A 144179-nucleotide genomic window follows, 5' to 3' on the forward strand; every position below is an offset into this window, starting at 1 on the left:
AGACTAAGCAGTCTCTCAACAGTGCCTAGCTTTAAATTTCTGATTTCGGGTCACAAAAGATATCTGTTGAATAACTGTAGTTTAAAATGGCCCAAATCATGACAAAATAATGGGTTACTCTAAGTCTACTGCATCCCATATAGCTCAAATTCCTTTTTAGTATTTAATTCTGTCAGAATGATGACTTGATTTTCACTGACCATGCTTGAGGGAGAGGGAGCAATTTTTATATAGTGCTTTAAAAAAGCATTCTTAATTTATGATGAAAACGAATAAAAATTAGTCTATTGTTTTCCTTACTCCTACTGACACAAAGTAATTTTTAAAAAGGGGGGAGGGGGAGAGACCCAGGATACATTACTGAGCCTCTGTTAGGAAAGATCTGTTTATCATAGGGAAAGATAACTACCACAACAATGAAAAACACGCTCAGGTAAGTAGCTTTTTAAAAATAAAAACTGCTTTTAAAAGCAGTTTTATGACTTCTTATAAAACTACTCAAAGAATTTGTCAGTAAGTTGTTTCTGACTACTTAAAACATTCACACACATACACAACACGATTATCAATACACGAAAAGGAATAAATGGTTAAAATAGTTCTTTTCTCTTTCAACCCCTCTGAACATAACTTTCACCCTTAAGTAATTTTAGGGCCCATTTCCCATTATATCTGAATTTTTTGGGACTGGCAATTACCACCAAAGTGGATACAGTCCTACAAAGGGTTAAGTGGGCAACGTGCCTTTGAGTGTTTATCAAAAACAAACACTGCAGCACTGTTAAGCCTAGAGCAGAGCTGGGTAGGAAGGAGCCCTTCTCCTCTGCTGTCCTGGGCAGCTCCCGCCTCCATCTGCCTGCAGCTTTGGCTTTTCCTGTCTTTTCAACCCGGCTCCTGGCTCTGCCAACTCTCGCTCGAGTGTGGGTCTGCGATGCTGCACCGGATGACCACAGTCTAGATGCGTTGGGTAATTCTGTGGTGGATCCAAGTATCCTGAGGCAGATACTTGTCTCCAAACACAAACTTTAGCCCGAAGGCTTGCATTGTCTTCTACCTTTTTGGTGTGGGTCTGGGTGGCACTGACACCTTAAGTCCGCTCAGCGGCTTCTCCTCCCCCACGAGGCTCTCACTCCGGGGACCCGTCCCCCTCGCCCCCAGCTCGCGCACCTCTCGCATTTCCTCCCTCCCAGGGTACCCTCGCATTTCCTCCTTCCCTCCCGGGCCTGCCTTCCCCCGCCCGCCTCCAGCCACATGACAGGAAGGGCTCCGCCACGCGACGTCACTGGCGCCCGCGCCCCCGCCCCCGCCCTCCCCCCGCGCGGCACGCAAGGGGCGGTAGTCTGAGCAGCGAACGTGGTCCGCGCGCTCCACGCTCCCCAACCAGGGCTCGCCAGAGCGCCCCGGCGGCCGCGGCGGAGCCCGCGCGCAGGTGCCCGGATGTGCGGCGCTCGCGGAAGCCCCGCCCCCTCCGCCGGCTCCTCGCGCGCCCCCGCCCTCCGCCCCGCGCGCCGCTGCGCTCCGCTTTCCCCTCCCTCTCCCGCCCTCCCCCTTTTTCGTGCCTTGAGGTTGCGGGTCAGTGCGAGCCACTGCAGTGAGTCCGTCACGGCTCCGGCGCGAGCGTGAGGCTGCAGCCCCGAGCCGCCCGGTCCCCTTTCCCCCGCGTCTCCCCCTCTCTGTCGCTCTCCCTTCTCGTCGCCTCCTCCCGCTCTCGCTGCCGCTGAATCTCGACCTTAATTTCTCTCCTCGCCCCCACCCCCGCCGGCTCCCGTGCGCCCAGTCACCCGGCCGGCGCGGGCTCCGCGGCGCCGCCTCCCCTCCCCCAGCCCGAACCCCTTCCCTCGCGGGCGTCCCGAGGGCCGCAGCCGCCCCAGCCGAGCGCAGCTGGGCCGCCGCCGCCGCTTCCTGCGGGAGCCCGTCAGCGCCGACACACTCCTCCGCCGACCTCGCCGCCGACCGCCGAGCAAAATGGTGAGACCTTCGCTTCCCCTGCGTCCCATCCCTCCTCCGCCCGCCGCTGGCGGGGGCGAGCCCCGACGCCCCCGGCCGGCTTCCCCCGCCGGAAAATGCGAGAGACCCGGGTCCGGCTGGTGCCGCCGGGGGCCGGGGAGATTCGAAGGCGGCGGGCGGGGGCGGCTGGCCGGCTGCTTGACAGGACCGCGGGGCCCCTGCGCCCGCCCCCGGGCCGCGGCGGGGCGCCCCCCCGCCCCCTCCCCCCCACCCCCTCCCTGGGGCCGCGGGGATTCCGCTTCTGCCGGGGCCCCTCTCCCCGGGCGCCGACTGGGTGCTGTCTCCGCGCATTACTTCTCTCCGGACCCTCCTCCACGTGGAGCCCCTTTTCACCCCCAGACTCACTCTCAAGTTCGGGGGTATTCCGGAATGCCGCGGGAGAAGGTGTAGCAAATGGGTCTTTACGTAAGACCCACTTTCCAGAGCAGCTCTTGTCTCCCACTCGCACTCCCCGCTCGAGCTATGAGGCTTGGCAGGAATCCTGCCACTTACTTCCCCCTCTCCTGCTAGTGTTTATTCCGCTGCTGTTTGCAACCTTGTGGGGTTTCTTTGCTGCTTTTCGCTCAGCCCTGGCGAACCGGAAAGGTCCAAGGTGTATCTTCTTGAAAACACAGAGTAGCTCGGTCTTGGATAAGTGGGCGTCCTTGTGTCTTAATGCTTCCTCACTACCTAGGATCTTTCGTTTTCTTTGTTATCTTCGCTGAGTCTCTCTCTTGTGGTTGTTTTTGAATCATGGCGATTTAAATTTGTCTTTTCTTACCCTCACATTTAATCCCTAGGTAGAAAGCGCTGCTGTAGTGTTTCAGACTGACGCTAGGGGTGTGTCTCCCGCCTCTGTCACCAAAGCCAAGAAATCAACGACGCCCTTTTAGCCTGTTACCTTACCGGTTCTCGCTCTCCGGGTAGTTTCCTCTTTGTAATCAAGAATTGTATACAGACTAGAAAAAAAAGTTCCTAGTGCTGGTTTATAGATCAGATATTCGAACTTTGGCTCTGTTGTTAACAAAGTCTTTAAAACAGTTGACACAAGATATTTAGGCTGATGTTGAGTAATTTGCTTGTGCCTTTTAGTTGTATTTCACTCTGTAGATGTTAATTTACAATATAGTGGTGGCTTAATGAAGAGACGTTCTGTTCATTGCAACTTAAGATCAGTTTGGTGTCGTTGTGAGAGAAGAAAATGAAATTAGAGTAGTCTGGTGCCAGCTTTTATTTAACGTACAGAACAAATGGATTAAGTGCACTTACTAATATACACTTAAGATGCAGACTAGGAACCAACTTAATAAATTATTGGTGATTTTGGTAGAGGAAGTTTTGACCTGCCAGTTTGGGAGGTGCTCAGACAAGTTTGGCCCTCAAAGTCACAAAACCTAGGCTTTTCCAGACTGTTACAGAAAACAATTTAGTCATTCATCGTGCAATCTCTTTATTGGCATAGTCTTTTGGAGTTCTTAAAGTACTTTAATACAACTTCCCTGTACATGTATTTTATTCGAAGGTCAGAATTTGAAGATCTTTGTCTATTGCAGTGAATACTTTTATAAACAATGTATTTTGCATCAATGATCCTCAAAATTTTGCTTGCATATTATTTCTGTGTTATATGGTATATGTGATTTCCAAGTAGTTCGACTCCTTCCCTGGCCTCACCCGCCCCCCCATGATGCATCCCCTCACCAGGTTTTTTTTTGAACAGCAGGCTAAATTGGGGAAATCCCTTTTTAGCTCTTCAATTTACCTTTCTAGTACTTGGTCTTTATCGTTCAAAAATATTTTAAGGTTTACCAGAAGGTATAGTTTTCTTCCAGTCAATATTTCTCTTTTTTTTGTAGTTTCCTTTTAGGTATATGATTTTTAGCTCTTTTTTAACTAATTGAGCAACAGTGAAAATTTTTACTACCTTTGAAAATCTTTATGAGAACTCCTAGATAGCATGAGCATATTTACATTTTTTGCCAAAAGATTTTAATTTATGACTAGTTCAAGTAAGAGGGAAGTGAAAATTTTGTATGATTGGATAGAGCCTAGCAAGAATCTTTTGTGACAGTTAGTAATTTTAGTTGCTACTTTAAAAGTAGTTTCTTATTTTTCTGAGTGTTGAGCATCCAGGTAGGATTAAGCTCATGTATATATACACAAAAATCTGAGTACTCAGCTCCTAAGAATTTTCCTTGACCCACTAGTGATCACTTCTCTATGATAAACTAAATAGATGTTTATTAAAATAAATAAAAGTTTTTACAAGTTTTTCAGGTAGACAGGAATAGTTTTACATAGAGTATTTCATTGTTACCGACACAGAAAGGAATGGGAGAAGAATGAAATCAAATAGAAGAAGGTGTAGGTTGATTGAAAACTGTAATTTAGTAATTTTTTGAAGGAATAAATTTGTAGGGGTATTTTTAGAAACTTATTTAACTTTCCATGTATCAGAAATAGTTCTGTATGCCTAGTATAATTTAGAAACATGACCAGATATTTTTTATATCTGTTTTTGTTGGAATAGGTAATACAGATTTTGTTCTGTATATATGAACCTAGTACATATGTAGCTAACCTTTTAAATTTTGTTTCTTCGCACAATCTTAAATTTTATAAATGACCTTTTTATGTTTGTATTTTTAACCTTTTTTATTAAAATTATCTCCATCATCTGTAATTAGAAACTAAAACACACTTATTGCTGTCTACAACGACTATACTTAGAATTGTATACACATCATATTACAGATAAGTTCTGAGACAAATAAAGATTGCTTTAAAAAAAAAAAGGCAAGCAACCTCTCATGGTCAGCAGAATTAAAAGTCACATTAGTCACTAGGAGAAAATTAATAAAGGTTTGGAGTCCAAGGTAAAGAAGCTGACTAAGGGTTAGCAGTAAGAGGGACAGACAAGTATGAGAGGATCAGGCATCTGTCATAGGTAGTAGGGCAAGCGAGAGTACAAGGCAGTATAAGGAAGTCAGCAGGGGCCAAGAGGATTAAGTGAGTCAGACAGACTGTGGGCCCAGAAGTCCAGGCAAGCACAGAGATTCATTCATATCAACAAATACTTGTAAATGTTGTCTGCTGTTCACTGGTTACAGTGCTCAGTTATGGAGACTATTAAGATGATTAAGGCAGTTTTCCTGACTTCACTTAAGTGGAGAACACAAGAGAAATGCTAGTGGGTGTGTAAACCATTAGCCTGAATTTTCATGGAATAACATAACACAAAGCATGACAGAAATTGAGGAAAAAGCAAGATCAAATCTCATCTTGAATTAGGGAATGTTTTATGAAGGTGACAGTTGAACTGGGTCTAAAAAGATTGTCTAAAAAGATTATAGTGGGCCTCCCCGGTGGCGCAGCGGTTCAGCGCTCGGTTGCGAAGCTGCCCGCAACCTCTGCGGTGCCGGTTCGATCCCCGGCTGCTCCCCGGCCTCCGGAGGAGGGTCCCACATGGCGCGCAGACCTCTCCTGCCGCCGGCTGCTCCCCTCAGCAGTGTACTTTGCTCCTTCTGCCTGCTCTGCTCCCCGCTCTGGCTCTGGTGAATTCTCTCACCCTCCCGCGCTTCTGACTGTACCCAGTGCATGTATAAACAAAACAAACAAACAAAATAAATAAAATAAATAAATAAAGCATGCCTCTATATATAAAAAAAAAAAAGATTATAGTAGGTAGAATTAGAGGCAAATAGGAGAAAAGACTTTTTTTTTTTAAATGTCTAGGATAGGGAGACATATATTTGGAGTATTGATACTTGAAACATGTTTCCTGGACTAGCGTCATAAGCATCTTATGGGAACTCATTAGATCCCACCTTGGACCCACTGAATCCTAAACTCTAGGGATGGGACCAACAGTCTAGATTTTATGTCTTCCAGGTAATTTTCATGAATGCTAAATTTTGAAAACAACTCTTCAGGGAATAGTAAGGGATGCATTTGAATTTTGATTGAGCATCTGTTAATGTACCTAGCACTGACAGTACAAATATGACTTAATTGTGGACCTTTAATCATGTGTGGGTAAACATGATCTTTAATCATGTGGGATAAACAAGACGGTTCTGCAGTATGATAATGTGCTGTTAACAGACTAAACATGGGAATGTGTAAGAGCACATGGCAGAGGAAAGACTTAATCCAAACTGCGGTGGGATGGAGCAGGGAGATGAATGTCATTCAAAGAAAGCTTACCGGAAGAGATATGCCCCAGCTGAATCTTCAAAGGATGAGTATTTAGTTTGTGGGAAAGGTGCTATAGGTAGAGAAATTCAGGTTTAAAGTCATGAAGGCATGGGATCCAAGCCAGTTCAGTGTGGCTGGAAGGACAGGGTAGAAGGGAAAAAAAGAGGATGGGTTGAGTGTTGGGCAGATTGTTGCAACTCATAAAGGAGCTTTTTGCATATCATATGAATTAGTTAACATTTTTCTTAAAGCTGGTGGGAAGCTATTATTTCCTTTTTTTTAATAAAGATTTATTTATTTTATACAAGAACTAGGGTGCAGGCCAGATGTACAGGAGGGTGAGAGGATTCACCAGAGACAGAGCGGGGAACAGAACAGGCAGACCAACGAAATACACTGCTGAGGGGAGCAGTGGGCGCGACAGGAGAGGTCTGGACGGGAGAGGTCTGCCACAGGATGTGGGACCCTTGTGGGCCGGCCAGGATCTAACCGGCGCTGCAGAGGCTGCAGACAGCTTCACAGCACGGCGCTCAACTACCTGCGCCACCAGGCGGTTCTGTTTCTAAGCAAGAGGATTACTTCTCATTAAGTTTTTTAAAGGGATCTATCTGATAGAGTATGTGGATAATAAAAAACAGGACAGATGAATTTAGATGGGGAGATTATTGCAGTCATTCATGTGAGAAACAATGACTTGAAACAATGTATTAATAGTGCAGGTGGAAAGGAGGAACCAGGTATGAGAAACATTTAGGGGGTAGAGCATAGTACTTGGTGACTATTGAATTATAGAGACAAAAGGGACTAAATTCTGCCATTGCTTCTCTTTGGGTGACTGATAGATGATGGTGTTATCTATTCAGTAGATATTTATTGAGCACTTACTTGGGTAAGATTTGGCTCTAGAAATACATGGAAATGGTTACTGCATCCTCAAGAAACTTCCAGTTTGCTGAGGATGACTGTTGTTTCATCTCCAGTTTTATCATTTCATATCCAGTCTTAATGCTAGAAATGCTGTGTTGCATGATTCTGTCAGTAGAATACAGTGCTGTGAACTAACAGTGCTTTCTGCATAGATATCATGGACATACCAGAAAGAATTTGGTAGCCTGGTAGAAAGAGGCAGCATATATTTGAGCAGTGATTCTTAAAAATGTGGATTCTGAGTTAGCATCAGTGTCTTCAGAGATGTTTTCAGAAATGAACATTTTCTGCCTAGAAGATATAGAAGGAGATTTGGGGGATGATGATGACTTTTGTACATGTTGAATTTAATCATGTATTGTCTAGATAGATATTGTCAGTAGGTAATTGACTAGCTATATCTGAACTCAAAAGGGACATTTTGTAGTAACAGTTTGATTGTTGTCCGGCTGGAGCTAGAAAGGATTATGCTCAGTGAAATAAGTCAAAAGGAAAAAGAAAAATACCAGATAGCTTTACTCATAGAAGGAACATAGGAAAACAGAACAAAGGGTCAAAAAGCCCCACAAAATTGCAGGCAAACTGTAGATCCAAGCATGGGGGTGGAGGGGAAGAGCACAAGGGACTATAGTGATGGTTCACAGGGTGATGTGGTGGGAGATTTATTAAACAAAAATGAATAACAATGTAAGAAAAATAAATAAAAAGATTTGATTGTTTTCTTGGTATTTTTATTAGGTAATAGTTGATACCATGAGACTGGATGAAATCTTGTAAAGAGGAAATATGAGGAGAGGGCAAACTCTAAAATATTCTGCATTTAAGAGTCACGTAGAGGATGAGGAACCTGTGAAGGTTGTCTGAGGATAAGCCAAAGAGATAGTTGCAAAAATAGTCTTATTGTTGTAGGGTAGGGAGAGGGGCACCCCAGAGCCCCCAAACCTGCCTGCTCTAAATAGGTTCTGCCATCTGCCGCATCAACATAAAACATATGAGACTTCAATGAAAAGGAACCTTAATGCAATTAGTAAACAATACAGAAAGGCAAAGAATATAGTTCCTAAATCAAGCACCCAAAGTTACCCATCCCCTCATGGGTAAAAGTCCACCCAAACAGGACTGGCCCAGAGCAAGGCCCGAAAGCCTGCCAGAAGTCTAAAGCACCTTTCAGTGTGGACCCACAGAAAAGGACCAGAAACAACCAGACAAGTCTGGAAGGAAAAGAGCAAAATCAAAATCAAGACAAAAGCTGCCATTGTTATCCTCCCCATGGGTCTCTCACCCACATCTCTTTCAACCAGTCCATGACCAAAAGGCAAGTGCAGTTTCTTCACATGTCTCTCTGCTCCATGTGCCTCTTCCAGGTCTCCTTCTGCGTCTCCATCCTGCTTCCTTCCTTCCTCATTCTGTTCTTCAGCTTCTTATTCTTCCTGCTCAGCTCCACCCTCCTTTGGGTGGGGCAGGAAACCTGGAACCTCCCCACTTCCTGGGGACCACCCTATTACTTTATCAGATTTGAAGGCATTGGTAGTGTGTAGATATTGAAGGAGTCTAGAGAGTTCTGGTGATTTTGGCAACAGTACACAAAAAACATTTTTTAATGGTAGCAAGGAAAGCCAGGATGCAATGGGCTGAGGAATGAGTGGGTGGCAAGACATTGAGTAGAAACTGTTCTTTAAAGGTTTGATTAGAAGAGAATATGAATGCTAGAGAATTTAGGTTTGAGGATGAATTTATTTTGGGGTTAAGAGAACAAGTCAGAAAAGAGGGAGCAGTAGTTGAAAATTTAAAGGGAAAAGATGGAATTACTAATATTGATAGTTTGAGGCCCACGAGGAGTATAGGAAGCAAAATGATTTTTCAGACTGGAAGAGTTTTCTTATTCATTTATATGAGAGGGAAGGATATGAAGATGAAAACTATTAAAGAGGTTTTGTAAGAGTTAAGATTGTAAAGGAAGTCCTATGTTAAGTTGTAACGATCTTAACTATTAAACCTCAGTTTGGTTCCATTGGGGAATCATTGATTAGTGTGGAGTAAGATGTTGGGTGATTGGAAGGAGAGGAATTTGTAGGTAGGGATACTGCTTTGTGATGTTATGGGTGTGAAGTTACAAGGATTTGAAAGTGAAAAGAACTGGAGACATTTTAAAGATAAAGTTGAAAGGAAACTGATTGGTTATGAACAGTCATAAAGAATGAACGCCCTGGTGACTGGAGACAAAGACACATTATTAACAACAGTAGGAGTTCAGACTGGTTGAAAGAAGTGGCAGAAGAAAGTGAGCTTGATTTTAGTGAATTTGATGAGTTTGAGACATTATAATAAGATTAACAAATTGGGTAATATATTTGGAAAAGAAGTTAGGGTTATACTTGAATGTTTAATAGTTGAAGAGGAAAGGTTAGAAGAATTAAGAAGAAACTAATGGAATTGGTCATTAGAAAAATGTTGCTAATTTTAAAAGAGTAACTTCAATGAGGTCCTAGGTAGTGAGAATAAAATTGCAAAGGAATGTATATTGTGAGGATGCAGAGACTTTGTCTTTTCATTGTTATATTCCAAATACTTAGTATATAAAATACACTATTAAGTAGTATTCAAAAAAGGAATGTGTACATAATTAAGTGGGATATAGGAGTGAGACATTGGAGACTATGTCAGTTCCTTTTTTGATATATTTATGAAAAAAATGACAGTAGTTTTATGGTTTACAGTTAGGTTTAGTTCTTTTTAGGGTAGAGCTATGGCATACTTTAGAATTAGAAATCAGGAAACAGAACTATAAGAAAGAGCATGATTAATGGAATGAGCCCTGGAAATGGTGGACAGAAGAGGAATAGAAGGAAAGAGGGACATCAAAAGAGGGTAAAAAAAATCTGGGTGAGAAGAGTAGGTTTTAATTTTTGTTTTTTGCTTTTTTTTTAAATTATTTTTTAAAGATTTATTTATTTATACATACAAGAATTGGGATCCAGGCCAGAGTTGTGGGAGGTGAGAAGATTTACCAGAGACAGAGTGGAGTACAGAACAGGCGGATTGACTGAAATACATTACTACGGGGAGCAGTGGGCTAGTCAGGAGAGGTCTGCTATGCCGTGTGGGTAGCTCCCTGGCCGGGGGATTGAACTCTTGCAGCAGTGGCTGCGGACAACTTCATAGGTTGTGTCTTAATCCCTTGTGCCACCAGGGAGGCTGTTTTATTTTTTTTTTTTAAGAATTAATTTTTATTTATGCATACAAGAATGGGGGTATAGGCCAGAGGTGCAGGGAATGAGAGCATTCACCTGAGAGACAGTGTTGAGCAGAACATGTGGAGCCACTGAAATACACTGCTGAGGAGCATGCAAAACTGGAGAGGTCTGCTGCACCATGTAGGTTAGCTCCCTGAACGCAGGCTGCAGTGGCTGCCAATAGCTTGATAGTGCTGAGACTTTACCTCTTGTGCTACCAGGGAGGCCCCTATTTTAATATGTTTTAATAATGGAGTTCAGGGCCTCCCTGGTGGCGCAGGGGTTAAGTCTCAGAGTTGTCAAGCTATCACCAGCCAAATGGGGCATGATTTCAGTCCCCAGCCTGGTTGCTAACCCACATATGGCACTGCAGACCTGTCCTGTCCTGCCCTGCTGCTCTCCCAGCAATGTGTTTCAGTGGATCCACCTGTTCTGCTCCCTTCCCTGGCAAATCCTCTCAAGTGCCCCCCCACCTCTGGCCTACACCCCAGTTCTTATAAGCATAAATGAATGGAATAAATCTTAAAAAAAAAATTAAGTTCATATGAGGTGGCCTAAATCATTTCAGTAACTGACTAGATAGTTGGAGGCAAGGTTTACTGAATTTGAGATTGAAACTGAAATGAATAGGAGAGGATCATACTGATTTTAGGCAGTTAACAGAGTATTAAGTAATTATTGAATAATAAGTGGAATCAGGAGAGGACAACATTGTGTTAATGAGCTAGGAAATGAATCTAAGAAACAGAAGTTTTAACGAGCATAATGCCCTATTAATCTTCGCTTTAGTCAACTTCTGATCAAGTTACTTAGGTGTAAAATGAAACAAACTCATTTAAAAGAATTCTTTTCTGAGTTCAGGTTTTATGTAAATGGAACATCTAGTTGTAGATTGATTTTTCTCAAAATTTTACTTTAAAGTTCTAAGGACACTATTAATATATTTGTTTAAAAACTCAAACCATACGGAAATGTAGAAGATGGAAATTAAGTCTTTCCTGATCTCCTCTCTACCTCCATTTCTCTGTGCTGGTCACTGTTCAATATCGTGTATATTCTTGGAGGGGGTTTTCATGTTAAAAATAGTTTTGTTTTTTTAATCTATGCCAGTGTATGGGTTATTTAACTTACAATATTAAGTTTTTATTTAAGGGGCTATTAGGTTAGACATAAAGAGATTTTAGCCATGTTATTTTCTAGTTTGCGCAGTATAGTCAGTTTTATTCCAAGTTTTTAAACCATATTTTATTTATTTTGGGGGTTTTTTGTTTGTTTTATGTTTAACATAAGTTTATGGGAATTGTGGAAAACATTACAAAGCATTGAGACTATTGAAATCGATATGCAGCATTGAATTTTACATGATGTGTTCTAAAAATCTCAGAAGTTTGTATTATGTGTCACATGTGAATATTCTTAGAGTGCTGAAAATGAAAGTTGTGTTGAGACAGATTGGCAGAGTACCCTGGGCATTTCTAGGACCTGCATGGGTCTCCTCATAAGAGAGATTGATCCTGAGCCTTCCTTAGTGGTCATAAAGGTTTCAAGAGAGGATACCACCTCTCTGGAGAGGGTGATGTGATCCTGGAGCATTGTGATAAGATTTGGGAGTCATGTGACTGGATCCTTGGAAATTAAGGGTATTCCTACCTCTCACTCCCCACTAGAAAGGTCATGGCACCCAGTTATTTCTACTCTTGGGCCTGTGGTATATTAATGGGCCTGCTGACCCTGACTTTATGGTCATGTATGTTTACATTCCTGAAAGAAATAGGATCTAGTGTGGGCAACTGAAAGTGGCCTCACTCCATCTCGATAGACAGGTCCTGCTCTCACAGGAGCAATCCTCTGATAGCTTCGTCCTTGTTAATTTTGAATATGTTAGTATTAAAATTAGGAAAAGTACTGCACTTTGTGTGAGTGGAAATTGCTGTAATTTCATTGATGATTAAAATTTACCTTTATATTGATTGTAATTATTTAGGAACCATTATACTAGATAGAATTTTAATGACTCCCCCATTAGACTTAGTCATTGCTTTATATCTAAGTCACTGAACCAGTGGGGGTGGAGAGAAGAATTCACTTAAAAAATATTTATGGTACAACATTGCACTTAAGCATTTCTAGGCACCTAGTAATTAATTATCAATTCAGTTTAAAAATGGTGCTCCCAAAAGTCAGATAAATGTGCCAGTATCATTAAACACTAGTAAAAGAGGTAGCGTCCCCGTGTCCCTGTGGCTTCAGTAGAACTTGTAACTAACTCTAGGACTGTATTTCCTTGCCAACTCAAATGCAGTTGGAAAGTGAACCTATGAAAACATAAAAATAGTTTAACCATATTTTAAATGTAAATATTGACTCAAAAACAATTCAGCATAATTTTTCTGATCATCTAGCAACTTCATAATGATTGAGGTTGATACCTTAACAAGGTTCTGAACTATGACAGTGTTTTTATGAAATTATCCTTAGGAAAAATAATTATCCCACTAGAATGTTTTTTATGTTTTTTATGGTTTTTATTAGCATTAACTATTGATACATGGATAACAATTTCTTATAAAAGAGAAAACAGTCTCCAAAATGTAGTGGATAAAGCATCTGTTTTATTTCAGGTTTGCAAGGTGAAACTGAATTTTTTTTCTCATTTGAACACTTCCTAGACCAATCTTTTCATCAATACTCCACGTCTCTCTCTTCCTAAAATTCCTGTACTTCTGTTGTAGTCAAGAGTTCTTGGTATAATTATAACTAATGTGTAGACCTGGCACAGAAATAAAATTTTGAAATGAAATGTGACTCATAGATGTTTTTGGATTTGTCTTTGACATAGTTTTTACTATAAAATACTACTTTTTACATATTATTTACATTAAAAATAAGACATTTGAGCATTTCTATATGAAAACCTTTAAAATTTAGCACTGATAATTCAGTGTCATAGGTTCTCATAAGTTTCTTCATGAGAGTTTTGTTTGTTAGTTAAAACCCTCGTATGTATCATAAGAAGGGCCGCTTAGATAACTCTATGGCTATCCAAAACATTTCTGTAAATGAGATGTTTCTTTGACTTGTTTTTTTTCTGGTAACATTATTAAATTCATCCATCCTTTAGCCAGGTGTATTTTTTAAGCAATACATTGAGTACCCATTTTTATTTGTATAGTATAATTAGGTATGCTTTTTAAAACCTAGGTATAAGAAAGAGAAGCATAGCAACCTATTAAAAGGGTTAAATTTTGAGCCTCCCTGGTGGCTTAAGGGGTTGAGCGTCAGCACTATGAAGCAATCCCCAGCTACTGCAGCACAAGTTCGATCCCTAGCCAACGATGTGACCCACATGGTGCAGCAGACCTCTCCTGTCTCGCCCGCTGCTCCCCTCAGCAGTGTATTTCAGTCAGTCCACCTGTTCTGCTTTCCGCTCTGTCTCTGGTGGATCCCTCAACCCCCGCCCCCCTGCACCTCTGGGCTACACCCCAGCTTTTGTATGCATAAATAAATAAATCTTTAAGAAAAGGATTAAATCTTTACCTTTGCCTTATTAGAACAACTGATGCTTTTATTCTTAATCTGTCTAGTTTTAGGGATGGTTCCTTTATATTTTCCTAAGTGTGATACCAAAAGCAGTTTCCTATTATAGGCATCATCTGGTATTATTTGCTTGTAAGATAACTTTTAATAAAAATTGGCATGCTAGGAAAAACAAATACTAATAGATAATAAGGGAAATCTGTGACTTTGTGCATATTGCAGCTATTTTCCTAACAAGTAGAATTTCATTAATTACAACTAACTCATAATAATAATCTTTCTCAGAGTTTATGAACATGCCAGATATACTTCAACTCTACTTGGTTGTTACTCTGTCTTTATCTTTGCCATCATACTTCTTCTTCACTCTTACCTCTATTTGCTTATAGTCTTGTTTTTCATTCTATCACAAAATCTAGATTTCTGATGTCTATTTCAGTAGCCACTAGCTACATGTGGCTGCTTAAATTTTTATTAAAATTAAATAAAACTATAAATTCATTTCTTTATTCACAATAGCTTCCTTACAAGTGCTCAGTGGCTGCTTGTGGCTAGCGATTACTGTATTAGTGCAGATAGAGAAAATTTTCCCTTGCTGCAGAAATGTCTGTTAGATAGCACTGGTTTAGAATAATTATGCATATCTGTATTTCACTGATGCTTTTGTCATCAGTAATCTTCTAATTACAGTATGAGATTTGGAGTTGTAAAGATTTGATTTTAGATTTCTTACTCTTCCATTGATCAGTTTGTTACCTTGAAAAAATACTATAAATTCTAGATCTGATTTATTTAGTACATGAGTAAAGTAGGATAACAGAGCATCAAGATTTATTTATTTTATTTTTGCATAGAAGAACTGGGGTGTAGGCCAGAGGTTGGGGTAGAGAGGTGTGAGGATTCACCAGAGATAGAGTGGGGAGCAGAACAGGTGGATTTACTGAAATACACTGCTAAGGAGAGCAGCAGGCAAGACACGAGAGGTCTGCTGAGCCCCATATGTGGGTTAGCTCCCTGGCTGGGAATTGAACTCAGGCCATAGATGTAATAGCACTGAGATTTAACCCCTAAGCCACCAGGAAGGCCCCAACACTGATGACAATACTGATGACAGTATTGTCTGGAAATCCAGTAAATACTCATTAAGTATATTTGGGTCTTCATTTTTCTCTAATCTCTTTGTAGTATTGGAGTTTTTGAGAACTCTTGTAATTCTCTCTTCTTTTGGCATCTGTAATACTTATTGCTAATTATTTTCTCCCCTCTCTGATCATTTTATTTGTTGCTAGCCTCTCAACTGGGTTTGGTCTAAGGCCCTCTTAAATATGATTGTATCACTTTCCCATTTAAGATCTCATATGTTATAAAGACTAAAATCTTTCAAGCAGTCCTTAGACTCTGTAGGTTTATTGTTTACTTCAGCTTCTTTCACTGTTTCTGCTTTCTTTCTATATTCTAGCCACTTGGCCTTATTTTATTTGGTATTATATGCTATGCTTATTTTTCCAGCTGTTAATTCTGTCAGATCCTTTTGTGTATGCTGTTTATAATGCTTCAAATGTCCCTCAAATAAGTGATTGAGCCCTCTACTCCCGTACCAGACTATGTTACACTCTTTTAGTACTTTTTATGTGTTCTTTGTAGCACAGAATTTCTTAGTTCTGTAGGTGTTTGGTTGCTTTCTGTCCTCCCATGATTTAATATGAGCTTTGTGAATGTGGGCATCATCATGACTGGTTTGTTCTTCACTTTTATATATACCCCTGCTGCCAGCATATAACAGTACATATTATAGAAATTCAGTAAATATTTTTGAAAGTGAATTGAGTGAATGCTTGAATTATTTTTTCTTAAAGTTTCATTATCTTCTATGTACTGATTTATATTTTTAGCCCCATACTTATCTAAATAAGGATGTCTTCAAGAAACCTCAGACTCCATATAACTACATTCGTATTTGTAATCTTCGTTTCGGTATTCCCTTTTTTCCTTAATGGAAGCAGTATTTGTCCGTTTACACCTGTCTAGGAACCTGTCTTTTTCTCCCCTTTGCTAATTTCAAAGGTTTAAGCAGTTATCAATTGTTGTCTGTATTAAACAAAGATAACATAGGAATGTGATCTGACTTGGTTGGGGGGGGGGGTGGTGGGAAGCTCAGTCATGTGAGGGTCTTTTTTTTATTTAAATATTTTATTTTATATAATTCTTACATCTTTTTTCATCTTTGCACAATGTATGCATTTCCATTTTGGTTATATTCCCCATAGCATTGCACCTCCCCCCTTATTTTGACTCGAGTCCTCCCCCCCCCCCCCAATGTGTCTCTGGTTTAAAGTAAAAATCAAAATCAAAATCAGCAAGCAACTATAAACGTGAGGGTCTTTTGAGGCACTTGAGTCTGACTCACATTCTGTTGGTAAAGAAGAAAATGTATAATGTTTTCAGGATGTTAATGCTATGTGACATCAAGTAGTGACAGCTGAATCAAAAATAACACTAATCCGGGCCTCCCTGGTGGTGCAGCGGGTTGAGGCCCGTGTGGTGAAGCTGTCTGAGGCCTCTGCAGCGCGGGTTCAGTTCCCTGCTGGCCAAGGAGAAACCCACATGGTGTGGCTGTCCTCTCCTGCCTCGCCCCCTGCTCCCCTCAGCAGTGTCTTCGGTCTGCCTGCCTGTTCTGCTCCCTGCTCTGTCTCTGGTGAATTCTCTCACCCTCCTGCGCCTCTGACTGTACCCCAGTTCTTGTATAAATAATCTGAAAAAACCAAACAAACAAAATAACACTAATCCAGCTGAAAGTAGCAAGGTACTAAAGAATACAATACTGTGTTCTGTCCATACAGCCTACATTCTTACTCTTGACTCAGTTTGATTATTTATGTGTGTTGGAAGAATTTATTGCAGAATTCAGTCAAGTGTGTGTACGTTTTTCTTTTTTTCCCCCTGTGCTTAACTTTAAATACATACCCCTTTATACTTTACATATTACTTTCATCTGTACCTTTAAAAAGTCCTATGCTTGTTATTTAGCACATTTTTATGTTAAAGTGAGACTGTTAATGGCTATTAGGATTTTTATCTTTGTTAGTTTTCTGCAGTTTTACTTAGGTTTTGAGTATCTCCTTCCAACTTTATTTTCATTAAGCCATGTGAAGTTTTAAAAACGGGAAGTTTTTCAGAAACATCGTATCATGTTGCAGTAAACATACTCTCTCATTTAAATCCCACAAATGCCTCACAAGATATCTAGCTACTGCTTTATCACCCTTTGTCACAGTTAAATTTCTCTCTCACGTGAACTACTTCTGTAGCCTGCTTGATGCTTTTCGTTTTGCCTTTAGTTTCTTTCTTCATTCTTGCCTTTCATATTGTCCTTAGAGTTTTTCTTCTGAAAAGGAACTCTGGTGTCATTGCCTTATTTAAAACTCAATGCTACTGAAAAATATGGCACTTATATTCTGATCCTTATTTCTAACCATCTTTATGCTATAACCAAATCAAACTGGTTCTCAGATGCCTCATCCTTTTTCTCTTATTGGTGCTTGTGTGTGTGTGTGTGTGTGTATGTGTATGTGGGCATTCCCCCCCACCCCTCCCAAAATATATTTCCTTTTACTCTGCCTGGTATGTATCAACATCCTGTTCCAATGGCATTCTGTGAAAACTTTCCCAACTTTCCCATGCAGTTAGTGACCATCTATAACTAACTTTCATTATGGTAGTCTTATATTTCATAGTGTTTATTTGCCTCCCCTCCTAAGCTTTGGGCTTCTAGAGCAGGTGGTGCATTGTTATTCATCCTTATAAAGCCAGTTCCCACAGTATTGTCTCTCTCTAAATATAAATGATGGATGGGTAAATAGGTACTTGTCCTGCTGGCTTGGAAAGCCAGAGGAGGTGTAACTGAGTTAGTTAGGTTATATTTATCCTCTCAGCCTGAGGAAGTCTTTGAAAGTTCTGTGAATGAACAGTTAGGGAACAGATGTGTGTTACACATGATGAGAAAGCTACTGGAAAGAAAGCTGCTGTTGATTCTAACAGTTATAGAATTTTTATGTATCAAGATTATTTTACATATTTGAGTAATGTGTCAATTCACATGTGTTGTAAAGTGGCAATATTTTTCATAAGAAAATAAAGGAAACTCAAGATTTATAAATGGCAGTTTTGTTTACTTAAACTAATTTATCTTAAAATTTTTAGTTCTACAGATTCTAGAACAGGTGATAAAATGAGACTTTAATTTGAAATCCTTGGTTTCTTTAATATACTTTTATGTTCCTCTATTACAAATGCCACACATAATATTAGCTACAGAGACAAAGGAAAAAATGATATAGCCCCAAAGACTTCACTCCTTGTGTCAGACATGTGGAGAGAAAATTTATAATTCAGTATATAGTAAGTGCTTCAGTAGAGCTATTTAAGGTATTAGAGTTCTTCTGTGCACTCTGTTTGTCCAGTTTGAACTTACATGTAGCAGCTATTTGGGCATTTTATTACTCATTCTAGTCATATTATTTATCTCATAAAGTTAGATTATGTCAAGCAATCATTTAAATGCTGAGAGATTATTACAATCATCTTGTTGATTTTGTTGCTTTTAATGAATTTTGTTTGATATGATAAGACATAATACGATGTGGTGTAACAAGCATGGGATGTAGAATTAGAAGATCTATATTGGAGTACCTTGATTTTTTTTTTTTTTTTTTTGGTATGTATCATGTCTGTAAAATGGCCATAAGCCTGCCTGATTCAGAATTCTTGTACATCTTGGATAAGGGAAATATTTAAGATGCTTGATAAATTACAAAATGCTGTTAATAAAATTACAAATTAGTAAAGCTTTTACTTTAAAAAAAAATCCCTTAGGAAACTACAGTAACTAGTAGAGCATACTGTTGACATAAAAGTAGACATGTCAATCAGTGAAACAGAATGGAGAGCACAAAAATAAGCCCACACATAGATGGTCAATTAATTTACAACAATTGAGCCAAGACTATACAATAGGAAAAGGACAATCTTCCGTAAGTGGTGGTGAGAAAACAGGCCAGCCACATTTATATGTATGAAACTGTCCCACTAAAATGAATTAGACTTGAATATAGTACCTAAAACCATAAGACTCCTAGAAGAAAAACGTAGGCAGTAAGCTTCATAATGTGGGTCTTGGTGATGTTTATTTTGTGTCTTTAATACCAAACTAAAAGGCAACAAAGCAAGAATAAACAAGTGGAACTACATCAAACTAAAAAGTTCTGTACAGCAAATAAAACCATTAACAAAATGAAAAGGCATCCTACTAAATGAGAAAAATATTTGCAAATTCTATCTGATAAGTGGTTAATATCCAAAATATGTAAAGAACTCACCCAATTCAATAGCAGAAAAATACCAAACTATCCAATTAAGAAAATGGGCTGAGGATCTGTATAGACACTTTTCCCAAACACGGCATACAGATGGCAAGTAGGTTTGCACTAATCATCAGGGAAGTGCGAATCAAAACCATAGTAAGGTATCAGTTACACCTGTTGGAATGGTTATCAAAAGACAAGAAATAACACATGTTGGAGAGGATGTGGAGATAAAGGAACCCTTCTTTCTGCACTATTGTAAATTCATGCAGCCACTGTGGAACAGTATGACTGTTCCTCAGACAATTAAAAATAGAACTACCATATGATCCAGCAATTACAATTCTAGTTATTTACTTGCAAAGGAAAATACTAATTTGAAAAGATAGGTGCACCCCATGTTCATTGCAGCAACATTTACAATTGCCAAGACATGAAATGACTTGAGTCTCCATCCATGTTTGAATGAAGAAAGGAAAGAAATACATATAATGGAATATATTTAGCTATAAAAATGGATAAATCTTGCCTTGGGACAAGATGGGTGGACCTTGAGGGAACTATGATGAATGAAATAAGTGAGACACAATATTAACTACAACACGAGCTCACTTACATGTATAAACTCAAACAAAATCCCCAAAATGGGAACTCACAGATTCAGAGAACAGATAGCCAGAAGAGGGGATTGGTGAGACTTGGGGATATTGGAGTGAAGAGTGTGGTCAGAAGGTACAAACTTCCAGTTATAAAGTAGTTAAGTCCTGGGGATATAACGTACAGCATGATGACTGGTTAAATTAATATTGTATTTTGAAAGTAGCTAAGAGAGTAGTTCTTAAAAATTCTCATCACAGCAAGGAAAGTAATTGTTGATGATGGATGTTAACTAGACTTCCTGTGATCATTTCTCTGTATATACAAATAGTGAATCATTGTTTCATATACCTGAAACAAAAAAATCCTTTTTTAAAAAGAACAAGCCAAGATGGGGTATTGTCTATGCATTGTTGGATGTCTTTAAGGCCAGTTCCAACAGGAGACTCTGAGACTAGTTCCAGTGGGAGGCCTCCCCACACCTCCCTGTAATTTCTCAGACACCACCAGACTGAGGATTCAGCCCAATCTGACACTCTACTAGGAAATACCAGGTTCTACAGGTAAAGGTCTTACTCTCTCAAGACCAATCTCCATTTCATTCAGATACCTGAAGCAAACACTGGTCTCCCAGGCTTCTGACCATAGGTTAAGGACTGGAGGTTTCCCACAACCCCCTCAGAGTTCAGGTGCCTGTCTCAAGCCCATATTATTATCTGATGACATACTGACTGTAAATCAGTGTCCTAGTACACACTTTCAGCTTCAGTTAATTTGCCGTAATTGCGTGCAGAACTTAGAAAATCTGTCTATTCACAAGATCGCCAATTTATTACAAAGGCTACTGAAAAGTATGAATCAACAGACAGAAGGAAGAGATACATAGAGCAAGGTATGGAGAAAAGTTATTAACTTCCATGTCCTCTCCAAGGGGGTCATTCTACTGAAAATTTCTGTGTTCAACAGCCCAGAAGCTCTGGATCTAGCCCTTTCATTTTTATGGAGGCTTCATTATGTAGCTACAGCTGATTAACTCTTTAGCCTTTGGGAGTTTGAATAACTGCATCTAGCCCCTTTTCCTTCCCTGGAGGTCAGGGGTTGGGACTGGAAGTTCCAACTCTACATTCATCTCGGTTTCCCTGACAACCAGCCCCCATCCTTGGTGCTTCCCAAATTTGCCTTCACTAAGAGTAAAATAAAGCTTTAGCCTACTAAACACTATAAACACTAAGGAAATTTCAAGTATTTCTAGATGCTGTGAACCAAAAACTACAGATGAAGAACAAATATGTTTGCAGAACTTTTCCATTCGTACACCTTTATTTCATCTGTTTTGAGATCGTTCTCTAAATTATAGTTATTAAAAAGTTTCCTGCTTTGTTTTGGGATTGTATGTTTTTAAATACAGTACCAAATTTACTTCCTACAAAAGTTGTTGAACAATCTCCATGTAATAGTACTCTATTTTCTGTTCTACTACTACTCCTGTTTTCAGCTCTCTTCACCTATCTTGCACCCTCTTATTGTTATGTGTCTGTGATTTAAAACTGCTAGGCCAGTGTGACTTGGCAGTGACATGGCACTTGAGTTTAAGTGTTCTGAGAAGGAAATGATTTCATTAACTGTGTCTCTTATAATATAGAAAGGGTGTGACAGTGATATATTGGTAAGATTACTATAGAAATTATATTAGTTTGAGCTCAAATTTGTTACAGTAAATCTCAGCCTGTAAGATTGTTTTAAAGATACTTTTGTAGGACTAGTTTTGATAATTGCTCTTAGTATAGCACCCTGCATAATTTAGAGTTGTTACTGATCAAGATACAGTTATACCTTGTTTTTAAATATACAACTCATATCAAATCTGAACCTACCACAAAAATGGAAGTAATAATTACTATATGACTCTTTTCACTCCTTCCTACTTAAATATTTTCCTTATATGACTTTTAGAACCATATCAGAATGTGAACCATAATAGAACTAAAGTAATATATATATATGTATGTTCTATTATAGTATATAAAGCATGAAAGAATAACATAAAGCTATAGTAAAATATTAAACTATTAGATTAGAACCATATTCACTGTTTCTCTTCCTGAATTTAATAATTTCCTTTGTTTTTCATGAATTCCACTTCTAATTCTCTAATAGTGCTTTATCATTTTAATTTTATTTTCCTCTTTATATGAGCTCTTTTGAAAAGACGATTTTATACTAATAATTTCCAAAATCACATCTCCAGTCATGGTCTTTACCCTGATCCCAAGTTCTTTAGTTGCTGGTTGCGTCTACATGGATCTCCAGAAATGTTTAGTTTCAAGCTAACCTATTTGGGGGACCTGAAAGTCTGCAGTGTTAATACTTTGATCATGTCTGGCATATTGCATTGTATATGCATGACAGGTCCCCTGTTCTTCACCAAAGACTCCATAGATAGCAGGCTCTTGCCCTCTTTTCTCTCAGAAAAAAATGCTTCAGTATATTAATAAAATAAGCAAACTGATACAAATTCACATAGTATACATTTTGTTCAGGCAGATCAGGAAAGTTGTAATTAGGTGTCAAGGATTAATCTTCGTGTAAAATAAAAGATAAATAAATAGATTACATAGAAGTTAAGAACTTTTCTTCATCAAAAGAGACTGTTAACCATTCTCTACTAGAAGGATATAAGGCTCCTGGGGAACTGCTGATTTCAGGAAGGAGCAGGGAAAGTACGCTGAGGTTGGGACATCGTGTGTGCCAGAAGGGGAAGGAGGCCCCCAGAGCTGGGGCCCTGTTCAGGACATGGGCCCCTACAGGCGTGGGAGGGGAGGCTCCACCCACCAAACATGAGGTATCGGATTAGATAATGATGATAAAGCACTGGAAACCACTGAAATAAAATCCATGCATCCACATTGAAATCTATAAATATAGAAACAGACAAGAGGAAAGCCTGTTTCCTTATGGGAGAAAGCCAAATAATGTCCTAGAATGAAGGAGTCAGAAAACTACAAAATGTCAGTTTGTCAGTTACATCGTGGTCCATAACTAATTGCCCCAAAGTGTAACTGCTTAAAATCATACAAGCTTCTGTGAATTTAGTTGGGTTCCCTGCTTTGAGACCACCCAGAAGGCTGAAATCAAGGTGTCAGTCTGGGTTGTGTCTCATCTGAAGGTTTAACTGGGAAGGACTCACTTGCACTGTCATTGTTTGTGGGCAGCCTATACTTCCTTTTTTTCCTGATGACTGAAGACCATCTTCAGTTTCTTGCTATGTGAGCTTCATCCAAGCATGCAAGCTGGAAAGTTCCAGTATAGATGTCACCATATTTTGTGTGTCTTTTTCCCTGTGATATTTTGTAACTTAATCACAGAAGTGATATTCCCTTCATGTTCCCATATTCTGGTAGTTAAAAGCATTACACAAGGACCGGGATTCTACTATGTTGTGAATTCCAGGAGGTGAGGAATATTTTAAGGCTGGTGATTACAACAGTCATCATAATGTAATTTTCTCAGACAAGAGTCATCAATGGATGTTAAAATGAGTGGGTGAAAATTTGAGTAGTAACTTGGATATTTACATAGTTTAAAAATATCCCCCCCATAAGATGCTTATTAAATACAAAGGGGGAAATGTAACTTTACAATGGAGAAGCCTGGCAGACTTAACTAAATGATCAGTAATGGAAAAAAAAAATTGTATTATCTGCCTTCTGATACCTCAGAAGAACACATCACCACCTCTATGGCGTTCTACCAGGGACATATAATCTGAATCGAATTATGAGGAATCATCAGGCAAATACATTGTGGGACAGTCTAAAAACAATTGCCCCCATATTCTTTATTTTTAAGTGTCAAAATCATGAAAGATATAACTAGATTGAAGAATTCTTTAATTAAAAGCACACTAAAGAGAAAAATGACAAATACAACACATGATCCAGAATTTTCTTCTTTCACTCTAAAGAATACTATTGGGACATCTTTGTGTGCAATAGAAAAATACAGAATATTATGGAACAGTTATAGAATACTTTTAACAAGTAGAGTATATTGATAGTTAGCTGGTTCTATTGCTGTATTGGACTGGTTAGTTTCTCTTCACGTTCTTTGAGTGTTGATTTTTCCCTATTGATGAAATTTATATATTTAGATTGAATCAGTAGTTTTCACAGTGGTTCTTAAGGGCCTGGAAATCCCTAAAGCCCTTTCAGGGAGTCCATAATGTCAAATAATAACACTGAAACAGTATTTTATTCACTGTGTTTACATTTGCACAGATGGTGTCCACATAGTGATTGGTAAAACTGTTGGTACTTTATGAATCATAACAGTAGCACCATGCTGTACTACTGGTCATTGTAATTCTTTACTGTCATGCAGTTGCACTTTTAGAAAACATTAGTTTCACGTAGGAATATCCTTGATAAAGCAATAAAAAGTATCCATTTAGTGCTTCTATTTTTAATATTCCATATGATGAAATGATAAATGTATAAAGCACTACTTCTGCATACTGAAAGCAAGCTGAACTAGCTGCCTTTTTCATAGAACACTAAACTATATGAGAACTGATAAAATCTGGTCATGCACACTTAAGTATTGGCAGGTATTTTCTCAATAATAAATAGCAAGCCTGTCACTTTAAGGAAGACATCTGACACATATGAAACATGAAAAAATAGAAAACCATATCAGATATAATAATAGGAGATATAAAGAACCAAATGGTAATTTTAGAACTGAAAATTAAACTAGCAAACAGAATAGCTTAGTGAGCTCAACAGCTGAACAGAGCACATAGAGGAAAGAATCAGCAAACTGGTAGATAGAACAAAAGAAATTACTCAACCTAAATAGTGGAAAGAAAATAAACTGGCAGTAGTCCACACAGCTTCAGAGAACTGTGGGACTATGCAAAAGATTTAACACTTATTATGTTGAATTCTCAGAAGAGGAGGAGGAAAGAGGGTGGGTTTGAAGAAGTACTTAAAGAAGTAGTGTCTCAAAATTTCCCAGATTTGGCAGAACATACAAACCCAAAGATTTAAGAATGTAAACAGTAAACAAGATAAACCCATAGAAGTCTGTACCAAAACACTACAAAGTCAAACATCCAGAAACTAAAGACAAATGTTGAAATCAGCACAGGAGAAATGACACTTTATATAGATGGGAAAAACGGTTCATGTCAGGTTTCTTATGAGAAACCATGGAAACCAGAAAGAAGTGACATATTTCAAGTGCTAAAAGAAAATGACTCTCAGCTCAAAACCATATATCCAGAGAAAAATGTCCTTTTGAGATTAAAGGGAAATCAAGGCTTTTGCAGATGAAGGAAAACTAAGGGAATATGTTGTTGTCAGGCTTAGCCTGAAGGAATGACTAAAAGAAGTCTGAAAAAGAAAGGAAACAATAAAAGAAGGAATCTTGGAACATCAGGAAGGAGGAAAGAATGATTCGAAATATGAAAGTATGGGTAAATGCAATAGATTTTCCCTTCCATTTTTGAGGTTTTTTTAAACTATATTTGAAGCTAAAACTACAATATTGATGTGGTCCCTAATTGTATGTAGAGAAAATATTTAGGATGGTTTTAAGGAAAAGGTAAATTGATGACACTGGTGAAAAGTTACGTATGTAATATATATGAATGCATAGAGCAACCATTAAGAAAGATACATAAAGGCATGAAAATACTAGATAAATCAAGATGGAATTTCCAAAAGTCTTCAAATAATCCACAGGAAGGCAAGGTAAAACAAATCAAAGACAAAACAAAAGGAGAAAATGACATGTTAAACCCCATCATACCCATAACAATATTAAATATAAATGATCTATTTTTTTTTAAAGATTTAATTGTGCATACAAGAGCTGGGGTGTAGACCAGAGATGGGGGGGTGGTGAGAGGATTCACCAGAGATAGAGTGGGGAGCAGAACAGGCAGATTGACTGAAATATACTGCTGAGGGGAGCAGTGGGCAAAACAGGAGAGGTCTGCTGTGTATGTGGGTCAGATCTCTGGCCGGGGATAGAACTCGTACTGCAGTGGCTGTGAATAGCTTCCAAATGCTGCATCTTAACCCCTTGCACCACCAGGGAGGTCCAAACATAAATGATCTAAATACACCAGTTAAAATGGAGACATCGGCAAAAATTAATAGCATGCCCAACTCTGTCATTTCCATAAGAACCTCACTTCAGTCATGATATAGGAAGGTTGAAAGTAAGAGGAAGAAAAAATTAATCCAAAGAAAGCAGGAATGACTTTATTACCAAATAAAGTAGACCTCAAGGCAAAGAAAATTAGTGAAGATAGTGAATGGCCATTGTATGAGCATGGGAGGATAAATCCAAGAAGACAGAAATCTTAAATGTGTTTGTGTCATACAACAAAACTGCAAAATATAAGAAGCCAAACGGATAGAACTAAGTGGAGAAACAGATATATCCAAAATTGTTGTTGGAGATTTTAGCACCTGTTTCTCAACGAGTGATAGAACATCCAAGCAGAAAATCAGCAAGGAAATAGCATTGAACAACATAATTAGCCAACTGTCTAATTGACATTTATAGGCCTCTCCAACAAACAGTAGTGGAATAGACCACCTTTTCAAGTCCCCACAGACTGTATGCTAACATAGGCTATATCCTGAGCCATAAAAACAAACCTCAACAAAATTAAAAGTATTGAATTCTTATGAAATGAGTTCTTTGACCTTATTGGAATCAAATCTGATGAAGATCACTGGAAAATCTGGAAACACTTGAAAACTAAATAGTATACCTCTAATCAGTGGGTAAAAGGAGGTGTCAATGGAAATAAGAATACTTTGAATTGAATGGAAAGAATATAACTGAAATTTGTGGGACACACTTCAAATTGTGCTGGGAGGGATATTTACAACACTGAATGCATGCTTCAGGAATGGAGAAAGTAAAGCAGAATTTGTCCAAAGCAAGAAGGAAGATAAAACCAATCGCTGAAATTGGAAAAGAAAAAAAATAGAGATATTCAATGAAATAGCAGGTTCTTCTTTTTGAATACTTTTTGCTAGTAAATTTACTTCTAGCAGCCTGGGAGGAATGAAAGAACCAAATTACCACTATCAGGAGATAAACAAAGGGTATTGCTTATAGACCCTGCAGACATGTAAAGATAAGGTAATACTATGAATGGCTCTGTATACATAAATTTGACATTTTTTTTTTTTTTTTTTTTTGGTGGGACCCTCGCCGGTGACCGGGGATCGAACTGGCACTGCAGAGGCTGTGGGCTGCCTCGCAACCCAGCGCTCAACCGCTGCGCCACCAGGGGAGGCCCAAATTTGACAACTTTTATGCAGTGAGCCAGTTCTTTAAAAATATAAGCTACTATACCTCACCCATTATGAAATACATAAGTTGAATAGCCCCATAGCCTTGATAGCAAAATGAAAGAAAGAAAAAAGAAAACTGTATGGGAAGAAAACCTGTTGCCATTTGCAGATGGCATGATTCTCAGATAGAAAATGCTGAGAAATCGACCTAAAAACCTTAATAACTAATAAATGAGTTCCACAAAATTGCAGATGCCAGATAAATATACAAAAAAATTATGGGTAACACTGAGTAACATTGAAAATAGGTTTGGTAGTTTAGGTGCAATTTAATGGGAGAGATATTTTTAACTTAAAATTAATAGGTATGATTATATCAGACTCCATTACTGCAATAGGATCTTTAAAATAGTTGACGTATTGTGTACCTTTAAACTTTTGTTAGATGAATTCAAGAAATTTACAGGGTAGAATTATGACAACAGCGGGCTAGAAAGTTAGTTTTTTTCCCTTCTGAAATCATTTGACAAGAAGATTTATTGACTACTATTGGGAAAGTAGTTGCTTTTTTTTTTTTAAGATTATTTATGCATATGAGAACTGGGGTACAGGCCAGAGGTTTGGGGGTGGTGGTGAGAGGATTCACTGGAGACAGAGTGGGGAACAGAACAGGCAGATTAACTGAAATACACTGCTGAGGGGAGCAGCGGGCGAGTTAGGAGAAGTCTGCTGCACCTTGTGGGTTGCTCCTGGCCGGTGATCAAACTTGTGCTGCAGTTGCTGCCGATAACTTCATAGTGCTGCGTCTTAACCCCTTGCATCACCAGGGAGTCCCGAAAAGTAGTTGCTTTTTTAACGACACAATATCCACAAAATGGTTGTTGCTATAGCTAGGATCCTATTTAATTTATATTTTTAGCAACTTGTACTTCTGAGATGTAGTAACTTTTCCTTTCTTACACTGGCTTATCAAAGAAAATAATGGAAAGTTAGGCATATTTTATTTGGGAAAATATCTCTCTGACCATCAGGATGCTCTTTAAAAAGGAGTTTCTTGACACAGCTGTTTTCTCTCCCTTTCTCAACCCCCTCTCTTCCACGTTTAAATGTCTAGCATTTTTATTAGCAGTCAGAAAGTTAATAAAGCTTAGAAGGATCCCTTAAACTAATCTTTATTTCTTCCATGGAGAAGTCTGTGTAGATGGAGGGGTGCTTGTGGACTTAGGGCTTGATAGAGTTTTGCCCCTGAAAATTTGATTAACAGTACTCATTTTTCCTTTTCCTATGATCTGTTCACTTCCTTTCCTCCAAATTCACCCCCTCTACAGTTACATACCATGTTGTATATTTCTAAGAATAAGGTATAGCCATTCTAGTGCTATTTTTTAGAATGGCCAGTGATTTTACACTAAGAAAAAAACCAAGGATTTTATTATAGTAATTACATTCATTATTGAGATGTTGGCAAACTTTGCCTTTCAGGAGATAAAAATATTTGCGTTGATTCCTAAGAACTTTTCCTTCAAGTTCATATTATTCAGTATTATTTTAAAACTTAGGATTCTCAAATTTGGAACACATTAAATGAATAGGAATAGGAAAATATATTCTAAAGAAACTTTCTGGCAAGGAAATGAAAATATTTTTGGATCTCTTACCTCATTTTGTTTAGTTAGTTTGATCTTGAAGTGTCAAGATGTGAGAAAAAACTAAATTTTATAGATGCATACTGTAAAGTGTAGAATATTTTCAAAGGACATGCTATCAGAATATTTGGACATTTATCTTTAGTAGACTTTAGGAGGTGACAACAATGTCTCATTTGATTATAGGCTCCCCTTCTGAACCATAAATATTCAGTATTACTGTTTGTATATTTAAATTGTATATCAATCAAGATGCTTAATTAGATACTCGTTAGGAAAAGTAAGAATTCAGAAAGTGAAAATCTAAAGTTTTTCAATAACTGTACTTCTAAGGATTTATTGAGTGTCCTATCATACCTTAATCTAACCATATTTTTAAATACATTAATTCTTAAAATTCCACTTAACTAAATTCCTTAAGGCTGTCTAGGGTTTTTTTTTTTTTAAGATTTATTTATTTATTTATACAAGCACTGGGTACAGTCAGAAGTGCGGGAGGTTGAGAGAATTCACCAGAGCAGGGAACAGAACAGGTAGACTGAGGAAACACACTGCTGAGGGGAGCAGTGGGCGCGGCAGGAGGTCTGTCCACCATGTGGGACCCTCGGCGGTTGGCCGGGGATGGAACCTGCGCTGCAGAGCTGCGGGCAGCTTCGCAGCCCAGCGCTCAACTGCTGCGCCACTGGGGAAGCCCAAGGCTGTCTAGGTTTTTATAGTGTACTTACAAGATTCTTCTTTAAATTAGAATAGTATTAAATCTGGCAAAGGCTATTGTAAAACAATGATTGTCTTCATGGAGTTTAAATCTGAGAAGGGTTAGTAAAGAATGAAAATTTAAGAGTCACAAAAACTATATCTGAATAGTTTCTCTTTTCTCATACTGCAAGATTAATCTGAAAATATGTAATTTGTTGTTTGGAAATATGTATCTTATAAAGAAATATTAATATAAGTTTTGTGTTGTGATTGATAGTATGAAAGGAAACTTACTATTTTAAAAAAGCAATGAGATTTTTGTTTTTTTTTTTAAACTAGAAACAGGTCTGTATGTTATGAAGCAACTCCATTATATTTGAGACTCCTTAGCGAATTTTAAAGATCAGCTTTAGAGTATTAAATATTGGCTTTATTGAGATATAATTTGCATATAGTAAAATTAACCCATTTCAAGTGTACAGTTAATGTGCTTAACAAATGTATATAGTTTTGTAAGCAAAATCAAGATGTAGAGCCTGTTATCCTAAAGGACAAAGGGGACAGCACATTTGCATTCACCCCCTACTTCTGGCAATTCCTAATCTTTAGTTAACTATAGTTAACTTTTTTAGTATTGATATTGGAATCATGCTGCTTGTATGTGGTTTCCTAGCATATTGCTTTTGAGATTAATTTATAGTTTGTATCAGTAATCTTTCACTATTTGTTACTGAGTACTTCATTGTCTGGATACACTACAGTTTATCTTTTTGACAGTTGATGGACATTTGGAATATTTCATATTTGGTCTATTAATAGTAAAGCTCCTATGGACATGTGTACAAATCTTTTTGTGGACATATTTTCATTTCTGAATATGTTAAACTTAGTACTTAAGAATTCATCAAACTTCTTCTAAAATGGCTGTACTGTTTTGAGTCCACCAGCAATATATAAAATTTTCATTTGATTCACATCTTCACTGACACTTATTATGTAAATAAATTTACTTTTAGCTACATATACTGGATGTCTGGTTGTTATTTTCTATTGCTGGGTACAAATACCGTTTGCTTAGTGACTTAAAGCAGCATCTATTTATTATTTCATAGTTCTGAAGGTCAGAAGTTCAGCATGAGACTGTACTATCCAGGTTTTCAGCCATCCTGAGTTCTTGTCTGGAGCTTTTAGTAAGATTCTGTTTCCATATAAAGTTTAGAACCAGCTTGTTGAGTTCTGTTAATTATCATACTGGGATTTTAATTGGAATTGTTTTCTCTCTACGGCTCAGTATGGGAGAAATTGTCATCTTAACACTGAGTCTTCTGGTTTGTGAATATCTCTGTTTTTAGACAATCTTTAATTTCTTTTAGCTATTTTTCAGTCTTCATTGTTCAGTCCTTACACATATTTTATTAACTTCATCCTTATGTATTTTGTATTTTTGATGATTTTCTAAATGGAGGTATTTTTTTTAATTTTCTAATTTCATGTTCTTTCCAGAATATAGAAATATATTTGATTTTTGTAGATTGACTTTGTATTCTGTGACCATGCTTCCTTCATCAGTTCTGATAACGTCTTTTGTTTTTGTTTAGGATGTGTGTATATAAACAGTCATGTCATATGCAGGTAAAGGTAGTATAACTTTTTCTCTCCAGTCTTTATGCTTTTCATAACTTAATGCACTGGTACAGATATCTTTTTCTTGTTACTGATCTTAGAGAGAAGGCATTCAGTCTTTCACCATAGTTAATGTTTAGTTGTAGGTTTTTTGTAGATAGCCTTTATAGATTGTGGAAGAATCTTAGTTTGCTGAGTTGTTCTTGTTTTGTTATGAGTGTTTTCTTTTAAATGTGTCAGATATTTGATGAAATTTTGTTGAGATGACCATGTGGTGTTTTAGCATTTTGTCTTTTTTGTCTGCTCATGTAGTGAATCACATTGTTTTTCAAAATTAAACCCGTCTTGCATTGCTGGGATAATACTTAGTTAGCTGTGCTATATTTTATTCTTTTAAAATTTTTAAGGTCTTAATTTGCTCAAATATTGTTAAGGCTTTTGTATCCATAGTCATGAAGAAATATTTGTGTATAGATTTCTTCTTGCTAATGTCATGGTCTGATTTCTGTGTCAGGGTAATGCTGGCTTTATAAAATGAGTTAAGAATTACTCCCCTGCTTTCTGAAGGAACTGTAGAATTGATGTCTTTGGAATTGGAATATACAGTAGGATTGACCAGTAAAGCCATCTAGATCTGTAGTTTTCTTTTTAGGAAGATTTTTAAACTACAAATTCAATTTATTTTAATAGCTTATAAAGCTGTTGGACTTTCATCTTTTTTAACGAATGAATTTTGGTAGAGTCTTACCTTTCAAGAAACTTCATTTCACCTATGTCATAAAATTTATTTTTGTGCATTGTTTAGAATAGCCCCCATCCCTTTTTAAAGGTCTGTAGGCTTTGTAGTGATTTATCTGGGGAGGGGATTATTTAGTGACCTTCTTCCAAAAATGAATTTTGGTTTTATTAACTTTTTTTGTTTGCATTCTGTTTCATTAATTTTTGCCCTTCCCCCCCTTTTCCTTAAAATACTCCTTAACCTGAATCCCGTAAGTTCTGATAGGGTCTGTTTTCACTCTTTTCAAAATAATTTCTAATTTCGCTTATTGTCATTTCTTCTGTAATTTGGGTTATTTAGAATTGTGTTGTTTTATTTCCAGATATTTCCAAAACTATCTTTCCAGTTTAATTCCATTGTAATGAGAATATTCTGTACGATTTCAAAGTTTTTAAAACTTTTTTTGAGGCACTCAGTATGTCTGTTTTTATGAATGTTCCATATGTATTGGAAAAGAATATTCTGTTTTAGGCCATGTGGGTTTTAGTGTGTTGTTCAAATCTCCTATAATTTTATTGATTTTTTTTTTTTTGTCTACTTGTTTTCTTTTACATTTCTGGGACCTAATTGTGCACATGCGTGCTGTGTGTGTGGGGGGCAGGTTTACCCACATATCTACAAAATTCTCAGACAATAGCTGGGTGTTGTGTAACTCAGTTATTACACTATCTAGGAATGGCATCAGATTCCACAGTATTCAATTTTGAAAGACTCACACTGTACTACCCCATCCCCAATTCAGGTACTAATAACAAATCCAGGTTGTCATCTTGGCTTTTGACCAACTATGGATTGGAGGTTCCAAAATTCCCCCCTTTGCTTTGATTAATTTGCTTGAATGACTCACAGAACCCAGAGAAATATTTTACATAGAGCAAGGTAGGAAAGGGCATGCCACTCCCAAATCTCCACTTCTTCATCAACCTGGAAACTCTTCAAACCTTCAACCTTTGGAATTTTATGGCAGCTCCAGTACATAGCCATGATTGATTAAATCACTGGTCATTGGTGATTCAGCCTCTGGCCTCTGGGTGTTGGACTGACAGTTGCTTCTTCTGGCAACCAGATCCTATCCTTAAGTACATTCCTATTAATGTAACAAACGACACCTTTGTGTCTCTCTCCTTAAGAAATTCCAAGGATTTTAGGAGCTCTGAGCGAGGACCTGGTATGAACACCGAATATGTTTCTTATTATAAGTTACAGTATATTTAGGATTATTACATGTTCTTAACAAATTGACTTTTAACGTTATGAAATAGCTCTCTTTATTCCTGATACTATTCCCGTTCTGAACTCCACAGTATCTAGTGTTACTAGCCATTATCTTTCTTTTGATTAGTATTTGTATGGTGTATCTTTTTCTGTTCTATTTGTTTAAAGATTTAATTATTTATGCATACAAGAGCTGGGGTGTAGACCAGAGATGAGGGAGGGTGAGAGGATTCACCAGAGACAGAGTGGGGAGCAGAACAGGCAGATTGACTAAAATACACTGCTGAGAGGAGCAGCGGGTGAGTCAGGAGTGGTCTGCCGTGCCATGTGGATAGCTCCCTGGCTGGGGATTGAACTTGTGCTGCAGTGGCTGCGGATACCTTCATAGGTTGCATCTTAACCCCTTGTGCCACCAGGGAGGCCCTGTTTTATTTTTTTAAGATTAAACCTATTTAAAGTAGGCCTGTTGTAGATAGTAATACGTAGTTGTATCTTCCTAGAGTTTTTAGATTATTTACACTTAACATGATTCTCAAAATGTTAAAGTTACCATCTTGCTATATTAGTTATTCTATATACTTTTCTCATTTGGTTTTTGTTCCTTTTTTCCTATTTATATACCTTCTTTTGGCTGAATATTCTCTATGATATAGTTCATTTTTTATTGGAAATTGGTTTTTCTAGGGTTTAGTGTGCATCTTTAACAGCATGCTCTACTTTTTTTAACTTAATTTTTTTAAAGATTATTTATACAAGAACTGGAGTACAGTCAGAGGCGCAGACGGGTGAAAGAATTCACCAGAGACAGAGCAGGGAGCAGAACAGGCAGACAGACTGAAGAAGCTGCTGAGGGGAGCAGCAGGCAAGACAGGAGAGGTCTGCCGCACCATGTGGGTTGCTCTGTGGCTGGCCAGAAGTCGAACCCACGCTGCAGAGACTGTGGACAGCTTCACTGCACAGTGCTCAACCCGCTGCGCCACCACCAGGGAGGCGTGCATGCTCTAATTTAAATAATGTGTTATTTTTCTGATAGTGTAAGATTTTGACAATATGCGTACATTTTTCTTGCTCATCTTTTGTGATGCTGTTGTATTACATTTTACTTCCGCACATTAAATATCCCACATACATTATTAATGTGTTTGTGTTAAAATAGTCAAGCGTAGACATGTTTACTTACACGTTAACTATTTCTTATAATCTTTATTATACAACTAGATCCAGATTTCCATCTAGCATAATTTTTCTGGCTGGAGAATTTTCTTTTGATGTTTCTTATACTTGTGTGTTTGGAGCCAAGTTCATTTATTTTTTGGTTATTTGGAAAAAGCATTTGCCTTTATATTTCAATGATATTTTTGTTGGGTATAAAATAACATAGGTTGGAATAGCCTTTTGGATATGTGGAGTCTAAGTTTAGAAGTGATCTGAGACATTCTGTGTGGTGGAAAAGACACCTAGGTAGGCTGATCGTTGGATCTTATGGTGCTGGCTAGCAGGGAGTGATATAGGAGGAGGATGGAAGTAATCATTTATGAAGAATTGGTAACTTTGAAAAGGTCAATGGACTGGAGAAACAAGAACCTGGTGTCAAAGTCCTTCCAAAACCTACCACATATCCCTTAGCTCTTGCTTTTAAAATAGTTCCAGCATTAATCATAAAAAAAGTGACAATCCAGGGGCCTCCCCTGGTGGCGCAGCGGTTGGACGCTGGGCTGCAAAGCTGCCCGCAGTCTCTGCAGCTCCGGTTCAATCCCTGACCACCAGGCTAGAGTCCCACATGGCACAACAGACCTCTCCTGCAGCGCTCGCTGCTCCCCTCAGCAGTGTATTTCATCAGTCTGCCTGTTCTGTTCCTCGCTCTGGCTCTGGTGAGTTCTCTCACCCTCCTGCACTTCTGACTGTACCCAGTGCTTGTATAAATAAATAAATAAAACTTAAAAAAATAAGTGACAATCCAAAGTATCATTATATTCTTTTGAAAGCATTGTAAGAAACACTTACTTTAAAGTAGAGTGGAATAAGTTGAAGGAATATGTGAGGCAGTAAAAAGATAGGAATCATGGTAAAATTCTTAAGATCATCTCTGCTCATTAACTTGACATTAGCTTTATTAATATTTCCTATTTCTTCTGCCCTAACCTTAATATATATTTGATATTTAAAGTGACCTAAAATTTAACTAGTTCTAGAAAATTAACTGCTATAATTTGTAAGGAAAGGACTAATTATTGGGACTATGACAAGAATATATTTACCGATAAAGTTTGCATAGAATAAGGGATACTTTTAGGAGTTTAAAAGCCAGCTAGGCCGACTAAAATAGTTTTTTAGGCTGTGTTCAGAAGTTTGTAGAACAGATATATTCAAATATTCAAGTGTTATATCCTTTTGTGCATTTATTGTTAGACATTATTATTAGGTGAAAGGGGACAGAGATGCTTGGTCAACTCAAATTTATCACTGATTTTAAAAACTTAATTTACATTACTTTGAATTATGTGGTTTGTTTTTAAAGATATTTATGATTTTTACCTCTTATAAGTCTGTTGTATTTGGATTCTTTACTGTTTCACATTTAGAACTATTCCTGGTTCTATTATTAATTGAATGGTATGGACTTCCAACCAGGTATTTAACAAGAGTACAGGATTTGGCCAGTTCTGTAGTTTTCCTGGAGTACTTATTTCCCTTAAATTTCACATGGAATCCTGGTACAGAGGACAGATAGTTGATTTTTTAGAAAGATAGACATTTAAATTATACCAGAACCTACCTGTGAAGTAAGATGTCCATGAAAAGAAAAATTTTGAGTTTAAGCTGTTGGCTGTCTTACATTAACTCACCTTCCTGTTAATGTTTTTATTTCAGTTGCACAGCATATAGGAAATTCTGTTTCAATGCAGGTATAAATGGTAACAGATTTTTCCCCCTTTATAACAGCTTTGTAATGTCAGAAAACTCTTCAGTTAAATAGGCAGACTGGCAGAACAAGCTTGATTCTGAACTCTATCCCAAAATGAGTTCACCTAGCAAGACAAGTCATAGCATTGACTGTTTCCATTGTGTTAAAATTGATTATATAACATCTGTAGGGTATTAAAATATTTAAAATAAATTTTAATTAAATGTTTTCATAAGCCTTAAATGGCAGTCACCATTCAGACCTGTTTGATTCCAGATGTCTGTCGTATGGTATACTTTTTTCTTACAAAGAGATGTAACTTACATCTATAAACTGCTAAGGGATTGATCACAAAGATCTACAAAGAGCTCACATGACTCAATGAAACCAAAGTGAACTATCCAGTCAAAAAAAAGGGCAGAAGAGCTAAAAAGACTCTTCTCCAGAGAGGAAAGGAAAATGACCAACAGGTATATGAAAAAATGTTCAACATCACTTATAATCAGGGAAATGCAAATCAAAACCACATTGAGATATCACCTTACACCACTGAGAATGGCACACATTAAAAAAGCAGACAGCAACAAATGTTGGCGAGGATGTGGAGAAAAAGGAACTCTCCTACACTGCTGGTGGTAATGCAAACTGTTCCAAATACTATGGAAAGCTCTGTGGAGGTTTTTCACACTACTAAAAATGGAGCCACCATATGACCCAGCAATTCTACTCCTAGGATTCTACCAGGGAACACAAAAACATTAATTCAAAAGGGTACCTGCACCCCTATGTTTATTGCAGCACTATTTACTATAGGTAAGATATGGAAACAGTCCAAATGCCCAAAAATAGATGAACTGGATCAAGAAGATGTGGTCTTTGTACACAATGGACTACTATTCAGCAATCAGAAGAGATACTCGTGCCATTTGCAGCAACTTGGATGTAGCTGGAAGGGATTATGCTCAGTGAAATAAGCCAGAAGGAAAAAGAAAAATATTGGATGGTTTCACTTATAGGAAGACTATAGGGGAACCAAATGAGGCATCAGGGGAAAAAAAATCAAAACCCAAAATTAACAGGCAACTAAAAATCAGAGACATTCTGTGGGGAAGGGTAAGGGAGTGGAATCACAGCAGGGGAGGGAAGAGCACAAGTGACTAGTGATGGTGCACTAGTGACCTGGTGGTGGAAATTTATGGGGGACTACACCTGAGAGGAAAAAATAAACATTGTGCAAAAACGAACAATGATATAAAATATATATGAATAAATAAAAAGGAAAGATATAACTTACAGATCTAGACACATTAGTTTATGACTTAATTCCCTATATTTTATGATTTAATATTTAAGTTTGATCTTTTAAAGAAATCTGTGCCAACTTTGTGACTTTTTTTTTTTTCCCCCCCTCCAGGGAAATGAGGCAAGTTATCCTTTGGAAATGTGCTCACACTGTAAGTCAAATATTCTTATCAAAAATTTCTTTTATTTATACATCTCTGTATATGAACATGTGTCTTATACCCCTGTGTATCTGTATGTCAAAGTTAGCTCTAAACTATTTAAAATGGGTAGTGAATTTGTCAAAGTCTTTCGAGTTGTCAGAATAGGGAAATATTTCTTAATAGGTCTCTTTATTAGTAGTCTCTGTACTATGCTGTCATTACAAATAAATCTCCAAATCTCGATGATTTCACCCAGTTGCAGTTTTGCAGGTTCACAGTGTTTTCAGTAACTTTATTTATCTTCATAAACCAAAGTGCCTACTGAAGGCAGAATCCTGGTAGACCAAGCAGCTATTACAAAAGGTCCACAGAAAATGAGTAGTGTAAGACATTGGTGGGCTGGTTATTTCTGACTGTACTGGGGTATGTAAAGAAAGAAAATGACTAGCTTAGAATTCTTGATTCAAGGATAGGTCAGAGGACATGGGCAGTTATAAAGATCATAAGGCCTCTTGTGTGGAAGAATGAGATCCTAGAACTCCCAAATCATTCAGAATCTTCCTTGCCTGCTCATTCCTGTTTTATGACGCTGATCCTCCCTTGTTTGGAATGTCTTTACCTGGCAATTCGGTGTCACTTCCTTTTTGTCTTATTAAAACCTCATCTCTGTTGATCATTATTTTTCATTTGTTTAATTTCTTTTCCCAAAACACCAGTTTCTTTTATTCTCACCAATACCTTTGCTTGCTTATGCATTCTGAGTAGACTGTTCTTCTGTCAGCTCTTCACTGACAGCTACCATTCAACTGTCAGCATAAATGTCACCGCTTTAGAGATGTTTTCTGTCACTTCCTACTCTCCTCATATTATCCATGATTCTGTTATAAGCAGTACCCTGTTTGTTTTTAATAGCAGTTAGCATAGACTGAAGTTACTTCTTTGTTAATCCATTTTATCTTCCATTTTGAACTTCTACAATTTCTTAAATATTTTAAAGGTAATACTCTGAACAGTTACCCGGAACTGTTCATCACCATCCCAGATATTCACATTTTATGTTAGTATTTCTGTTCAGGCTTTCCTTTGTGAATTTCTTACACAGTTACCATCACATGTAGTAGGTATCTATTTCTATTTTAAACTTTAAAAAAAAATGTTCCATCTAGCAAGTTGTTACAACCAAACCTAATTATGACTAGATTAGGGGTTAGTAAACCACTGCTTAACAGTGTTTTTGCTAATTATTTACTTATTGTCTATGGCCGTTTTCATGTTACAATGGCAGAGTTTAATAGTTGCAACAGAGACTGTAAGGTTGACAAAACCTGATTCTGAGAACTATCAATTCTGTCATTACCTAACAGTTTATGAATTATGGTTCAAGATAGAGTAGTTACAGAGTACTGCTCTGGGGTGTTATCTTGATCTGTGTTTATCTCTGTCAGTTTTATAGTATCTTTAAAATTGTAAGGGTTTCTCTCAAAATTGTGCCTTGTTATTCATTGTTCACTTTGTGAACATTTGCTGGTGGGCAAGAAAGGGGTGTAGAAGTCTGTAACTAGCTAGGCTTTGGTGCTGTGAATAGAATTGGGTTGGTTGTTGGTAGTACAACTCTGAGAGGAAATGAGGTATTAGGAAGTTAGTTTTTGTGTTTTGGGCCTCAGGGGGCAGTATATCCCAAGTTCTTTCTCTTTTGCTCTCTCTTTAAATCTAGGAATGAGGGTCATATATCTGGTTGCACAGAAAAATGCACCAAGGCAAAGTCAGAATAACCCTTCTGCACATCCAGAATGGCACAAACCAAGTTTTTAAAAAAGTGTGATAAGTATATAAAATAGATTTCTTATGCTGTTAAGGCTGTCCATTTCAATTTTATATTCAGAATTTTGTAAATCTTTCACACAATGTCATCTATGCTTTGAAGGCTCAATATGAGACTTGAACTTTGTCTTTAATAATCTGTACTTACCAATGGTGGTTCAACCAACTGTGAACTTATCAGAATGATCGTTTTCCAGTTCTAGTTTTTCCTATATTTCCTACTTGGTTCACTGGAATATAATGTACTTTATTGTATTTTACATATAATTTGAATGAATTTCTCCAAAGTGAACTTTTCTATATTTAAAATCACTTTTTTCCCTATCCCCACATTGTAGTAAACATTTTTGTCTTATTTATGAAACCACTTCTTACTGAAAGAGCTTAATGTTATCTGCTAATAAATAGTACAATATATGTAAGTATGTTAAAAACCAACCCTTAAAGCATTTCCCTCTTTATACTTCCCTATTCAGGTTAAATTCTATCCTGCCTTTTCATCCCTTCAAGACCCACCTCAATTCTCTGATCTCAGCTATTTCATAATTGGCCCCAGTCTGCAGTGGGTCCTCTCAACTCTTCAAATAGTTACTGTTTTGTGCTTTTAGTTATTAAATTATGTCACTTTTAAAAGAGGAAATAAGATTCTAAATTATATGCTGTAACATACTCTCTTTGACCCTGTGACAAACAGATAAGCATTCACAAAATGCTTGAAGTCTGGCAGCTGGGAAAGAAGAAAAGTGCATAAATTATTACATTTATGTAATAAATGGAAGTAAACCATTTCTAGAAATAAAACAGGTTCCAAGGAGAAAAAAATCGTTGCTTAATAAGGACACTAAGAAATGTTTCATGGAATGGGTAACATTTGAAGTTGCTTTTGAAAGCTGTCTAAGATATGGGTGTTGATTAATTCATTACCTATCTGATTGGTTGTCTGTTTTTAGTCTGCCCAAATTCTATCTAGATCTTCAACATGTCAGCAAATCCACCCCCACCCCCATAATCCTTTCCAAGTACCCTATTGCTTTTTGATCAGTGGTTGTGTTTCCTAGTCAGTTTATAAGAAAACAGAACATTTTAAGTGTTTGACTTCTTTCCCTCTACTTCCTTCCAATTTCCACACCTATCATACACACACAAGCTTTCCTAATGTCATACTCACCCTAAATAACCTCTTTCCTTTAGTGTGAATTTGGGTTATAACTCCTGTATTAAAGGTTAGCCATGTTCTGTCATATCTAGCACCTTAATTTTCTCTCTCCCCCTCCCCCCTGCCCCTTTATCTTTCCTATGTCCTGTATAGCTTCTCTTCTCTTTTCATTTTATGGATATAGTCATCTCCTCTTTGATCCTGATCCTGCATGTAGCTCCTAGTTTTTGTCCATTTTCTTATGTTTGAGCATGTCCAAAGAAGAGCATAAACATTTATCTCCATTTCCATAGTCCTGCTCATTTCCTGGCTTGCTGTAATCTGGTTTATATCATCTATTAACCCTGTGACAATAATTGTAAGGTCACTTTCACTGATGTGTTGCCTAATTGCCAGATCTGATGGATTAAAAAAAACTGAAATTATTTGTTACTTGGGGAAGTTTGAACACTGATTACTTAATATAACGGAATGATTAATTATTAATAAATTAATTTTAGGTGCAGTATTACTGTGATGTTTTTAGAAAGATTATCTTTTTGAAATAAATAATAAATACTGAACAGTTTCAGAAATTAATATTTTTGGTATTTGTCCTAAAGTAATTGAAGTGGATGTAAAGATAAAATTAAATTTCTCATGTGTTAATGGTTAAAGCAGTATGATAGGCATATAGAACACGTTATACTGGTGTCTCAGTCATTGTATGTGTTTGAAATTTTCTTTTATAAAGCAGCTTTTTTAAATGAATCAGAAAAGGGTAGGTTGATAACTATTATCAAAAATAATTATACTAAGCATGACATACAGTACAGCGAGCTTTGATAATAATAAGGGATTGTTTAAGCTAATTTTCATAAATAAAAAAATTGAGACATTTATGGTTGAAGTATAAGTACAATGCCTGGAATAAACCTGATGCTGATTAAGTATATGTTGATTGAATAAGCTCAGAACTGGAGTGTGCAGACAACTAGTAGGATAATATCAAAGGCCGTATGTACCTTTAGGAAAACTCATTAGTTACCAGTCATCCCATTTGTTTTCATAAGGAATAACAATTATAGCATTTAACACATGCTAGGCACTATGCTAAGCATTTCTCATATAGCAACTTTTTTGATCCTCACAATATTATCTCATAAGAGATAATATTATCTTCTCTATTCTGTTAAAAGAGAAAACAGATACAGTGAAATCCCCCTCCCCCCAATATGGCATAAGGTCATAGAGCCAGCAAGTAAGTAAAGCAACAAAGCAGTAATTTGACTACAGGCAAACATATTCACCGATTTGTTTAATCTCAAGTCATTGACCACTTTTTAATTTAATTTATGTGATTTTGTTTCTGTTGGCTCACTTGTCTCCACTAGGAAATGTATACTCTGTTGGTGTGGTTTGCTTAAAGATGAGACCTTAGTTGCAACTTGGCATGATAACTTGGAAAAATGAGTGCAACATTGTACTTTAGATTGTTTAAGCATATAACTAGTTTGGGGTACAGTTGAAAGTATGAGTGGAAAATCAGATTCAACTGATTTTTACTATTGATAAAGACAGTATAATTCTGAATGGTTTTGTTAAAATTGTTAAATACAGGGCCTGTTTTGTAGGCCGAATATAGAACAAAGACTTTTTTAATTGGAAAGATTTATCAAATTTCATTAGGTGACCTAAGAACAATTTTGCAGACTCTAAAGGAGTGTTTCTTCTCTGCATATTGAACTATGTGTAGAAACCTTGAAGACATCTCTAGTCATTAGCAGAGTGCTCTAATTTTGAGTAAACCTCGTATTCAAGCAGTTTTGTTGCTGGTTTGAATATTTATTGATGATTAAAGTGGAGAGATACTGATTACTTTCTGTGTTAATTTATACTCTCAGATTGTCTTGATAGTTCACTGTTCATCTTCATTGCATTTTTTTCTTTGTTTTGAAAACAAAACTTTTCAGAGAAGTTAATTTAAAATTAATTTGAATTTCCCTTTTCATTTGTGCTTCTTTTGTTTCCATTCTTATAGGGACTGGCTTAACTTCGTTAATTTTTTTAAATGATGTGTGATCTAAAGAGCAATTTCAGGTTTACTCCCAAACCTTTGTTCATCCTCTCAGAAATCTTTGTAGGAAACCTTGTTAATATCAATAAAAATTCTGTTCAAATGTGAACAGGTAAAAATGTTTTAAAACATTTTCTTCCTGAAATGTCATTTATTTTAAAACATTTTTATTTGAAATTCAAAAACTTCATAAGTGTGTCATAGTTTGTTTCTTAAACTATCTGCCAGATACGATTTATCATTTTACTTAGCAACTCAGTGTTGTTGAACTGTAATTTATTTCACCTAGTCCACTTGAGAATTACTTCTGCTTTCTTTGAGTCCACTTAGAATTACTTATCTTCTGCTTAAAGCATTAGAACTCAGAAAGGAAGAGAAAAGTGGAAATTTTTCTAAAGTGTAGTGCCTGAACTTGAATAATCTAGGCTTTAGCTTCTTGTCTTATTTTGCTGTTATGGTACTTTTTATATTTTTTTAAAATCCCTGGATTCTCTATAGTATTTCAGATATTTGAGACTTTTAGGCAAGTAGTGAAGAAAAGTGAGTTCTGGTTTTCTTTATCCATAATGTCAAATTTTGGTATTTGGTAGCTGTTACAAATTTGTAGTTTCAATAATGAAATTCATGACATGTAGCAATTTGATTTTCTACCACAAATTTGAATATTTTTGTATTTGTTATATACAAGTTAGTTATTTCAGTTGAGAAAAGCCTAGCTGTTTAGCAAAAAATGTAAATTCTTGAGTTCCTCAAAATGTTATAACCAAAAATATAGAAAAATATACAAAAAGGAATTGAGGAATACATACAGAATAGTAGCATTGGTCTGAAAGAAATTTCATTTGTGTTAGATAAAAAGAGAATAAAAAATAATTACTGAAATAGAGGAAATTTTCCCTCACCTCAGAAATTAAATCTTTTGGTTAAAAGAGCATTCTGATTGCTTAGATCAGATGAAAAATGTCTACATTAATCTTAACTTCTTTTGTAATATTAAAATTCTAAGAGTTAAAAAGAGAACCCTAAAAGGTTTTTTTGGAAAATAATTGCCTAAAAAGAATAGGAGGATATTGGCAACAACTGTAGATGATAGAGAGCAATGGAGCAATTCATTCAAAATCCTTAGTTCCTGAACCCAGAATTTGCTGTCAACCAAGTGATCACTTTGTTGTGAAATCAAAGCAGAGATGTTTCCAGATACCTAAGGACTTGGAAAGTTCCCCTTTCTTAAATTCTTCAATATGTACCCAGAAAAAATAGAAGTTTGAAAAAGAGATGAAATGAAATCCAAGATACCAGTGAAAGTATCAGGATTAAAATTGCCATGATCCTACAAATCAGTTGGCTCAAATTAGAGCAAGAAGCTATAATTATCTGTGAAGAATGTTTTCAAGAAGAAAGTAAAAGGTGATAGGTAAACTGTGTGGTGTAATTCCTTAATATTAAAATAAAAGGCATATCAGTAATGGGGGGGAAGGTATACTGGGGATTCAGAATGCAGATAACGTTGTGGATGATAAACCACACTGAGCTCTGGAACAGCTCTAAGTCAGTCTTGAATAATTGAAAGCTGAAAGTAAATGATGACTTTTGAGTATGCAGTCTTCTGTGAAGATACCATATGATTTTTTTGGAGTTGTGGAAGCTAAATAAAATGCACATAACATTTTTAAATGCAAGAGAACAGGAATAAATAAAAAAGCAGGAAAACTTGGAGCGTGAGATGTAGTGAGATGGAGTTGGATTTACTTATAAAAGCAAATCTTGTGAGAGCCATATCTTTGAATAAGATATGTTATTGGTCTATAATATATGCTTATAATTTAAAATATATCAATCACTTTTAAACTAGAATTGTTAATAACAATGAGAAAACTTGGAGATATGTTTTTACAATCTTATAAATACATACTTTTTCATTAATTTATCGCTCATTTTGATAAGAACTCCAGTGTAGATATACCAAAAGGTGAAAAATAATAGCAATATGAATACTATCAGCAAGAAAACAAATTGCACACAAATTAGAAAACATCTTAGAAATATGTATTCTTATTTTTATCCACCTGGGATAGCATTCTTATTGTTTGTTTTCTCCATCCAGAAATACATGTTGAGGAATATGAATGGTTAGTATCCCTTAGCCTGAGTTCCTATGCAGACTTTTCAGATAGAACTAATACATGAAAAGAAACTGGAAAATATTTCAGACAATAATAGTTCCACCTTTGCCATCAACTTTACAGCACTAAACAACTTGACTCTTGGTATGTTTCCTTAAGCTTGAGTTTTTTACCTCCAAGGTTTCTTCTAACCCAGTGCATTATGTGGCTTTTCTATGACAGATTTTTTTCTAAAGCTCAATGAACTCTGAAAACAAGTGTTAAAAATGAATTTTTAGAATTTTTGTTACTGTGTAGCTTATGTGACATCTTTGTAGAATATTCATTTATAGGACTAAGTTCTGGCATGGTGGGTCATTTTTGATCATTTCTTTTATGTAAGTAGGAGGAAGCAATGGTATATAACATTCACATTTAAAAAAATAATTCCTAACTTACTTTTTTTTGCAAAACATATACCCATTTTTCTCTTGTCCCTCCTCCCCCACCTGTTAAAGCTGTTTTTGCATTTACATTTTTAAGAGGTGGTCTAGAAGAAAACACAGTTACCACTATCAGTAACAAAAGAACTGAAATCACTGCAATCTTAAGATAGTAAAAGGATAATGGAATTTAATGAGCTGTTTTATGCCAACAGTTCTAGACCTTAGATGAGATGGACAAGTTCCTTGTAAAGCAAGCATGTGAAGTTGACACAAGAACAAATAGAAATATCTTAATAGCATATCTTTTTATAAAATTGAATTCTTTATTGAAAAATTTTGACAAAAACTCCATGACCAGATAGCTAGCTTTACTGGTAAATTTTAGCAAACATTTAATTAAAAAAATACTATGAATCCATATGAATCCATATTCCTTCAGAAAACAGAAATTAGCATTATATGATAACAATACCAGGAACATTATAGAGAACACTAGGCCAATATTCATCATGAATATATGTGGAAAAATATCCTTATATATTAGCAAGCTCAATCCAGCAATAAGTGAAATGAAATATAAAATGTGACCTAATGGGGTTTATCCCAGGAGTAAAATTTTCACTAACAAAAATCAATGTAACTCACTATAGTACAGATAAAAAAACACACACACGCAATACAGGTTTACTTTGTGTTATTACACTTTACAGATAATGCATTTTTACAAATCGAAGGTTTATGGCCACTGCATTGAATCTATTTACCAATTTTCCAACAGTGTATGTTCACTTTTTGTTTGTCACATTTAATCAAGGGTATGTATTGTGGGATTCTTTTTTTTATTCTTTTTGGATGCATAATGCTGTTGCACTCTTAAATAGACCACTACAATATAAAAGTAATTTTTATATATACTGGAAACCAAAAAATTTGTATGACTTGGTTAATTGTGATACTCACTTTATCGTGGTGGCCTGGAACCAAACCTGCAGTATTTCCAAGCTGTATCTGTAGATATAGCAAAGTATTTGTTTGACACATTTCGGTATTCATTCATGATACTTTTAAATTAGGAGAAGAGAGAATGTCCTCAATCTGATAAAGGACACCTTTGAAAATCTGTAACATCATAATTATTTAACGGTGAAAGACTGAATGCTTTCCACCTAAGATCGGGGGTGGGGTGGAGGGAGGAAGCAAAGTTAAAAGAGCCAGAACAATTTTCATAAAGAACAAAAAATGTAAAAATAATGTTCCCCAATTTAAAGCTAGAGCTATGGATATAAGATAGACAAAATCAATAAAATAGAGAGCATAAACATACCATTTACACACATATGTGTGTATACACACACACACACACAATAATGTCAAGGATATTTTAAGGGGAGCATTTCAACGAAGTAGTCTTAAAACAATAGCTGTATTTCTTTGTGGAATAAAAATTTACCTCTGCTCTACAAAAACAATATGGGTCATAGATTTATGACAGCAAAGCTAAAACTATGGAACTTGAATAATACAGGAGAAATCTTTACGACCAAGACAAAGATTTGTAGTATACATAAAACATGAATCATAAAAGAAGAAAAATGGATTTCATGAAAACTTTTTGCTCTTTCAAAAACATCTATGAAAAGGCAGCTGAACAGACTAGGAGAAATTATTTGAAATAGCTACATCTGATAAAAGATGTGCATCAATCAGTATACAATGAGAAGCCCACAACTTTTAATTACATGTAGTCGCAAATTTTATTTACTCATTTTTATCAATGAGTATTACTTATTTTTAAGTTGTATTATTTTTTGTTGAGGTAACATTGGTTAACAACACCTTATGTGACTTAGGGGGAGAGATTAACACCCCTTTAGATGTATGACATGACCTCATGCCCACCACCAAAGGATCCATAATCTTCACCATAATCCATTGGGTTTCCCTCCCACCTTTACCCTCCACCCTCATCCTCCCACTCTGGTTACCTCAATTCTGCTCTTAGATTTCTAGGTTTGTTTTGGTTTAGTGTTGTCTTTTCCTTTGTTTTGTTTCTTTATATTCCACATAGGAGTTAAGTGATTCAGTATTTGTCTGTCTTCAGACTTACTTGGCTTTGCATAATCCCCTCCAGTTCCATCCATGTTGTTGCAAATAGCAAGATTTCATTTTTTTAGTCATAGCTGAGTAGTATTTCATTGTGTATATATACACCACATCTTCTTAATCTGGTCATCTGTCATTGGGCATTTAAGTTGTTTCCCTAACTTGGTTTTTGTGTAAATAGTGCTTCAATGAACATACGAGTGTGTGTATCCCTTTAAATTAATATTTTTACATTCTTTGGATAGACATCGAGGAGTGGAATTACTGGATCATATGGTAGATCTATTTTTAATATTTTGCGAAACCTTTATACTGTTTTCCATAGGGGCTGGACCAGTTTACAGTCCTACCAATAGAGTGCGAGGGTTCCTCTTTCACCACACCCTCACCCAACATTAGTTGTTTTCTGATCTTGTTGGTTATGGGCCATTTTCACAGGCGTGAGGTGTGGTATATTGTGATTTTGATTTTCATTTCCCTGATACGTGGTGATGAACATTTTTTCATACACCTGTTTGCCATTTGTCTGTGTCATTAGAGGAGTGCCTATAACTTCTGCCTGTTTTGTCATTGGGTTTTTTTGTGGATCTTTTTTGTTGCGTTCTTTGAAGCTCTTGAATATTAGCCCCCGTTAGATGTATGATGTTTAAGTATCTTCTCCCATTTGGTATGGTATCTTTTAGTTTTAATGATAGTTCTTTCTCATTCAGAAGCTTTTTAGTCAGATGTAGTCTCATCAATTTTATTTTTGCTTGTTTCCCTTGCCATTGTAATTGAGTCTCCAAAGACATCTCTGAAGCCAGTGTCTCAAGGTGTTTTGCCTGTTATTCTTTTATGTATTTTATGATTTCAAATCTTAGACATTCAAGTCTTTAATCCGTTTTTAGTTGATTTATCGGTTTTAAAAAGTGTAAATGATCACCTCACAAATGAAGATATATAAATTGCCAGTAATCACATAAGGAAGATACTCAAGATCATTAGACTTCAGAGAAATGTAGATTTAAGCTATAATCATATGCTGGTACCATCCATTAGACTAGCTAAACTTCAGAAAGCTGACAGTACCACATATTGGCAAGGATATGGGATTACTGGAATTCTAGGAGTGTAAATAGTACCACTTTGGGAAACTTTGGCAGTTTCTGAAAGTTAAATATCTACTTACCCTATAACTCAGCAATTCAGGAAATATTTGTTTACAGTAAAGCTTATTCATGAGTATTCTTAACAACCTCATTCCTGATAGTCCTAAACAGGAAATAACAAGAATGTCTACTAAGCAAATTATGGTATATCAATGCAGTGGACTTTATTGTAAAGCAGAACAGTGTTTGCCTTGGAATTGGTGGGTGTGGAGGTTGATTGACTATGAAGGGCCTAAGGAAACATTTTGGAATAATGAAAATTTTTTATTTTGGTTATAGTGATGCTTACATAGGCATACACATTTGTCAAAATCTGTCGAACTATGTAATATAATTTTGGAATGTCATTTATTTCTCAGAGTTGGTTTAAAGTTTTTTACAATTTTGATTACAGCTTTGTAATTCTTTTGCTGGTACTGATATCTAGCTTTTCTGTATTTGACTATTTAACAGTTTTCTAAATATATGAATTCTAGAAACACCAAAAGCATCTGTTACCTCTTACATTAGAAAATTATTATGTGGGGCCTCCCCTGGTGGTGCAGTGGTTGAGTGCTGTGCTGCGAAGCTGCCCGCAGCCTCTGCAGCGCCTGCAGCGCCGGTTCAATCCCATGCCACAGGCGAGGGTCCCACATGGTGCGACAGACCTCTCCTGCCACGCCCGTTGCTCCCCTCAGCAGTGTACTGCATCTGTCTGCCTGCTCTGTTCCCCCTCTCTGGCTCTGGTGAATTCTCTCACCCTCCGTGCTTCTGACTGTACCCAGTGCTTGTATAAATAAATAAATAAATATTTTTTTTTTAAAGAAAATTATTATGTACCCTTAAAATTTAAATCTTTAAGTGGATAAAGTTTTGTAAGTCTCGGCACAATGGGTGTGACTATGTCTCCATATTTCTTTTTTTTTTTTTTAACACCGGAATATATTTCATAAGTACTTTTAAAATTTTCTTATAATATTGGTAGGATTCTTTTGTCTGCTGTCAGACAATTCTGTGTAGAATATTAAATAATAGAAATATTAAGCTGCTTGTTTATACACAGGTCGTTATAAAATTTGGGTGTGTTTTTGGAGATGCTGATGACCTTGTCTACTGCGCCCCCTGGTGGTTTTTTACTTATTTGGGGTATCAGGAAAATACAGCTAATTTTTGTAGGAGATGAATTTTACAAAAGATAATTATTAAGTGAATCTTTAAAAAAACTACCCATTGACTCGTATGGCAACATTATAAGGCCTTTATTCTTATGGTAGTCTTTACAAGAATTATTACAGTACATGTTTCTCCATAGGTAATTTTGTCATGTCAGATAGCACTTTTCACAGTACCCCTCTTGGTTAGAGATTCTGAGATCCCTTATTAGAGTAATATTTCTGTTAAATAAACTGTTAAATAGTCAAATATGGAAAAGCTAGTTATCAGTACCAGCAAAAGAATTACAAAGCTGTAATCAAAATCGTAAAAAATTTTAAACCAACTCTGAGAAATATATGACATTCCAAAATTATATAGTTCGACACATTTTGACAAATGTGTATGCATATGTAAGCATCACTATAGCCAAAAAAATTTTTTTTCATTATTCCAAAATGTTTTCTTAGGCCCTTTGTAGCCTAATAGTTCTCATTCTATGGTATGGTTCTAAATATCCTGTCATACAAAGGAGATTGGGGATTCTTTTCTTAATAATAGTGTGTGAAGTCAGAATGAGGGAAGAATATTTTTGGTGTCAGAAATTAAGGAAGTGTATGCAAAATGGGGCTTGTTGAAAGGTCACACAGGAGTAGGTCTGAGGTATTACCTTAAGACCAAAGATTGAACAATTTGACTAGCAAATAATGGCATGTATAGCTTTTAACTCATAGAATAAAGATCCTTGAGTCCATGATGATATGAATAATTAAATAAAGAAATAAGTAGGGAGAAGGGACAGGTGGCTTTTGTTGTTGTTGTTGTTGTTATATCTTCTCTTCCCTGATATTTTTTTAATACAAAGAGGAAGGTCACTGTTTTGGACAAATGATCAAAGGTAATGGCACTAGACATTGACATCGCAAACCCTTTGATATGACCACTGGCAAGGACACATCATTTCTGTGGCATTCTTCCTCATTCATTCTGATCATGAGAAAATACCAGATTCAAGCTGAGGGACACCTTACAAAATACTGTATCGAAAGGTCAAGGGGAGAAGTAAGGAATATCACATATTGGAAGGGACTAAGGAGAAATTGCCAAAAAGTTGTCAAAATGTTCCCAAAATTGTGTTTGCTTCGGCAGCACATATACCAAAAATGTTCCTAAATATTACAATGAGATACCATCTTACACCAGTGAGAATGGCACATATTAAAAAAACTAGCAACAACAAATGTTGACGAGGATGTGGAGAAAAAGGAACTCTCCTGCACTGCTGGTGGGAGTGCAAATGGGTCCAAACACTATGGAAAGCTGTATGAAGATTCCACAGTCTGCTTAAAGATGGAGCTTCCATATGATCCAGCAATTCCACTCCTAGGTATTTACCCAAAGGACACAGAAACATTAATTCAAAAGGGCACTTGCACGCCTGTGTTTATAGCAGCACTATTTACAATAGGTAAGCTATGGAAACAACCCAAATGCCCAAAAATAGATGACTGGATCAAGAAGATGTGGTACATATACACAATGGAGTATTACTCAGCAGTCAAAAAAGATAAACTCATGCAATTTGCAGCAACATGGATGGAGTTGGAAGGGATCATGTTCAGCGAAATAAGCCAGAAAGTAAGTAAAAATCAAAACCAACAAGCAACTATAAACCAGAGACACACAACGGGGGGGAAGAATGGAGTAGGATCAAAACAAGGGTTGTGGGAACTGTATGGGGACTATAACCAAGCTGAAAATGCATACATTGTGCAAAAATGAAAAATGCTGTAAAAAATACATAAAATAAAAAAATTTTCTTTTTAAAAAAGATGAAAAAAAATGTTCCCAAATACCCCTCACACAGCTTTCTGTAATGTTAACATCGTTCAGAATTAAATCAAAAAATTAATGTTGGTACAATACTCATTAAACTGTATTTTAGTGAAAAAAAATCAACAACTGGTAACATTTGAAGTTTTTCTTATCTAGTATTTTTTCTTTTCTAGGATTCCACATTACAGTTAGTTATTTCTTTCAAAATATTAATCCTAGGAGGATTCGAAAAGATTCATTTTTTTCTTGTTAAATCATTAAGTGACAAAAGAATTTTCTGAAGGAGCAGTAGTTTTGTTTTCTACTGTTGTTTACCACACAATTGTTGGTAATTGGTTACAATTTGAGGATAATCATTCTGCCATTTTGCTTATTTATTTTCCTTTTCATTCTGAGAAAACTCATGACTACAAAATGTTTTTACTTTTAATCCTCACAGTGGAGTAATAGCTTGGTGTATATGTAGTAATAACAGTACCTTAAGAGCCAAAGACTTAGGCTCTCTTCTATTTTGGAAGCTCATATTCCTTTTTTCTAAATGAAAAAGAAGTATGTACAGACATACACATATGATTAAGACGGTAATGTTTCTTCATCTGAGATGATGATGAATGAATATGCAACATTTCTATCTATTAATATTATATTTCCTTAGTATTGATGTGTCCACTTGGAAATTTTTATTAAGATTTATTACAGTTGCATGAGCTCTCTAGAAGCAAAGTCTTAATCATTTAATGTGGTGACACATAATTTTCTTGAAACTGCTTGTTAAAATGAGTAACCATCTAGATTTCACATTCATTGCTGAGTATACCTGGGGTACATTGATCTGGGTAACATCTTGACAGTTTAATTTGGTGCTTGCTATATAAGCATTCCATCAATTCCCTATTAATTTTGTGTTTTATAAACTCAAAATGAAAGATCTATAGATTTGTACTTACTTAGATTTTAGAGAACATATATATATCTGTATATGCACTTTTATGACTTATAAAGTTTTTTATTTCAATATTTTGTATGAAATAATCGAACAGGTAAGATGTTCAATTATTATTGTTTATACAAAGGTTTCCTTACAAAAAGTGGGAAAATAACATGAGTTTCAACTTGATAAAACATATGAAAAAGAATATCTATGAGTCAAGAGGGTGAGGTATTTATTCGTCGTCATTGTGTTCCCCCCTTGTCGTCATTATGTTCCCCACTTAAACATCTGTTTTAAGGGAGTGTGATCCCAGACAGTACGGATAAAATCTTTGTTAAAGTTTGGTGCCGAAAGTTAGAATTTGTCCCTTAATATGTACTAAGTGCAGATTTGTGAAACATCTAATGGTAATGCCAAAATGGGTTTGATGTGTTTTAGAAATCTTTGCCTAATTTTAGAAGATTAATAGGTACTGAAATTTTAAGAATTGTGACAATACTTTAAGATACCTTTAATCCTGTAACATGGCGCTTCTATAGTACCAGCAGCTGGACATGCTAAATAACTGCTTCTCTGGTGGCAGTAGTGACCACATAAGTCAACTAACCCTAAATAACTATTTTTACTATTTGTTTTTAAAAGCTAGCTTCCTTAGGTCTTGGCTTTAAAACATACTTGTGGCATTACCTTGAATAGACATTGCATACACATTACCTTGAATAGACTAGTACTGAGTCTATGTCTCAGAAACTAGTCTGTGTCTTACATGATCATTATTGCAATCTAAGTAGGAAGGAAAGAAGGAAATATATCAGTTACAGTCTCCTTTCAAACTACAGTGACCTCTTCAACTCAAGGTGGGTTTGGACTATATGAGGTTTGTGAGACTGATTATGAAAAGAAAGATTAGGTGAAGCTTAGACCCTTTAAGTCATACTTACGGAACTTAGAAAGCCAGTTGTTGTTAAATGTGATCACTGGTACATTGCTTTGCCTTTGAGGAAAGTTTTAACTAATCCAGAATAGGTGTCAACTATCTTATACGATTTCATAACATAAAGTAACACAGAAAGTTGAGTGAATTTTGAATGTTGCTTTAAGGCCTTTCACCAGCTAATGATACGCCTAACTACAGGAGACACAGTTAATAACACCCTCCCTTTTTTTTAAAATCAGAGAAAAATTGATGTGTGTCTCATAAGTGGAGCACTCAAGGGACGAACACTCCAGCAGAGGGTTTATAAAGAAATGGAGGCTTGGAATTTATGCTATAAAAGAATTGTAAGAATTGTGCCAAGAATATTATAGCTAAGTAGAGGTATTAGGGGAAGAGATAAGATGGAAATTTGAATTGAGGCTAAGTACTGTCAAGGGCTCTTGACTTTTCTATCCTATTTGCTTTGGGAAGCCTTTCAAAAATTTTGAGCACAAAAGCTAGCAATTTGGCTGAATGTGCCTTATCAAAAGTGTTTGGTAGTATAAAGAAGGATAGATTGAACCAAGTATATCTATATGGTGATTTATGTTATCTATCTTACAATATTCATTATATTCCTTACTAATAAATCAAGACTGGAATGCTGTCTTCCATTTCAGGTAATTGAAAGTTCTTAAAGTGCCTTAGTTTGTTTCATAAGGTACAACTTTCTGAACTGTTATTCATGTCCCATTTTTAAAAATGGAATCTAACAGGTAGTTTAGTTTAAATGTTGACACTATATATCTATCTTCCCTCTTTTTGCTCAGTGAAACCATCCTCATTTGTCTGTGTGCTGCTTGTGGAGGCACTGTCTTTCCTTTCCCACTTGTAATTCTACCATAGTCTATTATATTTAATTTCATCATCCACTTTTCTGGTCTGTCATTGTAAATTAAGGAGAAATGAACAGTTGTGAAAAAGAAAGTAACTAATAATGAATCTTTGGTATGAATGTAAGATTAATGTAAGCATGAAAAGTAACTCTTTAGCAAAATCTTTGAACTTTGAGAAACGATAGGAAAAGATTTGCTGATTGCTATCTGCTTAGATAAGTAGTTTTGCTTAAAATGTTGATGGCATTTTGATCAATAAATTTTAAATCTGAAACACTTAGAATTAATACTTAAAAACATTTATACTTAAAAACAGGTGTTCACGTGTTACATGCAATGTACAGAACCACCAATGAGAAAACGATGAACTTTTCCCTAAGTGGGGGAGACATGTAAATAAATAAGCAAAAAGTATTAAGTTTTGTTTTCCTCAGAGTAAGGATATCTAATTTCATAATGGAAAATTGAATAATACGGTTAATTTGAACAGCTTGCTAGCTTGCTTTTATCATCTCTCCCATAAAGCAGTACTCTTTGGTAAAGGTATAAAAATGCTTTTTCTATTTCAGTTGATTTGTTTATGAAGTGTGTGTATGTGTGTGTGTGTGTGTGCGCGTGCAAATTTTGATTGGATTATTTTTTGAGATTTGTTTATTTATACAAGAACCAGGGCACAGGCCAGATGCACGGGAGAGTGAGAGGATTCACCAGAGACAGAGTGGGGAACAGAACAGGCAGACTGACGAAATATACTGCTGAGGGGAGCAGCAGGCGAGGCTGGAGGGGATGGAACTGGCACTGCAGAGACTGCGGACAGCTTCACAGTGCTGTGCACAACCACCTGCGCCACCAGGGAGGCACTGGATTATTTTTAAAAAGATTTTTTTGCTTTTATTTATGCATACAAGAACTGGGGTACAAGCCAGAGGTCTGGGGAGTGAGAGGACTCACCAGAGACAGACTGGGGAGCAGAACAGGCTGATCTACTGAAATACACTGCTGAGGGGAGCAGCAGGCAAGACAGGAGAGGTTTGCTGCACCATGTGGTTTTGCTCCCTAGTGTGGGGATCGAACTCATGCCACAGTGGCTCGTGATAGCCTGATAGTGCTGAGACTTTCACCCCTGCACCACCAGGGAGGCCCTTGTTTGGATTATTATAAGCATGCATGTGTGTTTTGCTATTTGAAGTGGTGTTTAAATGAATCATTAAATTATGGTAAAGATACCTCTGCTGTAACACAACATATGCATTCCTGAAAAACCTCATGTCTGCAAAATCATGTCTGGAAAAAATACGGATAGACTATTCACTATGCAGCCTTATAACAGAGTACTAACAGAAACAACAATGATTTTTAAAACACTAGCACAAATTACCTTAACATAAATGGCATTTGTGCTAACCACTATAGACTGTCAGCCCTAATTGTCTTGAGGACATCTGCTTCAGTAGAAACTAAGTTTGTAAAAATTACATAATGAACCAGGATATAGTCATCTATGTTAATTGCTTTTTTTTTTTGAGAAGCAGTATATACAAGAGAAATTGTCTTTGTTGAGTGTTCATTTGCACCTTTAGTTTTCACTAGATAACAATGTTAGTCTCTGGGTTCTTGAAACTACTAAATTTGCTGTTAACTTTTTCCTAAAAAGGTAGTTGTTCTCGCCTTTTTTTTTCTCCTTCACATTTTATCAACACTTTCTCTTTAAGGAAAGTCTGCCTCTGATCCCTTCATAACATAGTGGGGGAAATCCCTCTAAACCATTGATAACTTCTGTATCTGCTGACATCACTGCCTTTCTTAATTGCACATATACCAGTTCATATTAGAGCAGCATCTTGTAGTTTTACAGTTTATACTTTAGTGCAGGTAATTATAGTTACTTTGTTTAATTAACATTTTAAAAATGTTAACTTGCAAGTTCTTATAATGAGGATATTGTGTAGTTGAATTTACAAAACAGTTTGCAATGTCAGTCTCTACTATTGTGGTGGGCAGTGTAATATTTGACTTGTTTTTCTTTTAAAAACTGTTAATATATTTAATTAACTTTTTAATGTATTGGTAAGTATTACTTTTTTGAAAGTAATATTTCTATTAAGAGATGATCAGAATTGCGTGAATTAGTCTGATATTTTATTTTTTTTATTTATTTATTTTTTTTATTTTTTATTTTTTTTTTTAGTAGAGGCATGCTTTATTTATTTGTTTTGCTGGTTTGTTTGTTTGTTTTGTTTATACATGCACTGGGTACAGTCAGAAGCGCGGGAGGGTGAGAGAATTCACCAGAGCCAGAGCGGGGAGCAGAGCAGGCAGAAGGACCGAAGTACACTGCTGAGGGGAGCAGCGGGCGGCAGGAGAGGTCTGCGCGCCATGTGGGACCCTCCTGCGGTGGCCGGGGAGCAGCCAGGGATCGAACCGGCGCTGCAGAGGCTGCGGGCAGCTTCTCAACCCAGCGCTCAACCGCTGCGCCACCGGGGAGGCCCTATTTTATTTTTTTTTAAAGATTTATTTATTTATTTATGTATGTATGTATGTATGTATTTATTTATTTATTTATACAAGCAGTGGGTACAGTCAGAAGCGCGGGAGGGTGAGAGAATTCACCAGAGCCAGAGCGGGGAGCAGAGCAGGCAGAAGGACCGAAGTACACTGCCGAGGGGAGCAGCGGGCAGTAGGAGAGGTCTGCGCGCCATGTGGGACCCTCCTCCGGTGGCCGGGGAGCAGCGGGGATCGACCCCGCGCTGCAGAGGCCACGGGCAGCTTCCCAACCCAGCGCTCAACCGCTGCGCCACCTGGGAGGCCCCTAGTCTGATATTTTAAAGGAATGAAAACAATAATTTGCAAATAAATGAAGGACACTTTTAAAGAATGTGGATAAGAAATACGAATTCGTTAGTTTGTTTTTAAAGCTTTGAGGGTGAATTTTGTTAACTAATCCTATGGTTAAAAAGGTAAAAGCTATGTTTTATTTGCTCATATTTTCAAAGAATATTCTAGAACATTATTCAAAAATTGGCAACATTACCTCCAAGGAGAGGAAATGGATGTCTGTGGGGTGGAGGAAGATGGGAGGGAGTCTTTGAATTTTGAATTATGTTGGAAATATGTTCACATTTTGAACCATGAGGTATTAGAAATAAAGCAAATTAAATTTAAAATGAAAACGAAAGTGCTTAAGTATAGAACAGAGATTGATTTAGCTTATCTAATAGTAACCACTTGATTTCAATGATCAGCTTAGCAGAGAGCCAGTCCTGTACTCACCAGTACAACTGGCACTCACCAGTTGGTTGTATGTATGGCAGGTGCAGAATAACAAAAGGATGACCAAATAAAAATATCGCTCATGTATTTTTTTCTATTAAAAGAAATCAACTCTTGTAGTTAAGTTGGAAATTCAACTATTGGATAATTGCTAGATTTTTTTCTATAATCACAATGTCATTTTGTAAATCTTACTATCTCTGTTTGCTTTTAGTTGATGCTGATGAAATTAAAAGGCTAGGAAAGAGATTTAAGAAGCTTGATTTGGACAATTCTGGTTCTTTGAGTGTGGAAGAGTTTATGTCTTTGCCTGAGTTACAACAGAATCCTTTAGTACAGCGAGTAATAGATATATTCGACACAGATGGGAATGGAGAAGTAGACTTTAAAGGTAAGAAAGTAGTTTTTAAAATCTCACAATTTAGATAATCTACGAGTAGTCTTAGAGTTTTATGTTTGAAAATATTTGAAAATTTGAGTTATTATTCAATGTTTTTGTATTATTGGTGATTTTAGAATAATAGTTTATGTTTAAATTTTAAAATCTGTGGTGTATGAACCTTAACAAACTAAGATCTTTTACTTTGTGGCTCACAAACTATCATATTGCCCTATAAGATACTCTTAAAAATTAGGAGTTAATATTTGCTTTATTTTTAGAAAAGCCTCACTTTAGGGAATGTAATATAGGAAGCTGCATTATTTAAAACTTTTTTAAAAAGAATGAGACTTAAGTGAGCAATTAAAAATAAACAGCAATAAGGATATGAATACTTTTATAGAAGGGATAGATATATTTTAGTTAATGTACATTTTGTACTAAGATACTCAATAGTGCTTTTGCTAATACTAATGATTCATAATTTTATTCTTGATTCTATACTTTAATCATTTTATTTCAGTGGTGAATCATGAACAGTTTGTTATTTGCTTTTCAGGAACTGAATGATTATAAGTGAAGGGAGCTAAAATTGATGATGATTTAATGTTTACCAGCAGTGAAGAAAAATGATCACTTATCATGAAACTTCAGTTTACTTAAGTGATTCTAAATGTTGGGATCAGAAATCCAAAATTATTTTTGTTGTTAAACATTAAACAATGTTTAATCCTTTTTTTTTAAGTCCTCCTTTATAATTATATTTCAAGAACATTACTAGCTTTAAAGAATGTTTGGGGTATTATGCTCTATGGTACTTATATGTTTGTACAACTTTGACTTTAGAGGACTCAAAGTTGATTTTATATATATATATTTGTATATATATGCTTACACATATATAATACATGACTATATAGACACATATATATGATCCATTATATGTGCGTATGTGTGTATATTTATGACCCTTTTTGCTATTTCATATGTGGCATTTTCATTTTTAAATACTGCTAGTAATATTTTCTTTTACAGCAAGAAAAGGTCCTTTGTTTTTAAAAAGAAAATATCCACGTTGGTTTTCTGTGTAAAAAAATTGAAATTTCTGATATGTAAACCTTTTCTGTTCTTACTCAGAATTCATTGAGGGAGTCTCTCAGTTCAGTGTCAAAGGAGATAAGGAACAAAAGTTGAGGTGTAAGTACTTTTCTTCATTGATTTCATTCTCCCTTTTATACCCACTACTACTTCATACTGCATTATAACCTCTTTGTAAAGCATTCTAAAAGTTTTCTTTTTATTCTAGATTTTTAGTAGATATTACAGAAATGTATTTGCAACTAGTATTTTTAATAATGTGCCATTGTAGGTTTTAGTTGAATAGAAAGAAAATGGAACTCATTTTTACTGAAAACAGTCAAGTTCAATATCCTACTTGGATAAGAGATTTTTTTGTTGTTGTTCATGATGAAAATAGGGAGAATTGGTCTAATATGATTAGATTAACTTAGTTTACACACATTGAATTCAGAAATAGCTACCCAGAAGTCCACTATTTTGACTATGATAGACAACCTCTATTGCAGTGATCATTTGATACCTTTTAAATTATTCAGCTCTTAACTAGAGAGACATTTTATTGAATGACCGTTCTCAGGCATAGCGTATATAAGATGTTTATCTTACGCAAATTAACTATTGATATAATTGAGAGTAGTAATAATAGCAGTTGGTATCTTTTATTGAGCTTTTACCATGTATCAAACTTGTGATATAAACTGTTCACATGTATTACTCACTCATACACTAAAAAATCTGGGAGGTTGGAACTGTTCCTAGCCCCTATTTTACATGTGCAGAAACTGAAGTAAGTTAAATAACTTGCCCTAGGCTATGCCAGCTGGCCTGTGCAGTCTTGATTCATAGCCTATATTCTTAGCTATGTTAAGTTGCGTCTAAAGGTAACATCTATATTCATGAAGGCTCATAGTTATGATTCTAGATGTTTAGCAGTTTACTATGTTCTTTATCAAAATATTTACTTATTATTGCCTTATAATTGCCATTGATTTTCCTTACTTTTCTTTTTAGTTGCTTTCCGTATCTATGACATGGATAAAGATGGGTATATTTCCAATGGGGAGCTCTTCCAGGTGCTGAAGATGATGGTGGGGAACAATCTGAAAGATACACAGTTACAGCAAATCGTAGACAAAACCATAATAAATGCAGATAAGGATGGGGATGGAAGAATATCCTTTGAAGAATTCTGTGCTGTAAGTATAAAAGAGTAGAGGTTTTTCATTAGTTGTGTTTAAAAAAATTGTTTAAACCACTTAATAGAGCATTTCTTATAGCTATTTTGCCCTGGAATTTTGCATTTGTTCCTTATTAAACTTGCCTGTTGGGCAGTATAAATGGTGAGCTCCCACCCCAGCCCTTTCTAAGTTATTGATGGGTGTTCTTGTGTTCTGGGGCAAGGACTCTGCAGAAGCAGGGACTAGAATCATGAGGGGGCCCTAGAAAAGTATAGGTGAAAATTGGGGTAACAGCTCAGCTTCTGGTTTACTGCTCATCTAGATCCAGTGATTTGCCACCATTCATTGCCTCCAAATAAAAACACAACCACTTAGCTTCTCTTCTCAACTTCAGTCCCTAAAGCAAAGATACTAGGTTTTTTGATGTGTTCTAAGGGTATTTTAACTGCAAATTGGAGCTACTAGAGAATTTAGAGGAGAAACAAGATAACAAAAAATTCTTGAAATTTTCCAGTCATGACTTGTATAGGAAAATTTCCTTCCTCCTTTTTCAGTTGTTATTTTTTTTTAAGACCACACAGGGAAAAACTAATGACTTTGGTTGTATGTAATGTAAGAACTGAAGTCGCTACCTTGGCATTTAAGTTTGTGTAATCCTTTTAGTCTCTTCTTTCATCTCAAGGTAGTACTATCCTTGTATTTTATTTCAAAAAGTATGATGGTGCTCTAGTGTAAAATATAGGCTAAGTCTTTTGGGAAGAATTAGATAGACTTCAGACTTTGAACTGCTGCCAGGTGGTACTGATGCAAGTGTTTGTTATCCTTTCATTTCTCCTCTTCATTGTTGCTAAGTATCACTGAAGCTTCCTGTGGACTGGCATCAGATTGAGTGTGACCATAGACCAGACTGGTAGTGGCATTGTAAATTGCAACCAGCTTTCAAAAGGAGAAAAAATCAGAACAAAATCACTTGGGGAAGCAAGACAAAAATCATTTATCAGGGAGAGGAAATTAAAATACATCCTTAGTTATAATGGTGATAACTGTTTATACAGAGAAATAAGCTAAGCTTTTAGCTCTTTTTCTGGTATTTGTGATAAATTGCCTTTACTTGTGTTATTTTTCAGGGACATAGTCCAGGAATGGAGGGAGAGAGTGAGAGTGTGTGTGTGTGTGCACGCAACTACTTTTTCTGAATATTGACTTTTTTTCTTATATCTTAAGCTTAAACAGTGAAAGAGATGGGAAAAGTTAATCACAGACTACATACCCACTTTTAAAATCTCAGAATACTTAACATATACAGATAAATCTTGTGAATGATTTAGTGACAGGATTAAAAGTGGATTGAAACACGTGTATTTTTGTTTCCTCCCAAAACTAATGAAATTCGCTGTATTGAAAGGAAAAGTTTATGAACCCACAAGGATAAAGTGAAGAGCAGAAAGTATAGCAACTAAATTTGGCAGCTTACAAAGTTCGGTGGTTACCTAATTTAAGAGACGGGGAAATGAGTTCTAAGCTTTCCACTTGGAAAGTTGAGAAGCAACCTAAGTTATAATGGCACCTCTGAAAGGTTCAGAAATGGTGATAAAAAAATAACTGAAAGTGGAGGTGATGGTGAGGCTAAAAACAGAATTGGGCCTCCCTGGTGGCCTCCCTGGTCTCCATGCTGTCACCACTATGGCCTGAGTACTAATCCCCGGCCTCAGAGCTAACCCACATATAGCGCAGCAGACCTCTCCAGTGTGACCTGCTTATCCCCTCAGCAGCATATTTCAGTAAATCTACCTGTTCTGCTCCCCACTCTGTCTCTGGTGAATCCTCTCATCCCCCATACCTCTGGCCTACACCCCAGTTTGTCTATGCAAAAAAAAAAACCCCAAAAACCAGAAGAATTGCTTTACGGAGCAATTAGAACACTAGATTTTCTTTCCTATTCTGTTTAGCTTCTTTGCACTTTTTTTATTTTATGTATTTTTTACATTCTTTTTCATTTTTGCACAGTGTATGTCTTTGCACTTTAGTGGGTGGTTGGAGAGGGTGAACTAGAGTCTGAAGGCTAGAAAACACAAGACAGGTGGGTAGGGTGGGGTGTGAGTGAGTTGTGCCTTCTTGAGTGTATTTGTGAACTTGCTTGCTACGAAATTAAGTGAAGAGAAGCATATTTGCTTCTTGACACCTCTTGCCTTCTTTGACATTTAATTTCCCAGCAGCTAGACTTCAGGCAAAAGATGGAAGAACCATCTTTGGAAAATAAGATCTCCCTAAAGCAGTGTTCCCACCCCATAACTCAAAAACGTAGCCCAGTCAGTAGCCTTACCATGTACATGTAGTTTCCCATGCCCTTTTCCCAGAAGCAGAGAACCAAGGTATGGATGGCCAGTGAAAACTTTAAAAGTTAAATAAACATTTATCATTTTTGTCCTCAGGGATATATAACTATATTAAATTCTTGAAAAAAACTGGATAATACAGAAAAAAGTTTTCAGGCATTTGAATTAAATTTAGAAATCCATTCTAGGAGGCCTAACACCTGAATGCTAGTGATTCCAGAAAGAAAATGGAAGGGAGGAAGTCATCAAAAATGAATCAAGAAAATATCTGAGAATCAAAGTACGGAGATTCTACTGAAAGGACTTACACCAAGTTACCCAGCATAGTTTTTTAAAATAATATGGACACATTATCATGATATTTTAAAAGGCAGGAACAAAGAGATGATTCTACAAACTTCCAAAGGGCTGGAATAGAGAAGTGGGGAGATTTCATACAAAGATGCAAGAATCGTAACAGTAATCAACATATATTCAACTCCATGGGAAAATAATCTGCAGAAATTTTCACTTATCTATTACTTTTAAATATCTTCCAGAATAGAGTGACACAGGCCCATATTTGATTTTTGAGGACAATTCTTAAGGTAACATCTAGTTATCATTTAATATTAAACTACTAAAGGTAGGGATTGGCAAACTGTGGAGTGGATCAAATGGCGTTTAATACATACATGGCCTGTTTTGTATTTTTTAAGCTAAGAGTAATTTTTACATTTCTTAAGGTTTTAAAATAAACTGCAAGACGAAAGCGCTATAAAAACTGTATGTGCTAAAACCTAAAATATTTTCTTTCTGATTCCTTTACAGAATAAGACAGAATAAGAATACTAATAACCCTTGTGCTTAAAACACAAGAAAATGCCTACTTTCCTGGGAGGCAAGACAATTTTTAAAAAGCCTGAGAATGCTTAAAGTAGTTATGTTTTAAAACTGTAGTTCCAATAAGGTAAATTAGTAAAAAGGAGTTTCGCAAATAAAGCTAAGCTTAATTTGTTTCTGTCTGTTGCAGGTTGTAGGTGGCCTAGATATCCACAAAAAGATGGTGGTAGACGTGTGACTCTTTTTTAAAGAGTACCACCCAACACTTTTGCTTTCTTCTCCATCTCTGAAGATCTGCTCAAGACGTCCAGCAATGCTCTCTGTGTATTTAAATGGAAGTATTTTTCTCTGTGAAGCCACATTTTCCAACATGAGCCTCATGAAGCCAACTAAGTGTTATTGAACTCTTATTCTCTCAATAACTCAGTGTAGCACTTTAAAGTCTGAAGGACAGCAACATGAAAAGAGCATATCAATGTGGTGAAGAAAGGGAAGGGGTTGGCTTTTTAATTTATTTTTCCTCATCTTTTATAACAAGAAAGTATCTATATATACATATGTAAATATTTATATATAGATATATGTAGCTTTCTATATGTGTAGTAGGTTGGCTTTAATTTAATATACTTGATTCAGAAACAAAATGATAGAGTATAAAAGTGCCAAGCAGAACATAAAACATCCTTACTTTTATTTCACACAGTTTTATATATAGATAGAAGATTGTACAATTGAGCCGGGTGTTAGGCCAGCTATTTTCCTTCTCCTGTGCTTTCTCCTTTGAGAGATTGACAAAGCATTTGTTAATGTCCTCTTATTTACCTTAATTACATTTTTGTAACAAAGGAGTTTGTACTTTATTTATACCTATGAATATATTTCCAGGGACTAAATCTCATTGTTGAGCAGCTTTTAACATAACTCTGCTTGAGGAGAAAGTATAGTTCCGTGCTACTGCCAAGAGCTCTTTCTTGTGTTCATATAGAAACTGCAAGGCTATGGCTGCATCATTGTTTCTTTATAGCTAGGAGTCATTACATTTATTGAATGTCCCTGAGTGAAATGTAAGTTATCAGTTGTGATTTTGCGCATAAAAGCCAGAAGCTGAGGCAGTCATTTATTTTAGACATTATTTAATGACAAGTATTTGAAGTAATTATGTAATTGCTTAGAATATCCACTTGTTTGTTTCATTACATGGGTAAATAATTTATCACTAAACTTATGTTCGAACTATAAGTTTCCCTTCTGTTTCAGAAGACTTGCAGCTAATCTGAAAACTGGTGATATTTAATGTGCATGTATATATCTGAAACCCCACATGTATAAGTGATTTAAATGGGAGAAATCTTACTAATCTATATGCCACAGAAGAGCAAAATTTTATCTTACCCAGTTTTTAATCTCTTAAATTTCTTTACCCCAAAACATAAAGTGCATGATGGTTTTCTTTCTTGATTTGCCCATATTTGTATATGAATAACAATAAATTTGTGTGATATAAAAGTAGTGTATCATGTTCCACCACTTGATATTATCCCTTCCCTTTTCTGCAAAGGTACTATAGTGCAAACAATATTGGCTGGATGAAGACATTTTGGTTAGCTTTCTAGGACAGTAGTCTTTCCCTGTATAGTTTTTCTATAAAAACTGGTTTTATACATGAGTGGAAATGGGCAGGTTGAAACAAAGTGAATGAATCTTAAATTGGGCACCTGCCTGCCATCGCTGTTCCTTCAACTGAGTGCTGCACATCATGGGCTCTGTCTGTGAGAGAAAAATCCCGGTGCTTGGTGTCCTTGCATGACATGGAGTTTTGCATGTAGATCTATTTAAAATGTACCTCTCTTGTTTACATAATTTGCATAATTTTAAAAGATGTTGCCAAACTTTGGAAATGTTAATGTTCAAACTGAAAAATCTCCACTACATGTAACTTTCTTCCTCTGGATCAGTACGTGGCTTATAATCCCAGCCAGTGGTTTGATCTGTTCCAGTGTCAACTGCCATGTGCTCTGCTTCAAGGGGAAACTAGTCTTTTGTGAATTTTTTGTACATAAGTATTTGTTACAAATATTTTAGCAAATGCTTTCTATTTCTCTTGCTTGTGCATATCTTGGCTGGCGTTACAGCAAAATAGTGCAAACATTATTTCCTTACTGGGGAATGAGGGTTTCTTTTTTTCTTTTTTTTTTTTTCTTAGTGTGTAGGTGGGTGGGGGGAGGGGTGGTTTATGTTGAATGTTTAGTTTTTCTTCTGCATGATACATCATGTTGTGGGCTCTTTAGAAATCTTCATACTGTATGAATAAGAAAATAAAATATTTGAAACTTGCTTGAGTATATATTCACAGTGGTCTTTGGTGGGTTTTAGCACTTTTTTTATTCTTTTGGATTTTTAAAAAACTGATAAATGGATTTTTGATCTTTGACTCTAAGCTTTAAGTGAAAATAAATCTGTTATACCACTGGATAAAAACACATTACAGCAACCTACAAAGCCGTATCCTATCCCTTTACTGCATACACTCTTCTTCTACTTCCAGCTTTCTCAGCCTCCTTGTGATTCCTGGAAGCTCTTGGCTTGCTGCAGCTGCAGGACTTAGCACTGTTTCTTTGCCCACTAGATATCCCATCACTAATCCCCTCAAGTCTTGTGCAGGTACACCCTGCGTAACAGGAACTTTCCCCCGGCCACTGTGTATTACAATAGACCTATCTGGTCTCCATTGCCCCACTCTTTCCTTCTGTTGCACTTACTCTGACTTAACATATATTTTGATACAACATATTTTATATATTTGTCTTACCCAGTTATTGAAATAGAATGAAAAGCTCCACAAAAGCAGTGATTTCTATTCCTATTCACTGATGGACCTAATTTCTAGACTCCTACCAAGTTCTTAGTATTTGTTGTGTAAGTAAATTAGTAATATGAGACACCTTATTTATACAGATTGTGATTGCAGAATAAATTCTATTTAGTACTTATCATAAAAAGTAAACTTCTTTTTGACATTTGCATTCAACAACTTGAACTTCATTCAGCAACTTAAAAGATTTCCTACTACATGTCTAGCCCTATAATAAGGATTTGCGATACTTGTGACAAGCAGATGATATACCTGGCACAGTCTCTAGAACATTCATATTGTCAGGTTAGGAGAGACATTGCACATCCTGTGGCTTCTTAGACAATCTAGGAATAGTTAGCTAAGCCTAAACCAACTGATGCACTTAAGCCCTGAGTCTTCTATACCTAGTTCTGGTAAGTTTTTTTTGTTGTGTTTTTTGTTTTTGTTTTTGTTTTTGTGGGACCCTCGCCGGCAGCAGGGGAACGAACTGGTGCTGCAGAGGCTGTGGGCAGCCTTGCAGCCCAGCGCTCAACCGCTGTGCCACCAGGGGAGGCCCAAGTTCTGATAAGTTTTTAAGAATAGAAAAGACTCAGGCCCCCACTATGGCGCAGCAGTTGAGCGCGAGGCTGCCTGCAGCCTCTGCAGTGCCGGTTCGATCCTGGCCACCGGGCCAGGGTCCCACATGGCGCGCAGACCTCCTGCTGCCTGCTGCCCCCCTCAGCAGTGTACTTCGTCGGTCTGCCTGTTCTGTTATCAGCTCTGGCTCTGGTGAATTCTCTCACCCTCCCGTGCTTCTGACTGTGCCCACTACTTGTATAAATAAATAAATAAATCTTTTAAAAAAAAAAAAAAAAAGAATAGAAAAGACTCAACAGAGTGAAATAGCAATCCACAAAATATTTTTCTCATCTGATAAAAGACTGCTTTCCAGTATGTAAAAAATTCCTACAAACCAATAACAAAACAATTTTAAACTGGGCAAAGAACCTGAATAGATACTTCTACAAAAAAAGATGCTTCTTATGGGAATGCAACTCAAAACTATATCCATTAAAATTCCTTTTACTCAAAAAAATGCTGGTGGAGAAATTGCAACCCTGGTGCTTCGCTGGAGGGAACGTCAAATGGTACAGTCACTAGAAGTGTGGCAGTCTTCAAGTTAAATACAGAGCCGCCATAGAAGCCAGGAATTCTACTTGGTATGTATATCCAGAAGTGAAAGCAGGAATTACACATATTTGTACACCCGTATTTACAGCAGTCATGTTTACAAAAGCCTAAGGTAGAAGAAACCCAAATGTCCATCACTCCTGCTTTTCAAAAAGATTAGGTTTGATACACACATTCTCCCCATGTTGCTATGTTACAAAAGGATGAAAATCAATTTGGAGTGGGACATTTCAAGCAAGTTTCCACTGGATTCCCACAGTAATTTTTAAAGTACATTCAATCCCATGCAATATACAAACGAGTTCAGTACATGTAACTGATAAAAAGGCAAAGAAGCTTTTTCTAGGTTTTGTTTTCCTTTTTTTTTTAAAAGATTATGCATACAAGAACTGGGGTACAGGTCAGAGAGGTGTGGGGGTGGGGTGATAGGATTCACCAGAGACAGAGTAGAGAGTAGAACAGGCAGACTGACTGAAGTACACCGCTGAGGGGAGCAGCGGGCAAGTCAAAAAAGGTCTGCTGCACCATGTGGCTAACTCCCTGGCTGGGGATGGAACTCATGCTGCAGTGTCTGCAGATAGCTTCATAAGTTGCGTCTTAACCCCTTGCGCCACCAGGGAGGCCCTTTTTCTAGCTCTTAGACAAACTTTCTAATATTCCCACCATTAAAGTTATAAAGATTTGGGCAAGAGTTTTCAAGATGTGTGAGAGAATATAGTATCACAGTCAAGTTCAATGAAGTTAATTTATTTTAAAAATGCATTAAATGAATACTTAAATAGGCAGACACTAGTCAAAACAATATTTGCAGAACATTGTAGCAGTTTTCTTGTGGGAAAATCTCCCCATATCTCACCTTTACTTCTCTTGAAACATACCCAACATTGGCAAGGTCTGACTACTTTCCTGACTACCTTGAAAAATAAAACTCTTTCCTTACATCAGCCTGGTGATTTAGGTCTTTGATTTTAAATTTACAAACTGCAAAATAGAAATACTAGCCTCTTGGGTTCCCACTACAGCTTATGACCTGACTAAAATATTTAGTATCCAGTATTCAACTAAGGATCTTGATTCAGAAGTTTTCTGAGATTACTCTTTAATACCAGCTCATAACGAAGAAATGTTTATAAATGTATAAGGTGGTGAATTTATAAAGTACAAATTCATACACAACTGTTTAAACCAGAAGTCCCCCTCCAAATGAATTATAAGGTAGGCAAACTATAATAACGGTACAATATTTTGATATTTAAGTTATCCTCAAAGCTCTTAAATGTGAATACCATTAAAATTTTCCTTTAACCAAGGATTAAAGTGACTAGAAAATTCACGTGGTTTTTCCTGTGACACTCACAGAGGGGTAAGGTCTTTAAAGTCCAAACAGAAGATAAGTCTGACTTGAAATCAGAATCGATCTGCTGCTCTGCTAGCCACAGCTCGAATATTGCCATAAACCTTGGATGGAGGATTTCCTGCAGGGGGAAAAAATAATTGTTATACAAATAAACTTATACATAGATGCTACGTGGAAAATGGTCTACAACCCTGAAAAATAACGGGACATTTTCCATTGGGCTTATCTTAACAAAAGAACAATACGCAACCATTAAGGAAAATATAACGAAATATTCTCCAGCAAATATTTCAAATCCTAAGAGCCCAAAGCTCCAAGTTGTCAAAATATTGCAAAAAGAAGCTACTGGGTCAGATCTGGGTACCACGGGAGAATCTAAGTGTTTTCTGAGAAGCTGCTACAATCCTGACTTTGCTGCAGTCAATTAAGCTGACTGATGCTGTTCAGCAGCCCCCCTTTTGTTGAACCTAAAACATGACACTGCCTGCTATTCTGAAATGGCTCTTGTGTCACCTTACCAGAGGAAATCAGCAATATTTCAGCAACATAACCTAATACACCCTTTCTCTTCTTTAGCAGGCAGACAGGTTCAGAGCAAAAATATTCCTACTTTTTCTAGGCCTGCATTTGTCAACCTCCGAGAGCTGCTACTTGTTATCTTTAACACTACTCTTATCCTAAACTGATTTGCAAAGGTAGTTTGAGTCCCTAAATTCATTCTTTTCTTTCCAGAGAAAATCAGAATACCCCAAAGAAAGGAAACTGCTATTACCCAGGATGAGGTTGCAAATGGCAGTCCTTGCCATCTTGATGTTTTGGAAAGAGCCGAGGATGTGAACTTTCCTGCAAGAGACAAAGTAAAACAAGTGAGCAACAAAAAAGCCTGTCTTTAGTACAGAAACACTGGACAATCATGATACAGATTCCTAAATAAAGGGGGTAGTGACAGCTGCATACTCTGTACATATATTAAAGACCATTTTGAAAGGGAGAATTTTATGGTATGCGAATTATGTCCCAATAAAAAATTATTAGAAAAGAAAATGAACAAAAAATAAAAAAAGTTCCTTAAGATTCTTGAGTATTAATTGTGCTACAATTAATAGAGTGTTACTATTTTTGAATAATATTAATACATACAGAATGCTATTAATACAGAGTGCTATTATTTTTGAATTTTTTGTGTGTATGACAGTGTTAAAACAACACTGAAGATTACCCAGTCTCTTCCATTCTTGGTTTCCCTTATTTCATGTCTTCTGACCACTCCAGTGAGCACTATGTGTCAGAACTTTATTTACATGTTTTCATTTAATCCTCACTTGCGTTTTATTATGTAGGTGTTACTTCCATTTTACAATAAGGAAAGAAGTTTATAAGAAATCAGAAATTCAAGCTCAAACACTGGCAGGGCTGGATTACTGTGACCCCAGGTAGGCAAATACTACTGTACTTAATAAAAACATCTTTGGGTGTCAACTGAAAACTTTTTAAAGGTTATGTAAATTCTTCAATACTCAAGAGGATCATCGTGACCTTTTTAATAGGCATTCCTTGCTGAATGACTCAATAAGATCAAGAATACAGCATTTTGCCTTTTTGAGCCCACCTCAACAAAACTGGCAATGGGAACATTAAGCAGGACTCTCTCCCTCATAGGCTGCTCAGGTATTTCTGAAATCGGGACAAAGTGAGATTAAAAATTAGAGAATTAGTTAAAAGTCTGTTTAAGACAATCCCCAGATTTTCTCCACACTCCATGTGAATAGGCAACCATTCCCCTATAATTGTGGCAAGGTTATGGGGAAGAAGAGGTGGTTTACCAGAGGAAGCAAAAGACATGATGAGCAGAGCAGGGGTACCAGGCACAGCTGAAGTAGGAGCACCATGTTTAAAACAGGGGTGATGTCAACCAAACATCTGCATACTTAATGCTGAAGCACCGCCAAGTGTCCTTCATCACTGGGCTCCAAAAGTCTGGCAGCAAAGAGATGGGAACACTTCTCTGGGCAGCCTGTTCTGCTCAGTAAGGCTAAAATACCAAAAATCAGGGCTTCCCCAGAGAAAAAGCGAGGCTAATCACCACAGTGAGGCTCTAGTCAACCATCAGTCCTGCCCCCTCAAGCCCTGAGTTTCTATTTTGTTCTTTAACACCCCACTCTTTCCTTATGGCGCACACACTGGGGGTCTCGAGAATCTGATAAAAAATAAAATTCCTTAAAATAGAACATGGAAAATGAGAAAATAAAGACAGCAAAGTTACATAAAGCTAGAGTAGTTTTGCTACTAACCCAACCAAAGCAACAGGGCAGTAGCTGACCTGGAATGTAGGTCTGAGGACACACGGGCAATTTTATTTCCCATTTGACATACTGAATAATTCTGGAATAACAGTTCTTAATTTTTTATCTTGCTCATATTATACTGTATTTTGACAGGTCATTAACAATTCAATTTATAGGTGCATAGTAGTGTATATTATTAAAACATAATATAAATGGCTGAACATGGGAATTTCCAATTAGCCTGTTTATAGCAAAAACACAAGATAGCACATTTGATTTTGAGTAGTTTGTAAGAAAAATCTAAAAGCTGGCAGCACTCTTTCTGCCCACCTGTGACTGTACAGGTACTTGTTTTCACCAACTCTCTCCCTCCGCAGGGCAGCAGCTTCCTGCCTGCCCGTGACCTGTACCTGCCAGGACTTCTCTTCACTGACATCCCTCAGGGGAGGCAGCTCTCCTCAAGGCTGCCCACCTGCAACTATGCAGGCCTCTCTCAGCAAACCTGTCCCTTCTGGGGCAGCTCTTCCTGCCCGCTTATGTCTATGCACGTGTCTTTTACCATCCTATCCCTTTTCTAATAAACTTGCTCTTTAAATATCAAAAAAAAAAAAAAAAGCTGAGATTAAAAAAAAAAAAAAAGTCAACATCTTGTTATTCATAATAGCCCCAAACAAAAACCCCAAATCCATTAACTGAGTGGATATACAAAATGATGCATCTATACAATCTAGTAATGGACACTAACAAGAATTAAGGACATACTCAACAGAGAAACTCAGGGCCTCCCTGGTGGCGCAAGGGGTTAAGCACCGTACTATGAAGCAATCTGCAGTCAGCACGTGCTGGATCCCTGGGCTGGCCAGGGAGCTACCCACATGGCGCAGCAGACCTCTCCTGACTCACCCGCTACTCCCCTCAGCAGTGTATTTCAGTTAATCCACCTGTTCTGTTCCCCACTCGGTCTCTGGTGAATCCTCTCACCCCACGCCTCTGAACTGGACTCCAGTTCTTATATGCATAAATAAATAAATCTTTAAAAAAAAAAGAGTGAAACTCAAAACAACATGGTAATTAAAAAGAAGTCATATTGTTGATAAAAGCATGCAGTTTGCAGCAACATGGATGGAGCTAGAAGGGATCATTCTCAGCGAAATAAGTCAGAAAGAAAAAGAAAAATACTGGATGGTCTCACTCATAGCAGGAATTTAGAAAACCTAAATAAGAGACCAGGAAAAAGACTAATCAATGCAAAGTAATAATCAAAATCAACAAGCAATTATAAACCAGAGACACAATGGGGGGGGGAGTAGGGATTGGGGGGAGAGGAAGAACTAGAGTCAAAATAAGGGGGGGTGCAATTGTATGGGGAATATAACCAAAATGAAAATGCATACATTGTACGAAGATGAAAAATGATGTAAGAATTATATAAAATATTAAAAATTTAAAATAAATAAAATACTTAAAAAAAAAAGTCATATACTGAAGACTACCTATTGTGTATTTTCATTTACATGCATTTCTAAAACTGGATCAGTGATTTTCTGGGAAAGGGATGGAGGTACACAAGGAACTTTTGGGAAGATGGCCTGTGAAGATTACAGGACTATAAAATATGCCGAGAACTCACTGAACTGTATACTTAAAACAGGTGAAACTGACATAACCCATAAAACAGAGAAACTCAAACAACATGGCATGTAAATCATATTACAACAGTTGTTACAGTAGGCTCAATTCATAACAGATCACCATTATAATACACCTACCTTCATGTGAAGAGGGCCAACTACACTGTAATATATAGTACTATAGTTATCCTTAAAATATTAAAAAATACTCTAAAATTTAGATTTTAAATAATAGTGAGCTCTCAGTTTACAGCAAAGATGAGATGATTTTAAATTATTTCTGGATTCAGTATCAGGCAGATCCCTTTCCTCTTAAGTCAATTGCTTTATTTCCCAACTTCCCAATATATAATCTCTGAGCCATCTGCCAATAATCCCAACCTAGCAACGGAGCAGCTTCACCTCAGAGTTGGGTAATCTCAGCCTGACTCCCAGCACTCTTATTTTAAGCCTGTAGAACATCTCATTTCTGTTTTTTAGTTCTTTATCCATTGATGAAGGTGCAATATGCACCTTTCCTTTTATGAAAGACCTTTACATATCTATGTGTAGACATACCCCTGTAAGGGTATACATACTTGATTTAAAGGAGAGCCTCACAATGGCATGTAAAACACCTATTCCTTGCTCTTCCTTACTGATTTAATAGATTCCCCTGAGATACTATTTAAATCTTCATGTCATGTCATTTCTTTCAATAGTGGTTCTAAACTTTTCCTTCATTGGCAAACTGACAAAAAAGCTATAATTTCTGAGATTTTTTCAGCTAACCTAACATGCTTTCTTTCAAAGGACATGAATATTCACCTAGAACCATATGCCAACAAGATTTAGTGGCAACTATGCATTAAATACACTCTTGATGTCTTTCTGAAACCAGCTGAAGGTCAAAGATAAACTTTGACAAGAATCATAGGTCAGATACTTACACATCAGCCAAAACTATCCGTGTCCGTGTCACGTTCTCTATTGTGAATTTGGTTTTTCCTCCTTTGCCAGCGATCCTTCCTATTGCTCTCGACAGGTGGTCTCCCTTTAGGGGCTTCACTAAGTGAGAAAAGCAAGACCTCAGGAGGAAAGCTATTATAATACACAACCCACTTCCAAGTAAAGTTTAATCATTCAATTCCCCTACTAAAAGACACAAAATATACATTTTCTTGAAAGCTGCTCAAATATGAAACATATGTAATATTACAAAGCAATGTTACCTCCACAAGCAACTAAAAAATAAATAAAAGTTGCTAATGATACAACTTAACTGATGCTATTAGAAAGTTGAAAAGCTATTAAAAAGGTGACATCCTGACATTTGCAATATGGATGAATTTAGAGAGTATTATGCTTAGTGAAAGAAACCAGACGGAGAAAGACAAAGACTATGATTTCACTCATATTCAATGTGCAGAGAAAACAAAAGAGATGAACTATATAAAAACCCTAAATTTTTAGACTATAAGATCAAAGAAGAGAGCAGGGAACAAGGGTGGGTAAATCAAAGAGGAACACTGTAAACTGAAGGACAGAATTGGCATTTTAGTGACAAACTTAATATAGTACAGACACATTTGATTTTCAACGATGCATACCTGAAACATACATTACAATACAATGCCATGTTACTTTAATGTAAAAAAAATAGTCACACAATTCAAAGACAGCAATACAAAATAAAGTATTTCACAGAATATGACCACAATTCACTCACCATCTGTAATTTCAAAAGACTCCAGGAAGAGGTCATCCAACCTAATGAGGGCCAGTGCATCCTATAATATAAAAACAATGTTTAGATATCCAAGAATGATGTTAAGCTAAAATTCACACATTGTACAACTTAGAAACATTTTTTAAGGGCCCAATCCACTGTAACCTTTATATTGAGTACATATTTTTATATATATTTTGAATATATAAATTCAGCCCCCATTTCATGTATCATGAAATCACTCACCTCCACCTGAAACCCGAGAATGAAGGCTTTCACAAAATCAGCTGCTTTTGTCAGAGCACTGACATCCTTGGTTTCTTTGCATGTCTGTTTTTGTAAAAAAGAAGACATATAACAGTTGGGGGCAAAAAAAAGATATTTTAACAAAAGAATAGAATTGATCGTCCCCATTACTATAATTTCCTTCATCATCACCCTTCCCCAATATATTCTCTAAACACTCAGTTTTGGGGGAGGACAAGGACTATTCAATTTGCACAACAAAACTTTCCCAGCTCAAAGTAGAGCAGTTCCATGCAGACTGCCAATGACTGATCTCACTCAGGGATTAACAGCAGGATTCCTCTGCCACAGCCCAGTGGCTCACACTCAAGCTTCTGTTCTCAGTCCATGTCCCATCTATCAGTGCCCAAGCTGGTCCTCTTCTCTTCTCCTTAAATGCAATCTTTCTAAGATTTCTGATCTAATCTCCTGATTTCAAACATGTGTATGCTGATGTTTCCTAAAGCAACAACCCCAGCGCTACCAATAATGGTTAAAGCAGAGATCATGCCCACAAAGTTTATTTAATAATCACAAAAATTGCAGTTATTAAAAATGTACACCACTGAAAATGACATGCACTGCAAAGATGCTTTACATACTATAGTTCTTTTTTTTGGGGGGGGTAAAGATTTATTTATTTATTTGTTTGTTTATTTATTTATGCATACAAGCACTGGGTACAGTCAGAAGCGCCGGAGGGTGAGAGAATTCACCAGAGCCAGAGCGGGGAGCAGAGCAGGCAGAAGGACCAAAGTACACTGCTGAGGGAAGCAGCGGGTGGCAGGAGAGGTCTGCGAGCCATGTGGGACCCTCCTCCAGTGGCCGGGGATCGAACTGGCGCTGCAGAGGCTGCGGGCAGCTTTGCAACCCAGTGCTCAACCGCTGCGCCACTGGGGAGGCCCTACATACTACAGTTCTAATTTTCATGACAATCCTTAATTTTAAGTGACATTCCTCTGGCTTACATATGAGGAACCAAGGTATTAAGATGTGAAAAAGGTAACATTCGAACACAAATCTGGTTCCAAAACACTTATTTCCACTTACCCACTGACTCACAATCTAGTTGTAGAGACCACATTTGACAAATTTAAAACTGTAACAGGGTTGTACAAAGAAACATTTAAAACTAGATCTCAGTTCTAGTCCCACATGTGACCTTGAGTAAGTCCCATGGCTACTCCACATCTTAAGTCTTCTCATCAGTAAACGGAGGTGGTCAGTAAAACATCACACAAAAACGCTATTGTACCGTGTCAGACCCAACTTATGAATACAGCTAATATTATGCAGATCTAGTAAGTCTAGCAAGTGCAGATTTTGAAGGCATTTTGAGAAGTTCAAACTCACTATATTAGAAAGCTGGGGTAAATAAACAGTTAACAAATTACATCCTAGTAAGGAAAGTCTACTCATACATTTTCATGCCTGTAAGAGAAACTCTAATATATTTGGAAATATATGACTGCCATTCTGCTTACCCTGATTTCCACATTTCTCGATTTCAAATTAAAGCGTATTTGAAGTCCCAAATGTTCTACAATTGGAGTAAAAATCTTCATCCAATTCTCTTTTAAGGGCGTGTACCTGTTAGCTGGGACCGGAATTTTCCTTGTTTCTTCTTTCCCACCCTAAGAGAAAAGAACACACAACTCAAGCGGTGTCTGGAGAAATGCGGGTGGGGTTGCACAATGACGGCTGACCCACAAAAAGCTCCCTTTAAATTGAATGAATTAACTTCACGAAAGTGGCTTCCCTAAGAGGCTCAACTCAGATGAGTCCCTCCGTATCTTCAACCTCACCCAGAAACCATCAGCTGGACCCCACTCTGGCCCTAGCTCCACTCCCGTTCTAGGGTCTCGGACAGTACCAGGAACGCGTCCCCGGAGAGGGGCGGGAAGACGGGTCTCTTCGCTGGCCGGGCCTCCTCCGTGTCCATGCGCCCAGCGTCCCCGCTTTCCCCCGCCGCCGACAGCTGCTCGGCCTGCCGTTTCTTTGCCCGCCGACCACTCTTGCGGGTGACCAGGGTGAAGCCGTCCTGGGCTACCGCGCTCTGGGACTCCATCTCGGTCTCCATCCCTAGAACTTTCAGCCCCACAGGCTCTTCCGGCTCGAACACGTGCGCCGCCGCACCGCGCAGGCGCACCTCCACGCGTCCCCGCCCCTTACGCCAACCCGGCCCTTTCCTAGGAAGCCCCACTCAAGGGACCTGAAACAGGATTTGGTATAAATATGTTTGGGAGGAAGTGGGACCGCCCTAACATATGCCTGATTGTTATGGTCTCCCTCTGGTCCCGCCATTCACATATAAAGTGTTTTGTGCTCTCTGAGCTGTATGTGTACGAAAGGCAGTAGGTAAAGTCGACAAAGGAGTTTGTACCCTTGCTCAGCAGGGGGCTTGTGAGATTCACTACACGGCAGGCATCCCTGTGGACAGCTAAAGCTAACTGGCTAGGGCGTCGGGGGCCGAGTACGGCAACCGGGAGGGACAAACAGTCTTCTCTGTTTGGAGTTTGGTTTCCACGTTAGTGTATTGGAGGCGTCCGGGTGTACCGGTTTGCGAACGTGAAGTTGGCTGGAACATGTCGGCCTTTGAGAAACCTCAGATTATCGCCCATATCCAGAAGGGCCTCAACTACACGGTGTTTGATTGTAAGTGGGTGCCGTGCAGCGCGAAATTTGTCACCATGGGCAACTTTGCACGGGGCACCGGCGTCATTCAGCTGTACGAGATCCAGCAAGGGGACCTCAAGCTGCTCCGGGAGGTGGGTGCCAGGTCGACACTGCCCAGTTCGAAGATCTGGGACTGCTCTTGGGGGCGAATGTGGGTCAGGGATGAGGGACTCTGCATTCTTTTCTTGCTAAAACCTTAGTCCAATGTCCCCCAAAGCACAGCTCGACTGCACGGGACTAGCAAAGCTGATCGCAGACTGAGGAATACTTCCAACGTAATAAAAACACTTGTGGTTCCGAGTCCTGAATCCTCCTTGGTGAGCTAGTTCATCCGTTCCCTAGCTGGCCACTTTCTCCAGCCACCCTCGCATCGCGCGCTCTCGGAAGCCCAGCGATGGGGAGTTTTATTAAGAAACAGGACGGGTAAGCAGGACCAAAAGTTTCAAAGATCTGTAGATCTGCAGCTTTTAAAGAGATTTTTTTCTAAGAAAAATGGAACAGTATTGAAGGACCTTAAACTGGGTGCAACAAGAAACCAAGTTAAGACTTGGTTTCTAAATTCGAGGCCTTCCTGGGCAATGCGCACTTGTTTGTGGAAGATCTGTTAATAGATCCATTTTAGTCAAATGTTCTTCGAAGAAGCAGAGTCAAAATAGCCACCGGGGTACCTACAGTGTAATTGAAAGAGACGACCTAACATATCTATTCTCTCAGCAAGTATCAGTATATTGTCTGGTATCCTAGGCATGTGAATGACAATGTCCCCACTCAATAGTTTACTTTTTAGTGGGAGACTGTTAAGTAGTCAAACCAACGTAGTCAAACCAGGTACATAAATGCAAACCTGGACGAATTCTTTTAACATAAAGGAACACGTTCCCGTGAGCATAAAAACAGGTTTGGGATGAATAGAAACTAAGCCAACCTTGAAGTAGAGATTTCCAAACCAAACAGCATATTTGGAAACAGCATATTTGCAAGCCCAGCAATGGGAGAGTTTTATTAAGAAACAGGAGGGGTAAGCAGGACCAAAAGTGTCAAATATCTGTAGAGCTGCAGCTTTTAAAGAGATATACCCCTTTTTTTCTAAGAAAAATGGAATAGTATTGAAGGACTTTAAACTGGGTGCAACATCAGGTATACAGGTTTTGTAAAGATCACAAGTGAAAGAACTATAGAATAATATTCCCTAACAATTTTATTTTAAAAGAGTTGATTTGGGCTGCCTGAAAACAAATAATCAGTCATAGTCAGCTGTTTAGGGCTGTAAACCCTAAAAAACCCTAGGTCAAAGTAGACATCAGGGAAGATTGAGAAATGGTAGGTATGTAAAGCTATAATCTACATCATCCCACTTAGAATTTCTAGGATTGCTCGTTTTCTTGTTTAGTTTGCCCCTTCTAGCCAGGCATTCTACTCAGTTTCTAACCATGACTTTTTCTTTTCCACTTTTCCTTATGCTGCCACTCAACCCCCACTTACCTGTTGCTATTCTAAGGTTCAATTCAGATTATTTGATTTATGAAGTCCTTCCTGAACCTCATGCAAAGTGAGTTATCTTTATATTGCATTCAGTTGGTACTTAGTATCTCTCTGACAGAAATATATCATTCTGTCCACTTACTCTAATTAGATTGTAAGCTCCTGGAGAGTGAGAAAAGATTCCTAAGTGTGGTTTGTAAGGAACAGCCACTCAATAAATGACTTGTTGAAAGAACGAGTGAATGTATGTGTGTAAAAGGGTGGAACTTGGGAAACTTAGATTTTTTTTTATTATTAAACAGTTGGATTGATGGGTTTGAACAAATGAGAAACATTGGCAAGCTAAAAGAAACTTAATAGGAAAAAATACCAATCAAAACTCAACAAGAGAGCCTCAACAGACTTGTGTCTTTTTAAAAATAAGAATTACATAATTTGGGTACATTTCAGGAGTACACTTGTTTTATAAAATGAAATAGTACTCTTAGTTTTTTTCTACAGATTCTAGGGAATTCTAGCAAATTTTTTAAATTTTGCCTCAAGTATTATGAATTCATGATGGAATATTTTAAAAATATAGATAGGAAAAAGAAGAAAATATCACACATAATCTTAACCCTAGGAATAGCCACTTTTTATATTCTACCTGTATCCCCTGAGTCTTCTGATTCTACGGTAAACTATCTATTGAGAACCTCTTATTTCAAGGTCCTATGCTTAAGAAGGATGAGAGGTAATTGAAAGATGAGTACCTTCTCCTAGAGAGCCTACTGTCAAAAGTGAGAATAAATCAAATGCAAAAACACCTATAAGAATTCATTGTATTGGACTGTGATGATACAGTGGAAGAGAATATAGGAAGAGAATATAGGCAATCACAGGTTCAGTGATTCCGCTTATGTGCATCGGGATCACATGAGTATGTTTTTGTTGTTGGGTGTTTTTTAGTGTATATTTTTAAAATCTTAGAAATTCTGATGCAGTAAGACTCTTAATTTAGACTGAGGTGAGACCTGGGACATCAGTATTTTAAAATTTCCACCCAGGTGACTCCAACAAGTCCCAGGGTTGACAACCATTGAGATAGTTGAATTATTTATTAAAACACAATGTTGGGAAGCATGCTTTATCCTGTCATTGTGCATATACTTTAAATCATGTGCTCCAAAGTCAATGCATCCAAGATAAAAACCTGTGAAGGAAGCAAATGGGTCTTGTTGGTGTCTTCCTAACATTGTTACTAAGAGGCTAGATGGGAAATGCAGGTAGTGTACAATTGAGTTTGTTTCTTCACACATAGGTATGGGCATGGGCTTAAGGGTGAGCAGAATCCCTGTCTTTTCAGCTTACAGGCAGGTGACTTTATCAGCTTATAAAGGAATATTTTTTTTTCTAATTGGCACAAAGGACTGGGATAGTCCTGAAAAATAGAATCATAGTTAGGGATGTTTATACTTTAAAAATTAGTATTACATTAATAAAGTTCTGCTTTTTTAGCCCCTGTGCCACTGAATTCACTGCTTGTTAACATTTGGTTGACTAATGTTAATGTTAATTAAGTAGTGCCAGGATGTGGAGGAGGAAATACTGACAAGCTGTACTAGACCCACCCACAGAGAGAACAAAAATAGCTCTCTTGGAATTATCGATAGTGGCTTCTTTATTCATGGTAACTTATTGTAGCACAGAAAACCAACAGCTAGGTCAAATAGGACCATTGTTGATGGTCATTTTCAGTATCATGTAACCAGAGTTATTAATATATGCTGATTTTCTTTGTGGAACAAATTTCACAAAATAGGTCTTTTTTTAATAACCAGTTGGTTTTCTAGAAAATATTTTCTTCGAGAAAAAAAAACCTTAAGCAACCACTGAATTCTTTACATCTTTTCTTTTCCAAAGGTAAAACATTTCACAGAGGCAGGAAGGGAGCCCTTTTCTGAACTAGAAAAAATTAGCTTCATTCCAGTGTCCTCTTAAATTACTGTTACCATTTCCATGAATGTCTGAGGAAGGAGAAAATGCCTCTGCTCGTGGAAGTCCATTTGCCAGCATAGCTCAACCCTTTTGAGGAAAGTGCAGCCTTCACTGCTGTTTATTTGTTAGGTTTTTAAAATGTATATTTTGAGTTTAATTTGATTCTTGTACAATAGACCACTAGTATCTATAAATCTCTTTATATTTCTTTGACATAAGGAGAAAAGAGAGCATGAGAGAACCCTAAATGTTTGTTTATGCCTTATAAAAATATTAATGAAGGTGAAAATCAGAGGACACAAATCTGAAAGTAACTGTAATTCACACCCATGCTGTTAACTTCGCTAGCCCTTTCCATTTCTTGGGTACTTCTCATGACTGAAGTTTATGGAATGGGAGCTACATAGTAAAACGTTTATTTAACTGATGACATATAGGCCCGGAGGCAGCCTGATTTGGTAGAAAGAGCTTGGAGTCCACCTGGCTCTAGGAACCTTGGGCACATCTCTTGATCAGTTGAGCCTGTTTCCTCATCTGGATTGGGGTGTTCCAAACACTCAGCCTCCAGAGTGGTGTATGCTAGAAAGTGAAGGGGTGGTCTGGTCTAGAAGAACATCTACAACAGTATCTGATCTATAGGTGTTCAATATATGGATGGCATTTTCATTATTGCATGTAAATGACACCAGAAACTACTATATGTCAGTGGTGGGGTGGGAAAACATGGTGGGAGAAATTAGAATGTGAATCCTGCCAGTGGTTTCTCTCCAGCTCTAGCAGTGAGAAACGAATAGATGTTCACTTACATTTTCATTCCACAAATGTAGATTGAACAGATTAAGACAAGGACCCACTCTCACAGTGCTCACATTCTAAAAGGGAAGAGGTAGAAAATTGAAAATAATAAATAATAATAAAATAGTTCTGTTGGTAAGTGCAATGAAGATTAACAGTGTAAGTCCTAGTGAGTTGGGGGTGTTGCTTCTGCATAGAGGGGCCAAGAGACTTCCGAGAGGAGGTGACATTTGATCTGAAATATGAGCTGGGAGAAGGAAGACAGGATCATCTGAGGGAAGAGTACTGAGAATAGTAAATACAAATGCCCCAAGGTGGAAATGTCTTCTGAGTGTCTGAAGAAGGAAAAGAAGGCTGCAGGTGTGGCTGGAGGGTAGTAGAGAGAAGGGGCAAAAGCAGAAAATGGGGTCAGAGACAGGCCTTCTCATGCCATTCTTGTGAGTCTGACTCTAAGTGTGGCTACATTTTTCTCACCTTTAGAATCATATTATAGAGAGTTTTTGCCCTTTGTCAAAAAAATAATAATAATAAAGGGATATACAGTGGGAAAATAATAAAAGTGATAATATCTAGGATAGGGCCTAGCATGTCATAGTGTGGTTCTCAGTTTGGTTTCTTGAAGGCAGGGAATTTCAGATATGCTTAAGTGTCAGAATATCTGTACATGGTGATGATGTTTTTGGAGCACCATGAAATATTGGATAGTTCTTTCTACACAAGGAAGACATTTTTCAGTAAAAAAAAAAATGACTATATTACACATAGTCTAATTGTTACACCACTTGAAGTATCCAGAGACAGAGTATATGTTGCAGGTATCTTATGTGGGAGGGTCAAGTAGGAACTGATATTTGGGTTGTAAATTCTTTTGAGGTCATGGCTAGTCTTTGTATCTTATTTTTTAATTTATTTATACGGGAACTGGGGTACGAGGCACCGGAGGGTGAGAGAATTCACCAGAGACAGAGCAGGGAGCAGAACAGGCAGATGGACCAAGGACACTGCTGAGGGGAGCAGCGGGCGCGGGCAAGAGAGGTCTGCTGCGCCATGTGGGATTCTCGCCGATCGAACCAGCGCCACAGAGTCTGCGGGCAGCTTCACAGTGCGGCACTCAACCCACTGCGCCACCGGGGAGGCCCAGTCTTTGTATCTTCTTATGCCTACTTCATTGACTTGTATATGGTAGCAAACTCATTAATGTTGGATGATTGAATTGGACAAGTCTATGAAGCTCTAGGCTACAGTCTCATAGTCTATGATGGTCTTCAGTGAATTCTCTCAGCCACTTACCTTAAATAGTGCATTGGTGTATGCTTGTTTTACTAATATGTTTATATATAGTACTTATATATAGAATAAAAAAACCCTCAAAGATTGGCTGATCCATACTAATATCAGTGCCTTTACTACACACAGATATACAATCTCCATGCATTGAAAGGATTCCAGAGAGAATAGGAGAAAAACATTTTCAGTATGGGGCTTTTCAGGGAAAGCCATAAGAGTCACATAAACATTTTTGTTCTTGTAGCTATCTGAAGGAAGATCTTTTCTATGCTCTCATATCTGGCAAGGACCTTAAAGAATACCACTTTGCTGAAATTTTCATATTTGTGAACTTGTGGAAATGGTAGATTTTTCAGCATTTAAATGTCTTATTTAAAGCAAGATGAGAGGAAAGGCAAATTAAATGCGTTATTTTTGACAGTTCCATACTTTTAAACTATAGAAAAATTAATTACGCCGGTTCGATCCCTGGCTGCTCCCCGGCCACCGGAGGAGGGTCCCACATGGCGCGCAGACCTCTCCTGCTGCCCGCTGCTCCCCTCAGCAGTGTACTTCGGTCCTTCTGCCTGCTCTGCTCCCCACTCTGGCTCTGGTGAATTCTCTCACCCTCCCGCGCTTCTGACTGTACCCAGTGCATGTATAAATAAATAAATAAATGTTTAAAAAAAAAAAAAAAAAGAAAAATTACTAAAGGAAAAGTGATTTTTATCAAAAAAATGCTTTAATAGTGTTTTATATTATGTGCCTTATTTAAATCCCATAATCCCATAATTGAGACATAAATATCACAGATTATAAATAGCTGCTTACATAAATAATGTATCTTCTTTCCCTTCCTTCTATCAAGATTGAAAAGGCCAAACCCATTAAGTGTGGAACATTTGGTGCAACGTCTTTACAGCAGAGATATTTAGCTACTGGAGATTTTGATGGAAACCTTCATATATGGTAAGATTATTTAATCAGTATTAAGATACGAGATAAGAAATTTCTTTGATAGTCTCAATACTATTCCTCTGTAGAAGAGAATTCTAATTTTAAAATGTTTCTTTTCTTGTTCAATTTTAACTTTCTAAAAATGTCAGGGTAATCTTTTAATGTATATTTCTAGATTTCATTCATCAAACTCTTATTTTAAAATACTAACCTTTTTTTAGATTTCAAAATCAAATTTTATTGATTTGCTAGTCATATAAATTTGGGGGCTACAGTTTCACCTTAACATGTGCACGTGCTTCACTCACAGTCTCCCAAAGCCCCAGTGCCATTATGCTAGCACATTTACCCCCTTCCCATACTTCCCCCTGCATCTCCTCTGGTAAATACAGTATTTTTCAGAATCTAGAGTTGTTTGGTTGTGTTTGCCAATTTTTTTTTCTTGGTTGAATAAAACAATCCAGTAACTGTCTTGCACTTTCTGATATATGTCACTTACCGTGTCTCCTCAGGATCCAGCCATTTTTCCCAAAAGGCACTATTTCATCTTTTATACTTTATCTTAGACAAAAGGCTGAGAGACAATCTATTTCCTCTTTTTAATATCTGCATAGCATTCCATTGAGTGTGTGAGTATGTGTGCATGTGTGTATACATCACAAATTCTTTATTCTTCTGTCTGCTGCTCGTCATTTAGGTTGGTTCCATGACTTGGTCATTGTGAATAATGGTGCTGTGAACATAAGTGTGCATAAAACTTTTCACATTAGTATTTTCATATTCTTTGGATGAATAACTAGGAATGGTACTGCTAAATCATATAGTATTTTCATCTTGTTTTGTAGGAATCTCCATACCAGTTTCCTTAGAGGTTATGCCAGTTTACATTCTCACCCAACAGTGAATGAGTATTTCTTTTTGTCCGCATCTTCATCAGCTTTTGTTGTTCCCAATCTTTTTGATATACACATTCTCACAGGTGTGAGGTGATATCTCATTGTGATTTTGATTGGTATTTCTTTTATAATGAGTGATACTGAACATTTTTTCGTATGTTGTTGGCCATATGGTATGTCCTCTTTAGATAAGTGTCTATTTAGACCTTTTGCCTGTTTTTTATTGGCTTATTTGTATTTTTATTGGTGAGCTATATTAGTACTTTATATATTTTGGAAATTAACCCATTGTTGGACATGTGATGGGCAAATATCTTCTCCCAGGCATTGGGTAGCCTTTTTGTTTTTGTGATAGTTTTTTTTTTTTTAGATGTTTGACTAATATCAATATTTATTTCCATAAATGCTGTTTGGTGCTAGCATTTAACATTCTGCCTTTGTAAATAAAGAGCTATAACCGTCCACTTTTAAAAATGCAATGTGTGACAGAAAAATTAGATTTTGTTTATATTTCACCAAGTCATTTGGCATTAGATAATGACAACATTGAGTTTTTGTTTCTTTTAATTTTTTACTCTGGAAATCCCAATTTAAAGTTAGTGGCTTTTTTTTTCCAATGCATTAGTTAACATCTAATCTATTGTTTAGGAATTTGGAAGCTCCAGAAATCCCAGTATATTCTGTAAAGGGCCATAAAGAAATTATAAATACTATAGATGGTGTGGGTGGACTTGGAATTGGGGAAGGAGCACCTGAAATTGTGACTGGAAGCCGAGATGGTAAGTCACTCTATATATTTTAATTTTTTTAAGCTAAATCTTTATTTAACAGTATATCCTCTCCCTATGAAAATCTTTGGTAATATTGACACCCCAGTCTAACATCCTCGTTTGGTTTTTTTTTTTAAGATTTACTTATTTATGCGTACAAGAACTGGGGTGTGGGCCAGAGGTACTGGTGGTGAGAGGATTCACCAGAGACAGAGTGGGGAGCAAAACAGGCAGATGTACCGAAATACTCTGGTGAAGGGAGCAGCAGGCAAGACAGGAGAGGTCTGCTGCGCCATCTGGGTTAGCTCCCTGGCTGGGAATCAAACTCATGCCACAGTGGCTGACGATAGCTTGATAGCACTGAGACTTAACACCTGTGCCACCAGGAAGGCCTCATTCACCTTTTTTGCTAGCTGTGTTTGATTATATATCCCTCAATTATTTGAGACTTTGGGTATTGAGAGAGAGAGAGAGAGAGAGAGAGAGAGAGAGAGAGGGGCATGGAACTTACTGTTTTAGTTTTGAGCTAGTTCAAGTACTAAGAACCATAGTTTCCTATGAGCCTTGAAGGATTTCAAATTTCTTTACAGGGTTTTGAGGCAGCTGATGATATAATGTGGGTGGCAGCATTTCATTTTCTTTTTTTAAAAAGCAGAATTAGTACTTGTGAAAATTGTCATATTGACAGCTGGCTGAAAACTGAAGTTCTGTGATCCTTCCACAGAGCATTGTAGAAATCTTCAAGGGCACTGACCCTACTTTGCCACCATGTAGTGACTACCATGGGACAGGTCTTTGGTACCAAAGGTGTTCTGAATGATTGTAATCAGAATTTTGCTCGTCATGAGGGATAGATTATTTAGTTGATTTGACTATTTTTTTAATGACTGCTCAAGACCATGTGTAAATTGTTTTAAAAGAAAAGTGAAATGGTTATTTAAGTGCCTGAGCTACTGAGGATCTAAAGGGTGGGCCCAAGAATGAACCAAGATGTACAAATGAAAATAGTGATTAACAGAATGTTGATAGAAACTGAGAAAGAGAATGCCTCAAGGAGTTGCTGAGAGATAAAATAATTAAATGTGGCTGGAAAGATCAATTGGGGGCACACTGTAGAGGGGTTATTAAAGAAAAGAGTTTAGAATATATTACTGTTAATGACTTGGTGGCAGAGCCCTGGTACCTGACAGTGTAAAGAAAGAGCTTCAACAAAAAATAAGAACATTCCTTGTGTAGCATGCCAGCCTTTAAGATTGAATTAGGTTGTAATGTTTTATGGTTTTATCTCTGACAGTAAAGCTTGACAAAAATTAGGAATCATTTTCCAACATCCTTTTTTGTATAATGCTGTACTTTTTTCAGTAATGATATATACACTGTATTGATTTTCTATGATGTAATATTTTAATAAATAGCTCATGAGTAAGAAAAAGAAAAGTCAGATGTAATTTTCTAATAGTTACCCAAGAATGGCTGTATTTTAGAAATCAATTTTGTTTTCAATCATAAAAGCAGTATGTAATATAGAAGGGAAACTAACATTTAATCTTTTACACTAGCATGACCATTAGAACATTTTTTCTTTCCAGTTTACATAATATATGTGTAATATATGTGTGTATATATATATAAATAAATAATATTATGTAAGCTCTCAGCAACTCTTTGAGGCATTCTCTTTCTCCAATGTCTATCAACTTTCTGTTAATCACTGTTGTCATTTTTGCATCTTGGTTTACTCTTGGGCAGCCCAGTCTTAGACCAGTAGTAGCTTGGGCGACCTAAATACCATCTCACTTTTCTTTTAAAACAATTTCCTCATCATCTGGAGCAGTCATTGAAAAACTAGCCAAATCAACTAAATAACTATATAACATTCCATCCTATAGATGTGTCACAGTATCTTTAACCATGACCCTGATAATAAGCATTCAATTTGCTTTAAGTTTTTGTTTATTATTTTGGGAGAGTGACTTAAAAATAATGAAGAGGGCCTCCCTGGTAGCGCAAGGGTTTAAGCACAGCACTGTGGCAACTATAAACCAAAGATATTCTGTGGTGGGGGAAAAGAGAGTAGGATCAAAACAGGGGTGGGAAGAGGACAAGGGACCATGGTGATAGTTCACGGGTGAATGGGTGGTGGGAATTTCACAGGCACTATAACTGAGAAGAAAATGCATACATTGTACAAAAATGAAAAGTGATGTAAAATGTATAAAATAAAATAATATTTAAAAATAAAATAAAATAGATTAAAAAAAGAAAAAGTGCAGCACTGTGAAGCTATCTGCAGCCTCTGCAGCATGAGTTCAATCCCCGTATGGCTAGGGAGCTACCCACATGGTGCAGCGGACCTCCCTTGTCTTGCCCGCTGCTTCCCTCAGCAGTGTATTCCAGTCAGTCTGCCTATTCTGTTCCCCACTCTGTCTCTGATGAATCCTCTCACACCCCCTCCCTGCACTTCGTCCTGTACCCCAGTTCTTGCATGCATAAATAAATAAATCTTTTTTAAAAAATGAAGAAATGAATATCATCATATATATAACTTCTTTGGAATGAGCATATTTTGTGTTGATCATAACGCTATAATAATACTATATAGTATGCATAATAAAATATACATAATACTATGTGTTATAGTACCATAATAATAATCAAATGTCATCATTCACTGTTGAATTTTAAAGTTATCAAACTTCCCAACATACCTATTTATGTTATCAGCTATAAGAGATGAGGTTGATTTCCAGCCATTACACAGCACTGATTTTTCCCTTTTTCCCATAATTTAATAAATAAAAATGGCACTTCATTTCAATTTGTGTTAACTCATTTCCATATTTGTGTTCTAGTTAATTTTGCTCGGAATTGTCAGTTTATATTCCTTGCACATTTAACTCTTGCAAACTTATTATAATATGAATCTTATCAATTTCTATGAGTCTTATAGAGTAGTAGAATAACCTCTTGTCACATTTGTGGGATATTTTATTCTCCTTAAAGCAGACTTTTAAGTAACCAACTTAATTTTATCCTTGGAATTATATCTAGTGAGATAGCTCCATTTTCTTGAGTTTATTATCTCTTTAGGGATTTTTTTGCCCTTTTCCGGTTTTTTCTCCTGTACTTGCCTTTTAGCCATTTTATTACATGCATTTGCATTTCTTCTTGGCAGTGACACCATTTAGTTAGTAGTCCTGTAATTTGCATTAAAATAAGAGGGTTGGAATTCAATTGAGAAGAATTATTTGTTAATATTTCCCTCTTCTCTATTGCCAAGGGAAATTAAACTTAATTGTCTATGAAATAGTATTCTAAAACGCCATGTAAGAAACCATAGATGTAAAAATTAGAGTTTATTCATTTGTCTAAGAAAAATGCCAATGATTATATGGCTTGTAAGGAAAAAAATTAAAATCAAAATGATACTGGTATTATTCTAAATAAAAACACTAGTTTTAGGCTCAAACAAAATAAGACATGGTTTGCATTACACAACATTTCTATTCTTGTCACTCATATATTGTTGATAACTTAGGAACAGTGGGGATTTTTTTGTATATATTAATTTGGAAAGTAACATGGGTTATGTTTCTGATACTAATTGCAACTTGCCCAAATAGAAGTCAGTAAAATGTGAATATTTTTCAGATATTATAACATCTATAATATCACCACATATACGGAAGACATAGGAGGAGAATGAAGACAAGAAATGCCATCATTCTTATTGACATTTTACCATCTTACTTTTATTTGTGATAGGAACTGTGAAAGTGTGGGACCCAAGGCAAAAAGATGATCCTGTTGCTAATATGGAACCTATACAAGGAGAAAACAGGAGAGACTGTTGGACCGTGGCATTTGGTAAATTATTGAAGATCTCTTGCACTAAACAGATCAGATGATAAAGTCAAGAAAGTTCTGATAGTTTCTTTTCATATTGTTTCGTGGATTATTCTGACAGTTGTTGTCAGCCTCAGGGTCCTGGATTTAAATCCTCATTGTACTACTTATGGACTCCGACCTCATCTGTTCCTTGATTGCTTTGTTTATAAAATGAAACTAGTAATACCAGTTCTATGAAATGGAACTAATAGCTAGTAATGGAACTATTAATGTCATTTTGAAGATTCAATAATTAGTGCTTATTTAGGATTATGCCTAGATTATTAAGTGCTCAAAAATATTTGGTATTAATATGTACTTCTCTGTAACTACATGATATTGACCTACTTTGGAACCAAATGCTATTAGTGGGTCTGAGCAGAGCTTCAAATGCAAAGGGTCACCTAACAAATCTTACATTATACTCTACACAGAATATGTCTATTGTCTAGAAAATGGTTATGCCATTACAAAATTATTTCTTATGCATTTGATAACTACATTCCTCTATTGAAATATTTTAAATGAATAATGACTTTGTGGGATTAATTGGTCATTGTTGAGCACCAACATTAAAATAACTTTGTTACTAAAGAATACGTGACATATTTTAAACCTGTTACTCCTTTTTTTAAAAAAATATAATCCTATGTAGATAACAGACACTAAAGTGATATTTAACTATATAGATGCAAACTGTTTAACTTTTTATGTTACTTTAAAATTGAAGTGTTATTTAATCAGAGGAAAGTTTCAGTTTCCAGTTTTTAAAATAAATTATTATATGGGAATTACCTGTTTTTATATTATGAGCAATATATACAAACCTACTTTGAGGAAGAATTTCAAGATTAGTACTTAGAATCATCCAAAAATTGATAAAATAGGGCTTCCCTGGTGGCGCAGAGGTTGTCTTAGCACTATCAAGCTTTCGCCAGCCACTGCGGCATGAGTTCCATCCCTGGCCAGGGAGTTAATCCACATGGTGCAGCAGACCTCGCCTTCTTGGCCACTACTCCCCTAAGCAATGTATTTCAGTCAATCAGCCTGTTCTTCTCCCCCTCTGTCTCTGGTGAATCCTCGCACCTCCTCCCCCCGCACCTGTGGCTTAGACCCAGTTTTTGTATGCATAAATAAATAAAATAAATCTTTAAAAAAAATTTTAATTGATAAAATAATTAGAAAGTTATTACCTTTGGGTCCACCAATACCTTTTCATCTTTGACCTAGTTCACATAAATACAATCTTAAATGCAAGGCATTACGTTAAAAAAAATTGATCTGTTGATTTGACTGTTTTTATGACTGCCAAATATATGAAAAGTACTGTGGGCAGGCAATGATGAATCAGACTCATATTCTAGCTTCAGGAAGCTTACAGTTTAGTAAAGAAGGCCTGCTATTTACATAATTATGGTACAATGTAGAAATGATAAAAAATCAAAAGAGGCATGGATAAACGCAGAAGGAATCCCATGGAGAGATGACTGGGAAGGAAGAACATTTTGACCCTAAACCAAGAATTTACAGGATTAGAACTACAGAAATTGGGAGGTAATTTCAAGCATAAGGACTAGGTTGAAAAGTGTCCAAGAAAGTCTGTAGAAGGAAGGAAGTAGTGATAGGAATAGCCTTAGAGATGGCTCAGGGCCATGGCCAGATGGTCCGGAGATAGTGGTAAACCTTCGAAGGTTTTTGTAAAAATGAAGTAGGATCAGAGCTTCAGAAAAATTAAACTGGTGGCATATAATGGGAAAGATGAACAGCAGAAGGAATATGATTCTGAAGCTCTTGGCAGTATCCTAAGGAAGACTTAGGTTAGAAGCAATGAGACAGGGCAGAGGGGAATTGATCAGAAGATAATCTTATGACACAATAAATAGAATTTGGCAGATTTTTAAGCAAAGGGAACAAAGGCAGGAATAGGTCCAAGATGACTTGATTTTGAAGATGATTGCGGGGCAAATGCTGTTTTAAGCTGGAAAAGTTCCATGTGGGTGGGGCATTATGATTCTTTATGGGCAGTGAGGAAGATAGTGGGATGAGTTTTGGACATCAGGAGTTTAAGATGCAGTTGTGTTGTCCAGAGGGAGCCCACAGTGTAAATGCAGGACTAGGGTTTATGAGAAAGAAGGTATTGGGGACAGTGAACAAAAGCAATGGGACAAGATGACCAGAGAACCTACCATAGTTGCAAGGGCCTCTCAACACATTTTCCTTGGGAAGAGGATCTCCAAATAAATCCCAGGGTCCAAGCAGGATGAATTTAATCGCAGTGTACTACAAATTGTTTCAAGTTGCCTTACCAAAATGAGATCACAACAGGACACTATTTTGCAAAATAGCAATAAATCAGTTTTAAAGCTGTTTTATTCAAATATAATTCCTGCCAACAAAAGCAATGAACAACAGAACTATGTTTAAACCATAGTTGGCCTGTTTTTCTTTGCAGATACAATATAGAGAGAACTTGAGCTTTTCCCTTAGAATCAAATATACACTTTCACATATGGCTTTAGCACAGAATCGCAAACAATGAGCCTTTAAAAAAAATATTAGATACCAAATTAATAATCTTGCTATTCTGTTGGGAAAGGTAAAATGAGATTCCACCCAATGTGATATCTTTATCTGATTTGGTATAAGGTATATGTGTAGTTTCATAAGATTTTTTTCTACCTGTCTTCAAATAGCATACATAAAGATCTGAAATGTTGTGTGTTGATTTTCAGGCAATGCTTATAATCAAGAGGAACGTGTTGTTTGTGCTGGCTATGACAACGGGGATATCAAGCTGTTTGATCTAAAAAATATGTCATTGCGGTGGGAGACAAACATAAAAAATGGGGTAATGTCAATTGGGATTCCTTAGTTTCTCCGAGCATGTTTTCATCCATCTCCTCACCACCTTTGGATTGTGTTTTGAGGTTATAATGAAAACCAGGGATTCTCTCTTCAGAGAGTGAACACATGCCCTCATGTGGCATGACAATGCCAGGCAAGCCACTGGCCTCAGTGGCACATCACCACTGTGGGCCATGTAATGTGATAGTAAGATGAACTAGTAAGAGGCCCCTTTCTGCCAATGAAGCCTGAAGAGTCTCCCAGGTACTTTCAGATTTTTAGTTCTTGAGTTGTATACCTTCCATGGGGAATACAGTTCTGTCCTCTTTTCTAAAGTTAACCTTAGGGCCTCCCTGATGGCGTGGAGGTTAAAGTCTCCGCACTGTCAAGCTTTCGCCAGCCACTGCAGCAGAAGTTCAAGCCCGGGCCAGGGATCTAACCCACTTGGGGCAGCAAACCTCTCCTGTCTCAACCGCTGCTCCCCTCAGCAATATATTTCAGTAGATCTGCCTGTTTTGCTCCTCACTCTGTGTCTGGTGAATCCTCTCACTGCTGCTCCCCTGCTCCTCCAGCTCTTATATACATAAATAAATAAAAATAATAAATAAAATTAAGTCAACCTTAAATGTACAAAATAATTATGTAATATATATAAAAAATTAAATTATGGCTTTCTGAATGCATCTGTGGGATAAGGGAACTCAAGATGGTTTTGTTAATTTCATTAAACAAATTTTTTTATGGTTGAAAGTATGTGATACATTGGTTCAAAAGTTAAATGATTGTTTAAATTTTTGCATTTATATGAGCTGATAATTTTAGCATTGTTTTTCTTAGTTTGAAAGACTTCCTGAAAAATAATTTTTAAAACATCAGTAATAAATATTCTCTCTTTTCAGGTGTGTAGCTTGGAGTTTGACAGAAAAGACATCAGTATGAATAAATTAGTAGCTACATCTCTGGAAGGAAAATTTCATGTTTTTGACATGAGAACACAGCACCCAACCAAAGGTTTTGCCTCAGTTTCAGAAAAGGTAAATATGAAGGAAATGTCTTTCTATGAAGAAGACTGTTCATAGCTTGTTTTAGACTAATAAATAGAATTAGTCACCATAGTTCCTTCTAGGTGTTTCTATGAAGGGAGCTATTTTTAATTTATTCTTGTGGAGTCTTGACAAGTTTTTCTGTACAAAGAGTACCTTCCCAAAGTTGATCAATTTTAGACTCCTTGATTATAATAAAGACCTCATTTGGCTAGGAAGTTTAATGTGTGGCTTAGGAGCAATCACATGAAAAATAACTGATGTTAGGATCGCAGCAAAACCTACCCTGGTGTTTTCTAATAAATAAATATTTCTATTAATACTTACTTATCTTTCAAAATATCTCATATATATCATGTCATTTCATCACATTTTGTATTCCAGCTTGCTATATTAAATGAAACTATTTAAAGCATTAGTGGTTAGTACACACATACATAAAAGCATTGTGGTTAAGTACATACTCAAAAATATTTATTCATTCATACATACATATATATTTTTCCTTTGCCTGTTCCTAATAGTATTTGAGGTCACTTAGAGGGGAACATACGGTATTACAGCATCAGAAAAACAGATGAAGAAAGCAAGGAAAAGGAAAATTCTTGTTAAAAAAAAATATGTCTGGAGTAAGGGGCTTACTTAAAATTCATGCTGAAACATCCTGTCATTTGCAAGAGTTGTGTTAGAAAGGTGACTCTGAGCGTCCTGAAGTATAAAAATAAGTGAATATCAGCTATAGATTTGTAGCTTCCATAGATTAAAATGTGTAGGTTGTTCAGTAAATAAAAATTCACTTCCTTGCTCATTTTCCTCCACCACAGATTCAGTAGCACGTTTCAAACCTTCATGTTTTGTCTTAACAATAATCATTATTGTATGTAAATTACTGTCACTGCCTGATGAACTGAATTCTTTGCAGTACGATTATACATTGTGATATTATTGAATATTTTGTCTTTGTCATTTTAGAATATATTAATATCTATCAACAGTAGAAAGCACTTTACTAAATTGTTCCATATATGTAAATTGTAATATATTTTTCAGGATCTGCAAATTGTAGTTTTGTCTGCAAAATTTTTTGGTTATATTTTAGTTAATACAGTAGTTGCTAAGTGTGTCTGATGTATTTTGAGGTCATCTCCCCTCTTGCATTTTGTGCTTTTATTAACTTCCAGAAGAAAAAGAAAAGTTTAAGCCACAAACCAAAATAAATTTAAACGATTTGAACCTAATCATTTGAGGACTCTGACACACTTACAAATTGTACATTTTAAGATGTTGTGTTTTATCTGCGGGTGGTAATTCTTTTAAAAAGACGATTAAAATCAAGTGTCAGAACTCATCAGTCACTAAAATGTAAAGTGTCTAAATGTGGCATGTATTGAATCTTTCAGTCTCATTGCTTCTGCATTCCTTCCTCCCTTCCTGCTTTCTTTGCCTCTCTGTCTCCCTTCAGTTCTCCACAGTGAATATAGCACTGTTGGCATAGATTTACTGGCTGTGTTAAGATGCTAACAAGTATTAACCTTCCTGTGGCTGATTTTTATCTTTCAGTTTAATACTACTGATAAAGGCCCTTGCTTATTATTTCCATAAACACCATATATGTCCTCATGGTCCTTATTTTGAAGACAAGTCTAAAGCTGATGAATTAAAGATAAGGCTCAAGGAGCTTTAAGTTAAAATTCATTCTCTATATGGGAATTCAATTCTTCCCACTCAATTTTGCTGTGAACCTGAAACTGCTGTTTTTTAAGTCTATATTAAGAAAATTCAGGCTAACCTTTTTTTCCCTTTTGGAGGGAGAATGTTTTTGTATTTTCAGTTTCTTTCCCCCTCCAACTGAGCTGAAGATATTAAAATGTATAAAATCTATTTACATAATTTATGTGGTATTGCAAATATAAATGGATTTTTTAATCTAATACCATTTTTTAAGTTAGTAGAACTTTGTTTCAAAAGCAACTAAGAGAAATGATGCTTTACCTAATTTCTATGTACTTCTATAAATCTCAGCAATTATTATAAAAAGATACACCAGAAAGTAATTACTTGCATAAGATATGTTGAAAATACAGATGTGAAAATTCTTTAATTATAGGATTTGGTTTCTGGGGAAGTTTTTATTCATCCGTTGTAAACCATTTGTGTGCTTCTCATCCTACATAGGCTCATAAATCTACTGTGTGGCAGGTCCGACACCTGCCCCAGAACAGGGAGCTCTTTCTGACAGCTGGGGGCGCCGGCAGCGTTCACCTCTGGAAGTAGTAAGTCTCTCCCAGTGCACGTTGCTCCTTTTTAAGTTACCTGTGGGCGTAAAGTAGGATTAGCTTGAACTTTTTTTATTGTCATTTTTTTCTTCTTTGACTTAGTTCATTTTGAAATGATTTCAAATTTCATAGTTATTACATAAGTGTTATTTTCTCAGTGTTTTTTCCACTAATGTGCTTATTTTCTACTTAGTAAATACCAACTTTCTTTTGACACACTTAAATATATTTGTCATTATAATTGTGTCTTCTTTATACTGGAATAGCTCAGGAATAGTTCTTTTTGTAGATTTGATATCATGGTTTTTGCTAGCTTACTATTTTTAGTATGAAAAATTTGACCAAAGACTTTGATCAGATATAATTGTCTGATCATTGGAACACTTCCTCTAGAAGATAGGAAAAGGGTGGGAATTCTTCATTTTAGAATCTGATAATTCACTTTCCCAAGTTCAAATAACATCACTGTGACAGAACCAACCCAGAGAGCATGTCCCTGACTGGTCTCTAGGGAAGACCTTGTCTTTCTGCAGCTGTTGCTGGGCGCGGTGCTCTGAAGCTTCAGGGCCCTCAGGTGACAGGTCAGCTGCTTCTTGAAAAGGTCTGATAAAAGTTGGAAGTTAATGGTATTTCTTTCTCTAAACATGACTCAAGAAAAAAGATTTTTAAGAAAATCAACATAAGCCCATAATTATGAAAGGTATTTAAAAAATAAAAATCATCTAACAGGTCTAGGACTTTCACATTTACAAAATACTTCTCTATTTCTTAGTTCCTTTTAGAAACTAGAAGTGGTACTGAAAAGTAGGGCCACAATTAGAAACACTTGTCACTCTTAGTTTAATTCAAAGAGTAGAGGGAGAGCTTGAAGAGTGCTGACAGAGGACCTGAGAGAGATCATTTGGAACTTCCCTTTCCTGATGCTGTTGCCCATTGTTTTTTTTTTGGTATTTATTTTCCACAGATGAGTGAAACCATCTGAAATCTGTCTTCCACTTTTAACTGATTTCACTCAACATAATCACCTGAAAACCCCATCTATTTTGTCCCAAGTGCCATCGGTGCATCTTTCTTCACAGCTGAGTAATATTCCATTAATATATTGATATGTTCCACCATTTCTCTATCCAGTCATCTGTTGAGGGGCACTTGGGTTGGTTCCATGATTTGGAAATTGTAAATAGTGCTGCTGTGAACATAGTTATTTTTAGTATTTTTGAAGTCAAAGTAGTGATACCTAGTAAGTTTTAAAAGACCTTCAGAGAAGTTCCTCTATAATTCACTGAAAACACATCGCCTTGGGGGAGGGGTGTTTCTCTTTCCACTCTTTCAACTCTAAACCATATTGTATTTATGAGTTATTAAATCTTTAGCTCTTCCTATTTTATAAACTTATATTTTCAGCTGGAAGAAAATCAAATGTTGTTGGAGTTGCTTTTATCTTTGTTGAAACAGTGGTATTTGGGTCTCAAATCTCTTGGCATTGTTCACCTGTGTTTTCTTCTATGTATTTTATAATTTCAGGTCTTAAATCCAAGTCTTTAATCCATTTTGAGTTAATTTTTGTATGTGGTGTGAGATAGAGGTCTAGTTTCATTCTTTTGCTTGTGGCTGTTCAGTTTTCCCAAGGCCATTTGATGAAGATACTTTCCTTTTTCCAATGTATAATCTTAACTCTTTGTCACAGATTGTCCATATAAGTGTGAGTTTATTTCTGGGCCCACAGTTGTATTCCATTGGGGTCTGTGTGCCTGTTTTTATTTGAACACCATACTCTTTTGATTACTGTGGATTTGTGGTATAGTTTGACGTCTAAGCATGTGATGCCACTGTTCTTCCTCTTGTTGGGACAGAATTGCTTTGGCTATTCTTGGAATCTTTTGTGGTTCCATATAAATTTCAATAATGTTCTATTTCTTTGAAGAATGCCATTGAAACTTTGATAGGAATTGCATTGAATCTGTATATTGCTTTGGCAAAGTGGCCATTTTCACAATGTTAAATCTTCCAGTTCATGAGCAGGGAACATCTTTCCATTTCTTTGTGTCATCTTGTATGTCTTTAAACAGTGCAGCATCTTCTCATGGAAATGGTACACAGAAGGTCCTTAGGCTAGGATCTGTATAGTGAAGCTGTGGGGTCAGAAACCCGTGTCAGCGTTCCATTCTGGAATTGTTCAGGAGAGATTCTGCAAGTGCTGCTTACTGCTTTTGTCTCTGCACGTAACTGTTTGTCCTAATGTCTAGTAATTTGAATCCAGAGAAGAATTATAATAAAAGTTTATGAAGAACACTGTGTAGGGCCTCTCCCGGTGGCGCAGCGGTTGAGCACTGGGCTGCAAAGCTGCCCGCAGCCTCTGCAGTGCTGGTTCGATCCCCGGCCGCCGGCAAGGATCCCACATGGTGCGCAGACCTCTCCTGCTGCACCCGCTGCTCCCCTCAGCAGTGTATTTCGTCAGTCTGCCTGTTCTGTTCCCCGCTCTGGCTCTGGTGAATTCTCTCACCCTCCCGCGCTTCTGACTGTACCCAGTGCTTGTATAAATAAATAAATCTTTAAAAAAAAAAAAAAAAGCACTGTGTAAATATATTGAAGAATGCTAGATTAGCCTGAAACTTTAATATTAAAAGAGAACAGAATGCTGAACAGAAATAATGTTGAAAAATTTTAGTAGAACTAATAACCCTTTTTTATGAGATTTTGGGAGGAGGGAATTAAAGTTGAAATACGTAGTATCTGGTTGCATACACTTCAACCTTACAAAGATTCTTACAGTATTTTTAGTTCTAGTAATCAACTGAGAAATAAGTTATTGGAGTATGTGTGTAAAAGTAAAATGATAATTCCTAAATTTCTCTTCTTACTACTGTGCTTTTGTTTTCAGTGAATACCCCGCTCAGCGATCCAAGAAAGATTCTGAAGGAGTAGAGATGGGAGTTGCAGGTTCTGTCAGCCTTCTGCAGAATGTTACATTGTCCACCCAGCCCATTTCAAGCTTAGACTGGAGTCCAGATAAAAGGGGCCTCTGTATCTGTAGTTCATTTGATCAAATGGTAAGAGTACTGATTATTACAAAACTCCATAAAATTTGAACTGAAAATTTTGGACTTAAAACCTTCCAGAGTAAACAGTCAGAATTTAGACCATGTTCTAGGATCCTTTGACCCTCGTTGAACAAAGTTGAATATAACTGATAGAAAAAAGGCCTCAATGCAAACTTCTGGACTGATTTCTCTCTGGGTGGGAAAGCCAAGCTCCATGTTTCTGTGACCTCGTTGAATACAGGCTTGCTGCTGCGCATGGGGCATCGCCATTTCCCAGCCCTGCTCTGTTCCTCTCCTGCTTTTTCTAATGAGAAGGTGATACTTGTCTCTATCATATTTCAAGTTTGTTTGGCATCCCCAGGTTTCATACTTATCATCATACTTGTGTTGCATTTCAGTGTTTACACTGCTGAAGTAGGTGTCATTTAGTTTGGTTTTAAATGATTTGCCATGGTAAAACCACTGTGAATTAACCTTCATAAATATATTTTGAGAGATTTCCATGTCACTAAGTTTCTTCTAAAAGCGTTACTTTGTAAAATAACAGAATAACATGGTCTGACTAGATTTGGGTAACAGTTATCAGCAGTTTAATTCATTTATAAATTGAAATATTCTGACTTAAAAAGACCTCTTTTTTACTTAAAAAAACAAACCAGGATTTGCACTAGTGAGACTTTTGGTTGTTGGCTGTGTTTAAGTGATACTGAGATGTACAAGATTGTGGGGGGGGGTGGTTTGTAATTTGTTGGTTTTTTTTTTCCAAATATTTTTATATGTTTTATGAATAAATTTGTTTTGGAAATCCATGGAAGCCTTGTTTCTTTTTTTTTTTTTTTTAACTTAACAATCATAAGCGAACACCATCAGTTCTTTTGCTTTATAAATGCTTGATAAGTCCCTCTTAACTCACTTTGATTCTTTTTTTTTTTTTTAATAGAGGCATGTTTTATTTATTTATTTATTGTATTTGTTTGTTTATACATGCACTGGGTACAGTCAGAAGCGCGGGAGGGTGAGAGAATTCACCAGAGCCAGAGCGGGGAGCAGAGCAGGCAGAAGGACCGAAGTACACTGCTGAGGGGAGCAGCGGGCGGCAGGAGAGGTCTGCGCGCCATGTGGGACCCTCCTGTGGTGGCCAGGGAGCAGCCGGGGATCGAACCGGCACCGCAGAGGCCGCGGGCAGCTTCGCAACCCAGCGCTCAACCGCTGCGCCACCGGGGAGGCCCTCACTTTGATTCTTCAGTGTTCATTGCATCTCTAGCAAAGCTCAGAGGTAGGGGCCTCCCTGGTACACAATGGTTTAAGCATCAGCCCTGTGAAGCAATCCGCAGCTACTGCTGCAGACCTCTCTTGTCTTGCCTGCTGCTCCCCTCAGCAATCTGCCTGTTCTGCTCCCAACTCTATCTCTGGTGAATCCTCTCAACCCCCACCAACCCCTCACCACACCTCTGGCCTGCACCCCAGCTCTTCTATGCATAAATAAATAAATCTTTTTTTAAAAAAAAAAAAAGCAGAGGTAGTGTCTTTACCACATTTCCATAGGCCTACCTTCCCATTTTTCCATGCAGGAGACAGAACCACTACAACATTTATCATATATAAAAATCCTGTGATTTCGGGCCTCCTGGTGGCACAAGGGGTTAAGCACAGCACTGTGAAGCTGTCCAGGGCCTCCGCAGCATGAGCTCGATCCCCAGCCTAGGAGCTTCCCACAAGGCGCAACAGACCTCTCCTGTCTCACCAGCTGCTCCCCTCAGCAGTCTATTTCAGTAGATCTTCCTGTTCTGTTCCCCACTCAGTCTCTGATGAATCCTCTCACTCTCCACCTCCCCACCCCCCACCCCCCCACCCCCGCACCTCTGGCCTGTACCCCAGTTCTTGTATGCATAAATATTTAAGTTCAGAAAATTCACTTCTTAAGAAACTCCAAGACTATTTTATAGAACTATGTTAGGCATATAATGATGGAGATTAAAAATTAAATTGACCTTTAAAGTGCCTATCCCTATTGAGTTCAAAGAAAAACCAAAACGTATGAAATTCTCTTTCAGAACACTTGTATTTGGCAATATAATTAAAGAAATACCTGGATTTCATTAAATATAAGTTGTCATTGATTGTGAGATTATACCACCAAGAAAGAAAAATGCTGTCAACGGAACTGATAATGCTTTCTGATTAGTGTTTCTTTAATACTGATTTTTTTTACATATTACATATTTATATGAAAATATCAATATTTTTACATACTTAGACATTATCTATCACTTTTCCATTATCTATCACTCTTGTGCATCCTTAAAAAGGAAAATATTCACAAAAGTACTGGTATGCCTTATCTCAAAGATCTTCCTATTCGGAGTCTGATCCTTCAAAATCATTTTTGAATTGTCACCCAACTTGTGTTTCCACTCACAATATTGTTCTTTGTGCTATGGAAAGTGTCAGTGATGCAGCATTTCTTGAAAGCATGCTTCTCTGTTCCCTTTAGGGCTTATTCTACAAATTTTGCTTTGGGGCATACATGCATGCTGTGACCACTCTGAACTGCTGCCAAGCTTACTAGGAATGCTTCAGTTTTCTATTGCTGTATAACCACCACCATTTGTTACACAACTTAAGTCCTTTAAGACGGTAACAATCATTTGCTTTACATATGAATCAAGATCTGCAGTTTCAATCAGGCAACTCCACTGAGGGCTGGAGGATCTGTTTCCAAAATGGTACTGACAAGACTAGCTGTCAGCTGGGCCCTCTGCCAGGTGAGCACCAGGGGCTTCTCCACGCGGCCTGGGCTTGCTCAGAGCATGGTGGCTGGGTTCCAAGCTTGAGCATCTTAGAAGAGAAAGCTAGGGAAAGTCAACATCATCGTTCAGTGCCTTAGCTTCATAACTCATTTTGCATCATTTTTGCATATTCTGTTCGTGGAGGTAGTCACCAAGGCCCTCCCCAAATTTAAGGGAAGAGGAATATAATTCCATTTCTTGATGGGGGCTTGGTTAGGTTCTGGAGGAGCATGTGAGGCTTGAAATAATATGACCATTATTGGAAAACAGAATCTGGCACAGTGATTATAAGATACATCCCAATTTCAAAGATGTAAAAATGCTTCTTAGACTTGATGAAATTCATTACTTGGAATGGAGAGGCCCTCTCCTCATCTGCCTATCCCACTCTTCTGCAGATAATACTAACCAGTCATGGTACTTGTTTTCTCTGAGTGTGTTAAAACTCACTCTGCAAGGAGCCACTACTAACCACTAGCAGGCGCACTCAGACTTACTCTCCTGACTCTAGAGAGCGAAGCCTTTGGAGGCCAGCTTGCCTCCTGGACCAATGGCAGTTCCCCAATGTGGACCTCCTCCATCTTGGGCTTTCTTTCTAAGTATACCAAGAAATGATGAGGCTCTCCTGCCCTGGGCCATATAAGCCAAACATGTAAAACTCAAAATGGCACTGCACTCATATATAAAAAGGGATGGGTCTTTTAGGTACGGTACCTGAATGATTAGTTTTGCCAGCTGGTGCGATTTCTTCATGTCAACTTGTTAGGGGGAAAAGGATGTCCTAAAGCCCGGCCAGCTCTGAGAGTGCCTTTGGGTTTCCAGGTCGGCGGATTGGGTAGGATGCGTTAAAGACTTTATGTCCCTATTTTCTCCCTGAGTTGTACATTTCCTTAATTCCCTTTCCCTTGTAAATAAACCTTTTATTATCCTTTTGTGTGTGCCTGTAGTGGAGTATTAATAAGTCCCTTTTAAGCACACGGGTGAGGACCCACAGCCAGGCAACCCGTTTTATATCGGGGTTGCCCTATAACAAACTTACCAAGGGTGCTCTACTGGGTTTCCAATGAGTGTGGCTTCCAGTGAGTGTGGAAGGAGAAAGATATTGAGGATAATTCACCAGGCCTAGTGAGCCCTGAGAAAATTCTAGAGCAGTGAGGCCCTTGCATGTAGTGCCTATTCTTACTTCAAATTTGCTTTCATTCTTCTTTAGTTTGCACTGACATAGCACACTTTGCTAGGTGTGATAGTAAATGATGTTTTGGTAAGGGCTTTTGGAGGAATTCTCATTGTGGGGCTTTATAAAGAAGTGCTGTTCCTTTGGTCACCAGATTGTCCCCTCAAGTATGTAAAGCCTGTAGGCTTTAGACACATGGCTGGCTTGTGCAGTCTGAATTGAATATTGTAATCTGCATTCAAAAGCTAAGTGGGCAATTGGATTTTAGCTATGTTTCTAAAAAGGACTGATTAGTTATTTTTGCCCAGGAAGCTCCCACCACTGAATGTCTGCACCCCCACACACTCCATTTGTGTTGTGTGGCCCCCACCTCATTACTCCAGATGGAACTAGGCTGCCAGCACAGAGCTCTCCCATAGAGCCAGACCAGCAGACCCACTTAGCAGGGTGCCGATGCTGCCCTCCCGAGAAGGCTGAGGGCACTGGGTTCCTGCTGCCCTGACACCTCTTAACAGAAGCACAGTTGACAGTACCTGTTGATGGAAGTTCTGTCATCCAACTAGCTGAGGACTTGGGGCTGCTAGGACAATGTCTGCGGTTCTATTACACCCCTAGTGCTGACTGGGGTGATGAGAAATTCTTTGGTCAGTGGATTTCCCACTCTGCCTTCCCTACAGGGGAGGGCAAGTAGCAGCACATGATCATTACCATGGCCTATGTGACTGCCCACAGATTTTGTATTTCATCAAACATCAAGCTTGAAAGAAGGAACAGGGTTTTAACTTTGTGCTCCTAAATCATAAAGGGAGATTGAGGCTAAAAACTTTTACTCCCAAGAAAAACATCAATGTCAGAACTAGCTTTGACTATGACCAAATGCTACTACACTTAAACAGTAGCACGGGGGTGATTTTTGTGAAGGATTCTACAGTAATTGAACTTGTGTTCTAATCAAGTTAGTTGGTAATAGAAATTACAAAGTAATGACAACATGAATAATACTGATGCCGGCGTGTGTAACAACTGCTGCCGCTTTACCACGAGTTCTTGTCTCGCGAAACCATAGAAAGGAATTCACAGACTTTTGGAGTAAGTAAGCAGAGAGAGACAAATCTTGTCTTTGAAAGAAAAGTTTATTTAGGAAGAAAAGAGACAAAGAAGAAAGACTCCCAGGTATAAAGTACCTGGGAGGGGCCAAGATGAGCCGGTATGGGATATTACATTGGCAATATATAATTTTTCTCTCTCATTATGTTAAAAGTTTAGTCTCTCTTCCTGATTGGCTAGCTTTCAGGGGGTACTAAGGAATTTCACATTCCTTATTTTAACAGTATTTTCTTTTCCCATTTGTTATGCTTATCGCTTTACCTTTATGGTCTAGCCCTCCCAGTGAGCATCTTTACACTTTATCTTATCAACCAGGACCGTCCTTAACAAGATTATCTGTGGTGCTAGGATGTTTGTTTTTCCCCTAGTGTTAACAATGGTGCTAGGAAGTTTGTTTTTCCCAGTGAAATTGGTTTCATTTCCTTGCTTGTCCTTATCTCTGAAGCCTCCCTAAATTCTTCAGAGGTCCCCTCCTGCACTGTCCCTAAAACTGCCTAATAACCCTAGCTTGCCCTGTCTCAATACCAAAAACAGTCCACTTTAACTTGTTAAGCTATCTCAACTGATTCAGCTATAGCTGAACCTAAAAATGGTTTTATTTCCTTTGAGTTGAAATGGTTAAATTTCCTTTGAGTTAATTCTGGCTGCTATGGTAAATTCGAGAATCATGAGAGATCTGACTCTTTCAGCCTTGTTTTTCCAACATTCGCATTTTATTTCTTTCACCTCATCATCCAGTGTGGCTGCTCCAACCCCAATCATCACTTCTACATTCCAGTCATCAGGCAAGTAGGAAAAGTAAGAAAAAGGATATCCTGCCAGTTTAAAGAACCCACTTCTGCTTTTACCTCATTTGCCCATCATGTGGCCACACACATAGTAAGACTGAGAAACGTAGACTTCATTTTGGGCAAATACTTGGTTCACATCCAGGTGTTCTGGTACTAAAGGAGACAGGATTTGGGAGACAGAAGTGGATTCTGTCACAGTATGACAACAGTTACGCACAAATTCTCCCTGGCTAAATTCTTCCATGAGATGAGAAAGTAAGGAGTGGTCAGTTCATGCTGCTTTGGGCAGGCTCTAGGTTCCCACTCAATGTACACTTCCAGCATTAGTCTTCTCTGCCAGCTGGTAAGGATAAGACCCTTGGATTCCCTGGCTTTCATGACCTGTTGACTCACTTTCATTGCTCTTTATGTACAGTCATTGAACGCTCAAACTGTTAGGGGGAAAAGGATGTCCCAAAGCTAATTCCATACAGGCTTCGTGGACTCCACCCCCACCCCAGGTCAAAGCCAAAGACACTGGGAACTCCAAATCCCATCACCACCAAAGGGAAGGTGGCTGGGACCTGAGGGTGGGGTTAAGCAGCCAGGTGGATACAAAAGGCAGACACGTGGGCTTTGGGGGCCCCCCATTTTGGCTCTCCACCAGCTCGCAGTGTCCGGCCAGCTCTGAGAGTGACTTTGGGTTTCCAGGTCGGCGGATCGGGTAGGACGCATTACAGACTTTATTTCCCTATTTTCTCCCTGAGTTGTACATTTTCCTTATTTCTTTTTCTCTTGTAAATAAACCTTTTATTAACCCTTTTGTGTGTGTCTGTAGTGGAGTATTCATAAGTCCCTTTAAAGCGCGCGGGTGAGGACCCACAGCCAGGAACCCGTTTAATATCGGGGCTGCTTTATAACAAAACCAGTAAAAAAACAACAAAACCCAACCAAAAAACATGAATATTCCTCCTAAAAAGCCATTGATATTTTCTAGCTGAGATTTTTCTTCCTTGGGAATTTATTTTTACTTAATAATAACGTGCTTCAAATCCTAAGCATTCTTTCCGTTTCCAGCGGCATTTCAAAGACATGTGCAATAGAAGCTACACTGAGCACTTTAGTTCATACATTTCTGTACACTTGCAAAAGAAACTTGAAGGGAAAACATTATATTTATGTCTCATTGTGTATGGACACATGCTTAAAAATCACTTGTTTGTAATTTTGGTGAATAAATCTTATGTAGGAAAAATAATTGTTTCTGTTAATGTTTAAGATTGTCCACGCAAAATTATTTCATCCACTTTCTGCAGAACAGCCAAAAGATTTCAGGCAAATACTTTGGGCTTCCAACTTCGCTGAGGCACTGTCTGCTCTGCCCCTTACCAACTTTAGTGAATTATCTTTCCCTGGGAAGGAGACACTCCAGGGCTAAGATCCAAGTCCCCCGTCTTTGTTCTAAAGATCCTGTGATGTGCTGCCTCCTTGTGGAAGATTGTGGGCATTACAGACTATTCCAGAAGAAAATGGATTTTGTCTTTCAAATGCGAGTGGAAAAAATCTTCAGTTGACAGTAGGGACACAAGTTAAATTAGACATTGAGAAAAACAGAAATTTCCTCCTAAAATGTGTGTTTATGAAAAGAAACACTACATATGATAACGCAGCATAGCATAGCTATGATTGTTTTACATAATGGGTATATTAATCAAAAATTGTATTATTAGTTTTATCACAGATTCGATCTGTGATTTTCAGTGCACCAAGCAAGTTGACTTTTAAGGGAAACATCTGACTTCTTATAGCATGAGGAACTCTTTTGTGAAATAAATAAATCGTAGATGGCTCTACCTCCTACCACCAATTTTTTCTGCAAGTTCTGATTATAATATGAAGTATTTCTCAAACAAAGACTTCTTTATACTATCACTTAAGCTCCTGCAAAAACTAGAATTTCCCCCCTGGCTGTGCCTTTGTATTGCATAGTCATTGTTTTGACCAGCTATTTCTACACCAACAAGTCTGAGCTGGAACCCTCCATCTGGGCCACACAGCTCAAACAGGCAACACAAAATACACAGTGTGATCAAGAGGCTTGACTCAACCTCACATAAGAGGCTGAGACACAATTCCTGCCCCTTATTTTTAAGTCTTCAATTTTTTTTTTTCCTTATCCCCATGAATGTGCAAATGCTCAAGCTGGGCCTCTTATAACAAATCAGGATGTCGGTGCTGGAAGAGACCTTGGAGACACATGGGGTGCTGAATCTCCTGGGCTTTCCTCCCTGCACCTCCCCAGGAGGCCACCCTTCTCTGGCTCCAAGCCCCTTGAGAGGCCAGGGCACCTCTCAGTCTACCTTGCCTGAAACTGAGACCAGGTGCACAAACAACACCACCTTCAGAGGTGATAAGGGTGAGCAAATAAACTCCCAGGGAGCAACAAAAGCAGAGCTTGGCTCTCACCACCCTGAAGATAAACAAGTGTTTGATCTGGGCTGAGCACATCCTTTATCTGGTGAGAGATAACATTCACACTCAGAGGGAGTCTGTGCTTGCAGGCACCTGGCTTTGGGAACCCCTCACCTTCCCTGAGGGAACGCCAGGGAGTGCTGTCAGCCCTCACATCCACTGAACCAGGCCTCAGACTCTGTGGGCCAGGGGAAGTGGTTCCTGCCCACCCAGGGTGTCTGACCTCCTGGAAAGTCACAACTTAAAGAGCTGAAGGAGACAGATGCAGATGTAGCATCAAGGATGTCTGGTGGCCACAGTCTCTACTTAGAGCTGAGTGCCCTTTGACCTTGCTGAGGAGACTCACCTCTGCTCAGTAGAGCTTAGAAGTTAAGAGTTTAGGAGAGACATTGGAGCCACATTTTTATTCTCACTGTTCAGTTTGTTGAAGCTGAAAAAGCAGTGAAGAGTAAACCCAGAGGGAAACCATTAGCATGTCCCCACAGAGACTTGGCTAGCCAGGGCGACTTGATAAAGACAATATTGACAAGGACAGCAGCTGATGTTGAGCACTTACGCAGCCAGGCCCTATACTAAGTGTTCCTTGTGTGAAGGAACATTATGTTCCTTAATCGTCATCATGAAATGGTGAAGTAAGAACTATGGTTGTTGACACTTGCCATCAAGGAGCAGGTTTCAATAGGTGAAGCGATTAAGCAGGAGATTTAGAGTAGAAACGCGGTCTCTCCACCCCTACAGCCTGAACTCTCCACCTCATCTCTCATGTCTAGGAGGAGGCTACATTATCAATCTTTCTCCATCAATTTCATATAAATCCTGGGCCTCCCTAGTGGCACGGGGGTTTAAAGTGTCAGCGCTATCAAGCTATCACAGCCACCGCAGCATGAGTTCTACCCTGGCCAGGGAGTTAATCCACATGACGCAGCAGACCTCTCCTGTCTCGCCCGCTGCTCCCTTCAGCAGTGTATTTCAGTACATCCACCTGTTCTGCTCCCCACTCTGTCCGGTGAATCCTCTCACACCACCCCCCGCACCTATGGCCTATACCCCAGTTCTTGTATGCATAAATAAAATAAAATCTTTTTTAAAAAGCATATAAATCCTATTGAAAAGTTACCAACAATGAGTGGACACTCCTGATGAGGGGTGGAGGGAGCCTGGAGCGTTGACAGGGTGGGCCTGTAAATGTACCATAACGTGTCTTAGGAGACGTCCTCTCCCTGCTCTGGCAGGCGGGAGAGCAAGACCATGTACATAGACGGCAGATCTGTGAAACAGATACACGAACTCTGGGGCCAGTGGGTAATGCCAGTCTTTTTACCTCTTATGCATGACCAGGGAGCTGCATAAAGATTTAATGGAAGTGTTATAGAGCAACCCCGATATTAAACGGGTTCCTGGCTGTGGGTCCTCACCCGCGCGCTTTAAAGGAACTTATTGAGACAGGGCAAGCTAGGGTTATTAGGCAGTTTTAGGGACAGTGCAGGAGGGGACCTCTGAAGAATTCAGGAAGGCTTCAGAGATAAGGACAAGCAAGGAAATGAAACCAATTCCACTGGGAAAAACAAACATCCTAGCACCACAGATAATCTTGTTAAGGATGGTCCTGGTTTTCTTCAGATGATAAGATAAAGTGTAAAGATGCTCACCGGGAGGGCTAGACCATAAAGATAAAGATATAACAAATGGGGAAAGACAAACCTGTTAGATAAGGAATGTGAAGATCTCCCACTCAGTAGCAAATTAAGTGAGACAGCCAAAGACTGACCAATCACAAAGAGACTGGTAGAGCTTTAGAATAATCAGGGAAAGAAAGTATATATTCCCTGAGACAGGACTTCACTTTGGCTTCCTTGCCCCTTCCCAGGCCTGGTTCCCTGGCCTGGGAGTCCCACTTTATTTCTGCTCTTTTTCTCCTCAATAAACTTTTTCATCTTCTAAACAAACTGCCTCTTCTCGCTTGCTTGCCTGAGCGTCTGCGAAGTTCCTGCTGCGGCTTCGTGAGACACCAACGCGTGGGGGGTCTAGCAGCTGGGGCTCAGCGCTGCCCTGCAGCCTGGAATCCGCTCCTGGCTGGGAGACTAGGCCTGACAATTCCGGCATCATTATGAATACTCTACTACAGACACACACAAAAAGGTTAATAAAAGGTTTATTTACAAGAGGAAAGGAAATAAGGAAAATGTACAACTCAGGGAGAAAATAGGGAAATAAAGTCTATAATGCATCCTACCCGATCCGCCGACCTGGAAACCCAAAGTCACTCTCAGAGCTGGCCGGACACTGCGAGTTGGTGGAGAGCCAAAATGGGGTCCCCCAAAGCCCACGTGTCTGCCTTTTCTATCCACCTGGCTGCTTAACCCCACCCTCAGGTCCCAGCCACCTTCCCTTTGGTGGTGATGGGATTTGGAGTTCCCAGTGTCTTTGGCTTTGGCCTGGGGTGGGGGTGGAGTCCACAAAGCCTATATGGAATTAGCTTTGGTACATCCTTTTCCCCCTAACAGAAGGACTCAGCTTTTGCATCTCTACTGTCCACTCTCTAGAAAGGAAGAGATTAAAGCCTGCACTGCTTTTCTGTGTGCATAGATAGCATCTGCAGATCTTTAGGTCCAGACAACTTAGAACTACAAGTCCCAATTGTCAAGAATTTTTTAATGGCTGTGAACTACTGTTTCTACTTAAATCAACTAAATTCAATCTCATGTTTATTGGAACAGTTCTCCCAGAGTAAAGTCTGCTGCACTGCTTCCTGGGTTCAAATCATCACCATGATTATATGATAAACTGTCCAATTACCATAGAATCCTTATTTCCAGTTAACAGTAGGGAGAAAGAAAATGAACCCTGGTTGGTGACTTGGCAGGGCGGCACAACTTCTGTGACAGCCTTACCAACAGCCCCGATGTTGTCCCTAATAAATTTGTCTCCCAGCTTCCTTTTCAACCAGGTGTGTGGTCAGCCAGAATGCACGCCAGGCTGTATTCAGGGATGACAGCACCGGAGCAGGCAGAGCCTCGTCCCTGATGACTTGGGAGCTGTCAGAAGGGCCCAGGCTGTTTACCTCAGTGTTTTCTATGGGCCAGACATATGAACTTATTTCTTGCTCAAATCAATACCTTGAGATTTTCTCTTGTATGCCTGGGTACCTAGTTCAAACTTCTATTTTTTTTTCTTTTTAGAATGGGAGATGCAGGCCCAGAAAGAGTAACTTTATCCAAAGTCATGCCAGTGTTACCTGGCAGAATTCAGAATTGTGGACCCCAGAATCTGCAGGCCCTAGAGTTCTTCATCTTCCAACACTGTCTATAGCAGCAAAGTAATAGGAAGATGAACATTAGTGCTTTCCAATTTGTAAACATTTTCATACATATATGGTTTGGGGTTCTCTGGCTGCAGGCAACTGAAATAGACTAAAGATAATGTATGCTGAAGAGGACTCTAATAGGAGGATTTGGGTGCTGTATCACTGAGAAGTCAACAGAGAAGCAGGACCATGAGAGAAACAAAATCACGGGGAGTTTATTACAGGGATTTGACCTGATGCAATTGTGAGAGCTGGCTAAGTAGTCTCTGCAAGGCTGCCATCCTCAGGTCTGATGCTGGGTCTCTAGTTCACAGGGTGGACTGTCAGGAAGAGGAGATGGAAGGGGAAACATAGGCAACCAAGAGCAAGTGGGCCCCTGCTGGGGACCATGAGGCTGGGCTGTAACCTGTGCCTCTAACCTTGATGGCATGGCTCTCCTGTGGAAATCAGGACATACACTCCTTGCTCAGAAGTCAAGAGAGCTGAAGGAACAACCTGGGAAAAGCAGAGCAGATCCAGGCAGTCCCCCCGCTGGCTGTTAACAAGGTGAGCAAGCAGAAAAATGTCAACACATGTGAGCTATAAAAATGAGTGCTTCCTTTCACCTTACAAACCTTATGTCAGACTCTCCCTTGTGGCCCACCCCAGCCAGACACATAGAGGAAAGGGGTTCAGCCTAGCCAGTTTGCGTGTTCTAAAGGAACTGAGGAAAGAGCTGAAAAATCATGGACATTCATGAAAAAGGGAGACAAGAGCTCTGTGTGGACAGAAGAGAGCAAGGTGGCCCTGGGGGTCTGGACAGAAACAGACACACCCTCATTCACATGCTCTTTAAGTCTCTTAATTACCTCCAACCATATTCCTTGGGTGACCTCAAATAAAAGCAATCAGCTCTTTTAACAACAAAAAGGGTTTACCGGAAAACAAGAGAAGAAAGCGCAGTTCATGGAGAGACCTGTGTGCACTTTCCAGAATCCAAGGTGAACAACCCCTTACGGTATCTCAGGAGGGACTCCTCTCAGGTTCTGCTGGGGGGAAACACCACCGTCTCCTTGGGAGAGGCAAGGGTTGTTGGGGCCTGTGGTTTGCTGATTACTCCTGCATGGCATGCTCCTTCTTCCCAATCTCAGTTAAGTAGGGTTTCTCTATATTAAGTTTGACACTGTCCTTAGAGCTCTGAGACCCTGATGGTCTCGTTGGCTGGCATGGGTCATGCGTTCGCTCCTTGACACTTTGCTTGACTGTCCAGATACCACTGCATGCAATGGGGGTGTGGTGATCCCCTGAGGAAAGTCAAAGTGCTCCTTAGAAGGGGGACATACTGCAAAGGACACACCTATGTGTGCTGCAGTTTAAGGGAGCAGGAGGCACTGGGAACAAACTCTGTCCTGTCTCGTCTTACTTAATTTTTGGCTGAGCTTTGGGAGAGCAGAGGCAGCATTTTCCCCATACTTCCCAGTATGAACCATAACAAAGGACTGAAGTGTAGCGCCAAGACATCACAAGGCCTCAGAATCAGCATGTAGGATGGATAACTTTCTTTCTGTCAGGTGTGTGAGCATGTGTACATGTGCGTGTGTATGTGTGCATTTTCTATAAGGGTACAAAACTCTTACATGATCAGAGGAGTTCGCAATACCTCTGGAGGCAGCAACACCTACTTTAGATTTGGTGAAAATGTAACTCCTCCTATCCCAGCAATGGGCACTCCTCAGGGCTCACTGAGGGGCAATGTGGGGTTGTGCTCAAGTCTGTGAGTTCTGGAGCCCAGAATGCCTGGAGAAACCCAAATCGCACCACCTCCTAGCAGTTGACCTTGGACAAACTTCTTGATTTTCTGAACCTTGCTTTCATCCTCTGTACTGTAAGGGCAATGGCCCAGTTTGCTGTGAGGATTTAATGACTCAGCACATGTACAGGTCTTACAACCTTGCCTGAAACACAACATGCGCTCATAAATTTAGTCATTACCCCCACCCCACCCCCACCCCCAACCTTCTTCAGGATCTACAGAAGTATCAGACATAATCCCTGAACTTGAATGACTTAAAATTTAGTTGAACAGATGAGATCAATATATGGAAACAAGAACCAGTGAGCCTTGGCATTCATTGTTTTATAAATTGTGCGGTGTCGACTTGTACTGGAATCGAGAAGAAGGGCAGAGCAGTGAAGGAAGCTTGGCAGAAGGAGAAGAAATCTTGACTGTGAAGGAGGTTGCACAGGCCAGGGAAGGTTGCCTGGAGAGTAGAGATTGATGATGAGCATGTGTGTGGTATGTTGGAAGGAGACGCTCAGTAGAAGAGAAAGGACACTGATCCTGGAATCAGCAGGTTAGTAATGCCTTTTTGGCTTCAAGACACAGGAAATCAGCTTGCTACTGGGTTAATTAAAAAAAAAAAAAAGTATGCCGGGGTGGGCCTCCCTGGTGGCACAGGCAGTTGAGCGCCACACTGTGAAGCTGTCTGCAGCTTCTGCAGCGCGGGTTCAATCCCAGCTAGCTGGTGAGGGTCCCACATGATGCGACAGACCTCTCCTGTCTCGCCCACTGCTCCCCTCAGCAGTGTATTTCGTCAGTCTGCCTGTTCTGTTCCCTGCTCTGTCTCTGGTGAATCCTCTCACCCTCCCATGCATCTAGCCTGAACCCTAGCACTTGTTTAAATAAAAAATAAATCTTTAAAAAAGGGAAAAAAAAAGTATGCAGGGGAGGGGAAAAATAAGTGTGTAACAGTGACATCAGGGACAATCACCTTCTGGTGCGTCTGAGCCAAAGCTCACTCCAGGCTGCTGCTTGCCTTTGGATGACCATATTCCCCGGGCGCGTTTTTCCCGCATGGGGGCCAACTTGACTGAGTGGGTCATCGCAGCTGAGAAACCCCAGTGGGGAGAGGGCACCTAGCCCCAACAGTTCCAACAGAGGTCTTGAGATTGAGACCCACTGACCTGGCTTGTCCATGCCCTTCTGGGTAATTGTGATAGCCAGAGAGACAGTGCTCTCATTAGTCAAACAATGTGGAGTGGCTGGGGTGATTCCACAGTGTTATCATCATGAGAAGAACTGGAAGGGGAGCTTGTAGGGTAAGGAAAAAATGTCAGGCTTTTCTGCCCTCCCACCACTAGGCATAATGATAGATCCTTACGGTCCTGAATGCATGCCTGATGGCGGGCACCTGGAGTAGGGTGTGGGCATAGGTAGATGGGATTCACCTGGGCTGAGACTGGGCTTTTAAGGCGGCGTCATGGGGATGCCAGGAGAAGCCGAGAGAGAGGCAGAGAACGCCAGAGAGAGCCCAGATAGAGTGAAGATTTGCCGGGGGCTGGGAGGACTGCCAGCCTCCCGGCCCCCAGCACCTCTACCAGCCATATGCCTGATAAATCATAATAAAAGACCTGTAAAAACCCGAGGACTCTGACTCCTCCTTTACCCGGTCTGCTGGATCAGAAAAGCTGCTCAGTGTCCATTCCTGACCCTACAGAACTCTATGGGCCAAAACAGCAGATGCTTTTAAAGGCAAAGCACCGCCCTGCTTTTCATGAGTTCAAAGTCGATCTCCGGACTGGGAAGTGTAACTTGTAAAACAGGCCCATCCAAGGGGCTGAGGTGTGTGTGAAGCCCCTGTAAATGTTCCTCATCTATTTCATAGGGACAATAATATTGTTACTTCATAGGTTTCCTGTGAGAACTTAATTCCTTAGCACTTGTGTAAGGCAACCAACCCATTCCGAGCAGGTTTATGAACGGTTTTAGCAGCCACATGCTCTTCGCCGTGGTTTGTAGTCGCTCCAACACTCCTCCGTACACTCCACTCCTCCACCCTCGACACCGCACTACCACCACACCGCACTCTGCTGCACCACCCTTATATTATCAGTCTTTTAGCGCAGGTGTACCCACTTCAGGTGCCCGCCATCAGGCATGCACCCAGGATCACAGGGCTCCCTCATCTATCCTGATGGCGGGAGGGCAGAAAAGCCTGATACCTTTTACCTTACCCTACAGTCCACCCCCTCAGGGTTTTCTGCCATATAGTCCACGTATGTACAATTTTTTTAAGCAAACATAAACAGTGCAGCCATGGACCACAAAAGCAAATACATCACAAAATGACTAAACTTAATTTTCCTAGGGGCGGAAAGACAGAGAAGTTACCGGTACCAGCAATGGGAGATCCCTCCCATCGGGCAATATACATGCCAATTTGGCATCCGAAGACAATATTGTCGCTGGCATCAGTGGCCTTCCAGGTCGTGAGTACCACACTCGCTTTGCCAGTGAAGAGGCATCAGTGGGTTCTACATGCACCAGGAGTGGAGAGTTCATAATAGGCCACAGAGTTATTACAAATGTCCCCTTGAGGATTGCCCGCTGATCTGTCACTCCAGGGTGGGTAACACGCACCCGTGGCGGCCACTGCGCACTCACCCATGGTTTTATCTGTAAATCGGCCTCCAGGCCACGACCCCAAGGGGCTCTCAGAGCCACCCACCGCATGTGGGGAGCCTTCACTGTCCAGGGCCATTCCCAGTCCACGGTCTGCCCTGGGTCCACTCCAGTTGGGGCTGGCAATAGGATGTTGCCCTGCTGTCCAAGTCCCGGTTTTAATAAGACGTCTGACGTCTTTATTTGTAATTGGATGGGAGCAGCGGCACGATGTAGCAATGCCTCCACTGGAGCCAGGCCGCCTCTCCTGCTCCTCTCATTCAATGTCTGCAACACCTCCCATAGGCGTCGGCTCCACCCAGCCAGCGTCTGAGTGGGGGCAGTGGCTGTTAGTCCTTGCTTCAGTAGGCCATTATATCTCTCTATAATCCCTGAAGCTTTGGGATTATAGGGAGTGTGAAACTTCCATTCAACACCCATGTTCTTGGCCACTGCTGCACCCGGGTTCCTGTAAAATGAGTCTCTTGATCGCTCTCCATACCAGCAGATGTCCATATGCAGCACATAGGCATGCCAGTGCTGCCAACACTGCCTTTTGGTCCGCATGTGGAGCAGGGTAAGCTGCCAATAACCCGGTAGCAGTGTCCACACAGGTGACAGCATATTGTTGTCCATTGGAGCGAGGTAGTGGTCCAATGATGTCAATCTGCCAGCGTGTCAGGGGTACCTGCCCCCGCAATACCTGGCCTTTAGATGCAAAAGGTCTCCGGGGGTAAGTCCTAGAACATACTACACATGTTTCACATGCAGTCTGGATTTCTTTTAAAGTTACAGGTAGACCCCAGGCACGCACAGTGGCCCACATTGTCTTCTGTCCTGCGTGGAGCAAGCGTCTGTGTAGCCACTGTGCAACATCCTGCCCTGGAGCAGTTTCAAGCCATCGAACCCGGGCTAGGGTATCTGCCTCATCGTTGCCTGGTGAGGCTAATGGGGCATGTCCTGTGACATGATAAACAGTCACCTGCTTCTGATGCCCCAGATCCCATAGATCTTTCCATAGGGCCTGGCCCCACAATGGCCGATGCATAACTGTCCAGTCATTTAAATTCCATGTGGAAATCCACAGTGTCAGACCCCTGTACACAGCCCAACTGTCAGTACAGATTACTAGAGGGGAAGGCTCATGGGCCACCACCATCCATACTGCTCGCAGTTCAGCCCATTGGCTGCTCTGTCCCGTCCCAGTTTCGAACCAAATAGTGTCTGTTTCTGGGTGGACAGCCACCGCTGTCCAAGAGGCTGGCTGGCCCCGGCTGGAGCCGTCCGTATACCAGGCCTCTGCTGGAATTGGTGCTCGACCCTCCTTGTAGGGACTAGCTTCAGGTTCGGCTTCTATACAGGCTTCTGAAGTTGGTTCCATACTAATATATGTCACAGGACCAAGAACCTCCTGCAACTCCACCCTTAAGGGGCTAGTTGACAGGGTGCAGCGCTGTTCTAAGTATGCCCCCCACTTCGCCAAAGTGGGCGTTTGAGCAGTGCCACTATGGGGCTTTGTTGTCCAGTCCCGTACCCATCCAGCTATTGGGTAAGTGGTTCTCACTAAGACAGGGGCTGTGGCAGTTATACTTTCTGTGGCTAGTAAGGCTGCATATACCGCAGCTAGCTGTTTCTCAATTAAGGAGTACCTAACCTCAGTCCCCTTCCAGAGTTGGGACCAGAACCCAATAGGCTGTCGTAGCCTCTCTGATTTCTGCCAGAGTCCCCACCCGAACCCTTCCTGAGTAATGCACATCAAGCTCACAGGGTCGGGCTGGGTCAAAAACCTGCAAGGCCTGAGCAGTCCTTATAGTTTGTTTGGCCGTGGCAAATGCTGTGTCTGCCTCAGCTGACCAATCCTACCTGGCTCCCTTACGTATTAACATATACAAGGGTCTTAGGAGCTGGGCCATGTGAGGGATAAATGCCCTCCAGTAACCCAGCAGACCCAGAAAGGCTTGCAGCTGCTTCACTGTGGTTGGAATGGGGTAATCTTGAACTTTATCTATCACAGCTTCAGGGATAACCTTTGTCTTACCCGACCAAACAACTCCCAGGAACTTAACTGACAGTCCAGGCCCCTGCAGTTTGCTTTCGTTGATTGCCCAGCCGCATGTTTTCAGGTGTGTTAATAAGAAAGGTACTGCCTTTTCCAGATCTGTAAGAGAATCACTTGTCAATAAAATATCATCAATATAATGGTATAAATGCACTGAAGATGGCCTTTCCCACCGGGCCAAATCTGCTGCCACCAGCCTGTGACACAGAGTAGGGCTGTGCAGGTATCCCTGTGGCAGCACAGTGAATGTCCACTGCCGGCCTTCCCAGGTGAAGGCAAACTGGTCTTGACTTCCTGGGGCTATATCTATTGAAAAAAAAACATTTGCCAGATCGGCTACAAAATGGTACATTCCCAGCTCGTGGCTCAGACGATCCATCAAATCTGCCTCTGAAGGCACTGGAGCATGCAAGGGGGGAACTACCTTATTCAATTCACGATAATCTACTGTCATGCGCCAAGAGCCATCGGGCTTCTTCACCGGCCACACTGGCGAATTGTAGGGGCTGTGGGCAGTACGCACAATGCCCACTTTCTCCAGCTCTGATATTGTGCCTGTAATTTCTTTGTAGCCTCTGGGCAACCGATATTGCTTGGTATTAGTCACTCGCCTAGGGACTGGCAGTTGTAGGGGCGGATGCTTAGCACGTCCTCTCACCACTGCCTTTACCACATGCACTCTAAGGCGAAACTCTCCGACTGTGGTTTCTAGCCATAAGCCACGTAGTACATCCACCCCCAGGATGTACTCCGGGATGGGCGATACATACACTTTATACTCTTTAGGGGGTAATCACCCAATCCCCAGAGATAGTCTTACTGCTGTCACCTTGACACTCTGGCCTCCATAGCCATCAATATAACAAGTAGACCCATGAAATCTTTCTGGATTTCCATAGAGCAGAGTACATTCTGCTCCTGTGTCTACTAGAGCTAAAACCCTTTGTATGTTAGTCGGGGACCACTGGATGGCAAGCTCCACATGTGGCCTCCGGTCCCCGCCCGTCCCCTGTGGTCGGGTTCCTTGGCCCTCACCCTATTCAAAGGATATCAGGCCATCACCCGAGGACGGGGCTGGCAACAAGTGGTCTTCCAGGCGCAGGGCGCGCGCCTGAGGCCTGGAGCTTCCAGGTTCCCCCTGGGCAGCAGTCCTTCTCATGGGTGTGAACCTCTGGTCTTCTCGCAGCTGCTGCCATAATTCCAACAAATATGCATTGGGCTGCGCGTGTATTTTAGTGCCATTTACCCCTGCTCTTATTAAATCCATCCACATTTGTTTACGGGTGACTTTTATAGGTTCTGTGATGCCAAGAGGCCTCCTTGCCCTCCTTGGCATTCCTTTTGACCTTTCTGAAACTACCCGTATTCCTTTCGGAGAGCGCCGGCTCTCAACTTCACCCAAGCTGGCTATCATTGTTGTGACGTCATGTATCTGACGTCCCACATAGGGTGCTAGAACTGCCATGAGAGATCCAAATGAGGATGAGGGGGCATTCTTTAATACCAAGTCTCTCATCCCTGCTGTGAAACGCTCGTATCAGGACCATGGGTATTCACATTAAACATGGCCTGCCGCATCCCCAATTCCCGAAGTACCTGCACCAGCTCGGCGTACGTCTGCCATCCGCTTACTGTCTCCGGCACGTCTCCCGCATCAGCCCAGACTGTCCGTATGGCAGCCATTATCCACTCCAGGAGGGTGTGGTCGCCCTGGCCATACCGCCGGCTGTTCTGCAGCCTCTGTCGCAAGGATGGGTGTGAAGTCACGGAGGCCAGTCTCTCCATCTCTTGAGCCGTGCAAATAATCCCATCCACCCCCAGGTCCCATAAACGTAGCAGCCAGGCTGCCAAGGGTTCCCCTGGTTTCTGGCGGAACTGTTTGCCCAAGTCCACCAGTTCCGCCTGGGTGTAAGGTTGGTAGGTAGTAAATTCCGTCATCTGTGGTGGTCCCGCAGCCAGACCCCCTGGGGCCATGGGTCGCTGCTGCTTCATTTTCTGAGTCACCACCAGGCGGGCCGGGAGCATGGGCCCAGCCTCCTCCTCCTCTCCAGAGGAGTCCGGCATCTCCGGGGTGGCGGGTTGGTTTGCCACGGCCGGTTGGGACTCAGGCAAAGGTTCAGCCTCCCTCTCCTCTTCTCCTGAGCAGGGGTCAGGCATCTCTGGAGTCGCAGGCTGGTTTGCCACCACCGGCTGTGATTCGCGCAAAGGGCCAGCCTCCCTCTCCTTCCTTCCTGAGACGGAGTCTGGCATCTCCGGAGGGGTGGGTCGGTTTCTCCGAACTTCTTCCTCCAGAATCCTCAAATGCTGTTGCTGTATCCGCATCTCTTCTTGCATCTCTTTTCGCATCTCATCCCGTACTTGCTGGATCCTGGATGGCTCTTTCTGCCTGGACTCTCGCAGAGCCGTGAGAAACACCCATCCCACGGCTCCTGTCGCCTCGCGGGTACTGCATCCACTCAGGGTTTCTTCTATTTCATACAGGGCCTGTTCCAACCGCCCCGGGATCCATCTACCTCTGGCCATTCCTGGGGAGGTGCCCCCTGGGCGAGGAGGTCGGCCACCGGGTACCATCTGCTCGTGGCCGGCCATCCGGGGATCCCTCTCCAGATTTCAAAGGGCTTCGTCTTCGTAGAGCTGTCCTGCCTCGAACCGTCCTGCCGTCTACGCCAGTTGTAAGGCAACCAACCCATTCTGAGCAGGTTTATGAACGGTTCTAGCAGCCACATGCTCTTTGCCGTGGTTTGTAGTTGCTCCAACACTCCTTTGTACACTCCACTCCTCCACCCTCGACACCGCACTGCCACCACACCGCACTCTGCTGCACCACCCTTATATTATCAGTCTTTTAGCGCAGGTGGACCCACTTCAGGTGCCCGCCATCAGGCATGCACCCAGGATCACAGGGCTCCCTCATCTATCCTGATGGCGGAAGGGCAGAAATGCCTGATACCTTTTACCTTACCCTACAACTTGTAAGGACTTGTAACAGTGTATAGTTATAGGTAGATTTGGGAAGGGCCCCCTCAAATGTGAAGAGCCATTGCTAAAAGCAGCATGGTCATCTAGGAGAGAACACACCTGGAACAAGAATATGGGAAGCAGAGTCACCAGGACCAGTATGGGCAGAACCCTGAAGAGAATGCAGAAACAAAGACAGCAAACTCCCTGAGGCTGGGGGAACGAGCCCCATGGCACTCGTGAGTGCTGAGTAATTATTTGATGTTGGATACAAGGACATACATTACTAAAGGATAAATAACTTGCAAAAGAGTCAACACAGTAACAACTGCAGGCCTCAGCCCACAGAGACTCTCATTAGTAACCAGCAGGGAGATGAGGCTGTAGTTCTGGGTCTGGTGGCCTCCCTCTCCTCACAGCAATATCTCAGGGCCAACCTGGGAAAGCCAGGAGAAAATTGCGGTGGGTAATTAGTGCAGCTGGTGTCTAACTGCCTGCCTGCCTGCCATGGGGAAAGGAACCCTGAGAAGGCCCGGTCCCTAAGGCGGGACTGTTATTTACCAGGCCTGGTGAGGCCCTAACGTTCAGGTGACCCTGGTGGGATCCCCAGAGAGGAGTGATTTCTGAAGTCAAGATGGAAGGCACCCAGCAGCAGCTGCGAGGCCCACGCAACTCTCAAAAGGTGAGGAAAACCCTTTAATCTACACTTAAGCGCTGTGCTCCATCTCCAGTCCTGTGAAGCCGGTGGGCTTTTAGTGCAGACACCAGACAATATGAGTGGGTCACCCTGCTCTACCCTTAAGGATGATTTGTCCTCTGACCTCCAAGGAAACTACCAGGAGGGGCCACAAATATGTGTATAAGACAATAATATGTATAAAACCATAATATGTGTAAGACAAAAGGGGCCAATTTGGACCTTCTTCCCATGCCTTGGGACCTTAAAACAAGGAGAGAAGTCATCTGCCTTCTGGTGGCTTGTCATTCTCTCCAAGGGAGAGGACACCATCTTTGCCATCAAATATAGAGAGCTACAGCGAATTCCAGGGGAAATAAAAACACTGTCCACTGATCATCGTGGGCCCAAAAGTATACACTGCTGATAGAGAAAAGTAATAAAAATATTGCTATGAAGAAATGAAGTCCTATTCCCTTCCTTAAGGCACAGGGCTTGTCCTGTCAATAGACTCAATAAGGTCAGAGCCCAAGAACTTTTCTACGTGGCAGAGGAAGAATTATCTGCTTTGTGCCCAAGGAATTATCATACATTATCCTTATGTAATTATTCCAGCTCTAGAAAGTAGAAGTGATTATCCTCATTCTACTGATGAGGAAACTGAGACCAGAGCAATTCAGTGAACTGCTGTATTCTTGCTGCTGCTAGAATATAGGAGAGCCAAAATTTCTGGTAACCAGCGTTTCTTCCCCCACAGCAGGCTAGATGACTCAGGTAGCAATGATGATGCGTTATTTCTAACAGAGATCCTCTGGACTTGACTGAGTTAGCTGTAAACTTTCGCCATACTTGGTTCCCACTTGACAAGTTCAATAGGACCTAATATAGATTAAAATGGATTAAAAAAAATAATTGTATTGTTTTTATTGAGGTAACAACAGTTTACCATATGTGATTTGGGAGGTATAGGTCCTCCTCTTCAGATGTATGTTATAATAACATGCCCGTCACCAATAAAATGAACTTTTATGTGTAGTCTTTATTTCCCAGAAAAAATGGGACTGGTTTGGGACTCAGAACTACTTGTCCGTGACAGTTCTCACCAGCAGAAGGGGTACTCCTGCCATGGGGAGGGAGGTCAGGAAGGATCCCTGGCGAAAGTGAGGAAAGTTCACTCCTGTCCATCCTCACAACAGGAACACACTCAGATGCAGCAAAGGCCCATTAATCTTTGGAAGGCTGCGGCCATCACATTTATTCACTGGCAAATATGGATTGTTAGGCTAAACAGACCATAACTTAGGATAGTAGTCTCTAAATTGTGCCACTGATATTCATCACTATAATAAAATTGTCTAATTGAAAAACTCCATATTGACAAACTAACAGGAAGTACATTAGTTTAATAGTAGTTTTGAATTATTAACTCTGCAGTTTTTATACCATCGAGCTGCTACACTTTTCATCAGACACACCTTCTTTTAAAGGGGGCTGAAGTGTTATAATGGAAAATTCCTCAGACTGATGTAAAGACTGACCCAAATCCAAGAAATTTTGTGGAAGCTACTTGGTTTTCTGTGTGCATGGGTTGTGTGTTTGTGTCTGTAGACTGATTTCCTGAGGTGATCTGTGTCAAAGATGAGGGTTTAAAGTTAGCCCTATCAGTCTATAACGTTAGCATGACTTTTGGGGGAGACAAATTGGAATCATACTTCAAAATATTAAATATTCATTCCCTTTGAACCAAAAATTTATTTTGAGAAATCCTTTGTATATACTCTCACATATGTTAACATACATGCAAATTTATGTACATGTAGCATGTGCATATATACATATTTGTATTTATTTATATATTTTTATAAGTAAATATAAAAATATTTTATAGCATAGAAAATGGAAACAATATAAATGTCCATCAACAGTCAAATTGTTCAAAACTGGGATACATACTGTGCAATATCATGCAGCTATCAAAGAATGAGGTGGCTAAGTATTGAGGTGAATACAAGTATTATTAAATAAAAAAGCAACTTGCAGATTATTATACATATTATAACATGTAATACTAATTCTCATTAGTAGAATTTGACCATGTTGCCAGAAACTCTAAAAGAGAAAGTCATAGCTAATGACTGTGAACGGAACCTCTGATACAAATAAATGAGTCAAGTCTATTATCAGAGGAAGTGGTTCCAATCTGATTTCCAGAAGAGTTTTGCTTGTGCCAAATTTGCACTAAAATGTTGGACAGGCCAATCAAACGTGAAGTCTTTGTAGCTTAGCTTAACAGTGAAAATGGGTGCTTAACAGTGAAAATGAGTGGTGAACAGGGTACCCTGATCTAATACTCTACCACAATGGCCTTAGGTCCACACGATATTATGCCTTTTCAAATTCATGAGGAAACAGACATAATGATTTTAATCACTTATGAAAATTCAACCTCACAAGGTAGAAAATCCCAATAATGTGACCATCTAAAAATGGGCTGATGTTTGTACACAGGCCCCCCAAAAGTTACGGAACCTATATTTAGCTTCCTAATTCAAATCTTGCTGGATTGATGAGGGGCAGATCAGACCGGTTCAATCAGCTGAAGATTTTAGAGACAGAGCCCACAGAGCCCAATATTTAAGAGACTGAAAGGTTCTTAGAGATCAAGTAATTCTCAATGAGCCCTCAGACAACAAACTCATTTATCCTGGTTCATAGACCTTATCACAGGTATATTGACCAAAGGATAGATTTTAAGTTAAACCACTCATTGGACCTGAACTATTGAATATAGTGACTCTAACAACCTGAAATGTGTCTAGTCTGAATTGAGATATATGGCAACTGTAAGCTACAAATTGGATTTTGAAGACAATATTAAAAAGCATGTCTCTAACAATTTTTACATTGATAGCAAGTTGAAATGGTATTATGGATATAGCTGGTTAAATAAAATACATCATTGAAATTAAATTCCCATTTCTTTTCAGTTTTTAAAAATATGACTGCCAGAAAACTTTAAATTACATATGTGGTTTGCATTGTATTTCTGTTACACATACCTGTGTTGACGTGATCAGGAAGAAGAAATCATTCATTGAAAGACACAAAGCATAGAATTAAGGTGGGGGCTGGCCTTTCTGCTCTAACTGTGGGCTGCCCTGGCCTGGGGTAGAGGGGGAGTGATGGGGACAGGTGGGGCAAAATTTCCCAGACAAGGTTGACACTCAGCATTGAGGGGACAGTTTGGCCAAGTAAAAGGCATAAGGTGCACCATAGCACATACTACAGGTAGCTCTCAGTTGGGGCATCCTGACAATTTTCATCCTACCTCATGAGTTCTCCAAGAACTGAATTGCTGCCATATAATAACCTGAATGGGGCCTCCCCTGGTGGCGCAGGTGGTTGAGCGCAGCGCTGTGAAGCAGTCCACAGTCTGTGCAGCGCCGGTTTGATCCTGCCAGCTGGCGCCCGGCCGGCAAGGGTCCCACAAGGCGCAGCAGACCTCTCCTGTCCCGCCCTGCTGCTCCCCTCAGCAGTGTATTTCGTCAGTCTGCCTGTTCTGTTCCCTACTCTGTCTCTGGTGAATCCTCTCACCATCCCGCGAATCGGGCCTGTACCCCGCTTCTTGTATGAATAAATAAATCTTTAAAAAAAAAATAACAACCTGAGTGCCACAACTGGCCATGTGCTACCTGCAGCAGAACGACCTCCCCAATCCTTGGAGCTGTTGAATCCTGTTCCTTCACATTGTTCTCCGATCTTTTTTTAGCAATCCTACTGATCCTAAGCGGAAGATTAAGTTGTGTTGCTTCAGTCTGCAGAGGGATTTTTTTTCAGTGCTCTTCTGATTATCTTTTTTTTTTTTCAGTCATAGAAAGGAAATCTATTTAATTTTACAACGTCTATTACAATCTTTGAGATGGCTAGCCCAACATCTCTGAAAAACAAGAAAGACCCAAAATAACTTTGCCCTTTCTATATTGAAGTATCACAGATATAAAGTTATAAATGAGGGAGTTGGGTTCATGTTTTATTTATGCCTATTCCACTTGATTTATGGTGTTTAACTTAATTTATGCAGGAATTAACTTTGGTGGAGATTAATTTTGGATCTATTGCTCCTTCCTAATGTATATCATCTCTATTCATAATCTTGGCTTGTAGAGACAAGGCAAGTTAAAAAAAAGAAAGGGAAGATAAACAAAACTATAAACAAAACCAAAACACTTCCAAAGGAAAATACTTTAAGTTCTGAAAATGATGTAACAAGATGTTTTTAAACTTAGGATGACTTTGATGTTCACCAATGAAGGCAGAATTCAGAATCAATCTAAGGGTTGTTTCCATTGAATGTGAACATTCAGTAGAGAAATTCACAAAATTCAGTAGAAAAATACATAAAACAGAAGAAAATAAAAAGCAGCACCTTGGCACATACTAGTACTTAATAATAAGAAATTATAAACTCCAAAATATCTCACCTGTATTATGTTATCTATGTCACATCTTCATAGATTACCAGGCAAGTGTGTGTGTGTGTGTGTGTGCGCGCGTGTGTGTTGGGGAGGGAAGCAGAGGAAAATAGTTGCGTCAAAAAGATCAAAAAGGGAAGCACAAAATATAGATTTGAGTCTCCTGACAGTCAGGAGGAAAAAGAGCAATAGATGTCATGTCCAATACTAGGAAATATGTTGGTTTGCCAAGAGGAGCTAATGTTGCTTTGGTTTCAGAATGTTTTATTTAAAAAAAAGTCTTCATTAAAAATAAATAAATAAATAACACAGCAGATGATGTGTTTTTGGTTTTTTTCCCCCTTTTCTTTACTTTCTTACATCTGGCCCACTTTACTTGCTGCTTTAGCTGCTGGCCCTGGCTGACTCTTGTTTCTGTGACCCCTGGTCAGAGGGTGCTGCTGAGAGCTTGTCATGCTGCCTCTTCCTGTTTACACCTCAGGCCAGTCAGGGCACCACCTGGTGGGCAGAAGGGGGTTGAAAGTGGGCCACCCCCCAACCCTTCCATATGGCAGATGATGCCCTCTCTCCACAGCTATTACGATTTGCGGAATTGTTCGTTCCCAGTCTCAGCCATGGTCACCCCCAGCAGCCATCTAGCACCCAGGACTCCAGGCCATCTCTGGTGATGGGGCTCGGGTACCACAGGAAATGTTAGGCCTCCCTAACACCAAACAGGCCTCCCTCGTAGTTTGTATGTTTGTTTTCATTTGAAAATATGCAAGGACATTCTACCTGGCTACATGTTTTACTGGATTGAAGGCAAGAATATAATATTAAGCCATCATTCTGTGGATTATCTGACCAAGTAAGGGATTCTGGTTTGCTTCTAGATGGTGTCTCTGGCAGTTGGGATGATTTAGTCCTGAAAGGGAGAACAGCTCTCTCTCCTTTGCCAGCACTTCACAAAGAGTGATGCCAGGAGCATTAGTTAAGTGCACAAATCTCTATGAACTTTTCTGCCACATCTGGGGGAATTACTGGCCCTTGAAAACCATCACAAACAGAAAAGAAGCAAGGTTATAATGTGATTTGACACGGAGTTTTGAAGGGCCCCACTCATAAGTGTGGAAAGTGCAGCTTTAAAGGCACTATTTCAGGAGATTAAGATTTGAAATTGTGTTGCTTTATCTTGCCATTTTCTTTTCACAGGCTTTTCCTTAGTGGAGTTCTTTTTTTTTCTTCCTTTCTTTCCCCAGTGTACAAATGGAGGTTTGCAACGCTTCATGCTTGAAGACTTGAGAAAAACGGAGTAAATTCAATATGACCAACTTCATAGTCACTGGCTCCACATGCATTTGCTTGCTGTGAAGAGAAAAGCATGTGAGGAAAGCACAATGGCACTGAAGCAAAAGCTCTGTCTCAAGTATAATTGCTCATTTTTATCCATCCTGTGTCTTACCAGAGTTGGTTACTAAACAGGCCGTGCTGCGGCCTGTAGCCCTCTCAGCCTCCACTCTTTGGGCCTTGCTCTCCATCTCAGGTGAGCAGTGTCTTGGCCACACCAGCTCCCTGGGTCTCTTCTCAGTTCCCGAACATTCCTCTAGCTTCCCATAAGACTTGAGCTCTTGGCAGCTGAAACAAAACCTAAAATGAGCCACTTAGCTGAGCAATTCAGTATGCAAAAACCTCTCAAGAAGCAAGGAAACAAGGCCTTCCATGTCCAGAGGGTGCTGGGCCCACTGGGCTCAAATCCCTGGATTAATAGTCTCGGAGAAGTTGAGGGGTGAGGGAATGGAGGGAACTCACAGAAACAGAGATTGAAGAGCTCTGCTTCAGGGGAGGCCACAGCAACTGTCAGGGCCATATGTTACTAAGAAAGGCTGTGACCAGGCCAGGGATCCAGGCTTGTTGGCCTATTTGAAATCTTGTCAATGGAACAGAGATGGGACCTTGAGGAGTAGAGGAGGAAGGAGGGCAGTGTGTGGCCCTGGGAGCACGAATGAGCACAAATTGAGTAGCACTGTACTAGGTATAATATACAGGTACAGGGTTTCCAGAAGTCCCTGGGGATCTGGGGTAGAGGTTAAAGGGGAAAGAGAGACTCAAAGAAAAGAACTGGGAGAAGATTCACCTGTTTCACTGTGTTTTTGCTTAAATCAGGGTCATTCCTGGGATTTTTAGCTCAATATGGTGTGTTAAAATTTTTACCATGGATGACTGGATCAAGAAGATGTGGTACATATATATCCCGACCCGTGGGATTCGAGAGGCATGGAGGAGGGGCTGGGGATGAAATGAGAGGCTGACACACTGGATGAGAAGCTGCAAAACGGGGAACCTTTATTTCCTCTAGCACATGCCTTATATACCCTGTGCTGCGCCTGCGCTTTGCCTGTGTCTCATGTTCAGGCTGCGTGCTTCTTTTTGGTTGGTACTTTCCCTGCATGCCTGGCTCGTGCACATATCGTGCTGTACACATGCATTCATCCCATTAGCTGCTTTGTCCCATTGTCTGCTTGCTTAATGATATGCATTCTTACTGCGCCACAGCTCACCACGGCCCTGGACACATATACACAATGGAATATTACTCAGCAATCAAAAAGATAAACACATGCAGTTTGCAGCAACATGGATGGAGCTAGATGGGATCATGCTCAGCAAAATAAGTCAGAAAGAAAAAGAAAAATACTGGATGATCTCACTCTAGAAAACCTAAATAAGAGACCAGGAAAAAGACTAATCAATACAAAGTAAAAATCAAAATCAACAAGTAACTATAAACCAAAGACACACTGAGGGGGGGTGAGGGAGGGACAGGGAAAGAAAGGACTAGAGTCAAAATAAGGGGGGAAGTGCAATTGTATGGGGAATATAACCAAAGCGAAAATGCATACATTGTGCAAAGATGAAAAAAGATGTAAGAATTATATAAAATAAAATATTTAAATAAAAAAAGAAACTTCATTAAACATAAAATATCATTATTTAAAAAAATTTTTGTTACCATGGAGAAACAATAACCTTAGACATTGATTGTTGTAACACATTGCTAGGGCTATTGATCAGTTATTAGCAGTCTTATTGGCATGGCATGTGTGTTAGCAGAGGAAAAGACACTACTTGAGGGGGACCCCAAATAGCTTAACAATCTGGCCCAGTCCATCTTACCCAGTTCATTTTTTTCTACCTGCCAATCAGTCCCTGTTCTTGTCCTTCCAGACTCTTTCCTGTTCCCAGGTACATCTGCATTTACATAGCCATACTCATTGTCAGGTAGAAGTTGTCTCTACTCTCTAGAATATCCTTAGTATCCCTGATTCATTTTCTCTGTCAAGTTCCTTCTATAATGATTTTTCTAACTCCCTAGATAAAATTGATCCTATATTCTCTGACTTCCATTTTTATGCTACTATAGAAGATGCAGAACCTGAATTTCTTCATTGGTTTTGCTCTACTAGGTCATGTAAGCTTTAACAGCGGAGACCAAAGTTAATTGAGTTGTCTTGTCCTGAATCAAACTAAGTGAAAAGTGACATGCAAATACTTCCAGTATCTGGTAGGTATTTATAAAATGGGGGAGAGAATGAAGTAGAAAAGTGCTATCTGTTACCAATGTTGCTTGCTGCATACAATGCACACATTTAGATGTGTGCGTGTGTGTGTAGAAGTACTTACTGCATGCCATATACTGTACCAAGCAATTTTACATGGATGTTTTTATTTAATCTCTACAAGGACCTTTAGGGCAGGTAATGGTTTTGCCTCCATTCTAGAAGTTAGGGGATTGAAAAGATTAAGGATTTAAGTAATTTGCCCAAGGTCACATGACTAGTAACTATAAACCAAAAAACTCACAAAGAGCACAACTTCAATTCAGGAAGTCTGATCCAAAGCCCAAGGCTTCATCTGTTATTATTTATCACACTTGCCATGGACAGTTGTCATTTTCTTGGTTGCCTGCCTCCCACTTTAGAAACTGGGAAGTCCAGACATTTTTCCAGCCTCCCTTGCAACTAGGAGGCAGACACTTAACCTGAACATGATTGAACAGATGTACCTGCTCATAATGTTGAGCTGAGACTTGGTGGCAAGAAGATGCAGAGACTATGGAGAACCCAGAGACATTGGAGTGGTGATAGCAACGTCAGAGCCATCCAAAATCCACTGTGTGTGGCTGCTGGGCAACCTTTGTTCAGTGCATCCTTTGTTCAGTGGTTGGGGCAGTGGTGATGGTTTCCCTCACTAGATGGGCTAAGTGGTATATTTTTGACTGAGGTCTACCTGTCGCCCAATTTCCCTTATTTGGTCTCCTTTTCTAGCCTGCTTGTTGAGCTATACACAACAACTCAGCCACAAGTGGTTTTTTTTCCTGTTACTTGCAGCCAACAACCTGGTATAATAAATAAACTCATCTTGATGATAAGTTGACTCCTACATACACCATACCTGCCTGGAAGAAAAAAAAAAACTATACATACACGTCACACTTTATGAATAGTCAAGAGAGTGGAGGGTGAAGGAGGCAGATTGCATATCACTGGGAACAATTTCCATTTCATTTATCTAACCACCTATTTTGATTCATTCATATTGCCATTTGCTAAATGCCATTTGCATTCATATTGCCATTTGATTATGGGGCTTTTCAGTAAGTTGTTACAAAACTAGAATCCACAAGCGGATTTTTTACCTTCTAATTATAATTTTTTTTTATCTCTGAACTTTAAAATTTTCATAATAAATTTGAATAATAAGAAACAAAAATACTAAATATTTTTAAGCAAAGATCACAGAGGAAGTTGAATTGCTGTATTATTTAATATAAGCTAACTCATAGGCTTCTGAGATGGAAGAGGATATGATAGCTCACTTAAAGATCATTGATAAATTCCAATATGAAATTCACTTTTAAGAACATGAAATGTGGTTGACGGTGGGGGGTAATTAAGATTTCTCTGTGGCCTAATGCAATGAGGGTGTTGAATTCACAGCTTGACAAAGGGGTTGTAATTACAAGGCATCTCTGAACTTCTGGAAGAAGCTACTACTTTAGATGGCCAAGTGGTCTACTGAGATGTCAGATATTAGAGAGGAATAAACCTTACAGAAGTCAAGGGTTTGACCTTGGTAAGTCTAGACACACTAACATGATTAGTGATCAGATCACTCTAATCTGATTATAAAGTAAACATGCACTCTACAAAGCAAAGGATCTCTTGGGGCTGTTATTTAGAAGATGATGAAAAGCTGCTTTTTATCTCTATTGAGGAAACAATGGGAAGAAATGGGGGCTTGCAGCTTGAGGGATGTTGGTTAGATCAGTGACTCAAAGCAGGTAATTTGACAATAATGGAAGGAGGGTGCTACTAGCTTCTAATGTGTAGAAGCTAGAGATGCTGCTAAACATCCTGCAAAGCACAGGACAGCTTCCACAGCAAAGAAGTATCTGGCCCCCAAAATGTCAATAGTGCAGAGAGTGAGAAACTCTGGGTTAGATGTAAGGAAGAAATTCTTGAGTCTGAAAGCTATATAACATTAGAATGGGCTCACAGGTGCAGGACTACTGTGAGGTAAGTGAAGCACCTGCCTCGGGGTGCAAAACCTCCGTAATCAGGATAAATAATATTGTTAAAAATCAAAATAAAATAAAAAATGTATAATGAATAATAAATACAAAATTTAAATAAAGACAGACATAGGATTTGGGTAAGGAAAATTAAAATATTATTTACTTTGATCTCTGAGGTGGGTTTTGACTCACCCTTCTCTTTACTTTTAAATTTTGTGCTGAGGCAAGAGATTCAGTCCCCTTCTCTAGTTCTGACCTGTTGGATTATCAAAGGATGGTATTGTTTTAGCTAAAGTTTAATTGGATTTGATTATTACTAAACAAAGGGTATTTAAAGCCTGGTGAAGTAAATAAGAAGGCCTTTTTCAGGTCAGAATTTTAGCTTTCAGTGCTATATTAAGTAAGGAAGCAACCCCCATGTTAAGCTGAACAGAATTTACCTAACACAGGTTTTTTTTTTTTTACTTCTCTGATTTGTGGCCTGGCCTCCATTAACCAAGATCAACTTCAATGTAAGGTATGGATAGCATCCAGAAGAAATATGTGGCATTAACTGTGGTCTTCAGCAACACTATCCTTTTACAACTTACCCTTCCAAAAAAAAAAAAAACCCAACATACCATTGTATGACTTTTACTTAACAAGTAAAAGTTACTTATTTTATTTTTATTTATTTTTATTTAATTTTACTTAACAAGTAAACTATATTTCTTCTGCTCCTCTCTTTTCCCGAATCTCACTTCATCTGAAAACCAACCTTATATTCTTTTCTGGGCTCTACATATACTGATATTTTTCTATATTACATATCTTTGCCTTCCCCCAAAATACCTTAGATGTTGTTTTGGAAGGTACTGATTTTAAATATTTTTTCCTTCTAACAGACTTGGAGAAATTGTATCTAATTACTTAAGTTATGTATGTGAATATACAGTACTTAAAACATATTGCTGATCCCCTTAAAAAGGTCAGATGAAAGTTTCAAAGATCATTTACTATCCTGGGCAGGATGAAATAAGACAGTTTTAAAAACTTACATTAGGAGAAATGTGGCCTTGGGTTCATATCAGACCAAACACTCTTAATCATTACAGATGGCCTTCCGTTAATTTTCCTGGTTTCTGTTCACTTGCTTCTAGCCTGTTAGCTTACCTGCATTCAGCAAATGTAGTTGTGCGTAAAGTAACTGGATAGGGGACCCACCACTTCCCCACATCCTGTCACTTAATCTAACTGACATATGTGCAATTTCTTTTGATCTATGCAAACCATCTTTATCTCAGTGAAGATCTCAACTTCCTATCTGTTACTTAAAAAAATGCTTTAATCATAGTGTAGCAACATGTTGGGTTGAATTATAGGGTTTGGGTTTAGATTTTTTTTTTTCATTCTGTTAGAAACAAAGCAACATCAAACTTGGGCTCCTTCTTCCCAACCACTAAGTCAATTCTATTTTGATGAGCTATTTTTGTGTTTATTTCTTTGAAAAAAAAGAACAGAAAGAAGGAAAGAAAGAAAAAGAAAAAGGAACTAAGTGGTAGCAGGGTTGATGAAGAATAGGTCTAATTTCATTTGATTCACCAAAGCTAGATATATCTAAATTTTTTTCTTCTATTTTTTCTTATTATTTTCCGTTTCTTTTTTCTTCTTAGTTCAATGGTGAATGGAAGTTCATGTATATTTTGCCCAGAGCCTAAGTAAAATTGTGGAGGATTTAGGATTCTAAACTGCCTGTGTATGCACAATGCTTGCACAATGCTTCAGGAAACCCACCAGGAGAGGGCAGCATAGAGCACGGAGAAGAAAGGCTGTTGCCTTGGGACCAAAGTCCTGCTAAGGCTCTAGGGATCCCCCACTTAGACTTAAGAGATTCATCCTACCACTACCCCCGCCCCATAGAGGCCAGAAACTGAGGATAATACCTCAGAAATTGAGGATATGTACCATGTTCTTTTACAGACATATAAATTTTTGAAGTCTAATTTACAAATTAGACACAGTAAGAGATTAACAGCACTAACTAATAATAAAATAGAACAATTAGAACAATACACTGTGAAAAAAGGTGTGTGAATGTGGCTTGTCTCTCAAAATATCTTGTTATATGTAATATTTTTGGACAGCAGTTGCTGGGGGAAACTGAAACCTCAGAAAGCAAAACTGCCAATAAAGGAGGGGGGGTGGCTATTGTATGCATTTTGACCAAGGACAGGTCATAGGTTACAAATTATATGTCTCTAGGTTTTCCTAGTCACTAAGTGGTGATAAAAGTGCTTGGAGTTTCCTTTATAATCAGCTGTCTCCGTGTATATTAGATTTATGGGTTAGCTATTGTTCTGGCAGAAAAGAAATTCTTCCCCCTGGAGAAATTTAGCTAGATCTTCAGAAAATAGATCAAATGAGACAAATGAAATGTTTATTGCAAATAGTTTTTGTCTTGTCCTCTAAACAGATGTTATTTCACCTATTTTATATAATCATATAAGTGTGTATTGAGCAAAGGAGTAAGTGAACAAATCAGAGTTCATTACAAATAAGAAAGAATCTTTCTTGCAACTTTGCTCCTGGTCAGACATAAAGTATGAATCACAATTTGAAATGTATTTCTTACTATGGTTCATGTTGTCACGGCTGATATGAGTATATCACACAGCACTTTGAATAGAACCTGCCAGCTACTTAAATAAGCTGTGACTTTGTTAGTAATGGCATAAACAAAGTCCTTTGAAATATTTTCCTTTTATTGCTCTACTCTTTGCTATGCAATATAACTTAGCTATTTCAAAACAACTTCCTCTGTTGTAATATTCTATTCTCATTTGTGTATGTTTACAATTTACTTAATAAGAGTGCTTTAAAAACCTCCCACCCCACTATACCAATTTCTTATTCATGTCAATAAATCAGGGAAAGTTACTTCTATATGCCTAACTCTTTGTGGCAAATGCTTTAAAAGATTCTGGGCCATGTCAGGACTCTGTGCCTGAAGTTGCATCTTCAGTTCAGGTGTTATATTTAGATGTGTCTTTAGGATGGAAAACAAGCCATTAACATAGAAAACCAGAACCTTCTGAACACAAACTTCAGTTGTTGTATGCTCACTGCAACTCATTCCATTTAGAGTGGCTGGCAAAAATAAAAACAAATCTTAGGCTAAGATTTGATCATTTAGAGTTTCCTGTTATAATAATTCTAGGTGCTTTCACTACCTACCTCATTACTCTGGATAGCATTCTGGGGGTTTGTATTCTCAGCACTGCCTTACAAGAGAGAATTGAGGCAGCTACAGTTCTGACCCCACTGATTCTGGTGAAGAACACCACTGGGAGACCAACATATGGCTAAAAGATTTGTGAGGAAATAGGAAACAGGATGGCAGGAGTCACCTTCTCTGAGAGGACACTTGTGACACTGGAGGCCTCAGGTAGGCTGCCCAGGCATAGAAATGACCCTGTTATTCAAGTGCTCTGGTTTCACACAACTGACATCTCCTTTGGTGGGGCTGTCGAAAAGGGTCTTTACCGGGCCTCCCCTGGTGGTGCAGTGGTTGAGCGCTGGGCTGCGAAGCTGCCAGAAGCCTCTGCAGCGCTGGTTCAATCCCCGGCCTCCGGTGAGGATCCCATATGGCGCGGCAGACCTCTCCTGCCACGCCCGCTGCTCCCCTCAGCAGTGTACTTCGGTTGATCTTGCCTGTTCTGCTCCCCACTCTGGCTCTGGTGAATTCTCTCACCCTCTCACGCTTCTGACTGTACCCAGTGCTTGTATAAATAAATAAATAAATCTTAAAAAAAAAAAAAAAGAAAAGGGTCTTTACCCACAGAAATGATGCCTTAACAGCCACATGTGCTAGATTTATCTAGACGACCAACCTGCCACCGTTGATCTATGATCATCCAGTTTTAAAAGTGAAAGCCCCCCAAACCAGAAGCCCCTTAGTCTCCAAAAAACTGCGGAGGTTGTGTTCATATATGCTTCTATAAGGGTTAGTTGTTTGGATTCTCACAAATCACATTGATGTGAATATCATAAAATACACCGAGACATTGTATAGCCATCAAATAAATCAAGTTACATCAAGTAAGGTAAAGTGTTGGATTTACAATAACTTCTCTCTCAGATCAAAGTTGGTCCCAGACCAAAGTTGCAGTGAGTTTTCTTTGACAGTAGTTAAATACAGTCACCAAAGCTCATGCTGGCAAATTACGGAATTTCTGGGCTCCTTTAAACACGAGGAATTGATATTTGTTTCTACAGCTCAGTCTGCTGCACTATTGTTTGAATGAAATGTAACTTAAAACTTAACATAAAACTTTGCATTATACATGCATAAAGTCAGAGGGTGATCATTTCGTAAGGTGGAGTCGGGTAGGGGGAGCTATTTCCACCTGACATAAGAGCATTAGCTTGGAAATGTTATTTAGAACCACGCAGAGAACATACCAGGTTTAATCCAAACCTGCCAAACCCAGCCATCTATAAAAGATTCCTTTAAGCATTCTCTCCTACTTGTTACACTTGATATGAAGCACTTTCACCCTATCAAAAAAGAAAGAAAAATACTTGGAAATACTTAGTAAAGTGAAGTCATTGAATAAAGACAAAGATTAGAAAAGGGAACATATGTCAGAATAAGGTGTGGGGAATAAATCATTTTAAATTTATTAAGCTTTCAAAAAATCTATTTTAAGATGAATTCTGTTAGAATCTGGAATATTTAATACAAACAAGGCTAAGTGCAAATACAGGCTTATTTTTATAATAATTTACTCAACATGAAATGCATATGTCATTTCAATGTGCATCCCCAAATAGTAATCGATCTTCAAGATTTACTTTTGGTTTCAAACAATTTTTTCAGACAGGCAAAAATATTCTTCTTGAAAACATCTCCCCTGTTATTTTTAATAGTTATCAGCACCAAGGAGAAAACTTATGTACATCTTGAAACCAAAATGAACTCACAACTGTTCAGATATGATCAGCAGTTTGCCAGGGTCTACTTCAATACAGTAGTTCCGTGAGCTTCAAAGTGTGATCCCAAATCAGTGGCATCAGTGACACTTGGAAACTTGGGGTCAATAAACATTCTTCTCCCTGAACCCCCATCTGCTGAATCATCTGGAGGAGGAGAGTGGGCAGTCATTTGTATTGTAACAGCCCTCCGAGTGATTGTAAGGCACAATCAAGTTTGAGAACCTCTGTATTTGTGTGTCCACAGTGGTGGTTGATTCCCTAACTATGTTGCTTTAGCACATCGATAGGTTTTACCCAGGCCAGCTGTATTCTCAGAATGTCACCATTTCCGTAGACTGATCACACTTTGCCTGATGCTGCCTCTGGTGGCTGCCTCTGCCTCTGCCCTGGACGTCTGCAACCTGCAGAGTAGTTCTAGCACGTGGGTCATGGTTTCAATCATGATTAAAATCCTTACATGAAAGAAAATGAAAAGGAAATCTAAACATCAGTCATATGTGGAAGACAAAGAAACAAAGCAAATGAAAAAACTTAAAGTAAACCAAATAAACCTCTAGATGCTGACAACAGAATGGTGGGAACCAGAAGGGAATGGGCGTGAGGGACTGGTAAAACTGGTAAGGGGGTCAGTTGTCTGGTAATAGACGGAAACTAAATTTTTGGTGGAGAACATAATGTAGCCAACACAATGTTAAGTTATAATGCTGTACACCTGAAACCTATATGTAGTTGTAAACCTACATCAGTTTAATTTTTTTTTTTAAATCCCTACTTACTGCTTTTGTATGGCCCTTGATCCAGGAATTTTTTTTTAAGATTTATTTATTTATGCATACAAGAGCTGGGATACAGGCCAAAGGTGTGGAGGGTGAGAGAATTCGCCAGAGACAGAGTGGGGAACCAAACAGGCAGATTGACCGAAGTACACTGCTGAGGGGAGCAGCGGGCAAGACAGGAGAGGTCTGCCGCACCATGTAGATTTCTCCCTGGCCAGCTGGGGATCGAACTCATGCTGCAGGGGCTGCGAATTGCTTCATAGTGTGGTGCTTAACCCCTTGCGCCACCAGGGAGGCCCAATCCAGGAATAGTTTTCATATTTTTAGAGGGCTGTAAAATAAAACAAAGGTAATATGTAACAGTGACCAAATGTGACTCAGAGGACTAAAATGTTTACTCTTTGATCCATTACAGAAAAATTGCTGACCATTGACTTAAGAAAAGTAGGTGTGAAAAATGGTATGGCCAGTTTGGAAAACAATTTGACGGGTCCTTATAAAGATAAACATAAACTTATCACATGATATGGAAATCTTGCTCCTAGATATTTACTGAAGAGACAAAAAACATAAGTCCATACAAAGACTTGTAGCTGAATGTTCATAGCTGAGTAACTTAAACAATATCAATGAGTAGATACATAATTTGTAGTATATCCATGCAATGGAATAGTGCTCAGCAACAAAAGGGAATAACCAGTGATAAGCCGAACACATGGATCTTATAAAAAAAAAAAAAGCACTATAATAATGAATGAAAGAAGGCAGATAAAAAAGATACACATCAGAAAAAAATATACATAGTATGATTCCACTTATATGAAGTTCTACAAATAGCAGTATCAATCTAGAAAAGTAACGGATGCCTGGGACACCAGCTGGGGACTGGGAAGAGGGCTGAATGAACTTTCCAAGAAATATTTTATTTTATTTCTTTTTAAGATTTATTTATATATTTATACAAGAACCAGGGTACAGGCCAGATGCATGGGATAGTGAGAGGATTCACCAGAGACAGAGCGGGGAACAGAACAGGCAGACTGAAGAAATACACTGCTGAGGGGAGTAGCGGACAAGACAGGAGAGGTCTGCTACGCCATGTGAGACCCTCGCTGGCGGGCGGGATGGAACTGGCGCTGCAGAGGCTGCGGACATCTTCACAGTGCAGTGCTCAACCACCTGCGCCACCAGGGGAGGCCCCAAGAAATATTTTATAACTTGATTCAGATGGTCTTGCATTTGTCAAAATTTGAGAAAAATTGAATCAAACAGTTAAAATGCATGCATTTTATTTTATGTGAATTACACCTCAATAAAGTTGATTTTTAAAAATATCTGATGATCTCAAGTACATGGATCTATCTCAGATCCTCACAATACATTCTCAGCTTTTGATAGACTTTGTATATGCATAGGCACGCAACTATATGCATAGTTTAGTAAGTGCCTATTTCGTTCTCCTGTGTAGTTTATAAAACAATGTGCTAGTTTCCTGGAGTTGTCCTAACAAAGTACCACAGACAGTGGGGGTGAAACAATAGAAACCCGTCTCAGTCTAGAGGCCAGAAATCCAAGATCAAGGTGTTAGTTCCCTCTGAGAGCTGTGAGGGAGAATCTGTTTCATGCCTCTCTCCTACCCTCTGGTGGTTTGCTGGCAATCTTTGGTGTGCTTTGGCTTTAGATGCACCAACATGACTTCTGCATTAATTTTCATAAGTTTTTCTCCCTGTGTATGTATCTGTCTTTTTGTTCAATATTCTCTATTTTATAAGGACACTGGTCATTTTGGATAAGGACCCATCCGAATGCCCTCACATAACTTGATAATCTATAAGACTCTGTTATCACATTCATAGGTCTTGGGTTGGGGGTTAAATCTTTATTTATTTTTTTATTTTTTATTTATTTATTATTTTATAGAGGTATGTTTTTTTTTATTTATTTGTTTGTTTGTTTTTTGTTTATACATGCACTGGGTACAGTCAGAAGCGCGGGAGGGTGAGAGGATTCACCAGAGCCAGAGCAGGGAGCAGAGCAGGCAGAAGGACAGAAGTACACTGCTGAGGGGAGCAGCGGGCGGCAGGAGAGGTCTGCGCGCCATATGGTACCCTCCTCCGGTGGCCGGGGAGCAGCCAGGGATCGAATCAGCACGGCAGAGGCCGCGGCCAGCCTCGAAACCCAGCGCTCAACCACTGCGCTGGGGGTTAAATCTTTAATATCTTTTATAGGACACAATTCAACCTGTAGAATCATTAGCTGATTAGTGTAGAAGCATGGGATTTGACTTTATAACTGGTTGTTTCAACAAGTCCTACTCTTCCTTAAGCTACCAGTCTTTGGACTCTGTCTCTTTCCTGCCTAACATGTTATCTTGATGTAGGCCAAGTTCGCAATATAGCATAATTGAATTGATTTGTGTTTAAGGCAAGTGTTTAAGCAGAGAAAAGATAAACATGTACTCAATTTTCAGCTATACAGTTTATTCATTGATTGATTTACATTAAGACTTAAAGTAAATATCATTTATTTAGAAAGTTGCTTTATCTAAAATAGTACAACTGCAACTGCAGTTGCCTTTAGAAAACCTCTTGTTGAGGTCTCTGAAGCTATTATGGCCATAAATTCTACCTGTAAATCAATGAGAAATATTTTTATCAATAACATTTTACTTCCCTTTTTAGAGTGGTAAGTTTCTAAAGCCTGACTCTTCCCATTCATTTTATTTTTTAAAGATTTATTTATTTTTATACAAGAACTGGGGTACAGGCCAGAGGTGCGGGGGGTGGGGCGAGAGGATTGACCAGAGACAGAGCGGGAACAGAACAGGCAGATGGACAGAAGTACACTGCTGAGGGGAGCAGCGGGCGAGACAGGAAAGGTTTGCCTTGCCATGTGGGCATCGCCCTGGCCAGCCGGGAATCGAACCAGCGCTGTAGAGGCTGCGGACAGCTTCACAGTGCTGTGCTAAACCCGCTGTGCCACTGGGGAAGCCCTTTCCATTCATTTTAAATGGAATATTCACTCTAAACTTTTCTTTTTTTTTTTTTTTTTAATTTTTTTTTTTTTTATAAATTTTATTGTTATATTCCCCATACAATTGCAGCACCCCATTCTGACCCCAATCCCTCCCCTCCCGCCCCCGCCCCCCTAAAAGTGTCTCTGGTTCATAGTTTTTTGTTGATTTTGATTTTCACTTTCTTATAGTTATTCATTTTCCTGGTCCCTTATTTAAGTTTTCTAGATTCCTGCTATGAGTGAGACCATCCGGTATTTTTCTTTTTCTTTTTGGCTTATTTCGCTGAGCATGATCCCTTCCAGCGCCATCCATGTTGCTGCGAATTGCATGTGTTTATCTTTTTTGAATGCTGAGTAATATTCCATGGTATATATGTACCACATCTTCTTGATCCAGTCATCTATTTTTGGGCATTTGGGTTGTTTCCAAAGCTTAGCTATTGTAAACAGTGCTGCTATAAACATAGGGGTGCAGGTGTTCTTTGGAATTGATGTTTCTGTGTCCTTTGGGTAAATACCTAGGAGTGGAATTGCTGGATCATATGGAAGCTCTATGTTTAGTAGGTCCAGAAATCTCCACACAGCTTTCCACAGTGGTTGGACCAGTTTGCACTCCCACCAACAGTGCAGAAGAGTTCCTTTTTCTCCACACCCTCGCCAACATTTGTTGTTGCTAGTTTTTTTAATATGTGCCATTCTCACTGGTGTAAGATGGTATCTCATGGTAGTTTTGATTTGCATTTCCCTGATGACAAGTGATGTTGAACATTTTTTCATATGCCTGTTGGCCATTTGCATTTCCTCTTCAGAGAAGTTTCTTTTAAGCTCTTCTGCCCATTTTTTGACTGGATTATTTTCTTTGTTGTTGTTGAGTCTCATCAGCTCTTTGCAGATTTTTGTGATCAGTCCTTTATCATTAGTGTTGGGTGCAAAAATGTTCTCCCAGTTGGTGGGGTTTCTCTTTGTTTTTGTTATTGTCTCTTTTGCTGTGCAAAAGCTCTTTAATTTGATGTAGTCCCAGCTGTTTATCTTTGCCTTCACTATCACTGCTTTGGGTGATGTGTCTGTAAAGATGTCTTTGATGTGCAAATCACGTAGTGTTTCGCCTATATTTCCTTCTATGTATTTTATGGTTTCAGGTCTTATGTCTAGTTCTTTAATCCATTTTGAGTTGATTTTTGTGTATGGTGTGAGGTGGTGGTCAAGCTTCATTCTTTTGCATGTAGCGACCCAGTTTTCCCAGCACCATTTATTGAACAAACTTTCTTTGCTCCAATGCATATTCTTTGCTCCTTTGTCAAAGATTAGTTGACCATAAATCTGTGGGTTTATTTCTGGATTTTCTATTCGATTCCATTGGTCTGTATGTCTGTTCTTGTTCCAATACCATGCAGTTTTGATGATTATGGCTTTGTAGTATAGTTTGAAGTCTGGGAGTCTGATGCCTCCATTCCCTTCTTTTTTTTTCAGGAGAGCTTTGGCTATTCGGGGTTTTTTGTGATTCCATATGAATTTCATCAATAATTGTTCTATTTCTTTGAAGAATGACATTGAAATTTTGATTGGAATAGCATTGAATCTGTATATTGCTTTTGGAAGGATGGCCATTTTAATAATGTTTATTCTTCCAATCCATGAGCAGGGGATGTCTCTCCATTTCTTTGTGTCTTCTTCTATTTCTTTTAACAGTGTTTTATAGTTTTCTTTGTATAGGTCCTTTACCTCTTTTGTTAGATTTATTCCCAAATATTTGATTTTTTTTGTTTCAATAACAAAAGGGATGGTCTTTTTGATTTCTTCTTCTTCAGATTTATTGTTTGTGTATAGGAAGGCTACTGACTTTTGCGTGTTGATTTTGTATCCTGCCACTTTACTGAACTGATTGATGAGTTGAATTAGCTTTTCTGTGGAGTTTTTGGGGTTCTCTATGTATAGTATCATATCGTCTGCAAATAGTGATAGTTTGACTTCTTCTTTTCCTATTTGGATTCCTTGGATGTCTTTCTCTTGTCTTATTGCCCTGGCTAGGACTTCCAGTATTATATTGAAAAGCAATGGTGAGAGTGGACATCCTTGTCTTGTTCCAGATCTTAATGGAATTGCTTTCAGCTTTTCACCATTGAGAATGATACTGGCTGTTGGCTTGTCATAGATGGCCTTTATGATGTTGAGGTATGTTCCTTGTATCCCAAGAATTTCAAGGGCTTTTATCATGAATGGGTGTTGCACTTTGTCGAAAGCTTTCTCAGCATCTATTGATATTATCATATGGTTTTTATATTTCTTTTTGTTGATGTGTTGGATAACGTTGATTGATTTTCGGATGTTAAACCATCCTTGTGCCCCTGGAATGAATCCAACTTGGTCGTGGTGAATTATCTTATGGATACATTGTTGGATTCTGATAGCTAAAATTATATTGAGGATTTTTGCATCAGTGTTCATTAGGGAGATTGGCCTGTAGTTTTCCTTTTTTGTGTTGTCCTTGTTCGGTTTTGGTATTAGTGTAATGTTGGCTTCATAAAACGTGTTTGGTATTGTCCCTTCCTTCTCAATTTTTTGGAAGAGTTTGTGAAGGATAGGCACTAATTCGTCTCTGAATGTTTGGTAGAATTCATTTGTAAATCCATCAGGTCCTGGGCTTTTGTTTTTGGGGAGGTTTTTGATTACCATTTCAATTTCGCTAATTGTAATTGGTCTGTTTAGGTGTTCTATTTCTTCTTTATCTAGCTTTGGGTGATTGTAGAGTTGTAGGAATTTGTCCATCTCCTCTAGATTGTTAAACTTGTTTCCATATAACTGTTCATAGTAGTTACTGATTATTCTTTTGATTTCTGCTGTGTCCGTTGTGATTTCTCCTCTTTCATTGATGATCCTGTTTATTTGTGCTTTCTCCCTTTTTTCCTTTGTGAGCCTGGCTAGGGGTTTGTCTATTTTATTGATTTTTTCAAAGAACCAGCTCTTGGTTTCATTGATCTTTTGGATTGTTTTTTTAGTTTCAATTTCATTTATTTCTGCTTTGGTTTTTATTATTTCTTTTCTTCTACTGGATTTGGGGTTTTTTTGTTGTTCTTTTTCTAGATCTTTGAGCTTCGAGATTAGGTTGTTTCTTTGCGTTCTTTCTTGTTTCTTGATGTGAGCTTCTATTGCTATATATTTTCCTCTTATTACTGCTTTTGCTGGATCCCATACATTTAGGATATTGGTGTCCTCCTTGTCGTTCAATTCAAAAAATTTTTTAATTTCTTCTTTGATCTCCTCATTAGTCCAATGGTCTTCCAGTAGTGTGGTTTTTAATCTCCATGAGGTAGGAAAGTTCCTTGCCTTCTTTTTATGGTTTATTTCTAGTTTGATGCCTTCATGGTCAGAAAAGATGGTTGATATGATTTCAATCTTGGTGTATCTGTTGATGTTTGTCTTGTGCCCCAGTATGTGATCGATCCTGGAGAATGATCCGTGTGCGCTTGAGAAAAATGTGTACTCCGTTTTTTTGGGGTTTAGTGTTCTATAGATGTCTGTTAAGCCCAATTGCTCTAGGTCTTTATTTAGAGCTTTGGTTTCTTTACTTATTTTTTGTCTTGTTGATCTATCCATTGTTGATAGTGGTGTGTTGAAGTCTCCCACTACGTATGTGTTTTCTCTGATGTCTGTTTTCAGGGAGGACAACAGTTGTCTGATATATTTTGGTGCTCCTTCGTTTGGTGAGTATATGTTAATGAGTGTTATTTCTTCTTGAAGTATTGTCCCCTTGATCATAATGTAGTGACCATTGGGGTCTCTTTTTATCTTTTTGAGTTTGAAATCTGTTTTATCTGATATAAGTATAGCTGTTCCTGCTTTCTTTTTTGGTCCATTTGCTTGTAGCATTGTTTTCCATCCTTTAACTTTGAGCCTATTTTTATCTTTTGTAGCTAAATGTGTTTCCTGGAGACAGCAAAAGGTTGGGTTTTGTTTCTTAATCCAGGCTGCAACTCTGTGTCTTTTTATTGAAGAGTTTAGTCCATTTACATTTAGAGTTAATATTGATATGTTAACATCTGTATTTGCCATTGTGTTTGTCTTTCCTTTGATTTTATTTATTTATTCTTTTAATAACTTTTTTTTTTTTTTTGGCCTTCTTTCATTGTTATTCGTCGCTCTGAGGTTCTGGCTTTAGGACTCCTTGTAGTATTGTTTGGAGTGGGGGTTTAGTTGCAATGAAATTCCGGAGTTTCTGTTTGTCTGGGAAGGTCCATATTCTTTCTTCAAAGAGGAAGGAGAGCTTTGCGGGATAGAGTATTCTTGGTTGGCATCTGTTTTCTTGGAGTCTGTTGACTATGTCCCTCCACTCTCTCCTTGCCTGTAGTGTTTCTTCGGAGAAGTCTGATGTCAGCCTGATTGGTTTTCCTTTGAATGTTATCTGTTTCTTCCCTCTTGCCAGCTTCATTATTTTTTCCTTGTCCTGGATTCTTGGGAGCTTTACTATTATGTGTCTTGCTGTATTTTTTCTTTCGTCGTGGAAGTTTGGTGTTCTTCTTGCTTCTTGTATATCAATTTTCAGCTCCTTCTTCACATTTGGGAAGTTCTCTTCAATTATCTCTTTGAATATTTTCTCTGTTCCTACATCTCTCTCCTCTCCTTCTGGTATTCCTATAACTCTTATATTTCCTTTCCTCATGGAGTCAGATAGTTCCCGAAGTCTTTCTTCGTTCTTTTTCCTTCGTACTTCTCTTTCCTTTTCTGTTTTGGTTCTTTTTATTTCTGTGTCTTCAAGATTACTTATTCGTTCTTCCATTTCATCTATTCTGCTTTCATTGCTTTTCCCAGAATTCTTTAGTTCTTCCATTAATTCTTTGATCTCCTGCATTTCTTTTACTTCCCTCTTTAAGGACTCAATTTCTTTCTTCTGACCATTGTTTTCCCTCTCTAGGGACTCAATTGCATTCTTCTGATCATTGATTATTTTTCCCTTATCATTGTTTTCCTTTATGACTTCTGTCAGTTTTTTAATCACGGCAATTTTAAATTCTCTTTCTGGAAGGCTCAGAAATTCTTCCAAGTTATTGTCGTTGCAATCTGGGGGCTGGCTTTCTTTTTGTGGTGTGCTTTTTCTCTGGAGAGTTGCTAGGTTGCGTGTGGTTCTTCTCCTCCCTACTGTCTGTTTTCTAATTTGCCGTATGCGTTGGGACACTGTGTTGTTGGGACTGGCCGGCATCTTGGGTGAGCTTCTCTGGTCCCCTCTGGTTCTTCCAGGAGTCATCTGTCAGTTTCAAGCAGCCTTTACTGGAGAAAGGTCCCTGTTCTAAAATGCCGATGTGGGGACACACTCCCCTGTGCACCTGGTCTGCCCCGGCGGTGGGTTCCTGCTCCCCTCTGGGCTTGGATTGCAGGCCAGAGGGGGGCTGGCG

General features: G+C 38.8%; 3 protein-coding genes across 4 annotated transcripts; 2 read left to right on the forward strand and 1 right to left on the reverse strand.

Annotated features, from left to right (window-relative positions):
• Positions 1-6153: 6153 nt before the first annotated feature.
• Positions 6154-63309, forward strand: PPP3R1 (protein phosphatase 3 regulatory subunit B, alpha; the record flags this gene model as incomplete). Its single annotated transcript, XM_084234848.1, has 6 exons — positions 6154-6273; positions 37434-37473; positions 57491-57667; positions 58793-58852; positions 59747-59931; positions 63262-63309. 6 exons carry the CDS (start codon positions 6154-6156, stop codon positions 63307-63309), a joined length of 630 nt encoding a protein of 209 aa, XP_084090974.1.
• A 5193-nt stretch (positions 63310-68502) lies between these two features.
• Positions 68503-76441, reverse strand: PNO1 (partner of NOB1 homolog; the record flags this gene model as incomplete). 2 transcript variants are annotated; one of them, XM_084234339.1, is made up of 7 exons in its annotated part: positions 68503-68570; positions 69225-69295; positions 73298-73415; positions 74077-74137; positions 74323-74406; positions 75846-75995; positions 76235-76441. In XM_084234339.1, 7 exons carry the CDS (start codon positions 76439-76441, stop codon positions 68503-68505), a joined length of 759 nt encoding a protein of 252 aa, XP_084090465.1. The 2 variants fall into 2 exon arrangements, with proteins under 2 accessions (XP_084090465.1, XP_084090466.1); XM_084234340.1 differs by lacking the exon at positions 69225-69295 and having other exon boundaries at positions 68525-68570.
• Positions 76442-76821: 380 nt separating this feature from the next.
• Positions 76822-98320, forward strand: DNAAF10 (dynein axonemal assembly factor 10; the record flags this gene model as incomplete). The annotated part of the gene is made up of 8 exons (XM_084235349.1): positions 76822-77129; positions 83426-83526; positions 85059-85189; positions 88946-89047; positions 91801-91916; positions 92812-92946; positions 95131-95228; positions 98113-98320. Exons 1-8 carry the CDS (start codon positions 76947-76949, stop codon positions 98318-98320), a joined length of 1074 nt encoding a protein of 357 aa, XP_084091475.1. The 5' UTR covers positions 76822-76946.
• Between the last annotated feature and the right edge of the window lie 45859 nt (positions 98321-144179).

This window comes from Talpa europaea (genome assembly GCF_964194135.1).
Source record: "Talpa europaea genome assembly, chromosome: 6".
In the NCBI taxonomy this organism is placed as follows: Eukaryota; Metazoa; Chordata; class Mammalia; order Eulipotyphla; family Talpidae; genus Talpa; species Talpa europaea.